Raw genomic sequence first — 133,770 nt, 5'->3', positions numbered from 1 at the left:
ACCTGGCCGAAAGTCCAGGGATGGATCAGAGGCTGTAGGGGGAACCTACTACTGTGGTTTTGCTAAATGCTTGTTTCAAACTGTCTTCTAAATATTTATGTTATACCTATAAATTAGAGTGCTCTCAACCTTGGTCAGAGTAGCACCTGGTATGCCCTAAGTCAGTATGAACTTCTGGTCTTCAGTACGAGGATTGTCCTTACAATTGTTTCCTGACTTAATAAAGCAGCTGCCATGCCAGGTATGGTGTTGCAGGCCTCAGGAGGCCGAAGCAGGACAATTTCAAGCCCAGTGTCAGCTTGGGCAACTGACTGGGACCTTGTTTTCAGCTAAACTTTAAAAAGAGCTCAGGTGGTTGTAGAGAAAAGTCTTAGTGGTTACGAGCACTCGCTGGTTCAGTCCTCAGCACCCACGTGGTAGCTTACGACATTTATACACATATAAAAATAACCAAAGGGCCTGGGATGTTAGAGTTCTTACTTAGGTGTGCAAAGTTCTATCTCCAGAACTACACGAACAAACCAACGGTGGCTGTTTCTAAAAGGGAGGAAGAGGCGCCAGTTTTCTGAATAATGACAAGGACTAAGAGAAGGCAAATGGCCTCATCCCTCGGTAGCTCAGTTGGCTTTCTGAATCTCATTGTAAAAATGATGGCTTTTGTTTCAGGAAAACATGAAGGATGCATGGACAAAGCTTGTCGGATTTATATTCTAGAAGTGCACAGGAGGTGTGGTGGAGCAAAAGTGTGTTTGGAGAAACCTTCCCCGTGAAGGAAAAGGTCCAAGAGAATGGGAGGGGGAAGTGTGAGTAGTCAGGAAGGTTGAGGGCATCCATGAAAAACAAATCCCGACATAGTAAGCCGGGGCTTTTATCTGGGAAGATGCTGCAAAGGAGGACGGGACAGGTAGAGGAGAGAGGGCAGAATGAAGTCTGAACTCAGCACTGCTGGATCAGTGGGCAGGACTCTCAAGGGCTGGGTGAGCTGGGTGATAAGTCTTCAGGCACTTGAGGTTGTGTCCAGGAGCTCCATGGCTATCTGTGGGGAGTCTAGGACCTCATGTCTGGGAGAAGCTTGTCTGGGTGGTTAGGCTGAGGGGAATTGTAGGCTTATGACCACCTTGGTTGGCGGAGGCAAAATTTTAAGTCCATCAATGTGAGCTGTCACCAATGGTTACTGCCACTTGTCTGGTCCTGGAGAGGGCATGAGGGTCACAATCAAGTGTCCAGATAGAACAAAGTCCCTCAAGGATACAATGTGTGACTTTATTCATTTACGAACAGGGTCCCATATGGCCTAGGCTGGTCCTGGACTCACAACTTAACTGAGAATGACCTTGAATTTGTGATCCTCAGTGCTTCTACCTCCTGAGTGCTGGGATTACAGATGTGTGCCACCACACACAGTTTATGTGGAGCTGGATATCAAACCCAGGGCCTTCTGCATGCCAAGCAAGCACTCTATCCACTAAACTACATCCCTACCCTGTGCTTTTACTTTTTAACACTCCACCTTCCTTTAAAATCTCTTTTTTTTTGGTTTTTCGAGACAGGGTTTCTCTGTGTAGCTTTGTGCCTTTCCTGGAACTCACTTTGTAGACCAGGCTGGCCTCGAACTCACAGAGATCCGCCTGCCTCTGCCTCCCGAGTGCTGGGATTAAAGGCGTGCGCCACCACCACCCGGCCCTTTAAAATCTTTATACAGAATGTAAGGCACACAGGAAAGTGGTCTGAAGTCTGTGTTTTGTTAAGAATGTCTGGCATCTGTTGAACAAATATATGAGTGTGGTGGTTTGAATAGGAATGACCCACATAGACTTTGAATGCTTGGCCCTTAGGAAGTGGCACTATTTGGAGGTGTGGCCTAGCTGGAGGAAGTGTGTCACTGTGGAGGCAGGCATTGGGGTCTTATATCCTCAAGCTAGGTCTCCTATGAAAGTCTCCTGTTGCCTGTAGATCAAGATGTAGAACTCTCAGCTCTTTCTCCAGCACCATGTCTGCCTGCACACCACCATGCTTCTTGCCATGATGGTAATGGACTAAAACTCTGAAACTGTAAGCCGGCCACAATTAAATGTTTTCCTTCCAAACAAAAAGAGTTGCCTTAGTCATGGTGTCTCTTCACAGCAATAAAACCCTAAGACAGAGAGCCAGAGAGATTCTTTCCTTGTATTTAAATGGATCAAGGAAGCGAATAAAAATGGAGTAGAATGGGTTTGGGGCATGGCAAGAGGAGCCAAGAGACCATTGTTGTCCTGGCTTTCTGATGGGTCCCTAGGAAAGCCGCTCTGATGTGGACGGCAGACGGCCATCCTCCCAGGTGCACTGATCTGTGAGCAAGGACAAAGGAAGTTTCCTGAGGCATTGGTCTGTTAAATTGCATTCTGCCCACTACCTAGAGACCCAGGCTGTACCCAAACCCTTGCATGACAGCTCATTGCCTTTTTTTTTTTTTTTGGTTGTTTGGTTTGGTCTAGCTTCAGTATGGTGCCTAAGCTAGCCTGGAACTCAGTAATCTTCCTGCCTTAGACCACATTTCAAAGCTACTTGAATTTGTGTCTCCCAGATTATCTACAATTAAATGTATTTTTCCCTTGTTCTCAACCAAGTTAAATTTTATTCTCAGTTAACAGATGAAAATTCCATCTAACCCCCAGATTTTCTGGTCTTGTTCAAGTAACAAGAATTTAAATTGCAATTACTTTTCAAACTTTCAGCTAGGATTGAGTGTAATTATTTAAATTCTATAATAAAACCTCAAATTTACAATGGGTTCAATTTGGTAATTAGGATGCCTAACTCCTGTGGTCATTAAAACCTTGCTTGGTAGCCTTGAGTCTCCTCTCTGAACTCCAGCTGGAGAGTTAAGAAGGCAACGTGGTTGCCTGACTTCCTGCATTTTCATTTCTCTTCATTCCAGATTGCCAACCTAAAGCGTCCTCTCTCGGGACTGAGTGGGAGGTTAGAGGAGTTGAGGATCTTTGAGGCACATATCTTGTCTCCTTAAGCAACGGCTATTAAAAGTTGATACCATGGGAATACTTTTGGTAAAATGATCATTTGAGCTGGTAACTGAAGCTATAGAAATAGATGTTGAGAATACTGCATTAACAAAACATCTATTCACTAACACCTTACCATAAATTAGAGGAGTTTATGGATGAGGTTGGAGTAGGGAACTGGATGGAAGCAGAAGAAATTTGGAGGAAGTATAACTGGAGTTTTAGGGTGAAAGGCTGAGCTCCAACAGGCCAGGCTCACCACGCATCATCATATGCCAGTTAAAGGTGAGAAACAGATTTCATCCATGTGGCTACATACAGAAAACCGATAAAGGAGTCTAGTCCCCCATGTCATCTTTTAGGTGCTGATATGTAACAAATTGTTAGAAGGTCTTAGTAATAAAAACAAACCCAGTGCCATTTATTGGGGTGAATGCCAAAAGATCAAAGAGACAGAACCAGCCACAGCTAACCTCACTTTGCCAATTCCTCAGCTGATCTTGTTTCCTCAGACTGAAAGCCTCTGAGTCCTCATCTGGAATGAATCTCAGCTGAACTGCTGATAAAAGCCTAAAAGTTTAACCAGCCTAACCAGGCTCTAGTTCCTGGTCGTCATGCCTTATATACCTTTCTGCTTCCTGCCATCACTTCCTGGGATTAAAGGTGTGTGTCACCATGCCTGGCTGTTCCCAGTGTGGCTTTGAACTCACAGAGATACAGATGGATCTCTGCCTTCGGAATGCTAGGATTAAAGGCGTGTGCACCATCATTTTCTGGCCTCTATATCTAGTGGCTGTTCTGTTCTCTGACCCCAGATAAGTTTATTAGGGTGCACCGTATTTTGGGGAACACAATATCACCACACTGATAGGAACTTTAAACAATAATTAAGGCAAAGGTCAGTAGGTGTGCTTGCTGAAGCAAACCTGGTCAAAGAGTCATCTAATTGATCAGCCTTAGCATGCAGACAGGCAGGTGTGGGGAAGACTTAGCAACCTGGGACTCCACTTGGCTTGGGCTTTGTCCACACTCATCTGACAGTGCACCTAGCAACCTAGGACCTTGCATTGAGCCACATACACACCCTACTCCAAGCAGTGTTCCCTAAACTCCCTTGGTGACTCCTTTTATGACCACTTTCCATTTCGATATGGTCAGAACATGGCTAGGAGCTGGGAACAGGACGCTGGTCTGACTGGAGCTAGTTTGGGTGCAAGCACAGTAAGTCAAATAGTCTCTGCTGGGTGACTCTACCTCTTTGGCCTATGCATAACTGGATATGCATATGATTAGAATTTGATGATGCATGATGAAAAAGGACATGCACCGTGAGCTGAGCAAAGGCTCTCATCATCCAAGCCTGCCAATTACCCACAGGATAGCCCTAAGCAACAAACTCATCCTGTACCAGCCCCAAACAATAACCAATGTCCTTGAGTACTTTAGCTCAAGGAGCTGACTGCTGGCTGGCAGCATGTCTGGCCTGTACTGCCTTTGTTACCAGTACTGTGCTTCTGAATGAACCTGCTTGCTACTTTGCAGTCTGTGCAGCTCCTCAGTCCTTTGAATAAGATGTCAAGGACCTGCAGACAAGGGGAGCCAGCAACCAACAGTAACAGCTCCAAGGCTGCAAGGTGGCCCCAAAAGTCCTTCTTGCTGCCATCACTTTGAGGCAGGGTAGACAGACAGGGAATATTAAGGGGACATGGGGATGGACAAAAGCTCCTCATTCTAGAGTCTGTTAGCGGCCTTTCACCAGGTAAGCATCAAAAATTCTAGCATAGTGAACATTTGCTTTGAAGGTTACCAACAGACAGACAGTTCTCTTATAGAGAAATATTTTCAAATTAGTATGTTAAAATAGCCACCAACTAGGCTTTTGGTGTGAATGTATGTGTATGACCTCAAACCTGCAGTCGGCCTGCCAATTAGCTGGATTACAGGAGTACACCACAGCCACATGCAGATAAATGGACTGGACCTTTCTCCCGTGATCCATAAGATCCTTTGATTCTTTTCTCCTTTGAAAATTGGAAGAGGTGTGTGTCTTTTTAAGATGGAATGTCTGCCCCATTTTCCTCAAGCCTGGATTAAATAAAAATCTCTTGTCTATGATAGCATAATTTATAAAGCACTCTCCAGGCTGAGAACAGAGACACTGAAGACAACTGGAGGCCAGTCACCTTCCCCAAAGAATGGTGAACCAATTTCATAGCCAGGTCTGTCTTCTGCCCTTTATCTCATGGATTTCTGTAGTTGTAAGACTGACCCAAACACAAAAGAGAGAGATTAGATTCTTTCTCTCTGGTTGGACCAAACTGCAAATAAACCCATTTTATTCCCTAATTTCTGTTCCCTAATTTCGTCTAGAATACAGGAAATCCGAGGTCATGGACCTGTGTCCTGTAATATTACATTACCATGTTCCTCATTAAAAGAGTTAAATGAAAAAAAAATGTTGGGCCTGCAAAATGGCTCATCCAGTCAAAGCACTTGGAGTGGGAGTAGGAGAGAGAATCAACTTCCTAAAGTTGTCCTTTGACATGTACATAAGTACAATTACACCCACCCACCCCACCACCCACCCCCACACAAATAAATAAACAAACAAATAAATAAATAAATGGTTGAAAATCCCTTAATGTTATGTAGCCAGTCAAGTATCAGCAAACTTTAAAGTCAGTGGGGTCAATCAGCAGTTTATAAACCAGGAAATGAAACCAAAGGATCTTGATTACTGAACAAAATAGTGGGATCTACCTGTAACCCTAGCTCCAGGGGATCCAGTGCTCCTTTCTGGCCTACACAGACACACACACACACACCAAGCACACACACACACACACACACACACACACACACATACACACACACACACACACACACACACACTGAGCCAATATTTAGAAAAAAGACAGCTCATCAGGCATCAGACTTGAACAAAACCAGGACCCAGCTGTATATTGTCTGTGGGAAGTTCACTTAAAGTATGAGAACACAGACATGTATAGCTTGAAAGGGTAAGTATGGAGAAAGTCATTCCATGCTAACACTGATCTGAAGAAAGTGGGAGTTTCAGACAGTTTTGAAAGGGATCTTCTTAGGAGTAGTGACAGCCACTTCATAGTAAGAGTCCCTGCTTCAGGAAGGCATAACAAATTTAGCATATGTGCTCCTAATAACACAGCACTGAAACCCATGAGACAGAAGCACTGCAGGAAGAAATAGACTAAGCAGGTACCATCATCAGGGGCTCTAAGACCTCTAGAGTTGCCATTGTCTTTTAACCCTGTACTGGTAGCTCTAAGCTAGACCTTGTGTAGTTTCCCTCAGGACAAGTTCAGCCTGTCACTTGTCCAGGAATCTGGAAGGACAGCAGGCAGACTCCTGGGCCCCTTCCTTTTATGCCGCTCTTTTAACTTTGGTTCTTTCTACTGCGAGCCCTGTTGTAGCAGATCACAACTTCGCTCCTTGACTCTCCTCTCAGTGGGACTCTCTCGGGGCTTGCCATCCAAGTCAGGACTGTGAAATTGTCCCCTGGGGCAACGACAGAGCACTCCTTTTGTGTCCTACTTCTCAGAGATCACATTCCTCTGCTTCCTGTGACCTGAAAACAGTTATCTCATCTATTTTGTGTAGTTTTGCTGATGTTTTGACAGGAGGATCAATCCAGTCTCAAGTGTTGCATCTTAGCTGGAAGTAGATGACTCCAGATCATTAAAAAAAAAAGTACTGTGTTGTCTCTTCATAATTATCCACTGATTCAATGTGATGCAGTACAGGGATAGCCTTCTCTCCAACCCATCAAACTAACCTTTACCTACCCGAAAGTCCACAGTGGCTTGTCCGAAGTACATCATTCGATTTTGGTACAAACTGATAATTTCTCCTTAAATTTTTGAAAGTCTCCCTAGAATGCCTGAATGAGATGGAAGCGAAGCTATTCACTGACAGGTGGTAGCTAAGGCAATCTTTCAAATTCTCACCCTTCCAGTAACACTCTGAGAACTGAGTTTAAAGGCTTGTAAAAATGAGTCACATGACCATATATAGCTGCATGTACTGGAGCATCTCAGATGGTAGTGGTCAAGGCTCCCCCATGTGTCTGGGCGAAGCTCCCAACCAACATACTCAACAACAAAAACAAAACAAACAAATGTATGAAAACTCTGTGTTTTAGTTCTGTTCTCTTCTGTTGCCTTATTTTGTAGTCTATATTGATCTGTCTTCCAGATGAATGTTTTTCTTTGGGCCATTTTCTTCCCTTACAGGCACTCAGGGCTATACATTAACTGCAGAGTTCTGTTTCCCTGCCACTTTCCAAAGTTAAATATGGATCAGCCAGACCGGCTGCACCTGCCCCACTGGCTTGCCTAATTTGCACGATGTCTGCGAGCACATCTGGTTAGGATACAGTCCAGTTCTGTAGAACAATTTGTTCCCTTTTGTTGCCATGGTGGAGACGTGTCTGTGACCCTTGGTGTTTGCCAGAGAGAGCATCCTGAAGCTGTTTTGAACCTGGAAATTCTTTTCTCAGCAATTGTACTTACCTTCAGATTTCTTTTTTGGGTCATTCTGTCTGTGGTTGCCTCTCCTGGCTAAAACTACTGTCAAAATAGTTGTATCTATGTCATACACAGCATTCAACACTATGATAATTATACAGACAACTAGTCATGAGCAGGAAAGATATCTGTCTGAGACAGGAGAGCTGTTTGCAGGCTGTCTGCTACCCTCCAAACTGCAACACAAAGAAACATGATGAAAAAAATTGAAAAGACCTCAGGATTTGGGAGGCTGTGGCAGGAGGATTGTCAGAAGGTTGGGGCCAGCCTGGGCTACAAGGTGAGTTCTAAGGTAGCTATGAACCCCTATCTAAAAACAAAACAAAACAACAACAAAAAACAAAAACAAAAAAATACAAAACTTAAGAGCTGGGCATGGTGGCTTGCACCTATAAACTGAGCGTTAGAAAAGTAGTCACAGGAAGTTCTGTAGCTCAAGATCATCTTCTATTACATGCCAAGTTCAAGGCCAGCTCAAGTTTCCTGATACCCTGTGTCAAAAAGCAAAACCACAAAAAATCCATTGAGTACATTCCCTGGGAGCATCAGAGCCCAGGTCTCCTGTAGGACACAGAAGCTATGCTGTGGACAGGCTGCCCACGTGGGGATGTAGGCAGAGTCAAAGTCTGTGATGCTACATGCGGCCTGTATGGACTAGTTCTGAGATACCTCTAGGGACGGTTAGAAATACTTAAGGAGATCTTGCATAGCTTGGAATCCTTTAACAGATACCTTAATACAGTATTAAAAAATACCACGTTATTTGAGCTGTTAGTGGCCTGTGACATTATTTAGATCTCCCATTTAGAGACCTCAGATGTTTCCAAATCATATTCTAACCTCCCTCATCTCCCCTGATTATAATTTTGTTTTTAATTTTCAGTTGGTGCAGTGCTGGGATGGAACCCAAGGCCTTGTGCATGACTGCTTAGTCAATCATTGAGGTATTTATCCCTAGCCAGCCTTTTACCATGAGCAGCTTTCTGTATCACAGTTTAGCTTTCAAAAGTTCTTCCTTTTACAAATGAAAACCACGGTGATGACAATATCTTACATTTACTGACTAGGCTGAGCCCTTTACAAGGCTGCCTGCCATCCCATAACCACATTACAGAGAAGACTGTTGATTTGTTTGTTTACTTGTTTGTTTGTTTGTTTGTTTGTTTGTTTGTTTTGAGACAAGGTTTCACTGTGTAGTCCAAGATAATCCCAAACTTATGGCAATTCTCCTGTTTCAGCCTCATGTGTGCGTGAATTCAGGGAAAAACTCATTATGCCTAGCTTGCTTGCCTGTTTGTTTGCTATAGCACTGGGGATCAGAACCAGGCCCTTGCCCATGCTTGGCAAACATGAGCTACACCCCCACAGTCTTATCAACCCTCATTTTGTAGATAAGAAAAATAAAGTTCAGCGAGGTGAATTAACTTGCCTTGGCTTCCTTGACTAGTGAGTAATGGGCTCACTCTCTTAAACTACAATCCATTTTCCCCAGCACTCTTTTCCCAGGGCCTGTGGTAATCTAATCTATGGAGTAGAGTGATCATAATTAACCAATCAAGCACTACAAATTATTTGATCATTCTCCCCATCAAGCACTACAAATTATTTAATCATTCTCTTGTGGTTGTGACATATAGGGATGATGGTGGTGATGGTGGTGAATGTAGCGATTTGAATGATAATAGTTCCCATAGGATTTTGAATATCTTGTTTCCAGCTGGTGAACTGTTTGGGAAGAATTGGGAGGTGTGGCCTTATTGGAGGAGGTGTGTCTTTGGGGTTGGGCTTTAAAGTTTCAAATGACTCCTGGGATTCCCAGTGCTTTCTCTCTGCCTCGTTAGTGATTGTGGGCCAGGATGGGAGCCCTCAGCTGGCTTTTGTTTGTTTTTGTTTTGTTTGCCCCTCCATCGTGGACTCTAATTCTTTGAAACCAAAAGCCAAAATTAATTGGTTTCTTTTATTAGTTACCTTTGTCATGGTGTTTTATGGCAGCAATAGAAAAGGACCTAAGACAGAGATAATGGCAGTAGCGATGGTGATGCTCATGCATTATAAATGAATATGAGGGCCGGGCGGTGGTGGCGCACGCCTTTAATCCCAGCACTCGGGAGGCAGAGGCAGGCGGATCTTTGTGAGTTCGAGGCCAGCCTGGTCTACAGAGCAAGATCCAGGAAAGGCGCAAAGCTACACAGAGAAACCCTGTCTCGAAAAACCAAAAATAAATAAATAAATAAATAAATAAATAAATAAATAAATAAATGAATGAATGAATGAATATGAGGTGAGAACATCTCAGTTTTATCCCAGTCTCCATCGTGACATTCTGGTCTTCACAGATCATTTATTCTTCATGAAATGATGTGAATTCTCCCGCCCTTTTTAACTTTCCTTACACATGGTTAATTTCTCTCTCTCTCTCTCTCTCTCTCTCTCTCTGTCTCTCTCTCTCTCTCTGTCTCTCTGTCTCTCTGTCTCTCTCTGTCTCTCTCTCTCTCTTTTGCTGGAGCAACTGAAACTTGCATGTCTTTGAAGATACCACACACTCGGACAGAATGCCCCCCTTTCCCACTGTGGCCCTTGGCTCACACTGAGGCCCTTACAGGCTTGTCAGCACATTGACTGATGAAAATCAGTCTACATGGATTTGTGAGCACAGCCAGGGAAGAGATTGGTATGGGGCATTTGTTAATATGAAGGTGTCAGAATCCCGCACTAGACCAGTGGGGTTAAACTCTTCAGAAGCAACCTGGAAGTCTGCATTTTTGCCAAGTTCTTCAGGTGATTCCTGCCACCTCAGCATTGGAGAACCCCTGCCTGAGTGTTCTGGGCAGGACAGGATGCACATGAGAAGACCTAGTTTTGTCAGAAAGTCACCCATGCCTCTCCTTCCTGAGGAGTCCCACCACTCTCACTGTGGGCTACAGAGAAAGCATCATGTGTGCCGGCAGTGGTAGCACACACCTGTAATCCTAGTACTTGAGAGCTGGAGACAGAAGGATGTGAGGTTCAAAGTCATCCTCGGCTACATCGTGAGTTCAAGGTCAGCCAGGGCTATGTGAGGTCCTGTCTAAGAAACAAAGCAAAACACCCATTAAAAAAAAGAACGACGCCGGGCGGTGGTGGCGCACGCCTTTAATCCCAGCACTCGGGAGGCAGAGCCAGGTGGATCTCTGTGAGTTCGAGGCCAGCCTGGTCTCCAAAGCGAGTTCCAGGAAAGGCGCAAAGCTACACAGAGAAACCCTGTCTCGAAAAACCAAAAAAAAAAAAAAAAAAGAACGACACCCTCTCCACCATTTCCAGTAGTCCAAGCTGGGGTCATCTTTGGGGATTCCTGGCACCTTCCCTAGCCCTGGATTTCTCTCTGTCCCCATGATACCTCCCTCTATCATGGTATCTCTTTCATTGCTTTTCCCTCCCTCCCTGTTCCAGCTCAACCATCCCACTCCCTTATATTCTCATCCCCTATTCCCTACCCTCCATTGCCCACCCCTCATGCCCAGTTTATTCATGGAGATCTCATCTATTTCCCCCTCCCAGGGTGGTCCATGTGTCCCTCTTTGGCCTTGTTAACTAGCTTCTCTGGAGTTGTGGTTTGTTGTCTGATTATCCTTTGCTTTACATCTAGTATCCACTTATGAGTGAGTACATACCATGTTTGTCCTTCTGAGTCTGGGTTACCTCACTCAGGATGATATTTTCTAGTTCCATCCATTTATCTGCAAATTTCATGATGTCATTGTTTTTCTCTGCTGAGTAGTACTCCATTGTGTATATGTACCACATTTTCTTAATCCATTTTTCAGTTGAGGGGCGTCTAGGTTGTTTCCAGGTTCTGACTATTATGAATAATGCTGCTATGAGCATAGTTGAGCATGTGTCCTTGTGTGGTATGACTGAGCATTCCTTGGGTATATGCCCAAGAGTGGTATAGCTGGGTATCAAGGTAGTGATTCCCAATTTTCTGAGAAACTGCCATGCTGATTTCCAAATTGAGCTGGCTTACCCCAGTGATCAGACCAGTGAATACCCTAACTGTTATCATAGAGCTTCCCTCCAGTGACTGATGGAAGCAGATGCAGAGATCCACAGCCAAACACCAGGCAGAGTTCCAGGAGTCCAGTCGAAGAAAGAGAAGAGGGATTCTTGAGCAGATGCATCGGGATCATGATGGAGAAACCTGCAGAGACGACCAAACCAAACTAGTGCGAACTCATGAAAGTTGGATCAATGGCTGTGGGACCTGCATGGGAATGGACTAGGCCCTCTGCAATGCAAGACAATTGTGTAGCTTGATCTGCTTGGGGGCCCCTCTAATGGTAGGATCAAAATCCATCCCTGGTGCATGAGTGGGCTTTTTGGAGCCCACTACCTATGATGGGACACCTCCTGCAGCCTTGAGGCAGGGGGAAGGGCTTGGACTTGCCTCTACTGGATGTGCCTCCCCATGGGAGGCCTTGCCTTCTTGTGGGGGGGGGTAGTGGGGGATGGATTGGAAGGGGGAGGCTGGGGGGGAGGAGAGAAGAGGGGAATCTCTGATTGGTGTGTAAAATGAATGCAAAAATTTTCTTAATTAAAAAAAAGAACGAGAGAAAGAAACATGTGCTTATCGTTCTAGCCAGGTGAACTTGAACTACTGCAGAGGCCACAAGCAATTCCTGCTCTAAGTAATTTTTATCAGTTCTTTTTGTTATTCATATATAATTCATGCACAAGATAAAAAATGATCATATTGTCCTGTGAATGCCATTCTCTTTCCTACCTCCATTCCTCAGCTTGCCAGCACCCACCACCTCCAGAGGTAATCAGCATATGTTTGGTTGTGTATTTTTAGTAAAGGGTTTGTAATTTTAGAAAATTATATTCTTACATGATTCAGTGGTCAGTTTGTGCAGAGGACAGATCTTGCTTTCTGAAATAATTTTTAAAATTTGAGATATAGAGAGGATCACAAAATTTTGCAAAGATAATGTGACATATTTTAGTCTCCTATTACCCTGTTTTCTGCAGTGTGTGTGTGTGTGTGTGTGTGTGTGTGTGTGTGTGTGTGTGTATGCCATTTTATCACCTACAGATTCCAGTGACCAACCCTGCAATCAAGATACTTCATGAATCTGTCAACAGCATATGCATACAACTCATCGATGACTGACTACTAGCTTCTTCAGTTTGCCAATTCACAAGTAGAAACCCTATAAGTCAATCTAACCAACCCATGTTTAATTGCCCTGAATAGTTCATTCGCATCCTTTGAGAGCCACATCAGACAATGTGATATTTCCGCTCCCTATATCTGACATACTTATTTTAAAATATTTATTTATTGTTTGTTTGTTTGTTTGTTTGTTGTTTTCTTAAGGCATGGCCTCACCTAGCCCAGGCAGGCCTTGAACTCACTATGTAGCTAAAGATGACCTTGAACATCTCATTGGCCTGTCTCCAACTCACAAGTACATCAAACTCAGAACACTCAAGCAGCAGAAGGGAAGTGCTTTTATTGGCTCACGTTTTCAGTTCCTGCTTGTCCCTTTTCCCCTCTGCTGTTCATAGATTCCTTCTTTCCTTGTTGCATCATTTGGGGAAACCTTTGTATTTATCCTTTTTTCAAGGTGATGGCTTTTCTTGTCTTGATTTCCCCTTCATTCCTGGAGATATTTTTGCTGGATATGTGCAGGGCGTTTACCCACCAACCCCACAGCTCTCTCTCAAGAGTTTTCTTGAGTTCGAGCAGCAGGAAATATTAGATAGAAGGATTTAGATTGTGGAGATAAACAGATAGAAAATAAAGGATAGCCTCCAGAGAGCCTGGAACCTATTCCAATGGGCCCCGACTGTCTCTGCCCCAGGGTATTTATAGAGATGCCAAGGGGTGGAGCAAAAGACCTCCTCCCCCAGCACAGCCAAGTGCAGACCATCTCAGACACCTGCACTCAGGCCCGTGGTCCTAATCAGCCTCTCTATGAGGACCTGCTGGGTAAAGCCACGAGGAACCTGAAAACGGGCTCCCACAGATATGGGATTCTCGGCTCCTCCCTCTTCCTCCCCCCCCACCCCCCACCCTTTTCCTCTTCCTCTTCTTGTGCTTGGCTGTACCCAGTGTTTAGTTGCCCTTAGTGATTAGGAAGAAATAGCAATGTGCCCACCTCAGCCCATCCAAGAAATGAGAGGGGGGGTTATGCGTTTTTGATTTGTTCGACTGGAACTTGCAAGTGGGAAGTGGACATGCTTCCTTCCCGTCGATGGCGAACAGAGTGTGCAGGGGACCAACACCAGGCTGAGGATTTTATACTTTTGACCTGGAGGACAGTTTTAGATGGTGAATTTATAGTGATAATTGGGTGAGTTGTCTAAAACATGGGGAAGTGTGGGGTGTGGAGGCGAAGGAGTTAAAGAACTGAAGTGGAGGAGAACTCCAGACTCCAGGGTTGAACGGAGGACGTACACACTGAAGCAGGATCTTTCCCTGAGGCTCACCCCAGGGCCACCTTCAGCTCACTGCACCTGCTTACAGGAGCCGCCTGGGGATCCATCAGGGACTGAAGCTTCTCCTGAAATGAGCTGAAGATGCGTTCATTGTACACCTGCTGTGTTCATTGACCTGAAGTGGCGTAGGAACAGGCAGCCATTGTGGCTCTCGCTGCTTCGTGGGTTTCTTGTGGGGATATTTTGTTTGTACTCTAACAAATAAAGTTTGCCTGAGGATCAGAGGGCAAAGCCAGCCACTAGATTAAACATAGAGGCCAGGCAGTGGTGACACACACCTTTAATCCCAGCACTTGGGATCTCATGCTTTTGCTCCCAGTGTTTGGGAAGCACACACGCCTTCAATCCCAGCACCAGGGAGGTGGAGACAGGAAGTGATATGGCTGGGCAGAGAGAGGCCTACAAGGCGGGAGGAGACAGGAACTCAGTCCTTTAGGCTGAGGACTCAGGGGCATTCAGTCTGAGGATTTGTGGAGACAGGATCTTCCCCTTTTGGCTGAGGAGTTGGTGAAGTGAGAAGTGGCTGTGGCTTGTTTCCTCTGATCTTTCAGCATTTACCCCAATATCTGGCTCTGAGTTTTTATTATAAGACCAATTGGATTCACGCAACAGTTCCTTTCACATCCTCCTTCTCTTCTGGGCTTCCCACACCCTAGACCAGCCCTTACTTGTCATTCCACAGGAAGAGACGGTGATGAACAAAACATTAACCAGACATTATGGCTCACTACCTAATCCTTGCACATGATAGGCAGAACTCCAAAATCCAGTGGAAGAAAGGTTTTCCCCTGGGAAGTCTGAGGTAGTTACAGGAGCCACAGGCATGTCCCTGACTTCTGAGGTGATGCCAAGTGCGTCCAGGTGATCTTGTGATTGTTGGGTGGCTGTCCTGGTCCATTGCCCATGCCTGACACTCTTTAGAGACAAGGCAGGCAGCTTGTGACAGCTTTCCCAGCCAGAGAACATCAGGCTTAGCAGATAGAGTGCCATTTGCGAGGCTACCACCCACCTGAGACACACAGCCTGTCCGGTGGGCTCTGCTCCTGGTTTTCATAGGCTCTGCCCGAAGGGAGCAAGGCTCCCCAGGCTCATGATGAGGCTCTGGCGGAGGAGCTGCTCCAAGGTCCTCTGTGCTGTGCTCATTCTGGTAGCAGCCAACATTTTGCTGGTGGTGTTTTACACCAAGGGGACCATAAAGAGTTTGGTTGTGGGCAGCCTTCACAAGGAGGGGGCTGCTGTGGCCCAGAGACCCTTGCACCTGAAGAAGGATGTGCACCACTCAAGTAAGTTCTACACTGGGAGGGGAAATCTTAGGGTGTGCAGGCTGACGGAACTTTAGGAACTTAAGAAAAAAGGGCATGGAGGGAAAAATCAAGGGAGAGGCCAAGTCTTCAGTCTGACAATCACACTGTTGGAACAATGGACTCCAAAGGGAAGGGAATTTCCCCAGGAATCTCATGCTGGGAGTTGGAAAAAGTGTCAGCCAGGGAGGGAACTTGGGAAAGATTTCACACAATTTTAACAACTTGTCATATCACCATTACACGATGGGACTGGAGCCCAGACAAGAATGGGTTAGTGGTGGAGATCATCCAGGGCTACAGGAGGCTTTCCCTATAAACACACAAACAAGCAAATAAATAAATTGAGACATGAGCATTTATCATCATTCAGAGTGAAGGAGAAGGGTGGCACATGTGTGTTCTCAAAGACACACACATACATTAACCAAATAAAAAGATTCAGAGACAGGTTTTGGGGCCAGGGGAAACAAGCACCATTGTGTGAGCATATGCTTGGTATAAAACTGTAGCTTGAATCCTAATTGGTCTTGAAAACCTGTAGCCAGATATCAGTGTCTGTGGCTTGTTTCTTTGCCTCTCTGATCTTTCAGAATTTCCCCCCATTATCTGGCTCCAGGTTTTTATTATCAAGACCAATTAGAATTCTTGCTACATAAAAACCAGTATGAATAATAGTGGAATTCGAGTGGAATGCTCTGCAGCATTGTATGAGCACATGCTTGGTACAGAACAGTATGAATAATAGTGAAATTCGAGTGCAATACTCTGCACCAAGCTCTCACTTTTCTTTCCCACCTGAGCAAATATCCGGGACGTTTGCATAGTCTCCTTTGAAAGACCAAACACTATTTTCTCCCCAGGTTTGCTTTTCTCATTCCCCTTTTATCTTGAGCACCTCTCTTAATCTTTCTTCCTTCTCCTTTGGCCAATCTGTATTGGGGCGAATGCTGAAAGGTCAGAGAAACAGAACAAGCCACAGCCAACCTCACCTTGCCAGTTCCTCAGCTGATCCTGTTTCCTCAAACTGGAAGCCTCTGAGTCCTCACCCGAATGGATCTCAGCTGAACTGCTGCTAAAAGTTAAAAGCTTAAAAAGAGCTCTAGTTCCTGGTCCTCACACCTTATATACCTTTCTGCTTCCTGTCATCACTTCCTGGGATTAAAGGCATGTGTCACCATGCCTGGATGTTTCCAGTGTGGCTTTGAACTCACAGAGATCCAGATGGATCTCTGTCTCTTGAATGCTAGGATTAAAGGTGTGTGTGCCACCATTTTCTGGTCTCTATGTCTGTCTAGTGGCTGTTCTGTCCACAATATATTGGGGGACAATATCACCATACCAATCTTATCTCATCCCCTGCACACATTTGCCTCCCAGTTGTAGCCTTTCTTACGTCCATCTTGGAGGGCTGTTCATGCTTCTGGACTCAAACACACGTTCTGCTCAACAAGCCACGTGCTGTGCATGGGATGGACTTGTGTCTCGGAGAAGCCATGCAGTGGGGTGGTCCCTTGCCAGGCTGGTAAGCCTGGTCTGCAATCATCCAGAAGAACTATACCTTGGTCTAACATGCAAGGAGATTCTGGATGGGGTAAAGGGGTCCTCTCAGTCTGGTTGGAGTTTAAAGTGGGCTGGAGGAAGGGCACGTGGTTCTGTGGTGGGAAGCCTTCATCACTATTGTGGGGTCTAATGCCAGAAGGTCTGTCTATCTGTCTCTCTCTCTCTCTTGATTCAGTTTGAGAGTCTTCAAAGTGCCTATGTTAAGACTCCATTTTGCAGCATAAATCAATCTCACAGGGTTGTCAAGGGGAAGTTAATGGGGTCGAGGGAAGCAGTGACGTCTGCAGGCTACTTTCTGAATGGGAAGCATCATTGCTACGATTGGTTGACTGGACCATTTAGGCCTCCTCTGCATGGGATTCCTCTACCTGTATCCATCACCATCTGGTCATTATTTTGAGTTAAGATCATGATTCTCAAATGAATGTGGCTATTAGCTCCATCGGGAGCAACTGTGGAAAACAAACCAAGCTAAACTCGTTAAACAGCTTCCATACTCTATCCCAGACCCAGGGGATCAGTGTGTCTAGGGAAGGCCTGGGATCCTGCATTTTTTGTGAGCACCTGAAGACAATCTTGTAATCAAACAAACTGAAATGTAGGCCTGATTTGTCCATAGCTTAGAAGTTCCTGGTCTATCAACCGTGTGAGATGTGACGGGATGGGTGGCCAGTGTGACACTCTAAAATGTCTTTGCTAGCCACTAATAGTGTGATATTTGCAAAGTAAATGAAGATTCTAGTATCTTCTTCTGTCTGTACATTCGCCTGGCCCTGAGACTCTGATTTGGTAGATTTGGGGGACATCTATGTTAACACACACACACACACACACACACACACACACACACACACACACACAAGAAAATGCATAGCTGACATTTCTTTTGTGACTCTTAGGTCTCATTCTGAGAAATGCTATCTTACTATAAATTATTTCTGAGATCAAAGTCAGCTCCTAAAGGAGCCCTAGGGTGAGGTGTGGGTGGGTTTTGATGGTGCTGAAGAGAGAGCTATGTCTTGCTAGAGCAGCCTTGCACAGCTCTGACAAGGACTCTTTACCAATATCTTCTCTGGGACAAGAGTTTGTAAGGTCTAACATTTGGAGAATCTTCCAGTCAGCTTCCTATAGTGTAACAGATTCCTGAGCCGATCGATCCACTTATAAAAAGAAAAGGTTTCCATGTGTTCAACACTTTGGAAAGTCTAGCGCATGGTTGATCGGCAATGCTGGTTGGCCCGGTTGCTTTGAGCCTGAGAGAAAGCAGCCACCATGGCATGGTGCCATGGAGGAAGCAGATTGCTGCATGGAAGTGAGAAGCAAAGAAAACACTGGCCAGGTCTCTGGTGTCCCCTTTGAAGGGCAGCCCCACATGACTGGAAGACTCTTAACTAGGCCTATCTCTTAAGGTCTCTACCCTCCTCATGGCACTGGGGAAGAGGACCAAGCCTCAGACTACGAGTCTCTTGCAGGAACATTTGAGGTGCAAGCTGTAGCAGAGAGAAGACGGTCCAGAGGAAGTTAGGTTGGAAAGCAGTGTCCAGCTTTCTAAGGATTGGCTGAAATGGTTTCACACCACTCCCATCCTCTTTATTTTCAGGAAAAAGTCTGAAATCGACTATGAAGCAACAAAGCCATGTGAGACAGGGAAATGCTGAATTCCACCCTGGTTGGAAAGGAGTGAAAGCCAGGTTGGCACCCAAGAAATTCTTCCCGCAATGGGGGAAGGGACTCTCCCAGGCTCGTCAGAAAGAGGCTCATTACTTGTTCCTGAAATTCGGTTACAACGCGTTCCTCAGCAACCAGTTGCCTTTTAACAGAAGCATCCCTGACACCCGCCATGCCAGGTGATCTGGACCAGGGGTGGCTTTGCCAGACCTCAGTGTAGTTTGGTGATGAACGTCGGGAGCCGTGCCGGTAAAGGGGTAGAAAGATGGGTGAGGGGAGCAGACAACTGTGGGGAAGGGGATGGGCAGACCTTTCTCTTGCCGTATTTAGTTTAGTTTTGTTGTTTTGAGGAAAGTTCTTAGCATGTCGCCAGGGCTGGCCTCAAACTAGAAACCCTCTTGCCTCAGCCTTCTGAGTGCTTCGAAGACAGTGTGCCCTCCCACCGTGCCTAGCTGGGTTCTTGTTTTTATTTCACTTTATGATGGCGTATCAGAGAAGATAATGGACTAATTCAAATGCTCTAGCTCCCTGGAGAGAGGGAGAGGGCATGCAGGAAGAGATCCCACGTAGTGGGGCTGATCCTCTCCCCAAACCCTAGAGTGGAATGAGGGCTTGACTCAGTCCCCCCTCACTCAGCTTCCTGCTCTGGCTTTTCCTCAGTTCTCTGTTTGGATCCTGTTCCTCACTGAATCTCATAGTTTCCTTCCTGGGTGAAGCCGTCCTCCCAGTTTCCCTCTCCATTGCTCTAGCTCTTTCTGCCCTCCCCTCATACACACGCACTTCCATTACACACACACACACACACACACACACACACACACACACACACACACACACACACACACCAAAACAAATAAACAAAAACCACTCAAGCTTTTTGTTTTTTTGAGACATGATCTTATGTAGCCCAGGCTGAACGCAGATTCTATGTGGCTGAGGATGCCTTTGACCTCCTGATCTTCTCAGCCCTCTGTGTGCTGGGATGACAGGTGTCTACCATCACTCCTGGCACAGCTTTGGTGACAGGTAAAGATGAATGGCTTCTGTGTAGCTTTGGAGAAACCCTGTCTTGAAAAACAAAAAACAAAACAAAGAAACAAAAATGAATGGTTTCTATTCCAATTAATAAATTGACTGAAACAGATCTCATTATATAGTCAAGGCTGATCGCCGACTTTTGGAGATCCCCTTACCATTAGCATGCTAGTATTACAGGTATGAGTCACTGTGTCCAGCAATGGTTCTTAATATGTTCAGAGTTGTGCATGAGCCACACAGTCTTAAAACATTTTGATCATCTTATAAAGAAACCCTGTGCTCTTCATGGTACATATTACCATTTACAAGCTTCCGTGTGTGTGTGTGTGTGTGTGTGTGTGTGTGTGTGTGTGTGTGTGTGTGTGTTTTCATTTTTTATAGTATGTCTGAATTACCACCCATGTAATAGCTAATAGCATGCACCAATACTTCCCCTTTATATTGATATGTGGCATTTTGCTTTTAGTCATTAGCTAATGACCATTCCATTGTTTCCAGCTCTGGGCAACTGTGAATGATATTGTTGTGTTTTGCTTTTTTAATGAAGCTGAGTTGGGGTTTGATACAGACATGCTAATAGATAACCACAAAAGTGAAGGGAGAGAGAGGTGCTCAGAAGGAAGTGAAACATACCAGAAATGTGGGTGTGGGCTTCTCAAAGAAAGGTTGTTTCATGTGCAAGTTTGTATGAGAACAAACAAACATCTTCATTTTGTGGATGCCTGTAGTGGAGTTGCTGGGACATGTGGAACCCTGTATTTAACCTTGGGAGAGTCTACCTGACTTATTTCCTAAGAGGCCGAATAATTAGTTTATGTTCTGTCCAGCAGTGCTGAGCAATTTTTGTGTTGCTTGTTTTTTTTTTTTTTTTTTTTTTTTTTTTTTTGAGGGGGGATCAGGAATTCAAGAAGTTTGAGTTCTGGGCTACATAGATCTCTGCCTCCCATGTGCTGGGATCACGGGGATGTGCTGGGGTCACAGGGATGGACCACCCTGCCTGGCAGAAGCCAGGTCTGGTGCTGTGGTTGAACCCAGGGTCTTGTGAATATAAGCAAGTATGACACCTCTGAAGTGCAACCCCAGCTCCAAGAGTCTTAATTTGTCTGAATAGTCTCCAGTGTGTGTGTGTGTGTGTGTGTGTGTGTGTGTGTGTTTGACCAGTTACTTTGTTGGTTGTAAGATGGGATCTCATTGTGTTTTAATTAATTAATTTAAATTTTTTGATGCCTAATTATGAACATCTTTTTATGTGCTTATCCATTTGTGTGTCTTTTTTTCTTTCAGAAGTGTCTGTTTGGACACTTTTTTTTTTTGTTAGTGAATTGCAACTTCCCTCCCTCCCTCCCTCCCTCCTTCCTTTCCTTCCTCCCTCCTTCCCTCCCTCCCTCCCTCCCTCCCTCCCTCCTTTCTTCCGTCTCTCTTTCCCTCCTCTCCTCCCTCTGTCCCTCCTTCCCTCCCTCCCTCCCTCCCTCCCTCCCTCCCTCCTTCCCTCCCTCCCTCCCTCCTTTCCTCCGTCTCTCTTTCCCTCCTCTCCTCCCTCTGTCCCTCCATCCCTCCCTCCCTCTCTCCCTCCCTGAGCTGGTTTCCAGGACTGAGTAAACAGGGAGAGGAAGCCAGCAGTACCGGTAGCCCCCGCTTCCTGATCTGTGCATGTGGGGGTCCCAGTCACTTGTCCCTGCTGTCAGGCCTTCCCTGCCACGATGGACTGCACCCTCTAGAACCTCCTTCCCGTAAGCTGCCCCCACTTGGTCACACCAGTGAGAAAAGTTCTTAACATAATCAGAGGCTCCGCGAATGTGGCTACTTAAAAAGAAACCGACAACCACTTTTGTTTTTCTTTTAAGTGTGGATTGAGATTTCCTTCCAGAGTGCCAGAATGCTAAAACATCTTTCCCCTCTAACAAAACAACCCTCTGACTGGAGAAAACGATATACACCAGGCAACATTTTCAGAAATCATCTCAAGGAGATACAGCAAATGGAGAATCATCCTGGCAAGGACATTTTCTAAATCTCAACAAGGCTCAGTAGGAGTCTGTGGCATATGAGCCATTGCTTGCTCCCTCTACCGCACCCCCAGTTCTGGAGAGTGATATTCTTCTATACCAAGTTCTCTACTTGGGGTAGGAGTGGTCAAGGGGGCCCTTGCCACCGCGTTTCCCACAGGGCTATAGTTTCATCCCTGGGAAGGGCAAGCCAACTAAAAACACTTCACACCTTCCCCCTCCCCATCACTGAGATGCAAGTCCTCTACCTATGGAGGTGGCTGAAGCCACCCTGGACTCCCACCCTCCTCAGCTCCACCTCATCCTCTATCTACTGACACCCTCCACCTCACGGTAGGGTTTCTGACAGTAGAGTGTCAACTCCACTTGCCTCAGACCAAGAGTGCTGGTTCTAGCTGTCCCTTCCCCAGTTCGCTTACACAGAGGAAGCGCTATATTAGAATGCTGTAGTCAGGAAACCCAGGGGCTGCTGCCTCCTTCCTACCAACCTTCCTGTGCTTTGTGTCTGCCTGCAGAACAGCAGACCACTGGCTCAGGGCAAGTGAGCTGATATCTGTACCCTTAGCCCCTGAGGACCAATGCAGAAGCTCTGTCCAGGATGAAATTCGGGGTGAAAACCTTCCCTGCTCTTTTTAAGGGACTGGCCTTATTTGGAACAGTTTTTAAGTTGGGGTCTCACTATGTAGCTCTGTCCTGGAACTGACAGAGAGCCACTTGACTTTGCTTCCCTAGGGCTGGGATTAAAAGTGTGCGCCACACTCCCCGCTAACCATGCATTCTTGGAGAATATTTAAGAGGAAGCTCACAGCTCGTGTTATAGTGACCTGCGTGAGGGTGGAACATTCAGAAATCTAACAGAAGCTGGGAAGACACAGCCAAAAAGAGCCTCCTGGGGTCACACTCCCGCCTGTGGACTAACCCTACCTGTGTGCTAGCACTGGGCTGGACCCACACGAAGAATCAGATGAGCATGAGAAAGACTGACAGCCATTCCTCAGCCTGCACACAGATCCATCCAAGTGAAACTGAAGCCTGCTTTCACTCAGGCCATTATCCCAGCTTCCGAATAGTGTCAACAGTAAGCCACTCTGGTCCAGGTCAATTCTAGGATGTCAGGCTTCAAAAGAGAAGTCATATGTCATAATTCCTTTAGATTGTGCCTTTAAAATCTTTATACTCACCCCTCCAACTTCTTCCACATTCCCAATTTGCTTTGGAGATTCTAATTAAAGTCGTGTATCACCTAATGATAGGCTGAGTTTGGGGGAATGTGACATTAAGTCATTTTTGCCATAGTACAAACATTATAGAGTGTGTTTACACAACTAAGACAGCCGAGACATCATTGGGCAACATAATGTTATAGGAATCATGTCTGTATATGTGGTCTGTCATAGACTGAAACACTTTCATGTGGCATATCATTTTATATAAAAGAAATGAAAGTATGCTAGTAAAGAAGCTTGTTCAAGGGCTGGACAGATGGCTCAGCAGTAAAGAGTACATGTTGCTCTTGCAAAGGACCCAGGTTTTGTTCTCAGACCTATACTGAGGCTCGTTTGTAACTCCATTTCCAGAGGATCTGATGCCATCTTCTGGCCTCCACGGGTACTACGTGCATATGGTGCACATACATATATGTAGGCAAACATCCATACACATAAAATACAAATAAATAATTTAAAAAAGAAGCTTGCTTAAGAATGTTCCTCTAATTACTGTTCATAATTGCCCCCAAAGCAAAAATACCCTGAATATCTTTGATATCTATGTTCTGGCAAATGGATAAGCAGTATATGCTAGATCTCTTCAATGCAATGTTATTGACCACAATAGGAAAGCTATTGGTACCTGCTGCAGCACTGATGACAATGTTATGCTCAGGAGAACACATAACTTGTTTTTACTTACACGAAAGCGCCAGGGCAGGTAAGTCTATAAAAACAGAAATTCAATCAGTGTATGCCTATGGCTGAGGGGACATGGACAGGTGGGTTGGGGAGAAATAGCAAATAGCTGCTAATATTGTAGGCTTTCTTTATACATGATAAAACTTTCTAAAATGAGAGGCTGGGGAGATGGCGTGGTGAGTGAAGTGCTTGCTTCACAAAGTCCGGGTTCAGAGCCCTGGGCTCAGAGCTCTAGCACATGTTACCCAGTGCTGGCAGCAGGTGGGTGTAGATGGAATTTCCATGGCCATCCAGCTTGTAAAGATTCATGTTTAGTGAGAATTTCCATACTAACAAAATAAGGTTGAAAGCAATTGAGGAAGGCACTTGACATTGACCTCTGACCTACACATACATCCCCTCTCCCCTAAAATTAATGCTAACCATTACTCCACTCTGTGACTGACAAAGTTAGGGGACTACGTGCTTTTAAACAGGTGAATTCTATTGCATGTAAATTATTTCTCAATAATTATGTTTGTTTTTTTTTTTTTTTTTGGTTTTTCAAGACAGGGTTTCTCTGTGTAGCTTTGCACCTTTCCTGGAACTCACTTGGTAGCCCAGGCTGGCCTCGAACTCACAGAGATCCGCCTGCCTCTGCCTCCCGAGTGCTGGGATTAAAGGCGCACGCCACCACCGCCCGGCGATAATTATGTTTTTAAAATGAGGGCTTGGTCAATAGATACAAAGTCATAGTTGCACAGATGACTGAATTCTAGGCATCTGCTGGACAACATGTCTGTAGATGAACGTAAAGGAGATGTGTTGCCTCCGTGTAAGCAGAAAAATTTTGGACAAATAGATAAAACAAAAAAAAAACAAAAACCTTTTAGCTTCTTGGACAAAGACTTGAGATTTTCCTTCACCCGTTCAGTTTGAGGTTTAGTGAGTTGATAAATAGAATATCATAGACACTGAAGAGGAAGACTGGACAGCATGTTTAAATAATTAAAGAATACTGTGTTACAAAGAATGATGTCTTACAGGTGTCTTCAGAAGACATATCCTGCTCAGCTCCCATCCCTCAGTGTCATCCTCATCTTCCTGAATGAAGCTCTGTCCGTCATCCAGAGAGCTATCACCAGCATCATCAACCAGACCCCTCCTCGGTTGCTGAAGGAGATCATCCTGGTGGATGACTTTAGCTCCCATGGTGAGGAGCCTGAGGGAAGGATAAGCAAGCACGATTACCATTGGTCATCTGAGCTTGGCAGGAAAGAGGTTGTCCCTTGGACGTTTGGGACATGGTGAGCGTCTCCCAGAGGGGAAAGTAAAGGATAATTTGGGGAGGGTCTCTGTGTGCTGGACACATTTAAATTTCACGATGCCAGGAGTACAGTTCATCATCTCAAATGCACAAGTAAGACACAGGAAAAACACAGGGTGTCACAACCGTGTGGCCTGCCAGTGTGGATTTGGAGTCGGGCGCAGAACCATGTGACTCCAAAATTACCTATGCCCTAAGTGTACACCATGGTGGAGACCTGAGGGTTGAGGTGCATGAGACCCCAAGCAGGCCCTCAGACCCCAAGAAGGGATTCATAACCTCCCCTTATACCACAAGAACCAAATTTATCAGGTAAGGAATCCTGGAGGAGAGAAAGCTCAGTGGCAGCAAATTTTGTCACCTGGCCACCCAGCCCCAGGTCTAGCCTACCTAAGTAGGATACATGGGGAAGAGGCAGATTGTAGACTTTCTTTTTCTCTTTCTTCCTTCCTTCCTTCTTTCTTTCTTTTTTTCTTTTTAGACATGGCTTCATGTAACTTAGGTTGGTCTAAAGCTCACTACACAGTCAAGGGTGACGTTGGTTACACTGTTTTCCCTCTCAAGTGCTGGGATGACAGACATATGCCACTATATTGAGTTCATGCAATACTGCGGATAAAGTCTGGTTTCCTACATCTTAGGCAGCCATGAAGGTGTGTAGCTTAGGTTGTGTTGCTGCCCTGTCCTTTCTCTCCAGTTTTGCTACTGCAGTGCATCTGAGTCTTTGCCTTCTAAATTTATAACCCTGGCTCCCTCCCCTAAGAGATAGACCCTTAAGAATTGTAGCATCTCCATGATTTGCTCTCTTTGTGTGCAAAATGTGGTTGTTTATCAGAACCATCTTAAGAAGGATAGCTAACATGATTTTTCTTAGTTCTACCACTTTTGGACATTGAATAAAAAGAAACTAGAATGAAATTATAGAATCAGAGATTTGGGCTAATGATAAGGAAGGATTTTCAAACCGTGTGGCCTTAGGAAGTAGTAGACATTTGTTCTCTCACTGGGCATCTTTAAGGATGAGAGAGATGAGAAGAATTATCGAGTCTGAAGGTCATTGCAAGGAGAGAAAGAGAGGAGGTGAGGCTGAAAAACTCGGCCTCTGAAAAAATACTACTCTTCATTTACACAGATCCCCATTCTACCAGTGTAATTAATTCAATGAGAAGGGAGAAGATAAAATTGATAGAGCAGAATTTCACTGGAAATCATGAATGAGAACTAGTTTCATTCGTTTCTGGTCATGGAGATGGGTACCAACTTGTAGTCTGGTTCTGATGGTAAGAAAAAGGAGATCTAGACATGTATCCTGGACAGCTGAAGGCCAGGACCCACTTGGTGCTGTCTGAGGTGACCTTAGACAAAACCTCTCACTATCTCTGGGATTCAGCTTCTTCCTGGAACTGATGCAGGGGTCGAGAAGGAAGACCTCAAAAGATCCACCCTCTTTCCACGAATACAACAATTCTATAATCCCATGCTCCATGGTGGGAAGATAAGACTTAATTCAAGACTTTCTGTAGTGGGACAGTAGCATTGAGAGTACAAACAAGATCACTTAGGAAGGCAGATTCATGAAGAAAAACCAGACAAAGCTTCCTGTTATCCTAACTGCCACCATCATGGGACACATCATTCTCTCTTGGGCCTGGAATCAAATTACATTTTTGTTAACTTATCCTATTTATTGTTATGGTGTGAGGGGGTATGGGCATGCACATGCCACTGTGCACGTGTAGCAGGAATGTTACAAAATGGGGCCAGAGCCTGCAAGACGGCTCAGCAGACAAAGTGGCTTGCTTCCAGACTGGATAACCTGACTTAATTCCCCAGGAACTACACAGTAGAAGGAATGAACTGGTTTTGTGGGATGTTCCCTGTCTCCCACATGTGTGCGGTGGTGTGTGTGCAACCCCACTACAGAATAAATAGGCAAATAAAGAAAGAAAAGATAAATGAAAACTAAGACCAGGCTGATTTTAGTGCCATAGCCATGTAAGTGTTGATTTTAGGAGCTGGCTACCCGAGACTTCACAAATATATTCATCTTTTGAGAGAGGAACCAACAAGAATTCCATCCCTTGGATGTAAGGAGAGAGGAGGTGCTGGTGGTGGGGGTGGGGAGCTTAATGAAATCAGGCAACTGTGCACGTGGTTCTTGAGCCAGTGTGTGGTTAAAGACAGCACAGCTGTGCCACTAAATGGATGTGTGATTTGGAAAGTTTCTTCTCTTCCCATGCCTAAGTTTCCCTTCATCTGTAAAGTGGGAATATGTTAGTGCTATCATTCACAGGGTTCTATAAATGATTACATGAATTAATATTATCAGTGATGCCTGTAGTACCAGCCCTTAGGAGGCTAAGGAAGGAGTATTACTTTGAGTCTGAGGCTAGTCTAGATTACAGAGTAAGATTGTCTCAAAAACCAACTAAGCCAAAAAAAGTATGTCACCAGTGGATAACTGGGTCATTTGATTAGCTATTTTGCATACTACTGAGTGATTTGCATAAAAGCTGAAGCTGCTTTCAAATATGCAAAGAAGGCAACTGGTAGCCTGAGTTAACAAAGGCAGAGACAGGCTTTACAGAAAGAGAGGGGATGGGGGAAGGAAAAAAACCACTGTAAACAGTCTGCGAAGAGTGAGTCTTGCTTGCATAATATTGAGAATAAACTCCTCAGCTAGATTCAGCTAGATGCTGGCATAGATCAGTCTGAGCATTTGTACCCATTGTGACGTAATCAGAACAGACAGGGATGTCTAAAACAAAGCAAAGCTGCTTATTCGGGTTCTCTAGGAAGCCTTGCAGTTAAGCTGTGGTGGTTCCCCAGGTTGTCTCTGCAAACTGTCCACAAGTGCTACAACTTTAAGTACCTGCCCTGTTTCTTTGCCTACGAGTTTCTGGGTATGTAAGATGTACTTTTGACCAGTGTTTCACATCTCCTAAGCAGGGAGATTCAAGGGCAGGGAAAGGAAATGAGGAATGGTAATTGTCTGGAGGGAAAATGCTCGGCAAATGTTATCTACATCCTCAGCCAAGGCTCTGGAGTTGCTCACCTTACAGTAGCATCCCCCACACGCTATTACAGGACAATGTATAATTTCCACATCACATTCGTTTTTTTCACTCAGTGTCTCTATGTGTCTGGTTGGTAGGAGAACTGAAGGGAAGATTGGATGAGGCGATTATGCTTTACAACCAGAGCTTTCCAGTCCTACTGAAACTTATAAGGCACACAAAGAGAAGAGGTCTTGCTCAAGCCCGCAACACTGGCCTGGAAGCTGCTACAGCTGATGTGGTTGCCATCTTGGATGCTCACATTGAAGTGAACGTTGGATGGTAAGGTTCTGGAAGGCTGCTGCTTTCAGGAAAAGACAGAACTAAGTTATTGTATATGGCAAGTCAGGATGGTGTTGAGACAGGAAATACTGACACCAGTCCTTGAACAAAGGGAGGTTGTAAAGCTTTCATTCAGGGAGTCTTGTTGGACACAAGAAATAGTGTAAGCCTGGTGTGACACATGCCCATAATCTCTTGATTGGAATATAGAGGCAGGAGGGTCACAAAGTCAAGGCTAGTCTGGGCCACACTGCATGCGTGCACGAGAGAGGTGGGTGTGTGTTGTTTTTTCCATCAGCTTAGTGACTACCCCCGAATCTACTGATATTTTAACTACCATCTTCATTCCCCCCATCCCCTACCCCCATAGTCGGTGTTCCTCAACTGCCACCAATTATAGTTTTTAACTAAGTCTCTTTCGTTCTATTTACCAATAAAGGCTGGGGAGTCAGATGTTGGGGTAAAAACCTGCTAGCTCAGAGAGGCTGAGGAGCAACCAGCTGAACTTTTTTTTTGGCTGGAGACCCAGCAAGAGAAGCATCTCTCCAGCTGTCCCAAACCAAAAAGATCACCAAACTCCAAGTCCCTCCCTCCTCCTTCCTGTGCATCTCTCTATCTGTCTTTCTGGCTCCTCCAGACTCTCTATGGCTAATTCCTGTCAACTAGTTGCTGGCTCTGCCCTCTGAGCCAAGGTTGATTTTATTAACATGGTCTTGGGGTTCACAGTGTAATCAAATATCTTGCAACAGGTAGGGGCTTAAAATATTGACAGTCAGACCCTGACTTTGCTGAATATTTTGTGACTTTGAATAGCCACTTAACTAGACATTTGTATATTTATCTTTAAAACGTAGAATGTAAGCACTGACAATTCCTCTTGTTTTCCTAGTTCTTAAATGACATGAAATAAAGATTACATGAACAATGTGGACAATCACACAGGAGACAGACACCATTTGGAAACAGAAATAATGCAAACTTAGATAGTTACAGTCCTCATTCACAGTGGCCTGGGTGTGACAGCTGGACACTAATTCCAAATCTGCTCTTGGCCTGGCTCAGCTGCTAGGAGCCCCAGCTATCCAGAACCTAGGAAATTCTCCAGACACTAGAGAGTCCTTTCTAGTTTCCACCCAACTGAAATAACAATGCCTTCCATGTGAGGGCGAGGTTCACAGTGTCTGTCTGCTGCAGCCCAGTGCTGACCCACGTAGCCACACGTCTGCTCTCACTGTACTCTCTTCTAGGGCTGAGCCCATTTTGTCTCGGATTCAGGAAGACCACACTGTGGTCGTGTCTCCTGTGTTTGACAACATTGATTTCAATACCTTCGAACTGGAAAAGCAGGAACTGGCAGTGGACGGGTTTGACTGGCAGCTGTGGTGCCAGTATGATCATGTACCACACGCCTGGCTTCAGCTGGATGATGTCACTGCTCCAATGACGTAAGCATGCGTGTGCTGAGGGAACTTAATCAGAATGAGCTGTGCAGGACTGGTCTGCCTCTGATGACTGTAATGGAGGCGGGGTGGAGGAGCAGGTAAGGGATAAGAGAAACACGTAACAGGGATAACAATAATAAAGAACCTAAAGGCCTGAGCCCAGAATAGAAATCATAGACATTTGGCATTATCTAGGTTTTCGGACAAAAATCAAATTTTTAGCGTTTTAAAAAGTACTTGAGGCAACTTCTAGCATTACCAGACTATGAAGAAAGATGACATTCCAGTATCATTTGGGAAGGGTGGTGATGGTACAGTGAGCACACTTTCAGTCTAGCCTTATCATTTCAGAAAGCCTTCAGGATAAGAAAAGACTTAGGCAGAATTCTGAATACCATTGTGGGCCTTCCCAGCCCTCCCCTCTATGCTGACCTGTTTCTTGAAGGGGGATTAGTAACCTTCTTACCACGTACTTTGCAGAAGTCCTTCCATCATGGGTATCCTGGCCGCCAACAGGATCTTCTTGACAGAGATCGGAGCTCTGGATGGTGGGATGCTCGTCTATGGAGGAGAGAATGTGGAACTTAGCCTAAGGGTATGTACTTGCTCTCTTCTCTAAGGGACGAAGCAGAGGGGGATTATTGGAAAGTCATAGGAATTCTGGAATCCTAGAACTCAGCTGAATGATTGCTCAAGAGATGGATAGATTGTTGCATTTCCAGGTCTCTAGACTGAAGAGCAAGTGGTAGGCAATGGGACTGTGGAGCAGAACTTTCTGGTATAGGCCTATATCATGTAATCTGAGAGTTTTGGTGGTCAGTGGTAGAGTTGAGGCTGTGAAGATGTTCCTTTTTCTCCAGAGGATTCCAGGAATTTTTAATTTCTGGAGTACACCTTCTTTAGGGGAGAAAAGTCCAAAGACTTGCTGGACAAGCCTTCTACCACTGAGGTACAGTCCAAGCTCCTTTAGTTTTGAGCAAGGTCTTTCCCAGTTGCCTAGGCTGGCTTTGAAGTTGCCATTCTTCTCTGCCTGAGCTTCCCAAATCAGACTCGCCAGCAGGAATTTTAAGGTTGAATTCTGTTTTTAAAGTAAGAAGGCTTTACTTGTTTGTTTTGTTTTTCAAGACAGGGTTTCTCTGTGTAGCCCTGGCTGTCCAGGAACTCACTCTGTAGACCAGGCTGGCCTCAAACTCAGAGATCTGCCTGCCTCTGTCTCCTGAGTGCTGGGATTAGAGGCATGTACCACTACCACCTGGCTCAATAAGATGGCTTTTTAAAAAAGGCTTTTATTATATCTATTCATTTCTCTCCCTCCTCTCTCTCTCTCTCTCTCTCTCTCTCTCTCTCTCTCTCTCTCTCTCTCTCTCCTCTCTCTCTCTCTCTGTCGCTCTTGGTGTCTGTCTGTCTATCTGTTATACAATCATGGGAAAGTTTATAAACTCTGAAGGAGTAGATTTCAACAAACATTTTTGTTTCCTGCTTTAACGAGACTCATTTCGTGTGGTACCCCGGGGTCCGGTAAGCTAGCTTAGCTCAGTGGATGAGCCTCAGGCTCAGGGAGAGACCCTAGAGAGACTCCCAGGGAGGGTCACCTTGGATCTCCACATGTATACACATCTATACAAACATATGTGTACACACAAACAACCCTTATAAACACATTTTAATTAAAAATAAATGAACTAACAAATAAATAAATAAGTTGGAATAGCCAAGTTTAAAATTGTTCAGCAAGAACAATTGAAAAAATATATTATTTTATAAACAATCTTTATTTTTAGCATGAATAAAAGGCTCTTGTGCGAACTGTTACATTTTTTCATTTCCTAAATTTACATAAGTTGGAAAATCCCATCAACTGTAAAAACTGAAATAAAAGCTGAATTTTCTGTTTTGTTTTGTTTTGAACAGGGTCTTACTTTTTGTCCAAGCTGGCCTTGAGCTTGTGGTGATCTCCTACCTCAGCCTCCCTTGTACTGGGATTATAGGCATAGTCCAACAAATTTTACCTTGTGTTTGAATTTTTAAAAAAATTATTTTATGCATATGGGTGTTTTGCCTGTTCTGTGCATCACATGTGTGCAGTACCTCTGGAGGCCAGAAGAGGGCATCAGATCCCCCTGGAGCCATGTGGTGCTTGGAATCTCACCCAGGACATCTGGGATATGAACCAGTTCTCTAGACCACTGAGCCATTTCTCCAGGCCCCAGTGTTTGGATTTGAATTTTTAAATGATTGAGCGGAAAAAACAAAACCAGAAACAAATTGGATTAGGATATGACATCTACCAGATCTGCGCTGATGAAGGGAGACAGAGAAGGACTTGGAGGAAAAGATACCTTTTGTCACCATGTAGTAGGTACTCACTGCCGCACTTGGTATGTCCTTGAGTTCTCCCAACAGCCCAGGTGGTGGCTGCCTCCTCCTTCTGTGCATGAGCAAGCTGAAGCTCGGGGAAGGTGGTGTTTTGTCTAACCAGCCAGATGAGGAGTCAGGATGTGAGCACAGGCCTGCCTGACTCCAAGCCTGACTGTTCAGGAGAGACTCCTCCGTGGGTCAAGAGCTGAAGGGGTAGGAGAGGGGGTCACCAATTTTGAATGTCGTCACTTAATAAGACTAAATCCTCAGGCTTAGTCTTCTATCACTTCTGCTATGTTAGCTGAATTGGCAGGGTGCGGGCCAGCAGCTCTTGGGTCAGGGAAGGGTGCGGGAGGTTGCCAACCTAAATTGGAGCAACTTGCCAGAATTTTGCCAGAAACTGCCACCCCTTGAGGTCACCGTGAAGAAAAGACACAGGAAATATGATAGAGGCCCAGTAGGATGAGAAAATTCTTTTATCCACTGCCACCAAAACCATGTTTTGGGAAGTTGGAGAAATGGGTCTATGGTTAAGAGCATGTGGTATGCTTACGGACAACCAGAGTTTGATTCCCAGCACCCATGGCAGGCAGCTCACAGCAACTTTTAACTCCACCTCCAGGGGATCTGATGTCCTTTTCTAGCTGCTGTGGGTATCTGTATTCACATACACATACCACCACCACCCCAGGCACACACATATCATTTAAACAAGAAAATAAATCTTTAAAAAACTCATGTTTTCAAAGCCAAATATCAGCACATACGATCAGCGAGCGAGCTGGTGCTCCGTCAGGTTGGTTCAGACCCCAAGTCGTGGGAATATGGGGAAGAACTGCGCAAGTTAGTGATGTATCGTTTCAAACCAGGTATATTAGAGCCAGACACATTCTTTCCTTTTTCCTTAAGTACTGAGGACTCATTACTACTGAGCTATTCCCAGACCCCCTTTACTTTCGGCCTTGAGATGTGATCCACTAAATTGCTCAGGCTGGCCTTGAATAGACTCTGTAGTTCAGATAAGCTTTGAATTTCCATTTTCCCTCAGCCTCTATGGTAACTGGAATGACAGACCTGTAGCCTGAAGTTTCTCGGCCCCACCTGATCCTGCCTGGGCAGCATCCGTTTTTATAAAATAATCACTCAGAAGCTTAATATTAATAAAAACTGTTTGGTCTATGGCTCAGACTTCTTGCTAGCTAGCTCTTTCATCTTAAATTAACCCATGTCTATTAATCTATGTATTGCCATGTGGCTGTGTTGTTACAGGTCTGTTGGCATGTTGCTCCTTGAGCAGGGGCCTGGCATCTGCTCAACTCTGCCTTTCTTCTCCCTCCTGGCTATAACCTGTCTTGCCACAGACCAGAGCAGCTTCTTTATTAACCAATGGTAGCAACACATAGTCACAGCATACAGAAAGACCATCCTACAGCACTTCCCCTTTTCTGTCTGATCAACAAGGAAAGTTTTCATTTTAACATAGTAAAATTACATATAACAAAACAGTTATCAAGCAAGAATTAGTTATAATATCTAGTCTATTTGTATTTAGCAAAATTAAAGAAAATATTCTATCATCTATCCTATCTTCGTGAGTCTAAAGTTTTATATCAAATTTATCTTTTATCATTAATAAGGAGAACTATAATTATAATTATCTAGTCTTCTGTATGCTATGAATATGTGTTGCTAACATTGGTTAATAAATAAAGCTCCTTGGGCCTATGGCAGAGCAGAATATAGCTAGGTGGGAAAACCAAACTGAATACAGGGAGAAAGAAGGATGGAGTTAAGGGGAGATGCCAGCCTGCTGCCCAAGGAGCAACATGCCTGCAGACCTGTAATGCCACGGCCATTGAGTGGTTATTTTCTAAAAACAGCTGTTGCCTGGGCAGGCAGGACGAAGAAACTTCAGTCTACACAGACCTGAGCCAAGAAGTCCTGAAGGTCTTTCACTGTGTCTCTCCTCCCCTTGTCCCTCCCCCACCCCACTTTCCTTTCTTCTCTTCTCATGTTTTTCCCCCTCTAGACAGGGTCTCACTTTGTGGCCTTGGTTGGCTTACAGCTTGCTGTGTAGACCAGTCAGGGTGTTCTAGAACATACAATACTCCTGCTTCTGTCTGCCGAGGGCTGAGCTTATAGGTGCGCATCACCACATCTAGCAAGATATGCTTATAAACTCATCGCGTCTGTGATCAGGGGTCTATGCAAGGCTGGAAACCAATACTCAGTCAGGAGCGGGCTCTCACTTAGGCTGAACTGGGAAAGGACTTGCCTTTAAGGTCACAGGTCATTGATAGTGTTCAATACCAACAGAGGCAACATTTGGTGTTTCTTTGTTTTGTTTTTTCTTTGCTTGTTTGTTTTGTTTTTCCTGCTGGCACTTGGAAGCCACTCTTAGTTTCTGGTCATGTGACCCTCCCTGTTTGGTAGCTTACCCCACAGTGGCTTGCTTCTTCAAAGCTAACAGAAGATTCTGTCTTCTAGCAAGCTGGGCATTGCTGTCTTTTATCACACAACGACACACAGATGCAAAAGCGCCCTGTTGTCCCGGCCATGGTTTGTTGGTGGGAAGGTGGCAGGCCCATACTCAAGAAAAAAGGGTTGGGCGAGGGTGCTGACCCCAGGAGGAAGGACCAAGGAGGCTACCAGCATCCGCCCACCTTACAGATGTGTATCTGGCATGCTAGTAGAAAAGGATTATGGGAAGCTGGCTAACGATGGAGGCTCCTGACAAGGTGTCTCAGGTGTCTTGGGCTTCCTTGCTCTGAGTAACAGAGGCAGTCCCTTCTCTGAGCCTCTCAGGAGGACTTCCGGAAGGAGGTTGGATTGACAGAGCTGTCTGACACTGGGAGAGAAGCAGTCTGACAGGCGAGGTCGATTTATATAAGAAGTTTGGGAGGTGCCATAGTGGTGGGAGTGGGAAGATTAGGGTTTCCAAGCTGATTGTGGTGGCTCGTGTTCCTAATCCCAGCACTTAAGGAACTAAGGCAGGAAGACTGCCGTGAGGCCAGTTTGGGCTGAGTAGGCCAACTTGAGCTACAGGGTGAGACCCTGTCTCAAAAGGGGAGGGTCTTTCTGGGCGGTGATGGCACACACCTTTAATCCCAGCACTTGGGAAGCAGAGGCAGGAGGATCTCTGTGAGTTCAAGGCCAGCCTGGTCTACAAAGAGAGTTCCAGGATAGCCAGAGCTGTTACACAGAGAAACTCTGTCTTGAAAAGCCAAAAAGAAAGAAGGGTCTTTGCCAGTTCATTGGCTGTAAGGCTGTGGTATTGAGGGAAGGTGGCATTGTCCCTCTCCTGCAGGTGTGGCAGTGTGGAGGGAAGATTGAGATCTTACCCTGCTCCCGGATCGCTCACCTAGGGAGATACTACAAGCCCTATGCCATGAACCTAGATATTCCCTTGCGGCGGAATGCTCTGCGGGTGGCTGAAACCTGGATGGACAAGCACAAATACATGGTCTACTTGGCCTGGAACATTCCTCTCAAGGTTGGTCATGGATTGAATAGAAGGGAAAAGGAAGGAAGAGGAGGTAGCAGTGATGGTGGAGAATGAGAAACTGTGGGACAAACACAACATCCTGGGCTCGATGGATTAAGGTATGGTCCCCAGTGTGACAGTAGTTCCCAGTTGTGTGTATATAGTATAGCACTGTGTCCAGATAATGTTTGATGTACCCATTTTTCTCCTTTGGGGTTTTTTTTTTTTTTAAATGGCATCTTCACGGTATCTCAGGCTCGTTTAGAGCTCATGGCAATCCTGCCTCAGTTTCTTCAGTGTGGAGAAATAGAGGTCTGAGGCAGTATACTGGCTCATAGGTGAATTCTTTCACCATCAGAGTGCACCTACAGGGTAGTTTTATGGATGAGGAAGCAGGCACAAAACGAGTTGGAAAGAAATTGTTGAAGATAACACTGGTGCAGATAGTGAGGAGCAGAGACAAAACTCCAACATGTCTGCCTTCCAGACCCCATGTCCTTCATTTCACGCCGAGCGGGGTGGAACACAGGGCCTTTTTGTCCTCCATCCTCTTCTACAACAGAGACTTATGTACCCTGGATGGCTTTGAACTTGTTCTGTAGCTGAGGATGACCCTGGGTTTCTGACCCCCCCCCCCCACCTCCACTTCCTAAGGGCTGGGATTATAAGCGTGTGCCACCATACTTGGTTTCATGCAGTGCTGGGGATCAAACCCAGGGCTTCATGCATTCTAGACAAGCATTCTACCAACAGAGCAACATACCCAGGCCAGGCATTCATTCTCTTAAGAGGGTGCAGATAGGGCAGGCGGCATGGATGAATGGAGGAGGTACTGTAGCATTCCTGGATTCACATGAATGGGGGTACTTTGAACTGAGCCCACTTTCCCCAGGCTGCTGTGCTGTCTCCTCTCCCTGACCTCTGGATCCTGTTCGTTGAGGCATGCTTGACTCACAGAGACCAGTCACCTCACTGACAAACTCCTCTTCCATCACAGAATACGTTCAGGGAGTCGCCAGAGAGCAGGGGAGTCTGGGCAGTGATAGGCTGTGGAATGCCCTAGAAGGAAAAGCCCAGAGATCAGGATGGAGGTGGGACTCAGGAACCAGTAGATCAGGAGAAGATAAAAATGAGCAGAAATTCCTGAGCCTCCTTCCGAGGTCAAAGTCATGAAAGTGGTTCCAGCAGGCTCCTGCAGTGAGCTCCCTGTTGGGAGAGAAAGTCTTCTGATATTCAGGGTAGCCGGCGGCATGGTGGGCAAATGAGCAGCCCCTCCATCATCCTTAGTGTTCTATCTCAGCAGTGTTGTAGTGTCATAAAGGAAGCCATAAAGGAAGTTCCCTAAACCAATGAACTAAGTACCATCAGAAACGGACCTTACAAGAATTCTGGGAAGATGGTAGATACACAGTTTCTGCCTTTCCTTCTCTACCTGCCTCCCTTAGTCTTCCTTCACAGTGGTTCTTCACAAGCACCACTTCCACAAGGCTCCCTCACAGTCCGAATCTTGGTACCAGAAGTTTTGTTTAAGCATTTTCTGGCCATTGTATTTTATGTCCTTTTGATTCCAGTGGCATCTCAAAACGGGAGAAATCAGTCATGAGAAATAAGCTTGAGTGGCCCCCCCACAGGATCTGTCAGGATAAAAAGCCAGCCAGGGTGCCCAGGGCTCCAGGCTTCTGCTTTCCCTCTGTCAATAAAAGAGATCAAAGTCATCATCTCTGAGTTCTAAGAAAAGAGCCAATGCCCACACAGTCCACAGGAACCGATGGAGTCAAGGGTGTTTTCAAGTCTAATGAACACATAGCACCCGTATTTTCTCTTCAGAATTCTGGAATCGACTATGGAGACATTTCTTCCAGAAAGGCACTCCAGGAGAAACTGAAATGCAAATCCTTTGACTGGTACCTGAAAAATATCTACCCACTCCTGAAGCCAGTCTCCAACATCGTCTGCTATGGAAGAGTATGTATTGGAAATCTACAGCTCAGATTTGAACGGTTTCATTGTAAAAAGTCAAGGCTAGAAACCCAAAGCAGTCAAGGAGTTATCCTGAATCTATTCTGCCCAAGCCCCCTCCAACTGCTTCTCTTTCTTCTTGCTCCTGAGAGGCTTCCTTTCTTCTCATTCTTTTTCTCCTCCACCTCTGCATCCTTTGCTTGACCCCCCTTAGCTCCCCATCCCACGTTTGACTTCACTCCTCTGAACTGGGCAGGAACAGATTGCCCTCTGCTGGTAGTGTTTTCTGTCATCCTGTGGTATAACCAGAACCCAAACCAAAAAATACGGGGCCTGAGGTGTCTTCTTTCTATGATTCTTTCCAACAGTGTGGTTGTGTTTTCTCCTTTAGATTAAAAATTCACTGGATGAAAGTGTTTGCCTGGACCGAGGACCTGTTCCAGGAAACTCTCCCAAAATGAAACCTTGCCGTGAACTCAGTGAACAGGTATTTCCCGCTGGTATCCCTGCCAAGGTAGTAGGTCTGTACTGGCTCAGAGAACCTGTGCCACAAGTTAGCGGTTCCTTACTGTTAGAGGATGGGGAAGGCAGGAGATGAGCATTCTGGGTAATATGTAAGCATGTACTGTTCAAAAAGTACAGTAGTGACAGGCAGGCCCACAGGGGCAGGGAGAACAGGCAGGAGGGCTCTAGGGATAACATTCATTCTCCAGGTGACAGTTTTATTGGCAGCCTACCCCCGTCACTTCTTACCATCTAAACTTGTGGCTCTGCTATTCATTCTGATGTGTGTCTTGGAAATTGGACAAACAAGCCCATCTACACTCCTGCGGAAGGAAGCTGGCTAAAGAAGAGAGGGAGAAGGGGGATCCCTGTGCTGGTTGGGATAGATATGATGGCGCCAAGTGGAGGGTGTTTTTAGGGAACTTTGTTATTGAGACTACAGACATATATTATCTTACTTTGCTTTTAAAATGTATTTAAAGATACATTTACTTTATGTGTATGAATGTTTTGCCTAGATACATGTAGGTGCATTGTGTGAGTGCCTGGTGCCCAGTGCCCACAGAGGTCAGAAGAGGGCATAGGATCCCCTGTAACTAGAGTTACAGACAGTTATGAACCACCATGTGGGTGCTGGGAACTGAACTGAGGTCCTTTACAAGAATATCCAGCAATCCTAACTGCTGAGCCACATCTCCAGCTTTGCCACCCCCAAATCTTGGTTTGCCTGCTGCCATCCACCTCATTCCAAGTGCTGGGTCAACAGGTGCTTGCCAACCCACCCAGTTATGCAGTGCCAGTGATCACACCCAGAGCTTCCTGCATGCTAGTCAGGCACTGTACCTGTGAGCTACATTTTACTTTGTACGTTGTCCTTGCAGAGGTACCCCAGGGGGTACCTGGTAGAGGTAATAGCCACAGAAACTATTGGAAACCTGAGCCACAAAGACTCATCCAAGCTGGTTGAAGGTCTATGTCAGGTTGGGAATTTGAAGGCAAGCTGCTTTCCTGGGATCAGCATCACTTGGGTGACCAACATCACTTGTGCTTCTATTGATAGTGTCTTCACTTCAGTTGAGATCATTCTTCAAAGATAAGTCCCATCCGTCATCCATACCAGCCATGATTCTTTTAGAACCCTGTTCATCAGCTATTCATTGCTGTGGTAGAATACCTGTGATCAACAACTTAGGGTCAAAAGATTTATTTTGTCTCAAGGTTCCAGTCCATGGTTGCATGGCTCCAAGTTGTGGGCCTCTGGTGAGGCAGAACATCATATCAAAGTTGTTAGCAGGGGTACAAGCTTAGGAAGGGTGGGGGAGAGATCAGGGACAAGATGCAATCCTTAGAACATGTTCCTAGTAGCCTCCTCTGACTAGTCCTCCCCCGCAACAATATCATCAAATTAGGAATCCACCGAGGAGATGATGAATCCATTGATTAGCATGCCCAAGACCCAGTCAGCTCTCAGTGATTGGATCCACCAGCTGGTCACCAACCATCCAACCTATGAGCCTCTGGGGGATATGTTATAGCTCATCATAGAGCCCTTGTGGGAAGGAGGGTGGGCTGAGTGTCCCTGTCTGCCCTTCTTGCTAGAATGTGCCAGGGCTAGTGAGAAAGGCAGTGAGACCCATGTCCCAGGATGTTCATGCTCTCCCCGTGCCTAGGTCACCCATCCTCATGTCTTCCCCGAGTTCCTGAAGTTTCTATGGCAGTATCTAGGGAGAAAACTACCACCTTGGAACTGACTGTGACGTCGGGTCTCCTGAACACAGAAGGGTGGTTGAGAAGGAAAAATACTTAAGACTGGTGTGGCTTCAGAGGGCTTGAGCTCAAATCCTATCCTGGGCACTTTTAGAATGTTCTCAACCCTCTCTGTAGCCAGGTTTTCTAGCATACAGTTTAATGGCTGAGGCCTCCCTGCTTGCTGGGCCCAGCATGGTGTCCTTGCTCTCTTGTAGAACGTGTACTACCTCCTTTCTGGAGAATTCTATGTGGGGGAACTAACCAATGAGCAATACTGCCTGGCGGACTCTGGCCGTGGAGAAAAGCCCACATTAGAGCTGTGCTCCGAGGCAGCGAAAAGAGGAACGCACATCTATTGGGACTTTAAGCAGGTGAGTTGCTTGGGGTAGAAAAGGCAGTTATTCAGACACAGCATGAAAGGTTCAGGTGTGGCTGTATCTACAGCACTTTACGGAAATGATTTCTATGATAGTATGTGGGGAGAAAACCACACACACACACACACAAACACACACACACACACACACACACACACACACACACACACACACACACACACACACACACACCAACAAAACCCCTAACAATCATCTCAGGATTTGTTGTGCCACCATCTTCTTGCTGTGTTGCTGCCTCATGGTTGATAGTTTCTGATCCATCTTCTTGCTGTGTTGTTGCCTCATGGTTGATAGTTTCTGATCCATCTTTTTGCTGTGTGTTGTTGCCTCATGGTTGATAGTTTCTGATCCATCAGAGTGGCACTTCACGAAGGTTGCATGGCTGTGATACTTCCTTAAGACAACTGAATATTTTGCATCAATGGTACTGGCTGTGAAGCTGGGTCTCCTGAATACAGAGGAGTGATTAAGAGAAAAAACTACTTCAGATTGCTATGGTTCCAAAGAGTATGGGTTCAACCTGCTCTCGTTACTTTTAGAAAGTTCCCTTCCCTCTCTGTAGCTAGTTTCCCTTATACATAAAATGGAGACAATAAATATCTACTTTATGGGATTAAGTGAGATAGCATGTGACAGGCATTTGGCACATGCCCAACAAACAGGAACATTTGATACATATGAGTCACTGCCTTTAATTTTATTAGTGCCACCATCTTCTTGCTGTGTTGCTGCCTCATGGTTGATAGTTTCTGATCCATCAGAGTGGCACTTCACGAAGGTTGCATGGCTGTGATACTTCCTTAAGACAACTGAATATTTTGCATCAATGGTACTGGCTGTGAAGCTGGGTCTCCTGAATACAGTGGCACTATTGTATCAGACTTTGGAGCACTGGGTGGAAACATGTAAAAGCCCTTCCTTCAGTTGAGTGCACACCTACGATGCTAGCACTCAGGAGGCAGAAGCAGGAGGATCACCAAGAGCTCAAGGCCAGCTTGGTCTACATGGTGAGTTCTATGCCTACACCCTGAGACCCTGCCTCAAAGAACAAACAAAGCTCCTCCTTTGACTTCAGCATCGGATGACCAGAACAGGGTGGAGAGAATTTGCCAGAAGGCCTGTGACAGTAACATGGGGAACCTCACTGACCATAGTCTATGTGTGAAGTTTCTCTATGTGCAGGATGCTTCAAAGGCTTGTGTCTTAGGCCACTTGGGTAAGACCACGTGGGGAAGATACCAACCTGCCTGTGATCATGTCTCTGAACACCTGCCTACTCCATCAGGCTCCGGAGCTACATTTTGAAAAAACATTGACATTTTTTTTTTATTTAGACATTCTTACTCTGTAGCCCAGGCTAGCCCAGAACTCAAGATCCTTTTGTCTCAGTGTCCTGAGAGTTGGAGTTATGTGCATGAACCTCCATGCCCAGCTAGCAAATAACTTTTAAAAACTTATTTGTTTACATTTATTTTATTTTAATTTATTAGTACGTTTTAGCTCATCTGGAGCTGAAGGTCCAAGTGGTTATGAACTGCCCAATAGAGGTGCTGGGGACCAAATTCTGGATTTCTGCAAAGAGCAGCAGGAGCTCTTAATGACTGAGCATCTCTCCAGCTCCACAAATAACTTCTTAAAGCCAAAGTGGTTTTAATTATTTATTTTTTGTATTTATTTATTTACATCCTGGCGGACATTTCCCCTCCCTCCTCTCCTCCCAGTCCCTCTCCCTACCCTCCTCCCCTGACCCCATCCACTCCTCCTCTGTTTCTATTCAGAAAAGGGCAGGCCTCCCATGGATATCAACAAAACATGGCATTTCAAGTTGCAGTAAGACTAAGCACCTCCCCACCTTGTATTAAGGCTGGGCAAGACAACCCAGTATGAGGAATAGGGTCCCAAAACCCAGCAAAAGAGTCAGTGACGGTTCCTGCTCCCAGTGTTAGGAATCCTGCAAGGAGACCAAGCTACACATCCATTACATGTATGCAAAGGGCCTAGGTCAGTCCCGTGCAGGCTTCCTGGTTGTCTGTTTGGTCTCTGTGTGCACCTATGAACTCAGGTTAGTTGTTTCTGTGTGTTTTCTTGTGATGTCCTTGACCCCTCTGGCTCCTACAATCCTTCCTCCTTCTCTTCAGCAGGATTCCCTAGGCTCGGCCAAATGTTTGACTGTGGGTCTCTGCATTTGTTTCTATCAATTGCTGGATGAAGCCTCTCTGATCACTACTGGGCTAGGCACCAATCTATGAGTCTAGCAGAGTACCATTAGGCGTCATTACATTGACACTTTTTCTCCAGTCACGTTTGAGTCTGTCCTGCCTATGAGATGTGCTGGGGTAGGATGATACAGAGATTTTGGGAGTAGCCAACCTATAGCTGGTCTAGCCTGAGACCCATGCCATGAGAGTGAGCCCACCCCTGACACTGCCTGGAGCACCAGGACTCAGAAGCTGGATGGCCCAGAGACCTAGGATAGAACCAAACACGACTGGCTTTGTTTTGTTTTGAAGAATTTACTGTTAGCTATGGAGATCCCTTCAGGGAAAAATATGTGCAAAATAAGTTCAGAGGTTTTGCAGTCTCCCTGAACTATGCAATATTGGTTATGAGGAGGAGGGAGAGGAAGGGAAGGAGGAGGTGTGGGGAAAAAAAGGAGGGTGGTGAGGAGGAACACTCTCAGCTCTAACGACAGTGAGTGGCCAGACTCTCATAAGCCCTATGTGGGCATCGTTCTCCACACTCTCTCCTCACCAGGACCAGAAAGTGTTCCTCAGGGTCCAGGCAGTTTTTCCTTGAGGGAGCCTTCCATGACCCATAAGAGTAGGTTAGTACTTCTGTACTTTCTTAGGGTTCCTTTTTTTTTTTTTTTAAGATTTATTTATTTTATTATGTATACAGTGCTCTACCTGCATGTATGCATGCAGGCCAGAAGAGGGCACCAGATCTCATTATAGGTGGTTATGAGCTGTCATGTGGATGCTGGGAATTGAACTCAGGACCTCTGGAAAAGGAGCCAGTGTTCTTAACCTCTGAGCCATCTCTCCAGCCCCTCTTAGGGTTCCCTTAATCCTTGTCTTATTGTCTCTTAGAATAATGTTTACTTGAACTTTGCTTTTTTGAGACAAAATTTCACTCTGTGGACTTAGGACTTACAAATTTCAGCCTCCAGAGTGCTGGGATTACAGGTGTGCTCTACCATGCCTGGCCTCACAGAGCTATGGCCTGTATGGCTAGGTTTTTTCTGTTGTCTGTCATTCTGTGGTGACAACATCTGGAATATGGCTGGCACTTGACAAGTGGTTGAGGACCAAGTGCAAGATTGTCCCACTTGGGGTATCAGCTTGGAGAGGTGAACTAGGAGACAGGGTTCTGCCGCCTTCCCTAAGTGGAAGAGTCTTATCAAGCCTCCATCACTATGACAAGTCCCTGAGATAATCAGTTCCTACGTTGGCACAGTCTAGTTCCCATCAGTTGTCCTCATGGTTTGAGGCCTGGAGTGAGTCAACACATCATGGCGGGAACACATGGTGAATCAAAACACACTCAGATCATGAACCAAGGAGCGGAAGAGAAAGAGGAAGGGCTTGGGCTCTCATAACCCGCTTTGAGGTCGTGTCCCAATAACTGAAGACCAATATGTAGTTTCCACTACCTCCCAATAATGCCACGCTGAGGAACAAGGCCTTAACACACAGGTCCTTGAGGGGCATTCCAGACCCTAGTGATATTGAGGAGTGGCTGGGGAAATAGTTCTGAGACCAAGGGTGGGACACAGGAGCAGAGAAGGGCTACCTACCAGGCCAGTGGTTTTGCCTGCCCTGCAAGAGCAGGCTGCCTTGGACTGTCATGGCTTCTCTAGTCAATGGCAGTCACCAGGCCCAGCATGTGGCAAGTTGAGTGTACCAATGGGATTTTAAATCTTAATGGACTTGTTACTTCATGTACAAGCCTAACAATGCTGAACCATTAATTGTATCAGGTCTTTTTATGGTTTAATAAATTGAATTTCCTTACCCACTGAAGACTATGTTCATAAATCACTCCCAGTATTTAACTTTAAATTTAATGATCCTTAATTTCCTAAGTGTTTACAAAGTACAATCTCAACATGAAGTCACAAATTCAATTATTCTATGACACATCTTAAAATTGGCATCACAATGTTAATTAGTAAAGATGTTGACTTGTCTTAAACATAGCACAATTCCTCCTGGTAGCAAATAGATACAGAATCTTTGGGAATGTGTTTGGTTTCCTTAATGCCATATTTTATGACAAAGCTCCTGGAATTAAAGATACTGCTTATTCTAAAGAAATAATTATTCAAACATTTGGAAAGTGGTCTTCCCAAGAGAAATTTGGAAGATGGCTGTATTAGTGACTTTTCTCGGCATTGTGACAAAATGTTTGACAAATGCAACTTAAGGCAGGAAGGGTGTGTTTGACTCGTGGTTGGAGGGAACACAGTCCTCCATGAGAAGGCATGCTAATGTAGGAAGCTGGTGAGTGCTGCTCTTTCCCTTTTTTCCTGTTTATTCGGCCTCAGATCCCAACTCATGGGATGGTGCCATCCAAATTTAGCATGAGTCTTCCTTCCTCAGTTAACCTGTAACACCCAAGAGTGTGTCTCCTAGGTGATTCCAAAACCAGTTCAGGTAGACGATGGGAAGATAAGCCATCAAGTCACCTACTCATTGAGGTTGATGAAAGAAGAGAGATTTTTATCTCAGTGGGAGGCCTGGCCTTCAGGACAACAGGACATTCTGTCTGCCACTCTGAGGCTGAGGCCAGGTCTGTTTATATGGCTTCTCTGCCAAGAAGTCTACAAGTTAAAGGGGAAGGTGATTGGGTGGCTCCTGGCTTATTACATAATGCTAAATTCATTTGCATCAGTTCCTTCTCTTCAATCCTTTCCTATCCACGTTAGGTCTAGAAGCAGAAACTTTCAGATATAAAGATGGTATTTGATTGGATGCCCAGGCTCTACTATACCTTATTTATTTTGTAGGCCCCACTTACAAATTATTCTACTAAAAAGTTCCAATGAACTGAGAGGCAGATATAGTTAGATAGTCCCTCTGTTTATTTTCACTCTCATGATTCTGAGTCTTGAGTCCTTCAGAGGAGGCTGTGACCTCTGAGCAGCACAAGGGAGCCAGTGTCCATGACTGAGAATGAACCTTTCAGGAGAGGCTAAGTCTTGATACACATGGACAGTCCTGTGGGGAGCCTGGCGTCCAGAGTAAACTGAGGAGGATGCACAGTCCTGTGGGGAGCCTGGTGTCCAGAGTAAACTGAGGAGGATGGGTGAAGGTCAAGGTGGCAGCACACGACCCAGAGAAGGCTTCTGGAGGCAGTAGGAGGAGTGGAGGGCACCAGTGGCTGAGGAGTGCCAGAGGCGGCACCCACGGGATGTGGGAGTGTGGAAGAGAGAACTCCCTGGGGAAGATGAGAAATGCAAAGGGTGGGGTCCAGGGAACAGATCGTGCCTGCAGACTGCGAGGTTCCCCATTGCTCAGCTGTGGCCATGAGAAGGAAGGAACTGGGTGGGGTGAGAGAGACTGCATGAGAAAAAGAAGGACCAGCTTCCCTCCTTCCCCCCTCCCTCCCCCAGACAGGACAGGGAGGGGGTACACAGAGGTGGACTTAGATCCACTATACATTTTTCTTCTATCTGGCATAGGACACTCAAGGAACAGTGACCCCAATTCCATCCTTAATTCACATTACTTCTAAGCCCAGTTTTAGAGACATGGAAATCAGACTCAGAAAGGTTATGGAAGTTGCCCACGGTCCTGTGGTGTGTCCCTGGGAAGTGAGGACTCTGCCTCCGTTTCTGCAGTAAGGCCCAAGGACATGATGGAAGGGTACCACTCAGAGGGGTGAGGTAAATGGGCTGAGGTTCCTGTGTGGTTTCTGCTCTATACCTCCCTCTGTGAAGATGGAGGGAGACAACAAGGAAGCGTGGTCCTGGGGGGGTTGATGGGCTCCAGGGTGGAGGAGTTCAAAGAAGGGCAAGTGGCAAAGGGATGCCCTGCAGGGTGCAGCCATGATGCCCAGCGGAGTGCAGGGCTGCCCTTTTACCCCTGTAAGACGCCATCGCTTCGAAGCTTGTACATACAGCTGTAGGCAGGCTAACTCTACTCTTTGCTTCTCCGTCTCCTCCGAGAGGACTGAGGAGCTCTGCAGTGTAAATCTGAGCACCCAGCTGAGCGAGGGGGTGAGCTGCCTAGGAAGACACATAAACACCTTGCCTTTGTCTCTTCCATCTAGGGAAATTCCATCAAAAACAAGGATACCGCACGGTGTCTGGAGATCAAGAGAGACCCCTCAGGTACCTACAGGCTTGTGTTAGAGAACTGTACCCAACAAACGTGGAAAATACAGCATATAGGCAGAAACTGGGGCCACTCATAGCCAGCGAGCCCCAGAGATTTGGATTTGGAGGGCCCCGTTCCTCAGGCTGGAATGGTGTCTAGCCACAGTGCTTTCACACTGGGAGAGGATGAGAGACAGATGTGTGTTTGTCTACTGCGACTTCAGCATGCAGCTCACAGAGGGGAGGCTTGAGCACATGTCAAAAGTGTCTGCTGGGGAGAGTGGTGGAAACTCTGAAGCCTCGTCCCCAGCTTGCCTCGAGAGATCGTGATATGCATCAAGTGCCATTCTGGGAACCTTCTCAAAATAGCCAGCATCATCTGGTTGCACTGTGAAGACAGTGAGAGGGATGAACGTTTATCTTTGATTTCCACCAACGCTGTTTAGCCTTCATTCCGACAGCTACTATCACCACCTGTCCCACACCTCCCCCCTGGTCATCTGCTCCCCTCCCCAGACAGTCGTGGGCTGGGCCACGTGACAGGCTAGATACTCTTCATAAGTCTGACAGCTACCCAGGTGGCCTCAATTCCCTCCCTGTCTGGACTGTCCCGAAAGAGACTTTCTCAAATCCCTCAGTGTAGGTGCCTTCTCAAATCCCTCTACCACATTCTCAGTGTAGGTGCCTCTGGATGGCCCGTCTCTCCCACTGCGGCAAGGTCACATAGGAGGAGGAGGATCCTGTGTGTGTGCTGTAGGCTCCTGGAGTCTCCTGCAGAGCAGCCAAAGACAGAGTAGCCTCAGATGCATGGAAAAGCATGTGACTCCATTCCCAGTGGGGAGCCGGCTGAAGGTGCACAGAGGTAACTTTCCACTCAAGTTGGTAAACGACAAATAGTACACAGCACATTCTGTGGGCAGGAATGTGGGAAACAGGTCATCTCACACATCCGCGCCAGGGTTTCAAACTGGTGCCAGCTTCCCGGTGGGCTAATTGGCACGATCTAAAAATAGTATATGTGCATTTTCTCTTTGTGCCAAGAATTCCACCTCTAGAAATTTACCTCCAAAATTATGAATTTGGACTGCCAAGACAGCTCAGAGGGTAAAGGCATTTGCTGCCAAGCTGACAACTTCAGTTTGTTTCCAGGAAGCTACACGGTAGAAGGAGAGAACCGATTTCTAAAAGTTGTCCTATGACCCATCCACACATGTGCACACACACACACAAAAATACTAGATGCAACAGACATATGTGAGATATAAGAACAAATGTAAAGGAAAAAGAGTAAGAAAATATTCATGCACAAAGTAATCCCTTGTAGTATTGATTCTGAGTAAAAAATGTTGGGGGTGAACTACATGCTTGAACATCAGAGTAGCCAGAAATATCCATGCAGGGGGCTGACTGTACAGCTGTAAACACCAGCAAGCCACATCTGTGACTGATATGGAGGGAGAAGCAGTGTATCTTGTTAAGTTAACAAAAGAAAAAGAAGTATGTCCTGCAGATACCTTTTGGTAAAAATGAAGGGGGACATGTTATGTTCATTTCTACACAACAAAAACAAAACAAAAAAGTCTAAAGCTGGAGGTGGAGGCTCATAATTGTAATCCCAGCACCCGAGAGGGTGAGGCAGGAGGATTGTGAGTTTGAAGCCAGTTTGAGCTATGCAACAAGATCTTATATAGAAGAGAATGGGGAGAAAAAACAAACTAAGAAACTAATGAGATATGGTGGTAATGGGTGGTGGCTGGGAATACGGTGTAAAGGACTGGGTAGTAGAAGGCATGTGTGTCCAGGGCAACTCCTCTAAATAGATGTTTATGTAGCTTTGACATTTAGAGCAATGTTTCGAAATTAAATTTTCAAAATTAAATCACATAAAATCAGAGACAAAAATCTCAAATGGATTGTAAACAAAAAATGATCTCACATATTTTCTATTTTTATTGTTTGTTTAACTTATGTGCGTGCACACATGCATGTTGGTTGTTGTTTGTTCTAAGACAAAGGCTCATGTGGTCTACGCTGGCCTCAAACTCGTTATATAGTCAAGGGTGGCCTTGAACTGCTGGTCTTCTTGCTTAAAACTCCCAGGTACTAGAACTACAGCTGTGGACCACGACACCCAGCTTAGATCTAGTTTCTAAATATTTTTCCAATAGAAGGAATGAAGAAATTAGGGCTTCTTAGGGGAGATCGTTAACTTTTGGCTGGTCCTAGGATACATTCCTGTGTTGAAAGTAAAAAAAAAAAAAAAAAAATTGCTCAAGGAAGGATGAGCTGTCGCAAATCATAGTGGCCAGATTGAAGGAGTCCCCACTGGCAATGTTAGGGACTGTGTGAGCATTAGAGTCCATCAAACATTAAAGTCAATTTAGCAATAGATGATACCACAGAATAATATAAAAACCCACGAGTTGTTTCAAATGAATGCATGAATGAGAAGGGAGCACTCCTTTCACGGTAGAATGCCAGCTAATTAATATTGAAATGATTGTGAATTAGAAAGTCACCATCTGGCACCTGCCATAGCTGGAATTGTCTCAGGCAAGAATCATTATCAATGACAAAAACTAGTGAGTGCTAAGAGGCAGGCTACATGCATATGTTGACAGAGTAGCTGCCCAGAAGTTATGCATTAACTGCAGAGGGAGCACAGGGAGAAACCTGGCAGACCTTAACTCAGTAACCAGTTAACATCAGGAGTGGCTGCACAGGTGGGCATCATATGCCTCCCAGCAGCAGGAACCCAGAATACAGAGCCTCAGGAATCTTGAGAAAACTTTAATTAAACCACAACTGAGGGCTGTTATCTAAGATAATCTGGTTAGATGAAGGGGTGCATGCAGTCTGTAATCCCACACTCAAGAGACTGAAGCAGGAGGATTGTGAGTTGATATTACATGTTAGTGTAACATAGTAAGACCCTGTCTCAAAACAAAACAAAAAAACAAAAGACAAAGCAAGATGCATGCTTGAAAATGTCAAAGCCCTCCACCCCTAAAAAGCCCACAAAAGATTGGGGAACCTTCCACATTAAAGTAGACTAAAGACACCTTGATGTGTCCAGTGGTCTTATACAAGGCCCCAGACTCTCTCTCTCTCTCTCTCTCTCTCTCTCTCTCTCTCTCTCTCTCTCTCTATCTCTCTCTCTCTTTCTGTGTGTGTGTGTGTGTGTGTGTGTGTGTGTGTGTGTGTGTGTGTGTGTGTGCTCTCCCTTTGCCTAGAAGAGCAGCGGGTGACTGGCGGTATTTGGGTATTTGAATGGGGTTTGTTGTTTCGATGGTAGTTCTGTGTCTACACTCTTTTCCTGGTCTGAGTGTGGTCCTTGTCTATAAAAGACCATTGATTTTATGAAATACTCACTGACTGTTTTGATGGGACATTCTCTCCGAGATTTTTATGTGTGGGGATACATGACAGCTAGACTGGTAGGTAGCTGGAGCCAAGGATGACCAGGAAGACAAAGGAACCGACACATGTGTACATGTATGGATGAACCGTGAGGAACATGCAAGAATTTCTTGTGCTCCATCTGGGACTTTTCTTTAAGCCTGAAATTGTTTCAAAATAAAAAGATTTTAACAAATTCAAACACAAATTGCCCCATCTATGTAGATAGTCATTCCCTCTCTGTGGTTTTGTTGTCTGCACATTTGGTTTCTTGAGGTCAAATGGTTCAAAGGCATTAGATGGAAAATTCTAGAAATGATTCACAATTTTAAATAAGTTGGCCTGAAAGCTATGACTTGCCTTCGAGATATGTCTGAGAAACGGTCTTCTTGCAGTAGATGGTCATTAACACAGAGACCCACAACTAGAGAGCTATCGGAGATGGGGGGTGGGGGGACTTTGGAGTGCTCAGCCCTGAGTAGGATCATATCCCTCTTTTAAGGCTCAGAAGGGACAGGGGGGCAGGGGAAAGACTGTAAGAGCCAGAGGTGGTGAGAGACTTCAAGGAAACAGCGTTTCCAGATACAACGGGGCAGCTGCACACACGCGCTCACAGAGACTGTGACAGAATACACAAGACCTGTGCAAGCCCAAGCCAGACCAAATCCCAGCCTGGAGGAGCGGACGTGCGCACAGAGTCCCCTTTAGTCTATTCAAACTGATAGCTGTGGGAAAATCATGTCTCTTCAATGGAGTGGCAATGGGTAGGTTTATCAACCACACTTCAGCGCTGCCCCCAGGTTCAGGAGTAGTTAGTCAGTCAATGCAACTCAGACACCACTGTTTTTCTTTTTTTGTAGATATTTTGTTGGTTTTGTAGGAGAAAGAAAGAACATGAAGTTGAGTGAGTAGAGGAGTATCTGGGAGGAGTTGAGGGGGGTGCAGAGGATATGATCAAAATCTATTATATAAAATTATCAAAAAATAAATAGAAACATTAAAAAATAAGTTGGGACTGAGGAGATGGCTTGTAAGGACCTGTGTTTGGGTCCCCAGAACTCATGTAAGAAGCTAGGAGAGGTGGTGGGTGCTTGTAACCCCAGAGCTTAGGGAAAGAGACAAACAGATCCTGGGGGCTTCTTGGCCAGCTATCTGAGCCAATATAGCTCCAGATTCAGTGAGAAAATCTGCCTCAAAAAACAAGATGGAGAGCCATAGAATAAGATATGTTAATCCCTGGAGCCTACCTGACTCATCATGGGCATGCATATTTGCATACATCACACACACACACACACACACACACACACACACACACACACACACACACGGCAGAGAGACAGAGACAGAGGAAAGAAAAGAAAAAAAGAAAATTAACTTTATTAAGTTTGCTCTTATAATTTCTCTAATTTATTATTGAGTTATTTTTCTTGCTACTTCTAATTTAAAAATTCAGCTTTATCATCACTGCATCTTTAATAAGAAAAAACATGAGTATATAGGGTTTGCCACTACACACTGCTTTCAGGAAGCTGTCTATGAAGTGTTTCTTCCTTCTTGGCTGTGGCTATGGAAACAGCACCTGAACCTAACTTTGGTGTCCATTACTCGTAAGAGGAAGCCTGCAACTCTCCCATGGACATAGCTTCGTAGGCTCTGGCTTCCCCTGCAGCCCCGACCTGAGGGCAGGGTTGGTGACTGGCTTGCCTCCTTCTGCAACCTCACTTGGTATTTCAGAGGTTCTTTAGAGGGCCATACTTCCGTGGCTGTGGTCTGTTTCAAACGTCATCTGTCAGGAGATGTGAAGGTCATTTCAGCCCCTGACTTCAGTCTGACCACATTAATGATTCACGGATTCTTCTCCTCTTGAGTTTTGGGGATGCTGGAGCTATATCTGTCATCAACAGCAAATATGGCAGGTTAACCACTGCTGACCTAGGAGCAAAAAGGTCACAAAACCCTAACAGAGAAAGAATTCCTGGTTTCCCCTTGGATTCAGCAGCTGTGACCCTGCCATGCTCTCCCAGATGACCAGACAGTGATGTTCTCAGGAGTGTCTTGAAATGTCCATTTTCTTCCCTATCCTATATCACCTCTGGGTTTTCAGATACCGTCACTGATCTATCCTTTCTGGGTTCTGGGGTGAAACTCTGCCAAACACCTCCCAGGAACTACAGTCGTACAGGTAGCAGGCTCAGCTCCTCTCTCCAGTCCAAACCAGCCTTTTATGCACTCTGTAGCCTGTCAGGCCTTGAACTTGTAATCCTTCTGCCTCTGCCTTCTAAGTTGTTGGGAAAGGATTACCACACCAGCTCTTCTTCTGCCCTTCTTTCCTCTCCTCTGCTCCCCATTTCTCCTTTCATCCTCCCCGCCCCCACGGGATGGTGGAGGCGGGGGTGGACTATGTAACCCTGACTGACTGGGAACTTGCTATGTAGATGAGGGTGGCTTCAGATCTGTGGGAATCCTCTTGCCTCTGCCTCCTGAATGCTAGGATTACAGGCATTAGCCATTGTGTCAGACTTTTCTTCCTCTTTTAACAGCTTTTCATTAACCTCATAAATGAGTGGCTGGCCCTAGTTTTGGTACATTTCTATCCAGAGTTAAATTGAAGGAGTGGAGTTCATGTTTTCTGTTTCCACGGGGGCTGGGACCTGGGGCCCAAACCTGCTGTTCTGGTACCATAGCTGCTTCTCCCCTTGCAGAGCCTACATGGTGCCCCTTTCTGGGCTTGACTAGTCTTGTCTTGAATAACCTTTCTATGAGAAAATTCCTTCCCAGAATGCACAGGAATTTCCTGTTTTTCCAAATCCCAAATTCCAAGAAAAAATCAGTTGAATAGTTGAGAAAACAGGAAAAAAGCTTTGCAGTTTTTCTTCGAGAGTTAAATCTTCACACATGGGATGATATGTTGAGGTTTTGAAGGAAGCAGGTGTGTCCAATGGCACAGGAGAGCAGGAAACAGACACATTCCAAAATTAAGGTCGATATTTTCAGAATCCAGGACAGGAGCATGAAGAGAGAAAGCAATCCTATGGCTGGCATCCTTATGTGTGTGTGCAACATCTTTATGTGTGTGCAGCATCCTTATGTGTGTGCAGCATCCTTATGTGTGTGCAGCATCCTTATGTGTGTGCAACATCCTTATGTGTGTGCAGCATCCATATGTGTGTGCAGCATCCTTATGTGTGTGCAGCATCCTTATGTGTGTGCAGCATCCTTATGTGTGTGGCATCCTTATGTGTGTGCAGCATCCTTATGTGTGTGCAGCATCCTTATGTGTGTGGCATCCTTATGTGTGTGCAGCATCCTTATGTGTGTGCAACATCCGTATGTGTGTGCAGCATCCTTATGTGTGTGCAGCATCCTTTTGTGTGTGCAGCATCCCCATGATGTAAACATGTGCGGTCATCTGTCTCCTCCCACAGTGACTGCTGAAATGAAAAGCCCTCTCGGTGGGGTTTTATGTAGAGTGACTTGTCCACAGTTGAGTTGACCGTGCTTCATAGAGACAACCACACAGATTCTTATGAATGGGGCTCTCAAAAGTATCAGATTTTTGAAAGCAAACTACATGTTATAATTAGAATTGTCCACCTGTCATTTATTCTACTTGGACCTGCTGACTTCATGAAGAAATCTGAATATTACATTATTTGAACACACACAATGCTTGTGGACATCCCCCAGAGTTTGAATGCTATAAACCACACTTTTGTGAAATTACTAATTTTAACATGTCTACCCCTGCTTCTCCTATTTTTTGAGCCAAGGTCTTGCTATGCATCTGAGGCTGGCCTTGAACTCTCAGCCTTCCTGTCTCATCCTCCGGAATACTGAATCACAGGTATGGGTTTCCATGTCCAGCATAAATTCAACATTTCTGACATTTGAAACAGCTTTTTAGTTCTGCATAAATGACTATTGTAATTACTGTTAGAAACACTTAGCGTGTAATTGGCGATGTCAGGAATTTTTCAGAGCCCTCCTTGTTCACTCCTGCATCATTCAGAAGCTGGTAGGAAAACTACCCCTGACCTTGAGTAAGCCTCTAGCCAACCTCTCTGACTCATTACTCTGCATTCTTCACTCATTTAACAAATCAAAAGAGGTCGTGGCCGGGCGGTGGTGGCGCACGCCTTTAATCCCAGCACTCGGGAGGCAGAGCCAGGCGGATCTCTGTGAGTTCGAGGCCAGCCTGGGCTACCAAGTGAGTTCCAGGAGAGGCACAAACCTACACAGAGAAACCCTGTCTCGAAAAACCAAAAAAAAAAAAGAGGTCGTGAAAGAGAGGGAAGAGAGGTGGGAAATAGAGAGGGTGATATGGAACAGAAAAGCAGAAGCGTGACCTAACTGGGTGAGAAAGGGACCAGTTGCAGATGAGAGGGGCACAGAGGGCAGAGATGGAAGAGGAGAGCCAATTAGAACAGAGTATAGTGACACAGATGTCTGAAAAAGCCACAGTGACACCCCTTCTTTGTGTGCTAACCTAAACCAAATGTTAAAAAGAGCAAGCATAAAATAACATTGTGGCTTCTTATCCTTTCCTGAATGTGTGTGTATGTATGTGTGATGTGTATGTTGGTGTGTACTTGTGTTCACATAGGTGTGTGTAGACACATGTGCAGAGAGGTGTGTGTGTGTGTGTGTGTGTGTGAGAGAGAGAGAGAGAGAGAGAGAGAGAGAGAGAGAGAGAGAGGGAGGGAGGGAGGGAGGGAGGGAGGGAGGGGGAGGGAGAGAGGAGGGAGGGAGGGAGGGAGGGAGGGAGGGAGGGAGGGAGGGAGAGAGAGCGAGAGCGAGAGCGAGCAGAGCGAGAGCGAGAGCGAGAGCGAGAGCGAGAGAGAGAGAGAGAGAGAGAGAGAGAGAGAGAGAGAGAGAGAGAGCGAGAGCAGAAGTTGGTCTTGGGTATTTCTTGACTATTTCCCACCTTATGTACAGAGGCAGTATCTCTTGCTTGAAGTCAGGGCACACAGATTTGTCTAGTGTAGCTAGCCAGTTTGCTCCAGGAATCTCCTGCATCTGCCTCCTAATGCTGGGATTACCAGCATCTACTTGGTGTTGGGGATCCGAACTTTGGTCCTCACCCTTGTATGACAATCACTTTACCCAATGAACCATCTTCCCAGCCCTTTTCCTTCTTAAAACAAGTGTTTTTAATGCTTTGGGGAAAAGTTTAGCAGTCTTCTTGTTCGGGTAAATGGGTTGTGGCTGCCCATGAAAGGTGGGTCTAGGTGATCCATACCCTGCAACAGGGTGTGTTGGCCCTTGCTGATTCAAGCAGTTCTCAACATGGGGGCTGTATCTATAGAAAGTTCTAGGAACTTCTTAATCTTTAGGGCCTTCCCACCAGGCAGGAGTCCTTTGCTGAAGATGGAGTGGAGTACCACAGACATGCCAGCTACCTCTGGCACAGGAGTGGGTCTTGGGATCCAGTTTGACTTGATGCAGGAACACTAGTAAAAAAAAAAAAAAAAAAAAAAAAAAAAAAAAAAAAAAAAAAACCACAGCCCTCAAACACTCCAGTGTCAGATGAGCCCTTGTACATCCCATGCCTCCTTTCTTCCTAAGATCCCTTCCCTCCTTTCCAGAATGCCTTCTCTACAGGAGGGCCAGAGTGCCAGATGGACGCAGATATGCCACACCATTGGTGACACTAGCTGTTGCAGAATGTCACATTCAGAGAAATGCACACTGTCAGTGTCACAGGCTGGTGCAAACACAAGACAGGTGTCGCAGTATGGACCAAGTGCAGGGCAGGGATTACAGGAGAGTAGAGGTGAATGGCAGATGTCACCAGCCATTAAAGTTGCTGGCAGCAGGCTATTATAGGCATAAGGTAGGTGTCACAGGCTGGTGAAGTGTCATTGCTGGCCTCCATGCAGAGGAGGTTTCACAGGCTGTCACAGTTGCTGGCAACTGTTCTACGGTGTCGCAGACACAGGGCTGGTACCACAGACTGCCACAGGTACAGAGCAGATGTCAAGCTGCTGCAGGTGCAAGGCAGATGTCGTAGGCTGGTACAGACACAGGCTGTTGGAGGGACAAAGCAAGCATTCCAGTCTGAAAGAGGGATGGAGCAGATGTCACAGGCTGTTGCCGTTACAGGTCAGGTGGCATAGGCTGGCACAGGTTCAGGGCGAGTGTCACAGGCTGCCATAGTCACACAGCGAGTATCGCGGGCTAGAACGGGTGCAGGACAGTGGTCATAGGCTGGCACAGAGACAGAGCAGCTGTCACAAGCTGATGCAGGCACAGGACAGGTGTTCCAGGCAGGCACAGGTAGAGAACAGGTGTCCCTGGCTGGTGAAAACACAGGGATGGTGCCACAGGCCGTGCAGGCACAGAGCAGATGTCACAAGCTGGTGCAGGGTGGCACAGGCACTGATCATGTGTCCCTGGCTAGTGCAGGCACTAGTCACATGTCCCTGCCTGCTGCTGGTCCCAGGCAGCTGCTCCTGATTTGGGGTATAGAAACTGTTGACTCATGAGCGCCTTTCTTCTTATCTCCGCCTTTTCGCTCTCATCTCGCCCATAGTCAGGGGCAGAGGCTCCCTCAGGCCCAGAAAAGAGGGTCGGCATTCTGGTCCTTTGCTAGGCTGCTGCTCTGAGAACTGGGGTCTGCTCCTCTTGCTCCTTCAGGTCTGGCCTCAGGAGGAGCACTTTGCTCCTGAGCTCTCTGGTATGGCTGAGGCAACAGAAGATGTTGGCAGAGGGGGCAGAGGAACACTGCCTTCAAGACCACACTGGCCAGTGTCAAGCTGGTGTGGGCTTGAGAACACTGAGGGTGTGGGTGACAGGAGGTGGATAGGAACCAACAGCTCCAAATGAAGAGTCTGTGTGTCTGAGAACAGGCATTAGGCAACGGATCTTGTGGGGGCTGGATAAGGTGGATAGACTGGGGACTCTGCCTGCACCTGTTAGCATTGCAGCAGGATCCTAAGGCCCTGAGACACCCTGAAGAAGCTCTGGCAGCTGCAGGAACCTGTTCGTGGGGCCTATGTCTGCAGCCAAGCCTGGGTGTTGGGGCCCGGTCAGCTGTGAAAGATCTCCTGAAGAGGCCATTGTCCTTGGTGGCCACCACTCTTCCCCCACAGCAGGAGAGCTTTGACGGCTCTATCACGCTGCCTGAGGTTTTCCTGGCCTCTGCCTTTCCCAGATGTCAGGGCCTGTGTACACAGGATTAACTCAGCTCCTGAGGAGCAGGTGCTGCTGAACACAGGATAATCAGATCAGATGTTCTCTGCATCTGTCAGGATGGAGCAGCAGGGGGGCCTGCATCCTGAGCAGCATCTCCAGGGAGCTACAGACGTGAGCATTCATCTTGAGACACAATCTGTAAGAGAAGAAAGTCCTCCTTCAGCCCTCTGTGAACAGGGAGGATTCCCGAATACTCTGTGAGAAATATCCCTCCATGGCGAAGGTGTTTTGTCCACTTGCCTGGACCAGTGTGAACTCTGAGGCCAGGAAGAAGAGTGAGTTGAGGAATGGAAGAGGAGACTTCCAAAGTGTGGCTGTTTGGGTTCTATCCAGAGCCTGTGCAGAATTAGTGTGAGCAAAGCTACCATCATCCACTGCTTTCTGAGTAAGACTCAGTGACCACCACAGCAGACCCTTTGCTATCTCAACTTTTCCTAAACATCCTGTTTATGCATAGAGGAGTTTGGAGAGTTGAAAACACACACACACACACACACACACACACACACACACACACACACACACACACAAACTCCCGTTCATCCAGGGCAGCTTCCACTCAAAAGTCAAGGATAAGAGAGGGTCTTATGAGAACAGAGGCTCCTCAAGAGGGGGTCTGCCACCGGCTGGGCCTCTTCAAGCTGGCCAATCACTCCCTGACAGCAGTGTGGCCCAGTGTCCAGGCAACCACTCCGAAACCCAGCTCACCCCCGGCGGGCGCTGGTCCGCATGACCTGGCAAGTTGGGCAGTGCAGAGGCTCTGGACAAACAGCCATCTGAGGTCCTGGCCAGCACCCCTGCTCCGTCTCCACTCCATCCTCTGGTCCTTTTGGCTCCAGACAGGATCAAAGCTTCCCACTCTTCTTGGCTGGAGGCCTCATAAAGAGTCGTTTGCAAGAGCCTTTTCATAATGGTTACTGGAATTTGAAAACCTGGCTGTGAATATTTAAGCCAAGCCAGCTGTTGGCACTGGTGCTGTAGCAAGGATTCATGTCTACCTCTGGCCTCTTTCAAGGAGAATACGGAATGCTTCCATTTTGTGGCTTCTGTCCCTGAGACATCTGAGGGGGAGGGAGTGAGGAGACAGAGACAGAGAGACAGGCAGGGGCACAGAGGCACATAGAGAGATTGAAAGAGTGGGAGAGGACAAAGGGGAGAGAGAGAAAATTTGCAGGTTTTAGAAAGAAAACGGTAGAGAGTGATGTGTTCTCGTGTAGAGTTATTTCATCAGGTTTTTTAGTCTGGTAGCATGTCTCCCAGATGGGGATGATGAATGGACCCTGGCGGGTGGTGCAGGCCACCTCTAAAGCCACAGCCGGGGGTGTGGGGGCAGATGTGTTAAAAGACACAGAGAAAGTTCAATTAGACCCATGAGTCAGAGAATACCGAAGACCAAGACAAATACACTCCCCACAGGTGTGGCTCTGGGGACAGGAAGGGGGAGTCAGGGGGGCTGGGTGTTGTCCTTCCTGTCTGGAGGGACCTTGAAATAAGTCTTTCTTTAGAGGTCTTCTGACTGCATGCTGGGATGGATGACAGCAGGTCCCCTCACACATGCTAGGCAAGGGCTGAACCCCTGAGCCATATCCCCAGCCAGCAGACACACACTGTCTCTCCTGCTACTACAGGGATCAGGGAAGGAGGGAAAGGAGCACTTCCTGTGGCCTGAGACTTCACAGTCACTGGGAGCATGGCCTAGATATACTAAAGCTGTGCAGATGCAACCCTACTTCCTTCTGAAGGTTATGTTCCTTCCTTTTCCTTCCTTCCCACCTCCAATGTTATCTCTCTCTCTCTCTCTCTCTCTCTCTCTCTCTCTCTCTCTCTCTCTCTCCCCTCACACAGAGTTGAGTCAAAATGATGTCGATGATCCATGAACCAGGAATGGAGCTGGAAGGAGGTGTGGAGGCTTCCTAATGTGGTGGGAGCTGGGGGAACAGAGTGGCAGACACTTCTCGGTCTAGAGCCCAAGACTCTTCAAGCCCGTGTTGTCCACCATGCCTTCCCTAGAAGCTGGACAAGGCAAGAATCACAAACAAGAGTGACTTCTTCCTTAGGGTTTCCTGAAGGGAAATCTTTGAATTTAGCCCAGAGGGACCCATTTCAGGCTTCGGAGCCTCCTACCTGCAAGATGATGTATGTATCAAGTGAATTTAGTTGTAAAATGATACACTTGTTTCAAGCCACTGTCTGAGGTAGTATGTAACACCAGCAAGAGAAAGCTTATCCAGGGTGGTGGTGTTTTTGGAGACAGAGTTTTGTTCCTCGCAGTTGAGGGTGGCTCAGGACTCGCTATATGATGTAGACTTGCCTTGAACTCGTGCGGACCCCCTTGCCTCAACCACAGCTTTAAAACTGCAGAGGAAGCACTCACTGCTCCCTCTTCCGGGTTAACTGAACATCTATGTGTGAGGAGCTATTTCAGGTCCTGGAGGAGACAGAATTGAGTCAGAACAAATCTTGAGCTCTAGCTTCCCAAGGATCTGGGGAAGGGGCAGAGCATTTTAAAAACAACCACTACTTTTAGGGTGTGCCTCATGTCCCAGCCTTGTGGCCCTCTTCTCTCTGGCATCAGTGAGAGCTTGCCAGGTCCCCTGCCACTTCACCATTCTGACACCATTTGACCCCCTCTTCCATCTTTTAAACATCCTTGGAATACCATGGGGACCACCCGAGATATCCAGCATCATCTCCCTGCTTTAAGATCAGATGATTTGCAACTCTAATTCCATCCCCCCCCATAACATAGATCCAAGGATTAAGCTGAGGACATCTTCGGAAAACGTGGTATTCAGTTCAACACAACGTCCAGTGATTTTCCTTTAGGGTCCGACTTATTTAAAGCATTGCGTTCTAGTATCTGTTGAGTTCCTGCTGTGTCGTGTGCCTGGCGCTGGGAAGTCAAACACACACAATACACGGACAGTAGCAGGCAAGAAAGAGCACCAGCAGAGCACTTTGACAACAATGTAGTATAGGTGACAGAGGGGGACTGGGGGGCACAGAGAAGACGCATCAAACAGAGACCGTAGAAGCAGACGGCATCGGGCCCGAATATACTGGCTTCCCAAGACCTTTTTGAGTATCTCTTGGAACCCTCAGGGGTGATGCCACTGAGAGCTGGTACCTTTAAGAGTGACCGCCTGGGAAGTCTTAGGGTCACTGGAGATGTGCCTCCACAGACATTATAGGACCCTGAGCCCTGCTCCTCTTCTCTTCTGCCATCTGCTTCCTGGATTCCGGTGAGGTGAGTGGTTTGGCTCCACCATGGGCTCCTGTGTGGTGTGTTACCACTGGCCCCAAATGATGGTTTGCTTGATCATAGACTGGAAATTCCAAATCATCAAGCCCAATCATACCTTTTCTGTCTCTAATTTGATTATCTGAGGTATTTGTTATAGCGGCAGAAAGCTAATACACACATGTGGCTTCCTTCCTTCCAGGGAACATGAGTGTTTGGCTTTCTCTCAATGAGCAGTGTTCTCTATGTGTACTGCCACCATCCTGGGCTGCCACCCCCTGTTGACTACGGCTGATTCAAGGCCCTCAAAGGTGACTTTGTAGCGTCAATTCCCAAATCACACCAGGGTCTGGCCTTGATTACCTCCCTGCTTTAGGCTTCTTTTCCCTAGAGCTATCTTCATTTAAGTCCTAATTAGGACAGCACCAATGAACTGGAAATGCGTTTCCATAAAGTGATCGAGCGTCTCAGCAGATTCTTTGCTCCCTTGAAGGCAGCAGCTGTGGCATGATGGAAGGAGGGAGGGTTTGAATCCGAAGATCTGGCTCTGACGCCAACCTCTGCCACTTAATCTGACCTTGGGGGAGTTACCACAATTCCCAGTCTTGATTATAATTATGGAATGGGGGCTGTAGTAATCAGTATGAGCTAACTGCTGTAACCAAATTTTAGACTTCTAATGTTATAAAAGCTTTTATCTTGCCCATATAACAGTATGACTTGGGTGTGCCTGATCACATAGCTCTTCTAGCCTATTCTTTTTCCACTGAGATTCGGGGACTCAGGATCCTTCCATCTTAGTTCCCCAGAGTCTCTCTCCTTAGCTAAAAAGAGGGAGAAGGTTAAAGTTTTAGTAGTTTTGTGAGCCAGGTCAGGATGTAGCCTACAGTTCATCGGGCAGAGCTCAGGAACATGCTATGCCTAATTAGGAGCAAGGGTATCTGGGAAATGTAGTCCAGCTGTGTCCAAGAGGGAAATCATTTGTAGAACTGCAATGTCCTGTGAGGATAAACTTGTTTCTGGAATTAGATGAGACAAATAGGTGCCTGTGCTCAGACAGGCCCAGGACACATTGTGTGTGTGTGTGTGTGTGTGTGTGTGTGTGTGTGTGTGTGTGTGTGTGTGTGTGTGTGTGAGAGAGAGAGAGAGAGAGAGAGAGAGAGAGAGAGAGAGAGAGAGAGAGAGAGAGAGACTGTCTCATAGAATAACACACCCTTGAGAAAGGAAATGTAAATTAAGGGCTGTGGGAGGAGGCCTGCTTAATGTTTTCTTTTAGAGCATAGTGTATCAGGGGAAAATAGTAAGAAACAGACCATTATCATCAATAACAAACACTCCATGAGGAAACATAACCCATTAGCCCTGGGCACCCCTCAGAAAGAGCTCCCCGACACAGGGACCCTGAGCTGGGCCTGCAGAGCCCACGGCCCCTTTTATCTGTTTCCACTGTGTTGTGGCTACTAATTGCTTTCTCCATCTCCAGCACCACCTCAAGCACATGCTAATTCCTCTCTCTGAGGATTATCACGGGAGCCAAATCAACACTGATAAAGGGTGTGGGGTGGATTAGAGCCGACAAGATAATTCAGAGGAATAAGTAGGGCACCATAGGCCAGATAAAGGAGAATTAAATGCAATCTGGCCAAGAGAAATATCCACATTAATTGAAATGTGTGTGCAATGAGTGTGCAAATGAGTTGAATAGAAAGAGAGACTAGTTACGCCAGTGATTTGTGATCCAGTTCCACTTTGCCTCCTCAAGTGTGAGGGTCCTTCTGTGCCATCCCCTTCCCCATCCTCTCCCTCCCTCCCACCCGATCTTCCTCTCTCCTTCCCTCCCTTCCTCCCTCCCTCAGCATGATGGGATCATAAGCAGGAATGGAAGAAAGTCCATCTCCCTTTCTGACTGATTCAGGCTGACGATTGTGTTTGAATACGTATTTCTTTTTTAAAGATATAATAAGTATATTATGTTGCCTCCCTTTCACCATCTCAGTCCCTACCTTGGAAAAAGCAGTGGGAAGAAACTATTAACCAATGTGAGCTGCTTGTAGCGATGTCCTGAGGGACACATCCATCTCCATTACATGTCCAGCTGTTGAGAGCTGCGGCAGGCTTCCTGAGGAGCTCCACAATTGTGGGGAAGGGCTGGCAGGGAGCAGCTCTGAAGGTGATCTTAGAAGCACGCCCCTCTCTGAAGATGTCCATGGGGTTATTAGGAGAGTGCAACCCACCCCCCCACAACATGTTAAGGCTCAAGACAAGCTGCAAAGAGTGAGGAGTAGGAGTCATTTGAAAGAAGGTACAGGACAGGCGAAATAGAAATAATGATTGTGGCTGAGGGCTCTGAGCTTTTACCTTGCCAGGAGTTATTTCTGCTTTGCCCAGGGAGGAAGCCACAAGAGTCCTTTGATGTGAGTGCTAACTTGGACATGAAGAGGTGGGTAGGAGGGCAGGGCTGCGGCTTGGGCTTGGCTTGGGTGATAGAAGAAAATCAGACGGGGAGAAATGAGGAAGAAGAGGGCAGGCCAGTGAGGGCAGAAATACAGAAGTCAGAATCCCTGTACTAGACCTGCTTAGGTCTGTGTTTTCAGAAGGAAGAGATGCAGAGACCCGTAAAGAGTCTTGTCACTGTTGGGGTGAAGGGGACATCTTGGCTTTGTCTAATTGTGCTTTTCTTTGTGGAAAATTCCAACAGAGATCTCCCAGAAAGGAGTTGCAAGGCATGTTTGTTAAAAACTGAGGCTAGAATTCCAGCTTTCCTAGCTGGGGGACCTGGTGGAACTTCACTACCCCCAACCCCGAAGCCTGGAAACTAGTGGAGACTGAGGAATAATGCATGTGTCTGGTACATTATCAAATGTAACTGATATAAAAAAAATGCTTAGTTTGTCAGACAGAGGACTGGATAGGTGGGAAGGCACCTCAAAGGTGACAGTGGAGTCCTGGTGCAAACAAACATCTCTTGTCACTGGGATTTTAGCCTTGCTAATGAAAGAATTCAGAAGAGACACAAAGAGCACAGTGTTGAAGGTGGGTGGAGCTTATTCCAGAGCAGAACTGAGCACACTCCCCTGGGTGACATGGACAATGGCATGCTCTACATGTGAGGCACGCCTCATTCTTTCTATAGTCTCCAGAACAAGCAGCTTTTCCTGAAGGGCTTTGTGTCGTCGGTTCAGGTCATTGACAGGCCTATCTGGACCGGCCGATACCGGCACATGCAGTGATGGTATGTAAAGCCTCCTGCTAGACGGTAATCCTCTAAAGTTTACTTAGGGTTTCTAGATAGTTCTCTAGTAATGACCTGGGCAGTTCAGGATGGCACATCTCCATCCAGGGCCAGGGATCTGACTCTTGGCCCATTCCTTTGACTGGTAATTCAAGTCACATGGTTCCAGGATTTACAGGCTGTTGATTGCAGGGGAGGGGTTCAGCCTGTGTCCTTAAAGACTACTAAGGTTGAACTGGTGACCTTAGCAGGGTGAAGAGGTAGGTTCTGGTCATTGTGTTGTCACGACACATTTCAGTCCCTTGGGCAGTTTGAATATGACGTTTGGGACTTGGGTACCATTTAGAGAATTATTTTGGGGGGTGATGGGGGAGATGACTCAGTGGATAAGACACTTACCACGTAAGCCAGGCAAACTGAATTTAACACCTTGAGTCCATGGAAGGAATAAACTGACTCTACAAGGTTGTCCTCTGACTTCCACATGTGTGTGAATGTGCATCCACACATATATAGCATACACACACATACACACACACACACAATAATAAATGAATTTTAAAATTTTGTGTGTCTATGTAAGCCATGTGGTAAGGGTGTGTACGTGTGCAGCTGCCAGAGGAGGCTCCTCAGTGTCCAGCTGCATGGCTCTCCACCTTATTCTCTTGAGAGAGAGTCTCTCACTGGAGCTAGGCTGGCAGTCAGTAACCCCAGCGATCCTCCCATCTCCTACTTCCTCCCCAGCACTGGAATTCAAGGTCTACCCAAAGTCACACCTGGCTTCCTAATTAATTCTGGAGATTTGAACTCAGATCCTCATGCTTGCACAGCAAATACTCTTACCTGATGAGTCATCACCCGAGCCCTCATTTGTGTGTGTGTGTGTGTGTGTGTGTGTGTGTGTGTGTGTGTGTGTGTGTGTGTATGCATGTATGCGCATGCACGCTGGCACATATGCACATATGCATTTTGTGGGTACATGTTCACGTGAATATTTGTGCATGTGAAGATCAAAGGACAGCTTCAGTCTTCGACCCTCATGTGCCAACCCCTTTGCTCTTTGAGACAATCTCTTTCATTGACCCAGAGCTAGACACGCAGGCTAGATTGTCTGGCCAGCAGATTCCAGGGCTATGCTTGGCTCCTCCTCTCCAGGGCTGAGATTACCGTCAGATGCCCTCACATTTAACTTTTTTTTTTTTTGGTTTTTCGAGACAGGGTTTCTCTGTGTAGCTTTGCGCCTTTCCCGGAACTCACTTGGTAGCCCAGGCTGGCCTCGAACTCACAGAGATCCGCCTGGCTCTGCCTCCCGAGTGCTGGGATTAAAGGCGCGCGCCACCACTGCCCGGCCCAACTTTTTTTTTTTAATGTGGATTCTGAGGATGGAACTCAGGGTTTCATGCTTGCTAGGCAAGCGTCCCACCAGCGGAGCTGTCACCTCAGCCCCCTCAGGCTCCATTCTAAACTAGTGACCGTCTAACCAGGCTGAGCTGTTGCGGAGTTCTCACAGGAGGTCTGAGGTGAACTCGAGAGCAGCCCTCAAGAGAGGGCAGCTTCGAAATGTTCCAAAACCACTAGGTAGGTGGCTATTTCCTCTCAAGGATGGGGGGTCTATAGAGGTCAGAGACTAGAGTGACTCAGGAGCCAGGAAATTTCCAAAAGGGAAGAGGAGGTGGAGGGAAGGCGGTGAGTAGGAAAGGAAGGACTGAGCAACCTTCAGACAACCTGGGGTGGGGGTGGGGCTGAATTATCTGTTTCCACAGGTCAGAAGGGGGTCAGGTGATGACCAGGGATGATGGTGAAGGCAAGGAAGTCTTAGAGACTGCTATTGGGTCTGAAGAACATACCAGTTGAAGGTGTAAAATGATGCTGATGGTAAATAACATTTGTGGAGCTAATTATCATTCATTTATTCAATAAATACAGCGTGCCTGATAAATGCCAAGCACCCTTTGGTGCTGAGAACAGATATGTCAGTGAACAAAACAGAAAAGGATCCCGCTCCCGTGGAGCTTATGGATAAGCAGAAAGAAAGATTTAAAAAAAAAGAAAAACTGTGTGTGTGCATGTTCATATTTGTGAGTGCAGGTGCCCATGTGCTGCTTCAAGCATGTGGGGTCAGAGGGTGACCTAGAGTATCAGTCCTTGCCTTCTACCTTATGTGAGACAATATCTCTGCTGTTCACTGTGTGTGTATCAGGAACTTCCAGGGATCTTCCTGTGGTCATTTCCCATCTCACAGCAGGATACTGGGATTAGATGCATGCTACTGAACCTATTGTTTGTTGTTTGTTTGTTTGTTTGTTTGTTTATTAACATGAGTTCTGAGGATTCTAACTCAAGATCCCTATGCTCATGTAGCAGTCCAGAAAAAGAGTTGCTAAAATAAATATATTTGTGATGAGGTAGGTATCTATGTCTGGATCACACCTCACACTGTATCCAAAAATGGATTCTAAATGTACCAAGAATCTGAGTGTAAGAGTGACTATGGACATCTTAGATACATTGAGCCTGATAGTTCACACCCATAATTGCAGCACTCAGGAGGCAGAAGCAGAAGGATTCCTGGTTCAAGCCAGCCTGGGCTACTTAGTGAGATCATGGCTTAAAAAAGCAAGTGAGAACAAATGAAACAAAAACTCTTAGAAGAAAACATAGGTTTTGGACCTCGGACTTGGCAGTGGATTCATAGCTATGACACAAAACGCCCCAACATGAGAAGAAAAATAAGACAGACCCAGTTGACTACATCAAGTGAAAAGCATTTATGCTTCATGTATGCTACCAAGTAAAAAGGCAACTTATTTTTTTTCTGTAAACCTAAAATTTCTATAAAAGTGTATTAATTGACAAGACTGCCCACAAAATGCAGGAAAATACTGCGATTATATGTCTGTTTAGGGCTTGTATTTAGACGATATAAATAATTTCTCTAAAATGGGCAAAGGATGGAAATAGACATTTCTCAAAGGAAGATATACAAACGGCTAATAAGCATGTGAAAAGATGCTCAACATCATTAACCCCCCAGAGAGATGCCAATCAAAACCACACGGAGGTACCACATCACACTCACTAGCATGTGATGATTCTAGGAGCAGAAAATAGCAATGGTGGGGATGTGAGATGGTCCAGCCACCCTGGCAAACAATTCCTAGCAGTTCCTGAAAAGCCAGGCGGAAGCTTACCACCTAACCCAGAAATTCTATTCTTAGGTGTGACTCTAAGGAGAAATGGGAACATGTCCTCATAAAAATATGTGTGTGAATACCGCATGATGCAAATGCAAGCAGAGTTATTCACGATGGCCAACTATGGAAATAACCTTATTCCTTCCTCACCAAGGGATGAATGGATAAAGACAAAGCAATAGAGTGTTTTCTGTCCATCAAGAGGAATGAAGTAATGATACATACTACAGAATCAGTAGACCTTGAGGGAAACCAGTTATAACGCTATAGTATTAATATGCTTCCCAGTGAGAAATAACTCCAAGCACTTAGAGATTAATAAAGGATAAATAGTGCACAGCTGGTTCTGGTTAGTGTGCAAAAGGGAACCAGCCCCGAACAGAAATCAGCTTGTATAGTTTCATCACCACAGTTTACAGTTGGAGGAATTAAACATGTTTCACAGAGACAGAAATTCCAAGGTGTTGGACAAATGGGGAGATTTACAATGTAAAAACAATGTCATAGTTCTCCATAGTTGACATAGACTACTTTTCCCAGGCTGCTGTTAACTAGGGTCATCCTGCCTGTGAGGCCGAATTGTGTTCTTCCTGATAAGAGAACCTAGGAGTGCTCATTTAGCTAAAATCTCCTTTGTGTGACTTCCTATTTCCTAAGCAACTTTAGTGGGTCCTTTATGATGTCAATTTATCACTCCTAGTTTCTCCTATGTCAACAATAGGCCCTCTATCACATGGCTCCATTTGTTCGAAACATCCAGAATGAGCAACTACACAGAAATGGAGGAGTATTGTTTGGGGCTGGTGGGAGGTGGCAAGTGCCTTGGGAGCCTTGGGAGTGACAGCTGAAGGTGTGTGTTTTGGTGCTAATGAAAATGATCTTAGCTTGACAGTAAAGGCTGAATAGCCCCAGGCAGACACGAAAACCCACTGAACCACACACTTGAAGTGGGCGGATTGTGTGACATGTGAGTTACATATCAACAAAAGCTCTTAAAAATCAGCCAGGCATGGTGGCTCATGCATGTAATGCCAACATTTGGGAGGCTGAGACAGGAGGATTGTCATGAATTACAGATAGTTTACGGCAGGTAGTGATAAATAAGATGAAGAGTTAATAGATAGGGCTATTGAGAGACTAGCCGAAGAGGATCTTCCCACAGAGATGGTGTTTAAGTGGAAACCAGGAAGAAGGGAGGGTGTGAGCACTGTGAATACAGCTGCACACCACACAGTGACACCTTGGTCAACAACACACTTGGTAAATAACCACGGTCCTATAAGACGATGGCGGAGCTGAGATAGCCCCGTTGCCTAGCTGCTTGCTGTCAGGCTGGAACATAATGCATTACTCACATGTCTGTAGGGATGCTGGTGTGAAACTGCCTGAGCTGGGGAGAGTGTGAAAGTGAAGTGCATCATGTGGTGCCTAGAGCATAATCCATGACGATGCCAAATGAGTGTGTGACTGGCTTTTGTCTGTATTGTACTTTGACATTTACCGAAGAGTGGGATCCTTCTACTGATGAAAACCAGTTCACTGGAGCTGGGGAGAGGGCTCAGCTGGCAGTGTGCTGGCCACACAACTATGAGGACCTGAGTTTGATGCCCGGAACCCCTGAAAAGAATCCAGGGGTGGTATATGGTTGTAATTCTAGTGCTGGGGAGGTGGAAAGAGGCAGACCCCTGTGGCTTGTTGGCCCATCCGTCTTGCCTAATCATACCTAGGTCCCACTGAAAAACCCTGTCTCAAAGCAAAGGCTAAAACAAAACCCAAGGCGGGGGCCTAGGGAACATAGCTCACTGAGTAAGAGTGCTTGCTCTGCAATTCTGGGGGCCCTGATTTCAACTCCCCAGAACTTGGGTAAAAGCAGGACATGTAGTGTGAGCACCTGCAACGCCAGCACTCCTGTGGAGAGACTTGAGGTTAAGATAGGAAAAAGCCCTGGAAGCTCAATGACCAGCTAGCCCAGCATGCACAGTAGGAAAACAACCAAGAGGCCCGTCTCAAATCAGACAGAAGGCAAGGACCGACACCCAAGGTTGCCCTCTGATTTCCACATGTGTGCCATGCTGTGTACATGCTTGCATTCATATACATAAATGTACAGATGCACACACATACGTATATATGTGTATATGTACATATATAAATCAGTATAAAACAAACAATGAGAACAATAATAACAACAACAAATGACATCTGAGGAACCACACCCAAGACTGTTCTCTGGCCTCCACACCTATGTGTACCTGCATCCATAAGTAAGTGTGGATCTATACCAACACACACACATACATCACATACAACACTTAATAAACACCATGTGGTTTTGCTGGCAGCCTCCTCAGACATCTTGTTTCATAATGGCACCCATTTTCTCCTGGGTTTCTCCTGTGTTTTATCTGATCTCCTGTGGCTTTGTTCACCAAGGCCCTATGAGCAGAGGGCTACATCATGTGTGCGATATGGACACACACTACACTGTATGCCAGGATATCTGTTTGTGGGAGTACTCACACAGCAACGTCACGCAATGACACATTTCTCAGAATGCACCTTTAAATGCCCCATCCTTAAGTCCTGAGTACATTTCCTTAGAATGCTGTGTGACTGTGCACCAGGATGAGGAAGAATGGGCTAGGCCAGAAAAACAAGTGTAAGGTCCTGAAGTGGCATGGTGCTTAGAGAAGGCAGGTGTGGCTGGCTGAGCTAACTGAGTGGTGATGGAGGTGGCTGGGGGGGCAGGAAGTGTGGGATGGGGGTGGGGGTGGGGGGAATGAAGGCCATAAGGATGAAACTGATGTGGGTAAGTAAATTCAGATGCTTTGCCTGGGGGGATGGGAAGCCCTGGGAGTCTGAAGCCAGCAAACAACACACACGCACTTAGAGTGTGCTAGCATCCCTCTGGTTGTGGGTGGAGAAATGTCCACAGGGGCTTGCTGTGAGTACTGTGTTGTTTTTAACAGCTCCCTGGCTTGGGGAGGCTCTGGGCTGTAATGTCTGCTCATTTCTGGAGCCTAGACGGTCCCACCCTGGCCAATTTCAAACTACCAAGAGTTTGACAACCAGCTCTAAAAACTTGTGGAAATCGAAGCGGTCTGCTCTGGGGAGCCACTGTGAGTCAGCACCAACAAGGCAGCAGTGGAAGACAGATTTTGAGTTTCTAGGACTGTCATAAAGGAGAGAAAACAGCCTCAGACTGCAGGGAAATTATTTTTTCTTTTTCCTTTTTAAAATCTCTGTTCTCTCTCTCTCTCTCTCTCTCTCTCCCTCCCCTCTCCCCCCCCCCTCTCTTTCAGTGTGTGTGTGTGTGTGTGTGTGTGTGTGTGTGTGTGTGTGTGTGGTGTGTACATACATGTGCACATGTCTGTATGTACCAGTCTGGCCACATGCACGCCATGGAGTGTGTATGGGTGTCAGAGGACAACTTTAGATGTCATTCTTCGTCTTCTGCCTTGCCTGAGATGGGATCTCTTGTTTTGCTGCTGCATGTGCCAGGTTAGCTGGCCTTTGAGATTCAGGAGTCTCCACTTTGCATCCCACAGGAGGAGCACTGGTACTGTAGATGTGTGCTGCTGCATTTGGCTCTATGTGGATTCTGGGATCTGAACCCGGGTCCTCACATTTGTGCAGCCAGCACTTTATCTGTTGAGCCATCTCTCCAACTCGGGGAAAAATGTAAAGCTTCCTCCTGTTAATTATGAACAAGGGTACGTGATGTTTCCACTACCTGTCACTTAATCCCCGACTCAGCCCAACACCACTTAGAGTACTTTTGCACCAAGCAGGAAGAGGTGCCTTTCTGCTGGGAGTCAATAGCCAGCACAGCAGTGCTGGAGCAGTTGGTGAGGGGTTTGTGATGACTCCCTCTTCACAGGTGTGGAACAGGAAGCCACAGTGGTGAAGTGATTTGTCTGAAGTGGAAGAGGTGGGATTTGAAACGGAGTTGCTCCACCTTAAAGTCTTGAGTAGTTTTCCTTAAAACCCCATAGTGTTTTAAATACCACCCTCTCAAATGTTTAGCAGTCAGGTGTAACAGACTGACAAGGTCTGTGGAGAGAGAGAGAGACATAAAACAGTGAAAGTGATGTTGGGTAGCAGTTCTTCGATATAGAAACATTCCATCCAGGAGCAAAGCTTCTTCAGAGTCAGGAAGTTCTAAAGTGAAGTTCGTCAACATTAAGAAAACAAACAATTCACAAGTCTCAGGAAGTCCCTGAATCTTACCAGATTTGCAAGGCCTCTCTATTTCTATCTTCAACAGTAAGGAATGCTGAGGAGAGAGACTCCCAGAGCTGTTGAACTGCCAGCAAGTTGCATAGAGTACTCTGGGGTTTCAGATTTTCTGGGTCATCATTACTCATGTTGGGGAGGGTTTTCAGCAATGCAGCTACTTTTGAGACAGCCACACTCCTGCAAGGATCCTTTTACACACACTACTCATTAGTTTACCAAGTTGTACTTCAGTGTAGGATTGTTACTTTGGTCTGTTACTGGCTCCTTATCTGGAGTGAGTAGAGATTTGTTTATGACTCCCAAGGAGTACTGTCACCCAACATCTGAGTTATAGATTTCTATGGCAACATTTTATCCCTCATGCTGTGGAAGATCCAGGCAAAGAGAAAGGGGTAATAACAGTCAATAATCTTAATAATAAACATCCAACAATTCAGTTGATGAACATCTATTTTGCAGAAAATAATCCAAATACCTTTGTATTAATTCCAGAAAAAAATAGTTTTTTTCATTAAAAATGAGAACACTGAGTCTCAGAGAGAATAAGAATCAAGTCCACAGTCACACAGCTAGAGAGTGAGGGTCATCCAGGGCATTTCAACACAATCCCACTGCAATGTGAGTTCAACCGATGGGCAAAACCATCCTGCTAGTGTGCCTGTTCTCCCTCCAGAGATCATGGGTGTAATTTTGGATCAGAGGAAGCAGGTCACTTCCTGAAATATGTTGGAACATGACATCTAGCCAGTTGTGTGGAGACCATTTTTTCATCCATTTCACAAACACTGAGTGTTCCTGTTCACCAGACATCCCAGCTAGACAGTGGAACTCTAGTCATGAGTAAGGTGTTACCAGTGGCTTTATAACTTACTCAGCATTTCTCTCTGTGTCTCCCTTTGCTGACACCCAGTCTCTCCAGAAAACTATGATGCTTACATGGCTTTCCCTGAGTAGCTATGGGAAACAGGATCTGGATACATGGGGGGAATTGGGTTGCTACTTCCCTTTTTTGTGCCCAAATTCCCCTCCCCCCAACTGGTTCCCAGGGCCAACAGAGTTAGGAGTGCCCGCAGCAGAATTCCTGGACAGCATGAGTTGACTCTCCACTTACACCCCTCTTCTTCATTTACAAAAATTTCCTATTTTTGACATGGAGTGAGAATCTGTAGGGCACTTCCCAAGAGCAGGGCTCTTTCCTGGCTTTGGGAAGGGTCAGGGGATTAGACTGGAAGGCTTTCTTATTTTTTTTTCCCAAGGAAGTGGAATTCAAATTGGAACCATATGTCTAGTTTCTCTGAGCTACAGAGCAAGGTTAGAACATGGTCTCCAGCAGCTGGCTCTGCACATGGAGCTTTGCTGCCTTTCCATTAGCTTGGCTTTACTATTTTCCTGAATGAGAAGCTGGAGGTACATCCTTTTCTGTGCAAGAACTGGTGGTGGTGGGATGGCATAGCAAGATGTCTAGGTGTGTGTGTGTGTGTGTGTGTGTGTGTGTGTGTGTGTGTGTGTATGTGTTAGAAAATATGTGTGCATATATGTGTATATATGTATGTGTGTATGTATGTATGTATGTATGTATGTACATACACATTTGTAATTTAGGCCATCTTGGTAGCCTGAGGCCATGCTATGATTTTGATATAAGGTGAACCCTCCCTCCCCCTGCACCCAAGGTTCATATGTTGCAAACTTGGTAGCCAGCTGGTGTATGCAGACACTGAGAGGGCCTTGGGTCACCGGGCTCGACCTTCATCAATGGATTCACCCTTCGGTGGAGTCATAATCTGATGGCATCTGAGGGGAGTAGTGGGAAGTGAGGCCTGGTTGGAGGAAGTAGTAATTGGGGTGTGCTTTTGAAGGGTGTCTTGGCCCTGGTCCCATCTTGTTTTACTCTTTGTTTCTAGGTTACTATGAGGGCAAGCAGCTTTCTTCTGTCCCACACTTCTGGCAGGATGTGTCTCCCAGCACAGTTCTAAAGGCGCTGAATCCAGGAGACCATGAATGTAATCTCTCAGGTATTTGTCACAGTGTCACAAAGTCTGACTGACATGGGCATGACTCTCTTGTTCTCCATTTAAAATTTATCTTAATCAACTTCTTTTTAAAATTTCGGTACAAATATGTGTTATATATTGAGCACATTCTCTTGTGCCTCCTCCCTTCCCTTTTCTTACCTCCTGTGGTGGTTTGAATAGGAATGGCCCCCATAGACTCATGTGTTTGAATGCTTGACCCATAGGGAGTGGCACTGTTAGGAGGTGTGGCCTTGTTGGAGGAGTTGTGGTTTTGTTGAAGGAAGTGTGTCACTGTGGGAGTGGGCTTTGAGGTCTCAGATGCTCAAGCTATGCCCAGGGTGGCACACAGTCTCCTTTTGCTGCCTGTGGCTCAAGATGTAGAACTCTCAGCTCCTTCCCCAACACCGTGTCTTCCTGCACACTGCCATGCTTCTCACCTTGAGAATAATGGACTAAACCTCTGAAACTGTAAGTTGCCACCTCATTAAATGTTTCCTTTATAAGAGTTGCTGCGGTCATGGTGTCTCTTCACAGCAGTAGAAACCCTGACTAAGACAGCACCTTTGTCCATATGTGGTTTCACTTCTATGTCATGTATACATCCATGACTGTGCAGCTACATAAAATCTAGGAATCACAAATGAAAAAACATATATTAATCTTTCTGAGATTGGCTTAACTCGCTTCATATGGTTGTCTCTATTTGTATCCATTTTTTTTTCTGAAAATGATGTAACTTTGTTTTTCTTGTGACTGCAAAAATTCCTTTGTGTATATATGACCCATCTTTCTTAAGATTTGTTTATTTTTATTTTATGCATATGAATGTTTTGCTTGTATGTGTATATGGGCATCACATGTATGTCTGGAGCCACTGGAGATCAGAAGAAGGCTTTGGGTCTTCTGGAACTGGAGTTACAGATGTTTGTGAGATGCCATGTAGGTGCTGGGTATCAAACATGGGTCGTCTAGAAGAGCAGTCATTGTTTATAACCACTGAACCATCTGTCCAGCCCCTACTCAGTTTTCTTTACCCATTTCTGTTGTTGGACACCTAGGTTCATTCTATGATTTAGCTATTGTGACTGGTACTGTAATGAGTATTAATGTGCAACTGTCCTTGAGATATGGGAAGTAGCACAGTGCCTGTTACATAGAATCTGCTTCATACATATTTGGCACATAGGTGAATTAAACTGCCAAGGCTCCTGTGTACCAGGCTAATCCAGGAGGTGATAGACAGGCTTCTTCTCACAAGCCTTTTATTCTCTCCACATCCCTAAATACAGCTCAAGTTGGCCTTGAAATGGGTACAGAATTCTATGTTTTGCAGTTGCTAAAGCTCAGATTCTTGTCTTAACTCACACAATACAATGGCCACATTCATTGACTGGTGTTTTCTTTTCTGATGAACACGTTCTGGAAATAGACAGGAAATTCAAAGTACTTTGAGATTTTTTTAATGATGAGTGAATTAAAAATGTCCTTTCCTGTAGTTCTAGTATAAGACACCTCAGCTGTTTCATTTCACAGGACCTCCAAAGGTAACCCAGGATAGTACAGGAATATTTTGGGATAGAAGGGGGAGAGGAAGAGAGATAGTGGGGTGACCAAAGTGTCTGTGTCCTCTCCCTGCCTCTGTGCTGGTCACAGTGCAACTGGAGGCTAATGTTAGTCTTGGAACCCCCTCTGAGAATCAGGCTTTGGTCTCTGTGGGCAGCAGGGTATGACGTCTCTTCTTTTCCTGGTCGGTGTTGGGGGTGAAGTTGCTTCTGCTTGTGCTTATGAGAGACAGGTGTCTCTTTCTGCCAGTCACTGAGCCAGTGCCCAGGGCCCCTCTGAGATAGTGTCAGCCTCAAGCCAGGAGTAGGAACCCAGAGTACTCACTCAGAGAACTAGGGTTTTCACTTGCTCTGTTCCTCATCCTCTGACCCAAGATCATTCCAGTATAGAAGAAACAGGTCCAGGGGAGGTAGCGACATACCCACCTTAGGCTTTGACTCCACCATTAACATCTCCGTCTCAGGATGGAATATTCTCATGAACTGTGAAGCGCTTCCAAAGCAAGGTCAGAATCTATGTGTCTCCTTTTGTCACCCAGGTCCTGGTAAATGGAAAAGGAAAGAGTCAAGACCGTCAGTCTTGCTACATCCAGTTCACAAACCTGTCCTTCATCTCCCCATATACTGGCCATTTTGCTGTTGCCTTGGAAACGACACACAAGTATCAGAGAAGAGGATGCAGATAACAAGGTGGGCCTGTGTGGTGTGGGTGCTTGTGGGGAGGCTTTTGCCTGTAAAGAGAAGTGAATAAGAGGTAAGTACTCCCAGAGAAGTGCCACCCAGACCCCCTGCACTCTTGCTTGCCGCTAGCCTGGTTCAAAGCCCCTGATGTCCTGAGACATGTTTAGAGGAGAGCAGAGAGCCCAGGGGCCTTTCCCTCAGCCTGTTCTGGCATCGAGGCCCTCCCTTTCCTTTGTCAGGAGCCTGCTGCCTCTGTAAATTGTGTCTGGGAGGAAATGAGATCCTCCTTCTACCAGGCCATTTGCTGGCTTCCTGAACCGCTGAGAGTGCTGGGGGAGGAGGGCATGAATATTTTATAAAAGGCCATAAAACATAATTTGTTCCTCTGAGTGAATTAGAAACTGTAGTTAAAAAAAGAGAGAAGTTACCATCCACCGGCCAGGAGTTTTGCATTATTTAACCCCGGCTATTTCATTATATCCCCAGTGCTGGAGGACCGGAACACCGAAATCACACCCTGTGCCTCCGAGGAAGGGAAACAGCTGCAGAGAGCCCCCCAAACAGACACCCTGACTCACTGAGCAAGGGACCCAGGGCTCTCTTCCTGGAGTGACTTGCACAGTGACATGACCAGACAGTAGAGGAGTCATACACAAGCAGAGGATCTTCTCTGTGCAAGTCTATTTGCACCTAAGAGGAGAATGAGAGAGAGAGGTCCTGGTAGGGGTCTCTTCTGTTGGATGCTACCCAAACTCACACTTCCTCCTCTGCGGAAGCAGCTCTTTCGATCCCCAAGACCAGGGTCGGGGGAATCAAGCCGAGAATAGAACAGCCTAAAAGTGGCCTTCGGGCATCACTGTCTAATCCCGCATGCCCGCCGAGATCCTGCCTTCCGGGTAATGTGTCTGAGACCCTGCCCTTCCCACTGTGTTTGGAGGACCCTCTGTCTTCCTCAGCTGACTCCTCCTCCGATTTCCTCTCTTGTGCAATGCACAGGCCTCCCCCAGCTCCTGATGGGGAGAAAATAATCTTTCTTTGTTTTGATGCAAAGCAATTTAACTTCTGCCTCAGGCTGCCCATCACAGCATATCCTAGGCCTTTCTACTCCTAACCATAAGGCCCTTTAATTTGCTGTCAGTACTAAAAGGACTGTCTACTTCATCTAGCAAATTAAACAGTAGACACAATAGACAGAAACTGTGATTTCACCACGTCAAAGTTCAACGTCTATCTCTTCTGGATCATACTCAACAAACTCAGACTTCAGAGACAGCAGTTTAAAAAAAGCAGGTAAATACATTCTTGATCTTGATAATCCTTCCTTCCATGTCCGCTAATTAGTACAATATTTACGATCACTTGTTTATGTCTTGTCCAGCTTGTTTTCTCTTTACCACCTGCCCTTCTCTCTGCACACACACACACACACACACACACACAGAGACACACACAAACAGCCATACACACAGACACACACACACACACACAAATAGCCACACACACAGAAGACATAAACACACAGACATACACGCAGACACACACATGCACACATGCATGCACATACACACACACACACACACACACACACACACACACACACACACACACACAGAATTTGCTATTCTTTCTCCAGAACCTATGGCAGGTTTTGTATCACCAGCTTAGCATTCCTTTCCCCCACTGCAGAGACCACCTGACTCCTCCATCTCTTGGATACTGCATTCATTTTCTGTCCCTCACAGCTACTCACAAGCTACAGTTCATTGACTACCTGCTAAGTGAAGGGTGCTTCTCTCCTTGCCCTGGAAGCACTTACTATTTGCAGCCTGCTGGGTTTGTAGTCCTGATACAGAGGGAGTAAAGCAATCTGGATTCCAGTCACTATACCCCCAAACTACGGGAATTTGTGTCCTCATTTCAAATCCCTACCTTGGCATCACCAAACAGTGCAGTTGTATAAGGAAATGATCATGACCTCTTCTAGAGCTCGGTGTCTGCGATCTCATCCTTAAATTATGTTCTCTGGAACACACATCTCTCAAAATGGAAGGTGGTAGCAAACAGGTTTCCATGGTTAAATCCATTGGGAAACTATTATCTTAAGTAATGTTCAGGTACAGCAGGGCATGATGGTTCCTGCCTGTAATCCTTAGCATTCGGGAGACCGAGGGCAGGAAGATCACTGTGAGTTTCAGGCCAGCCTGGGCTACTGTTTCAAAAACAAAGGAAATGAAACAAAACAAAATGTTGAGGAATAATAGGAACCTTTACAACTTTAATGTCTATTGTGGCCTCTATTTGGCAAACAGGAGTTCTAAAATCATTTAGTTGTTGTTGCTGTACGTGGTGGTGGTGGTGGTGGTGGTGGTGGTGGTGGTGGTGTGTGTGTGTGTAAACGTATCAAAATGATGTATACTAGAACTGTATATAATACAGTTTGAGAGGTGATGAACAGAACTTTCTGACATGGGCTTTACATTACTAGTTGTATTTGATGATGCTCTGTACCCTGAGAAATTGTCTTCTCTGTACTTCATTTTTTCTCATTTTTAAAAGGAGGCCAGGAAAATTTGCTACCCTCCCCCCAGCTTTCAACCAAGTGCATAGAACACAGTAAGAAGTCTTTAAATGTCTGAAAGTAGTGATGGCCACCTCTACTACATACTTATTGAAAGGCTAATGGAGAAAAGGAACTGACAACATGCAGGCTTAGCTGGGCCCATGACCCCATTGGAGATATCAGATGGGACATCAGAATGAGATGCCAGGCTGCTGCTACTTCAGTGATACCGTTAGGTCAGAGAGTGGACAAAGGAAAGAAAGAATTGCAGACCAACCCCATATAAGCGCACGGGCTCTCTACAGGATGGTGTGGTAGGAGAGAAAAGAAGCAGCAATGAGAATAAACATCATCCCAGTTAAGCTTCTGAAATGAAGTACATGATATCATGAAAAGAATTGTTATTCTCTTCTTTAGTGATAGAAGATAGAACATTTATCACCCCTGTTGCTGCATCTTACAAAGAGGAACTCGGCTAAGCAGGTTGGTCAGCAAAGACTAGGCTGTGCTGCATGTAGTCATACACAGCTTGGAAGTCTTGGTGGGTTATGCTAAAGGAATTTCTCAGACTCTGTATTTATCCCTGGCATTCTTGTGGCTTGGATGGTGGATGGCGAGAGCTCTGGACACTAAGTGATGCCAATCAGATCCGACACATGATATAACTTGGCCTTTCCAAGATCAGAAAGAGCACAACATATAGTGTGCTCATGAGGCAGAGAGATAGAGCTCTTTCAAAAACAGCGGAAATGACCACCAAAGTCATGAAGTGTTTGACTCACACACAGGAACTACGCTAACTCCAAAAGGCCTAAGCAGCCCCAGCATCAACTTATGGGGCAGCAGCAATTTTCCTCTTAGAGAGTAACACGTTCTGAACTCCATATCCGTCACGGTCATGGAAGCCTCCTGAGTTAAAGTCTCAGGACCCCAAAATGTCTGCTATCTGTTTACTCACAATAGGGTGTCTGCAGTCAATATTCTTACTTGGAGGGCAAAGAAGGAGGATGAGAAGTGGTTATTGGTTCATCATGAGACATTGTGTAGATGCCTAGTGGAGTCCCCAGTCTACTGTTCTCTGGCCCTTGACTGCTCCCCCCAAAGGCTTTCCTTTCTGCTGGCTGGCCATAGCTGATAGATAGTGCTGGCGACATCTTCTTTGGGGACTGAACAGCTTCCTCAGTCTGCTTATTTAGGGTCCTGGAGGTTCTGAATAGTCCTGAAAAGTCCAGGTCGTGGGTCCTCTGCTGGAATGACTATGTTATGGTATGGATCATAAATTTCTCCCAACATCCTTGGTTGCCACAGAAGGGATGGTGGGGACCTTTAAGAGGTGGAGCCTGATGGGAGGAAGTTAGGTCATTGGGCATGTGATGGATAATCTTGATTTTCAGTTTGATGAGATTTGGGATCACCAGAGGAAGAAACCCCTGGGTATGTCTGTGAGGGCCTTTCCAGAGAGGTGTGACTGAGGCGGGACCAGCCACCCTGAATAAGAGCAGCATAATTTCATGGGCTGGGCTTCCAGACTGAACAGGAAGGAGAAAGCAAGAAGAGTGCTGGAATTCTTCTCTCCCTGCTCCTGTCTGTGAACACAGTGTGGTCAGCACCTCACTGGTGCCCAGGATGTCCTCACCATGATGGATGGCAACTTTAACTGTGAGCCACAGCAAACCCTCCCTTCCCAAGCTGCCTTGGCAACAAAAAATAACAGAAGAGGATGCTGGCCTCTTAGTTCGTCTCCTCTTTCTTGAGTTCTTGGTGTTCAGGGTGAAAAGTCTCCACTACATGCTCTCACCATGATGTCCTGTGCCATTCCAGGCCCCCAGAAGTGGGACCATGTGACCATGGACTAAATCCTCTGAAGATGGAACCCCAAATAAACATTTCTCCCTGATACACTGATTATCTCAGCTATTTTGTCAAAATGATGGAAAGCTGAGTAATGCAGACTGTCTGAAAGCCTTTTTAGGCTTCTCTCCCTGTTACAGATACCCCGGTGGCAATAACTACATGTATGACACATGTGTGGCTCTTCTCACTGTAATATAGCAGTGCATAACGTGATACTATCTGTTTGCTGTGGGAGGGTCTCTCTCTTGTCTTTCTTTCTCGTTTTCTTCCCTCCCTCCTCCCTATGTCCCTGTATCCAATTCAAGCGACTCAGCTGACTTTGTAACTGTTTGCTCTAGCCCACCCTGTTTTATTCAGAGCACTTGTTCAGGAAGCAAGTCTGAGTCCTAACCAGCCTTTCTCATACAAAGGCCCTTAAGTATTTGCTCACTTAATTGGGAGTAGAACAAGAGGCAGTTATCTTTGCCAGCCCTGACCTCCCCTTACACATTTCTGGACTCTCTCTTGTCCACTTCATCTCCTCTTGCCAACTGGCCAGCTCTTTGCCAAGCTCATCAATATGGCCCATTACATTCTCTTTCGGAGCCAATGGTAGCCACAGAATGCTATTAACTGTTTTTGAACCTCTTCCTAGAGATGCACATTTTATCTGCCTTCTAAATTGCTACAGTTTTTTTTTTTTCGAATTGAGATGCATTTCCAGCAACACCATTTAATTAGTTTTTTTTGTTTTGTTTTGTTTTTGTTTTTGTTTTTTTTTCACTGACCATCATTCTGCTGGTGAAACATTGTGGCTAATTGTTAATGTTTGACTATAGCATGCTTCCACTCCCACGCACTAACTTTTGAATCAATTTGGATAGACTCAATTATATAAAGATAACAGAGCAACCCTGAACATGGGAGACTTGGAACAATTGGGGCTCTCTCTCCTTCAGGCTACTGTTGCTTTGGATGGGGGTATGAGGTGTGGTCTAGCTTCATGTCCCCTCATTGTGGAATGCATCTGGCAGAGCAGCCACCCATGGTGCTTTGCAGTGCTGGCCACTGTGGCTGGAGAAAAAAAGCTCTGGGCGGAGCTTCCTACTAATGATTAAACATTTTGGTTCAGAAGCCCCAACTACCCCTTCTGCTTATAACTCACAGTCCAGACCCTTTTCCCATGTACCACCCAGTCACAAGAAAGCTGGAGAGTACAAGATCCTGCATTTCTAAACCTAGAGGGATGCAGAAAGTAGCAGCATCCCTGCCTGTCCCCGCAAGAAAATGAGAAGAAGCTGGTTGCCAACTTATGATGCTAGCAAGCTCCTTTGGGATCTTCTCTGAAAGATAGGAGTTTCTTGTGGATGGATTTCTTGGCATGGAGAGCCCTTCCCAAAGGCTGTTGATTTGCAGGGCGCAGATGTCTAATGCATTCCTTTCCCAATATATGTCTTCACTCCAGTGAGAACTGTTGAATTCTCGCTGGCAGATTCACCAGCCCTAAGATCAACATCACCATCTGGCTATCAACACCCTCCTCATCCTCATTTAAAAACCTCAACCACACAGTTCATTAGAAATAGTATTCACCTAGGGGATAGGTCTGTGTACTTGTTCTTCCTTAGTGCACTTGCTCACAGGGAAAGCTGAGGAGAAAGGAAGTAGTCACGTGACTCCCAACCTCTTAACTGAATGGGGAAGGGACATTAGGGGTAAGATTTATACCATCAAGCAGTCTTCAGATAGCTTGTGGGACCAGTGGGTACTACTGGCAGGAAATTCACCCTCAAGTTTAAGGTATCTTTAATGTCACTATTAGATGAGCAGTGTGTGTGTGTGTGTGTGTGTGTGTGTGTGTGTGTGTGTGTGTGTGTGTTTGTGTGTGTGTGTGTGTATTTATGTATAAAGATATAAAGATGGAAGGTAAAAAAAATGAAACAACAAAAGTTATCTGTAAAGTATAGAATCATCCAATTGTCCATTCTTCCCCTCAAGGCTTTCTAGGATCTGGAGCTTTCTCCCTCACCACTCCAGCAGAGAAAGGATGGAAACATTGCAAGAAAGTAGAAATGGCCCAAGTCTTGGGGGAAATAGTGAAAAGGGAGGCTGGGGCCTGTTAGTCATGACTGTCTCGGGTCAGAACAGCTTCCGTACAGTTCATGGCGCGCAACTGAAAATGCAGGGATGAGCCTTGCGTAGAGATGCAACAGCAGGATGGGGATACAGTGCCTGACTTTGCCTCACTACCCCTGCTTCTAGCCAGCTCCAACCGGTCTGCACTCACAGTGGAAGCTCAGGCATGGGAGATATTTCTCAGGGAGGGTGTGTCTTCATTGGGAAGTGAATGTGGGGAGGGGGTCCAGAATTCACTGTCATCCTTGGTTCATAGTGAATTCAAGTGCATAGTGAGATCAAGACAAGCCTGTGTTACCTCAAACCCTCTCTCAATAAACAATAACAAAACCACAATAGATGGAAATGATTATCAATTTTGTGCCATCCTGTTTGGCACATATCTTCTGGTGTTTATATTCTGTCTTTTCTTCTAAAAGAATTTAGTGCCATAGATTTAGGTATTTCTAAATTTAAAAATTCATAAATCCTATATTTCTCATCTATGTTACAGACCCAAATCAGCCACTACAACCATGATGACTTCATTTGCATGTCTACTTTGCCTCTCTAATTTAATATCTCTACAAACAAGATCTTGATTTACTCTACTGGCTTAATCCCTCATCTCCCCTGTCCTAACTGATCAGACTGATGATCCACCCTGTTACTCCAACTAAGCCCTGACATGTTCCTTGCTTATTTCTCATGGGTAACCAGTTCCCAATGCTCCATCGGTCAAAGTCACCCATTTCCAGAATCTCTGCCCACTCTACTTACCCTAATTACTTACCTTCGTCCAATTTACCATCATCTTTTCTTCAGAATACCATTCATTTCCTAGTCTTTTTATTTCTCCTTTTGTCCCTGTGGTGGTTTGAATGACAATGCCCCCTTAGGCTCATATGATTGAATGCTTGGTTCCCAGTTGGTGGAACTGTTTGGGAAGGATTAGGAAGGTGGCCTTGTTGGAAAAGCTATGTCACTGGGGATGGGCTTTGAGATGTCAAAAGCCCATGTCAGCCCCACCCCCTCTCTCTGCCTCCTTCCTGAGGATCAGATGTAAGCTCTCAGCTACTGCTCCAGTGCCATGCCTGCCTACCTGTCTCCACACTCTCAACCCATCCTCTGAGACTGTAAACAAGCCCCTAATTAAATGTGTTCTTTTAGAAGTTGCCTTGGTCATGGTGTTTCATCACCATGTAATAGAACAGTAACTAGGGCAGTCCCTTGAGTTCTTTCTTATTTCATCCTTTGTGTAAATCACATCTCCTCCACATGGGAACCACTATTAGATTCACAAATATCTAAAACCTAAATACCTCACTTTGCAAGATTTTACCCTTGTTTCTTCATCAATCTCCTTTACTCTTTTCCTTGCATGTCTACGTGAGCCTTCAAAGCTCACAACCTGTCTGGTCTTTTACACGCACTTCTCTGTCCAGAATGTTCTCTCCCGGCTGATTAACTTGGCGTATCCCTTCTCTACTTTGAATTCTTACTAGAAACATTACTTCTGCCAGGGGGACTGGACTAATTACCTTTGTTATCACTGGGACAAAGTACCTGACCAAAAAAGCAACATAAGAAAGGAAGGATGCATGTTTGTCTCCCAGGTGTGTCTCACATGACAGCTGGAAAGGCCAGGCAGAAGGAACAGAGGCTAGTTACACTGTGTCTGCAATCAAGAAGTGAAAGAGAGAGAGAGAGAGGAATGCTAACACTCAGCTTGTCTTGTCTTTTTTATTTTATCTGGGACTCCAACCAATCGGATGGTGCTGCCCACATTCTAGACAGATCTTCTCTCCTCAGTTAAATTCTGGGAATACCCTCTCACAGACATGGCCAGAAGTTTGTCTCATTGGTGAGTCTAAGTTCAGTTAAATTGACAATTAAAATTAACCATTACAGAACCATGCTCTTTAAAGTTCTATCTTCTACATCCATCCCTGACATGGCATCCCTTTTTTCTCTTAATATGTATAGTGTGGAAATATCTTCTTTGTTGTGTGGCACAGATTCCTGGCTAGAAAGGAATGTATTCACTGTTCACTGTTTAGCATCTGACACTCCGGTGGCCACCCAGTAGCTGCTCAATTAGTGACTAATTGAATAAATGACTAACCTCTATGGTCACTGCAGATGTTTGATTTTTAGATACAGTAAACAAATAGTCTGTGCTGAAATGAATCAGAGCCCAGTGAATGGTGGAGGAATGATCAGATCACAAGTACCTGTCATTGGAAGTAGCAACACAGTGTCTATAGAGAGAGGTGAACGACATATCCTCCTTCTTCAGGGAGCTGGCACTTCTGAAGGTGTGATTCTTTAAAATTCATCCTTAATATCTACTTAAGAGGAACTATCTAGGCACAGGGAATGAGTCTGTTTCACAAAAGAACTAAAAACAGAAGTCTGATTCATGAATTTGCTAATGGCTTCTGCCTCCCAAGGGAACCTCCCAGTGTACAATGAAGCCTTTCTAGGGGCTCAGCCTTCTGTCTGATGTGAAGGTAACCACAAACCTGAGTTCTGCCTGTAGGATGGGAGGCAGTGCCAGCCAGTTGACCAGGAGCGTTCAAACGGCTATCTGATGCATCTTCTAGAAGAATCAACTTCTTCTCATACCCTTGTTTGGATGTGACTGATCTCATGGACAAAGTGGCCATGGGGACAACAAGCATGCAAATGAATAATTCGTGATGAAATTAGAAAACAAAAACCCAAAGAATCCCGGTCAAGTGAATTCACAACACAGAAAGAAATTGCAGAGCGCAGGACAAGAGAGTGTATCTCCTGCATCATATTTATTGTTGCTTTATTTAATTTTTTTCTTTGAATGGAGTAACTTTTGTGTGAAGTCTAAACTGCTTAATTACACAGCCTGTAAATGGGAAAACTATCGACTGGGTGAATGAATGCACTGCATTTGCTCCCTCACCCTTCCCTGAACTGCACAAGGGAGGAAGGAGGAGACCAAGCTGAGCAGCAGGGAAGGAGAGGCTGCAGTCTGATAGACCCAGAGGGACGCAGGAGAGCACAGTGGGTATTGAAGCCAGTTTCTCTCTTACTTTCTCTCCCCTTGACTTCCTCCTTACAGGTCCAGGAGCTCTGGTTTTCTCCTCTTCCTCATCCCTCTGGGAGCAGCTGCTGTGAGAACTGAGTCTGTGTATAAGGGATGGCTAAGAACCCACACTTTCATCCTCGGGCTTGAGACAATCTTTATGTGCCATTCCCATCCTTAGCCTTTTGAAGCTCTTTCTTATGAAGAAGCAGCCACACAGAGAGGCTGGCCATTGCCAGCCAATCCACTCTGGCCACGGGAAAGTCAAGACCAAGCTGCCTGGATGTGGCAGTCTGAATGAATAAGATGCACTCTCTAGCATCTTCATCCATGAGATCTAGGGAGGAAACAGTCTAAAGCCTTTAACAGAATGGATGGGAAACCTTGCTGGCATTCAAAGAGAGGCAGAGTAAGAGGCATGGGTTCCCTCACAACCCATTTTGCCCCTTCCAAATCCTACCAAATAAGACTCCATTGTAACATGGCCTAGGGGTAGAGGCCATCTTTCTGGAGAAGCACCTATAATGTGTTCATTAGATGCTCATTGAACATAGTTGTAATTTATTGACATTTTGATGTACCCCCTTTCTAGTTATCCTCCCCCTTTCTTGACACAAATAAATATAAATTACAGAATCTTTTTTCTTTTTCCCTCCAGGGAGGCTTGGAGCAAAGATTCTGGGTTGCAATTCCCTGTATATTGTGTATCTTTAATACTATGATCTTCCGGTTCTTTTCATAGGAGCTAATGGCGGGTGTTCCCAGGACTCCATGAGAGGGTTTCCCACTCACTGGGCATGGGTAGACTTTCCCTCCCCTGTTACTATCACTATGCCATGAAGAGAGCTGCAGCCCCACCCTTCCAGGTTGCAAATGTGAGTCTGTGGGGGAATTAACATTGGGATACAGCCTAAACGCAAAGCTCTCAAGACATTTAAAAATACTTCATTTCCCCCACTCTCAGTAGAGGTTGAAATTGGCAAATGTATCTTCATGGATAGAGAAAATATGGAATTCCCCCCCCCCCATTAAATAGCTGTTGAGGGGAGTCAGATGCTGTGTACAGGGGAGGGGTGTGTTGGGCCAGGGTGTGATTTCTTTTTGATGAAATACACTGCGCAGGTCAGCCCGGTGAACAGAAATGAGAAGAGATGTGAAGGATGGAGGGGGTGCGTTATTAGGATACTGCGGCGGCTTGATTGGGGTGGGGGTGGGGGCGTGTGTGTGAATGTGAGAAAGCAAGAGGCGTGCCAGGCGAGCGCGGGAAAGATTACCGGGGAGGCAAGTGTACATATCTCTCCCCAGCATCTAGGCTTGCTGCAGCCCCTGACTGGGTAAGGGGTGTGATGGGAGAGTGGGGTGGGAGGGGGCAGCAGGCGGGGCCTGCCACGTCACTTGGGGAGTGTTGGGGAGGAAGGGCAGAGCGGAGAGCTGAGCCTGCTGCTGCTGCTTCTGCTGCTGCTGCTGTTGCTGCTGTTGTTGCTGCTGCTGCTACTGCTGTCGCTGCTGCGGGTGTAGCCAAGGCTTGAAGCTGTGGGAGGTGGGTCCCTGCGCTTCGGCGCCTGGGCAGCCCCAGGGCGGTCCCAAGGCCTGTGGAACAGCTCCTGGGAAGAAGGTGGCGGTTGGAACCGCGACCTTGGCCAGACCTAGTTCGGTGGTGGACGTAGGGCGGAGGCGGAGGCCGAGCCCGGGCAAGAGTCTTTGGCGAGCCAGAGGGAGGCGCTTCTGGCGCTTCGGTACCAGCGGCAATCCAGGGTCTTGTAAGGCTGGAGAACAGCAGGACCGGGAGAGAGCCAGCAGGTCTGGAGGGCGGACTCGTGGGTCCTCGAGCCCAGTTTTAGTCACCACTGGGAGCTAAGCCACGCGTCTTTTCGGGCAGCCAGTTTCACGCGCGCGACAGTTTGCGGGTTCCAGGCATCCCAGTAATCTTGAGCACTGAGGCGTGGCTACTGGGAGCCAGAGCCACATCCCAGAACTAGCCTGGCAGAGGAACCAGCTGCAGGTTTCACCGACCTAACCGCCAGGTCGGATCGCCGGCCCCACCCTACAAGAGGGCGCAGCCGGAGCTGGTAAGCGTGTGCCGCGCTCCCGAGTTCGTGTCGTGGGCGCCGTCCTAGTGGCGGGGAGCGCACCGCCAAGGGGACATGAGATCGGAGAAATCCTTGACGCTGGCGGCGCCGGGGGAGGTCCGTGGGCCGGAGGGGGAGCAACAGGATGCCGGAGAGTTCCAGGAGGCCGCGGGCGGCGGTGGCTGCTGTAGTAGTGAGAGGTTGGTGATCAACATCTCGGGGCTGCGCTTCGAGACGCAGTTGCGCACCTTATCGCTGTTCCCCGACACGCTTCTGGGAGACCCTGGCCGCAGAGTCCGCTTCTTCGACCCCCTGAGGAACGAGTACTTCTTTGACCGCAACCGACCCAGCTTCGATGCCATCCTCTACTACTATCAATCCGGGGGCCGCCTGCGTAGGCCGGTCAACGTGCCCCTGGACATCTTTATGGAAGAGATCCGCTTCTATCAGTTGGGGGACGAAGCCCTGGCGGCCTTCCGGGAGGATGAAGGTTGTCTGCCCGAAGGTGGCGAAGACGAGAAACCACTCCCCTCCCAGCCCTTCCAGCGCCAGGTCTGGCTCCTCTTTGAGTACCCGGAGAGCTCTGGACCTGCTCGAGGCATCGCCATCGTCTCAGTGTTGGTCATTCTCATCTCCATCGTCATCTTTTGCCTGGAGACCTTGCCCCAGTTCCGTGCAGATGGGCGTGGCGGAAGCAATGAGGGTAGTGGGACCCGCATGTCCCCGGCCTCCAGGGGGAGTCACGAGGAAGAAGAGGAGGACGAGGATTCCTATGCATTTCCCGGTGGCATTCCCCCTGCGGGGGTGGGGACCGGGGGAACGTCCTCATTTAGTACTCTCGGGGGTTCCTTCTTCACGGACCCTTTCTTTCTGGTGGAAACTTTGTGTATCGTCTGGTTCACTTTTGAGCTCCTGGTGCGCTTCTCTGCTTGTCCCAGCAAGGCGGCCTTCTTTCGCAATATCATGAACATCATTGACTTGGTGGCCATCTTCCCCTACTTTATCACCCTGGGCACCGAGCTAGTGCAACGTCACGAGCAGTCCGTGAGTGGTGGCAGTGGCCAAAATGGGCAGCAGGCCATGTCCTTAGCCATCCTCAGGGTGATTCGCCTGGTCCGGGTGTTCCGCATCTTCAAGCTCTCCCGCCATTCCAAGGGGCTGCAGATCCTGGGTAAGACTTTGCAGGCGTCCATGCGGGAGCTGGGGCTACTCATCTTCTTCCTCTTCATCGGAGTCATCCTCTTCTCCAGCGCCGTCTACTTCGCAGAGGCAGATGATGATGACTCGCTCTTCCCTAGCATCCCAGATGCCTTCTGGTGGGCTGTGGTTACAATGACCACGGTAGGTTATGGGGATATGTACCCCATGACCGTGGGGGGCAAGATTGTGGGTTCATTGTGCGCCATTGCTGGGGTTCTCACCATTGCTCTGCCGGTACCGGTCATTGTCTCCAATTTCAACTACTTCTATCACCGAGAGACAGAACAGGAAGAGCAAGGCCAGTACACCCACGTCACTTGTGGGCAGCCTACACCAGACCTGAAGGCAACGGACAATGGGCTTGGCAAACCTGACTTTTCTGAGGCTTCACGAGAACGGCGGCCTAGCTACCTTCCAACTCCACATCGAGCTTATGCAGAGAAAAGGATGCTCACTGAGGTTTGATGGATGCAGGCAGGGCCTGCAGGAAAACGGGAGCTCTGAGCAAGCCATCTCTCAGGCTTCCTTCTCATGCTCACTACTCCCGCCCTAGCTCCAGAGGACCTCGAACCCCCTCCCCCGTACCCAGTACATGGCATCCTGGACCAAATACCTGGACTGTAGACTGTTGCTCAATCCTCGCAGCATTCGAGGTTTCTCCATCTTAGTGACATTTTGGAAATTTCAACGGTGCCGCCCAATCATACCCATCTGTCAAGTGGATGAGATACATATTTCTGCCTGACCTTCCCTCAAGACTGACTCTTCATGCCTGGGTCTTGTAATATCACTAGGAATGGTGACGTCAATAGAATAGGAAGCAGCTCTACTCAGGTCCCTTCTTTACCGTCCTTTGCTTTGGGTCATGCACCTTCCTTAGCTTCTGGCCACTTGGTCACTGACAGAATCTGGAGACTGGAAAAGAATTCAACTTGCACTTTTAGCTCAGTGCCCGATCCACCTTCTGGCTGGTAGAGCTGTCAGCTGCACAGTTATTCATGCCTAAATTTGGATGGAATTAGAGCAAACACTACCCAACTGGATTATTTGAAGGACCTGAGGGTCAGTTCTAGACCAAAGGGGCTGGTCGATTCCTCTAGGTGTGATCTGGCACAGGGGACCCTGGCTGGGGTCCACATAAATCCTCTCTACTCGAATTCTCTGACTCCCTTGAGCTTCCAGGAAGACTCCTTCTCAGAGCCAAATATTCTTTGTGCGAGCATGTTTGTGAGCCGAGGAACTGGAAAATGGAACTACAGAGCCAGGAGAGGAGGCTGACCAGAGCCAAGTGACTGGCTGGGCCATATATCTGACGCTAGGTGCCACTTAGCAGAGACTGTCACCTTGGACAGGCAGAGGGACTCTGCTGCAGACAGCAGCCAATTCTCCCTAGTTAGCCCAGACCTCTCTAAGGTATCCTCCATCCTTCTTCCTGGGACCTAGGATTGCAGATGATTTTTTTTTTTTTAAACAAAGCAACCTCAGCTTTATCCTGCAGACAGGTGAGTTCACACATTGAATGCCAGCATAGCTCTCCTCCCCTGCCACGGGCAACAGCACTTGGTTTGGAGCCAGAAACAGGCACACGGTCATTTTGTTGACAGCCTCACTCTTAGGGGATTTTGCTGAGTCAAGCAAATGTTTGTCTGCTCTGCTCTTCCTTTGGAGCTGCATTTGGCCTGCTCTAACTGCAAAGGTAACTCGGTGGTCCCCACTTGGACCAAGCCATCTTCTCCCATTGTGAAACCACCACCACCCCTTCCAGCTACCTACTGCCCCCCTCCCCAAGTAACATTGCCCTTCAGTTTGCCTTTGACAAACTGTGATGTACTGTTCTCAGTTCTCACGGGTGCAGTTCTGAACCCCAAAGGACTGTTCCCGTGTTTTTAATTTTATATGGACACTTTAAGACTCTTTGAAGGGAATGCTTTTTAAAAAAGTTTTTTTCGAAGAGCAACTTACAAAGGGACTGACCTGGGGGTTGGCTTGAGAGCCACTATGGCTCCAGTGAGTGACAGATCATGATCTCGGTTTTGCCACAGCTTTACAGGGTAGCTTTGGTGTCACAGTCCCTCTTTGTGCCTCAGTTTCCCCATCCATTAAATGAGAACATTAATGTCTTCCCCTCCCTACCTCATGGGGAATATCAATAAACTCACCCCGGAAGGTGGGGAAGATGTTATGCAAGTGTGTGAATTATAGTAATGGATTTGAGTTTTAGTTCATTATCCTGCCTTCCTGTCTCCCAAAGGCAAGGCCTTTCCCCAGAAGTTTCCACCTTGCATCCAGAGCCTAAGACTAGGCCATTGTAGACCATTAGCTCTCTCAGTCTCTCACTGGCCTTTTGGGCTGGGTCTCCATCCTCTCCCTTATCCTTCAGAATGGAGTGTATTCTTGGAGTAGACTTGGTGGCCAGAGGTCACTTCACCTAGGAGACTGACTTCTCGAAGCCTGGAATATAGTAAAAGACAGGGATATTTAAGGCTCAGAGACCTATTCCAATGCCAGAAAGAAAGTGCTTTTCGTGTCCAATCACTTTAGTTACTCCTGAGCCCACCCTGGTGGCCAAAGGGATGCCCCTAGCTGAGGGTGAGTGTGGGGACATGTGCGCATGGATCTCTGTGTGTGTATATATCGTTACCCTCATCACTGTCCTTGTCCTTATGCAAACATTGCCTTTTCAAGTCAGAGCATGCCTGAAAGTAAAAGATTTGTGGAGAGCCAGGCTCTCCAGGGACTCTGGTTGCCGTAGCAACCTTCCAGACTGTTCTCCCTACTGATCTGGGTATCAAGGGAGAATAGACTACACATCCCAGCTTCTTAAATGGGAGCACCTCCTTTCTATTGGTTTAGGCATTGGTAGAACTAAAGACAAGGACTCAGGACCTTTGAAAATGAGGAAGAAGTAGATTCTCAACACTTCCTGCCTGAATCTTTTTTCCTGGTTCCATATCTGGTCCCCGAAGCTGCCACATCTTGCTCCCGAGTCTTCAGAAACTTGAATGCTTAAAAGCTGCCCTATGAAGCCAACAGCAACGTTAAGGTTTTCGAAAGGAGACCTCAGAGAGGGTACAAAATGTCTCTTCCACAGCAGCCAGGCCGGGCCTTGAGGACATGAATGACACCAGTCTGAGGTGTCATGGCATTCTTGTCTTAGATGCAGGCTTTTCCCAGATCTAAGAGAGACCAAGAAGAGTGAAATCTCTCCCTCCCAGGGAGCAACGTTTCTCCTGGCAAGAAGCTCAGAGGTGGCTCTTAAGATGTCATACAGAAGCTGAGAGGCAGTGACCCAATCTAGTTTTTGTGGAGAATTTGGTCCAGTGACCCCCTCCCTGTTTCTGAGCCTCCATGTGGACATTGTAACCTTGGCACCAGGAGTTATATGCACCGTGTGCTGCCTCCACAGCTGGAATAGGATCACAGCTGCCCAAGAAGGTGGGTCCAAGCCATCCTAATAACAGACTTAAGCCTGTGTGGGCTCCCAGAAGACTTCTTGGGACTGCCAATTTCTGCTTGGGATGAGGACACTCCTCCTGCCTAGCATCCCAGAGGAGCAAGGGACAGCTGGCCTTCCTTGAACCCGAGGTAGGTCCTCCAGTAGAGGTATTTCAGCCCTAACAGAGTGGTGAGGGGAAGTGGGCTCAGCATCTGGTGGAGCAGGGTTCTACTGTCTATCTTTCTTGCTGTGTGGTTCTGTCTCCATCTGTTTCTGTCCCCTCCCTGCTTCCCCCTGCGTTTCCCTACTTCTTCTCTGCAGTCTTCCTCTCCTTCCATATATATGTATTTCTTCTTCCCCCAATTCTCTTCTTTCTACCCCTCCTACCCCATTTAAACAGGTCTTCCTTCCATGTATATCTCTATCTCTCTTTCCCCTCCCCTCCACCCTTTTGACTTTTGGGAGCCCCTTTGGCGTTACTGTGAGGGCCATACTTTGGACTACAGGACAGTTGTGACCCAGGATTTTGCTAAGAAGATTCCCTGTTTCCCTGGCATGTCAGGGTACCGTACTTCCCTTGCATATTCTCTGTTCTTGGAGGAGCTGCACTTACGCAATGAGATGAGAATCCATGGGGTTAGTAAAATGTCTTCTAGAAATTTCTTGAGCATGAAAATGATAGGATAAAAGAGGGAAGGTGGCAGGGAGGAAGGAATGTGGGGAGAGACAGAAATAGAGATGATGATATCTAGATAACGAATTCGAGTCTCAGATACTCGGCCATTTAGCACTGGAGTATGTCCACCTCAGCATCCTCCGACCTTAGGAGCTTTGCAGAGAGGTTGGAGTCAAAGAAACAGTAAAAATGGTGAAACAGAGAAAATTGGACTAGCCTGGAGGAAGCCTTAACAAAAGGCAGATCTGATAACTACTCAGCACTTGGAAGACTTGCTCAGTCTCTGGCTGGCTCCTTGTGTCCTCAAGGCAGAGCAAGAGGAAAAGGCGCCATTCCCAGTGGGGTAAAGCACAGGGCACATGTCTTGATGTGGAAGACCAAGATTCACTAGCCAACCCATAGGTAGGGTGAGTGTGATGTCCCTGCCCTGGACATTATATCAGGACATCCTGGTGGCCGTCAGGACACACACAGCTCACTCAGGCTGTTAAACTAGCACCAGAGAACTTTTGTGGGTGACAGAGCTGTCCTAAAACAGGTGTGTTGAAAGTCGTATGACTTAGGTGAGGGAGACATGAGTCTGATGGCCCAGGTCTTCTCATGAGCTGGTACAAGTTCTGGTTTTATAAATCGAAAGAATGGACCATGCAGAGTACCTGTATTAGCATAACGGTTCTTTTTCTTCTGCAGCTTTAGAGTTTTCCTGTAGCTCCTCCGTGTAGCTGTCACAAAATATAAAGAAGTGGTGCATGTGTGTGTGTGTGTGTGTGTGTGTGTGTGTGTGTGTGTGTGTGAGAGAGGGAGAGAGAGAGAGAGAGAGAGGAGAGAGATCTCCCTTGAGTGTGTACATGGTGCATTTGTGTGTGTGTTTATAGTGTTTGAGTGGTATGTGTCATGTGTATATTGTGTGTGTGTGTATATGTGTGGTGTGTGTTTGTGTGTGTGGTGTGTGTTGTATATGAGTGTGGTACGTGAATTGTGTGTGGTATATGAGTGTGGTATGTGAGTGTGGTATGTGTGTGTGTGTGTGTGTGTGTGTGTGCATGCATGGTGTCTGTGAGGGTGCTGTGGGGTATATGTGTGTATATCTGTGGTGTGGTGTGTGTGTGCGTGCATGTGGTGTGTGTGTGTTGGTGTGTGTATGTATGTGCTATGTATGTGGTGGTGTGTGGTATGTGTGTTATGTGGCGTGTGTGGTGCCTCTGGGATCTCTGTGGAGTGTATATGTAGTGTGTGTGTGTGTGTGTGTGTGTGTGTGTGTGTGTGTGTGTGTGTATGTGTATGTGTGTGGTATGTGTATGTTTGTGATGTGTATGTGGTATGTGTGGGGTGTGTGGGAGTCTATGTTGTGTGTGTTGGGGTGTTTTATTTTGACTGTCAAGCTTTCATGAGATTTACATGCTTACCATTTCTCTGAGGACCCATCAGGCCGTTCTTTGCACGAGCAGGCACTGCATGCATCATAGTATACAAGAGTAGGGGCAAGGGCTTGCTCAAGGAGTTCATACTGTGTTCCAAAGCAAAGCAACCTCACAAAGCCCCCTCCCACCAAAGCACTGAATCCTCACCTCTGTAAGCATCAGGAACTAAATGTAGTTGTTTTTCACCCTCTTTCACTCTTCCCTGAGGTCATTGTTAACCCTTAACAGCCCTGTGTGATAGAGGCTGGCAGTCTCCTAGGCTTTGGTTTAAATCGAAGTGGTTGGAGTTTATCATACTTTTCATATGGCCTTCTGGTGTCCCTCTGTATTGCCTGGTGCCCACAGGGCCTTGTCCTTCTCTTCCCCTGGGGCTTTCCCTCCACGCGACACCTCCGAATCCTATTGCTTGTCTTCTGCACACTGCTCCTCCCTCTTCTGACCCAGGCTTGGCTTGCGGCACTCTTTCCTCTCACCCGCATCTCTGTGTGAATGCCGGGGAAGATTCCCAGGAGCTGTCAGGCTCCCTGGACCGTCCGCCTGGAACTGCTGTCTAACTGTGATTGGTCTTGACCGTGAGCTATTGCCCGAGGAAGGGAAGCGTGTCCTCCTTCTGAGGTGTCAGGGTCACTTAGGGGAGGAAGAGGAGTTCATGCGCTCAGCTCTAGGAGTCACTGCCCACGCCCCCTTTCGACTCCTCTGCACAGACACCTCATAGCAGAGTGAGGCCTGGAGCACAGGGCTCTGGAGGGAGGACACAGATTGCCAGACACAGGCCACTGGGAGGAGGACAGACGGGAGCCTGCTTCTCATGCTGTCACTTTCCTGCTCCGGGCTTGAAGGCCTCATGGGATTGGAGCCTGGGATGTTTTCATGTTTCTTTGCTCTGAACTGAAGAGTGGTTCTTCTGCCCTCTCTGTCCCTTCTTTGTCCCCATGCCCTTGTTTACACAGTGTCCCTACACGGGGGAGTGGAGCTGCCTGCTGTCCACCAGGTTTTTTGCCTGTTCGTTTGTTTTTGGTTTTTCAAGACAGGGTTTCTCTGTGTAGCTTTGCGCCTTTCCTGGATCTCGCTCTGTAGACCAGGTTGGCCTCGAACTCACAAAGATCCGCCTGCCTCTGCCTCCCTAGTGCTGGGATTAAAGGCATGCGCCACCACCGCCCAGCTATCCACAAGTTTTAAAGTGTCATCCCTTCAGAATACAGACTCATTCATAGAATTAAAGGGCGGGGGCGGGGGGGAGTCTGCTAGACAGAAACTCAGTGTAAATGCTGGTCTAAACTTGACCTCTTTGGTACCTAACCCTGCTCAGGTTTATGACTTTTTTTAAATTTAATACAACTGTAACTTCATCATGGATACTATAGAGAAAATTTCCCTTAGGTAAGTCCACAGACCCACGAATTCAACTGTAAGGTCTGCTGTCCACACCCCCTTTAGACTCCTCTGTGCAGACGCCTGCCCTTAGAAGACATCCCGGGACCTTAGGCAGTCTGCTGCTGGCTGCATAGAGTGCATTCAGTCCTGGGCCCTTTGGTGAAAGCAAAGCTAACATTTCAAAAGGAAATTGCAGCCATGAAGTCTGCTGGCGCTGCTATTTTTGACATGCTTGCTCTTCTCTGGGGATTTGACAACCGCTGTCTCCTGGAGACAGACAAACCTGCTCCTGGCAGCAGAGATGTGCTTGGAGAGAACTCACAACATGACTGTCCTGTGGCTGGGATGACACAGGGTTGTGCTATCTTCTTCACTCTTAGAAAGCAAGCCCATGGCTAAGCATCCACAGAACCCCGGCTATGGCCTTACCCTTGTCCAGGGAAGCTGATGGTACTCTGCATGCAGAACTCTGGCTGTGGCCTTACCCTTGCCTGGGAAGCTGATGGTACTCTACATGCAGAACTCTGGCTGTGGCCTTACCCTTGCCAGGGAAGCTGATGTACTCTGCATGCAGAACCCTGGCTGTGGCCTTACCCTTGCCTGGGGAAACTCATGGTACTCTACATGCAGAACTCTGGCTGTGGCCTTACCCTTGCCTGGGGAAGATGATGTACTCTGCAGCCTCCCAAGAGCAAGGAGCCCCAATAGTTCTTGTCATTTACAAGCTTTTGAAACCTAGTCAGGGCTCTTTGCAATTAGGCTTTAGAGCAAAGTGGTGAAGAGTCAGGGCACTGGTTCAGATCCTTCCCTGCTATGCAACACCAGGCAGGTATGAAGCTGTCCCATGACGCAGTTTCCCTCTCTTTTACATAGGGGATGATAATAACATTGACTTGATAAGACTTCTCTGAGGATCAAATGAGTTAGCATATGTAAAATGTTTAAAAGAGTAATCTCTCTTTCAAGATTGACTATTTTGGGTCTGGAGAGATGGCTCAGTGGTTTAAGAGTACTGGTTGTTCTTCCAGAAGACCTGGTTCAAGTCTCAGAACCCACAGTGATTCACAATTGTACCTTCAGTTCCACAGGACCCAACACCCTCTTCTGGTCTCTGCAGGCACACGATATGGACACAATACACATACATACATGCAAGCAAACCACCCATACTCATAAAATAATGAAAATTAAAGACTGATTAATTTGACTCTTATATTTTTACATAGTGAACCTAGGTAGGTAGATAGGTAGGCAGGCAGGTAGTTATCCTCTTTGGTGAGTAGGAGAAGCAGAGGCAAGATGGATTGTGACATGCTCAAGGGCTTGTAGCTATGTACGGTTCATTGCCAATGTTATAGGACAGAATGCATGACAGGGTGTTCTGGTACTGAGTGAGAAGAGCAAAGCTGTGTCTCCTGACTGTGTATAGGTTTTTCTTTATCTGCCAGTTTACCTCTGATAGAAAAGCTGCAGGTATTTTGCTTTTATCTATGGGCTTGGAAAGTTCATGAGCTCGTATCTGCATCATCTGTGTCTGCATCTGCATTTACATCTGTGTCTGCACCTAAGTCTACATCTTTATGCACCTGTGTCTCCATCTGTATCTGTCTGCATCTGTATCTGTACCTGCATCTGTGTCTGCATCTGCAATTGCATCTCCATCCATATCGGTCTGCATCAGTATCTACATCTGCATCTGTGTCTGTCTGCATCTCCATCCGTGTCTGTCTGCATTGATATCTACATCTGAATCTATGTCTGTCTGCATCTGCTACTGCACTTCCATCTGTGTCTGTCTGCATCTGCTACTGCATCTCCATCTGTATTTGTCTGTATCGTTATTTGCACCTGCATCTGCATCTATGTCCTCATCTGCTTCTGTATCCAAACATGCATTTGAATCTGAATCTGTGTCTTTATCTTTATCTGTGTCTGCACCTGTTTTGTATCTGCATTGTGGGTATATGCATCTACATCTGTGCCTACATTTACACCCACAGCTGCACCTGCATCTGTATCAGCATCTGCATTTACTTCATCCACATCTGCATCTCATCCTCACCAGTCATCTGTTCCCCAGCCACCCTCATGCTGCCCTGTGCATACTCAACTTTGCTGATGGACAGCCTTTAGCATCCATCTCTAAGACATGCTCCAGCTTCTCTGCCCTCCTTTACGATGGAGCACACAAGGAATTCTGCAGCTGGAATAAGCTGGCTTCCTTTTTCTTGTCTCTATTTAACTCTCCTTGGGAGGGGGGAGTGTTGATACACAGCCCAGAATGTCTGCCCACTCCCAACTCACTTCCATCCCTATGACTTCTCATGAGGAATCCAGTCTAGAGCAAGGCAGTACAACTGCCTTTCTGCTTTTGGATTAAGAGCTGCATTGTTTATTTGCCTTTGAAGTTGAGCTTGAGTCTGTACTTCATTTAACTGCACCAAGCTTTAGTTTTGACATCTGCAAAACAAGGAAGCACATACCACTCGCCTCTCAAGATAGGATGGTGAGACCCAGATGAAGCTGCCAGTTAAAGAGGGGCCCTCGGTGACACTGAGTGAGAGGCAGGCTTGGCTTGGTGGCAGGCAGGCCACCTGCATCCTCAAAGGAAGACAGTGTCCCTGCTGACTGCAACATTTCAATGGCTTATTATAAAAAAATAGATTCTGGGTAGCTCTTGGTTGTACCAGAAGGCTGTTTGCCTAGAGGAGTCACAGCAGATTTTCCTTAAATAACTCCCCTTAGGATGTGATCTCATGTACAGAAATGTGCAGATGCATCTTGGAATACTGGGGTGGATATAACAGGAATGTCTTTCAGAACGAAGTTTGTTTCTAACTAAACCCATACTGAGCCCTCTCACTTTCCCTTCCTGAGCTGCACAAGGAACAGTTCTGAAGGTTGCAGACAGATGGGGTGTGAAAGCTGCAGGTGTGGGGGGGCAATAAATGTCTCCCCTAAGAAAGGAAACTGAGGCAAAGAATCGAAATGATTAAATTTCGAGATCGCAAGGACCTTGGGTAGAGCTGGTTCTGGGACCCCTGTTTGTTACCATCTTCCTACAGAAAATGGAACTCAAAGGAGTATATGAATTAAACAGAAGTGTTTAATTCATTTGTTCATTTCCTATCCAGCCATACTGTTTGGCAAAGTGGCCCATAAGAATGCAATGAAGTGACTTTGAATTTTGTCTTTCCCTTTTCTCTTTCCAGCAGGCCTGACTGGGGAGCCCCCAATCTGACAGTCACCTTCTATGCTAAGAAAGGGTTAAGTAGTATTGCCCTGGGGAGGACCAGTGGTATTCTGCCCTCAGCAAAGAGGCTTAAGAGCACTGGTCTCAGCAACCAGGTGCCAGGCTTCCACTGTTACCCCTTAAGAGTTTCTTTAACCTTTGAGGTTGGAGTTTTCTGCTAAATTAAGTGACTAGAGTAGGGAAATGGTCAGAGATTGGAAATGAGGAAAATAAGAGCTCGCGAGAAACATCTGTGTTTGGGGGATGAAGGAGGGGATGCAGAAAGTTGGCATCTTATCCAGGAGTTCCATGGGAGCCAGAAACCAGCTAAGCAGCTTCAAGTCTCTTCCCTGGACTCTGTTGTTCTGGGTGCGGGAAGAAGGAGGGGGGCGTTCTTGTGGAGTTACAGATCTCTTGTATAAATCACAGGACTGGGGGTCAAGCAAAACAAAGCTTCCAGAAGCTGTGGAGGCTGAACCATAAATCAGACAGGCTCTGAGCTGCTTTAAGGTAATTTAGCTTTGCTGAGAAGAAAAAAAAAAAAGGAAGGCCTGAGAAGAGGGAGACTAGAGCTACCTACAGAAGGCTGCTGTCTGTGCTTTGTGGCAGACAGTATGTTTACCATGAGCATACCTGTGTGTACCAGTAGGATCCCAGCACATTCCCCTGAATGTGGGTGTGTGTTAAATTTATCCACTTATTCATTCCCTTTCCCCATGTGTACTTTCGGGTGCTCGGTGTCATGCATCTGCAGAAATTCCAAAGAGCCACGGCAGGGTGTCTATCCCGCAGGCTACTCTTTATAAGTGGTCCTAAGTTGTCACTTTTGATTTGGGGGCTAAATGTGACATAATGTTAAGAAACAGTGCTCCACACATAGGTCTGGAGCTTTGGTTTCTTTCTTTTGAAAGGCAAGATGTCTGGCCTGGTAGGTCCCATGCTCTGCTTTCTAACTACCTGGGAGGAGATGAGAGTCCTGACGACCTCTTAAAAGTTGTCACTACTTTCCAATAGCACCAGAGTTGAGGCTTTAGCAGGCAGTCTTTGGAGAGCATTAAGATGCAGACTAAAACAGCTGGATGTCATGGCAACATACCTTCAGTCCCAGCACCTGGGAAGTACAGGCAGGAGGACCAAGAGATACAAAGCTGTCCTCAGCTATGTATGAATTTAAGCTCAGCCTTTGCGGCATAAGACCTTGCCTCAAAACCAAAGCAAAACAAAGCAGACAAACAAACAAACCAAGCCAAGAGCTGCCTGGGGAGATACCTCAGCAGGTGAAGTGCTTCTTCCTACTTACGTGTGAGAACCTGAATGCTGTCCCCAGCACTTACATTAGAAAGGATCCAGTCCAGCAGTGGATCCTGGAATCCCTGCTCTGGGGACGGAGATAAGAGCATCCTTGGGGCTTGCAGACTTGCTGTCCTGGGGGAATCAGCGAAGCTCCAGGGTTTGTATCAAAAAAATGAGGTGAATAGTCAGTGAGAAAAGCACCTGGCATTAACCTCTGGTACACACACACACACACACACACACACACACACACACACACACACACTCACACCCATAAAAAACAACAAAGATACAAACGTCAAACTATAGTACAGATGAAAACAAAACAAAACAACAAGAAGAACCAGTGCTTGTCCATTTCAACTTGGAGCATTGCCTTTCACTTGCACGAAGTCAGGGAATGAGACACCACTGCTCCATTCCTGCTGGCCAGGATAGACAGGACTTAAGAACAGGGGCCCAGAAGTGAGAGTGTGTGGATTTCCTTGGTACCCATCTGTCCTGGTCTCAGTGTGATGCCATGTTAATCCCTGGCTTCCCACTTGCCTCTCTGCCTAGGATGTTCTCAGTGGACTTCCACCATGTTGTGGCTTGAATAGGAAATGGCCTATATACTCCTGTATGGTATGCTTGGTCTTCAGCAGGTAGTGTGAACTTGAGGAGGTGGGTCCCGGGTGCAGAAAGTAGGTCACTCAGGGGATGTGTTTGATAGCATATTTGTCTATGATAGTAGAGTGTTATAATGCTTGTGTTGTAATACCTGTGTTACAAGGTATATCCCAACCCCAGTTCCATTCTCTCAGGCTACTTCCTGTTTACCAAGAGGTAAAACAATTCCTGGGCTACACAATTCTTTCTGTCCAAGTGTGTGAGGTTGAGGAGACATGGAGTGAGCCTTCTGAAACCGTGAGTCAAACCATTTTTTCCTTCTTTGGACTCCTCTCAATGATGCAAATGCAACCCATCTGAGCTTTCATTAATCTCCCGATGGTAAGAAGTGAAATGGGTGCAGGGTTGTAACTGTCCCAGTGTCAGTGCCTCAGGAGGGAGGTAAGATCTCGCCTCACCTCCCAGCTTTACCTATCCTTTCATTAAAACAATTCAAGTCTGGAACTCAAAAGGACAGTTGAGGCCAGAGTCAGTCAGTGCTAAAACCTTAGGGTTCTGAGAGGAACAGACTTCTCATAAGTCATCTCTCCTCAGGGATGTCTTTCAGCCCTGAAAGCCAGAAGCTAACGGCCTCTACTTTCCCTCTCTTCCAAATATTTGCCCCCTCCAGTAGTGCAGAAGATGTTACATCAGGCTGGTACAAAAGAAAACCCACCACAGGTCTTCTTCACTCAGTGCGTGTATGCCTAGTTTTCCCCAGGAGGTGTGTGCTGGTTGATTTTTGTCAACTTGACAGAAGCTAAAGTCTGGGAAAGTGGAACCTCAATTGGGAAAATGCCTCCATCAGATTGGCTTGTACGCAAGTCTTGATTGACAGTTGATGTGGGAGGGCCCAGCTTATTAGTGGCAGTACCATCCCTGGGCAAGTGGTCCTGGGTTGCATAAGAAAGCAGGCTGGGGGGCGGGATGAGGGACGAGGGGGTATCTGTGGTTGGTATGTAAAACGAGTAGAAAATTTCTTAAAAAAAAAAGAAAGAAAGCAGGCTGAGTGAGCTCTGGGAGCAAGCCTGTAAGCAGCACGCCTTCATGCCTTGTGCTCCAGTTCCTCCCTTCAGCTCTCCCTCAGGCTCCTGCCCTGACTTCCCCTCACAATGGACTATAAGGTGTAAGGTGAAATAAACCCTTTCCTCCCCAGGTTGATTTTGGTCATGGTGTTTATCACAGTATTAGGAAGCATCCCAGGACAAGGTGTGTGTGTGTGTGTGTGTGTGTGTGTGTGTGTGTGTGTGTGTGTGTGTGTGTGTGTGTGTCTGTAAAACTGTTGGTGTAGAATAAAATCATTTTCCTATTGGAACTAAGTTTTACTGAAAATGAGTCAACAGAAAATTTAAAAATTTACCCAGGGTAGGCAAACTTGCAAAACAGCACGCAGTCAATAGAACTGTGAGGCAGAGCTAGCCATTATATTTGCAATCCGTACTCCCCCTCCACTGGAACCAAGGGAAATGCTGGCTATGGCCAAACAGATCCTAGATTCTTTTCTCCCATTGGAGAAACAAGGGGGCATTTTTTTTTGAAATTTATGTTTCAGAGTGGGAACTCTGAGAAAGAGTCCTAACTGCATTTAGACTCCCAAGGTGACAATTTGAAGATAGCAGCATGACATTTCCCACCCGGGGCCATGCTGGGTGAGGATGTTGTCCTGATGCTAATGCCTTCTGATAATGCAGGAAGAGGATAAAGTTGGCATACTTTGGAGCAAGTCAGTGTTGGCACTGCCACCTACATCCTGTGAGCTGTGTGACTTTGGGAGAGTTAGGTGCCTCTCTGAGTTTGTCTCTTCTGTGAAACTGAGTGATGAATAGAAGTCTCTTGTAGAGTTATGGGAGATATTGTTAACCCAGGTCCTGTCTGGCACACAGGAAGATAGTCATGCCATAAGCATTCGGTAACATGTATTCTCTCTCCCTCCCTCCCTTCCTCTCTCTCTCTCTCTCTCTCTCTCTCTCTCTCTCTCTCTCTCTCTCTCACACACACACACACACACACACACACACACACACACACACAGAGTGAGAGAAAGGAGAGAGGGAAAGGGAGAGAGAGAGAGAGAGAGAGAGAGAGAGAGAGAGAGAGAGAGAGAGAGAGAGAGATTGTAGTACTTTGTACGTTTTCATGTTCTCATCTAAGTGACCATGGGCTAGTTCTGCAGTCATCAAACACTTGATTCTAACAAGTAAATGTTATGTAAAGAGGCTTTAACATCCTTTAGAGAAAATGGCTTCCATGCTCAAAATGCCAAGGACTCAGATAAGTTCCTAAAGGGAAGAGCGTGAATGACAGGGCCTCAAGGTCAGAGAACACCTCCTACAGAATTGGGAACTAGCTGAGTGTGGACAGCTCGCATGAATCAGTGCGTCCCTTGTCTAACATCTGGGCTGCTCTTGTTGGGGAGAATGAATGGAAAAGGTTGTCTGAGGGTACAGGTAGAGGTACGGTGCTGCCTGTAGCACCCAGCAGGCTCCTGAATGTACCTTTGATGATGTGTGTGAGGTCAGCATTCTTCTTTGGGATTACAAGTCAGTGGAAACTATGACTTGATTTATAGATAAAGCATTTGCTCTTTGTACAGCCTTCCAGGACCATCTTCAATTTGCAAGTAAGTCAGCTGAACTCACTTAACAACCTAGAGAGAATAAGGCAAAATGACATGGAATAGTCAGGCAGGAAGAGACTACTAACCACACATGATGGCACAAGCCTACAATTATAGCTACTTAAGAGGCCAAGAGAGAAAGATTGAAAATTCAAAGCCTACCTGGGCTACAGAGTGAGTTTATGGCTAGCCTGGGCTCCTTAAAGGTCCCTGGCCTCAAAAGGTATCAAGAGGGCTGAGGTTGTAGCTCATTTGTACACCTCTCACTTCTCATGCAAGAGGCACCAGGTTCAATACAGGGGCTGTAGGAGAGCAAGAAGTGGGGGATGAAGGAGAAGAAAGAAGAGGAAGAGGGAGAAAGGAAGGGATGGGAAGGGAGGGGGAAAGAAGAGGAGACTAGGAATTTAAAAGTCTTGGGATCCACTGCTCTGCTCTGCTCTAATGATGTTTCTAATGATGCCAGTCCACTTCTGAAAACTCACAGAAAACATCACTTGAGTGTCAATTTCTTGAAGCAGTTTGTGTCTGAGCTTCATGGTCTATGCTGTTCACCTCATGTCTCAGTCGTATGTCACGTCCTTGTACCTTAAATTTCTTCCCTCCTGTTTGGCCCTTTCCTCAGATGGATGCTCAGCCAAACACCTGACCTAGAACAACCCATCTTGGAGTAAGCCAACTGTGCAGAACATGCCATCTTACACGACATTCCACGGGAAAAGCACCTCCGGGCATTGGTTTCAGAAACACTACCTTGTAGGTACACAATACATATAAACACAGATGAAATGCTCTGAGAAGCCTTGTAGCAATTAAACCCATCTTAATTCTTTCATCTTGTGTTTTTCAAATTACTTTGTGCTGCAGCATCTCCAATCTCTTATTGTCTTTAGAGGTAATTTATTTGCAACTCACAGAAAAGCATAATCCAAGCAATCTATTGAAAAACTTCGGAGATTGGAAGCTCCTTCTAGTGTGTTTCAGTCCATGGGGACACTAGCCATTGGTTTTTCTCATGGACCGTTTTGTGGTTGTGTATCAACCCTCTTAAAGGTATCTGGTGCAGTTCCCCTTCCATATTGAAGCAAAAGGGGAGAGGAAGTAGCAGCTCTTGCCTGTTGGAGCTATGGTAATTGCTCCTTTTCTGAACTCCCTGAACCTTAAGAAAGTTTCTGATATTTACTTACTCTCATCCTTAAATCCAGAGACAGTCAGAGCAGATGGGAATCTAACGTCATCCCAGATTTTCTTATGTGACCTTCAGGAAGTCCCTTGCTGTTCATCTAGAAATTACTGGCCATGAACCTTACCCTCTGGCCCAGGTCTTGACCTGTGATGTGAAGCAGTTGGATTGGACAATTTAATTTCTGCTTGAAAATTCTGTGGCCGCTCAAGCACCTTCATTGAAGGCGCAGCTGCCTCCTTCTACACCCGGCAGGCATGGTTGCTAAGCAGTTGTCACTGGAGTGCTCTTTGAGGAAAAGAGATGAGCTTGCTGCAATTTCAACGTCATAGAGTGTGATTGCCTTTCAGAGCTTATATGCATATTTCAGCTTCCTATTTTTTTTTTTTTGGTTTTTCGAGACAGGGTTTCTCTGTGTAGCTTTGCGCCTTTCCTGGAACTCGCTTTGGAGACCAGGCTGGCCTCGAACTCACAGAGATCCGCCTGGCTCTGCCTCCCGAGTGCTGGGATTAAAGGCGTGCGCCACCACCGCCCGCCTTCAGCTTCCTATTTTATACACAGAGAGCAGAGCACACCATGGGAAAATATACCAAGCAGGTTATATAGAACAGTTTGAAGAGAGTCGTAGTAATTTTATCTAGTATCTGGTTTGATAAACCTACTTTTCTCCCTCCCTCTCTCCTCCCTTTCCTCTCCTCTCCCCTCCGCCCCTTCTCCCTTCTTCCCTCTCTTCTTTATTTCCTTTCTCTTTTTCTTAGATGAGGTCTATCTTAGTTATTAAGTGTTTCCAGATCCTTCTTTCTATTTTGACATTGCAAAATAAACACTCGTTGCTTTTTGGCTGTGTCACACACCTTGGCATTGTGATTGGAAAAACGTTGGGCATGGAAAGGCTCTTCTATATTAAGGAGAAGCAGGGGATGCAAACCAGCCGGATGCTAAGCAGCATCTCAGGCTTTTGGAAAGGAGCCCATGGCTGGGGGGTGGGTGTGGGTGGGTGTGAGTGGTCCAGCACTCTGGTATCCTTAAACAAAGTCAGAGCTGGCTCTCTATTCCTGCAAGAGCACCCCCTCAGGCAAGACAGGCATTGTGTTGTGTGCCATGCAGTGGCCCTAGGGTAGAAAGCAACTTTGCTCAGGATGCTTCAGGTTGGACCCTGTTCTACTTTGTCCTGCCACTCTTTGGTCTTCACTCATCATCCTTGGTTCCTTTGCCCATTCGGCTTACAGGAGTAGGACCCTACAGGGTAGAACACTTGGGTGGCTGTCCTCATTTCATTTCTGTTGCTGTGATAAAATACCCCACCAAAAACAACCTAGGGGAGGAAAGGGTGATTTTAGCTCATGATTCCATGTTACAGTCCATTATTGGAGGGAAATCAAGGCAGCAGTTGCTTAAGACAACTGGTTATATCACATGCCCAGTCAAGAACAGAGATAAAGGAATGCATGCATGCCTACTGTTCAGCTAGTCTTTTCCTCCCTCTTATGCTTCAGGATCCCTTGCCTAGGGAATGGTGCTGCCCACAATGGACTGAGTCTTTATACATCAATCAACAATCAAGACATTCTCCCACATACATGCCTACAGGCCAACCTGATCCAAATAATTCCTAATTAAGATGAAGACATTCTTCACATACATGCCTACGAGCCAAACTGATGCAGGAAATTCCTCATTAAGACTCTCTTCCCAGGTGACTTTAGATTTTGTTAAGTTGACAGTTAAGACTAACCAGCACAGTGGGCTTCTAAATTGCTGTTTGACCTGGAATATGTTGCCAGAAACAAACGTTTTGAGTTTTGACTCTAAAAGTAGCATCTTTACTCATGTAAATCAATGAAATTCAGAAAGTGTAAGGGAGGGCTGGAGAGATGGCTCGTCCATTAAGGGCTAGGCTCACCCCCCCCCAAAAATGTGTCCTCCCCCTTTTTGGGTTCCCAGCTATCACATTTTGGCAGGGTTCTCCCTTCTGTCCCTGGGGTTGGGTGGTGGGCCTGTAAGGACTTCGTCAGGAAGGCTCTGGTCCTCGCCCAGTGGCTCCCTCAGACTCTTATCCGTTCAGAGGATGGCTCTCCAGAGGCTTGCCATGGTTGGGGTGGGCACCTTGGGAGCCTGTGGAAAAAGTATAAGGGAGAAAAAAAATAGTTCCAGAGTCCCACAAGCAACACAGTGAGGTGGAATTTCCTTGTGCTTTTCTTCTAGACCTGCTGGCCCTTCATCTGTTTTACTGCAGAAGTCATACAGCATATTATTTATAAGGCATCTTAATCCAGATATGGTGGGCACAACACCTGTAATCACAGCACCTGGGAGGTAGGGGCAGGAAGATCAGGAGTTCAAGATCATCCTTGACTACATAGGGAATTCAGGACTAGCCTGGGCTAATTGAGACATATCATTAACAAATAGGCAAACAAAAAAAGAAAACTAATCAATTTACTAAAAAAAAAAAAATACAATAGAGGGGCTGGAGACCTGGCTCAGCAGTAAAAAGCACTTGCTACTCTTCCAGAGGACTCAAGTCTGGTTTCTAGAACCACATCAGGCAGCTCACAAGCATTTGTAACTCCAGCTCCAGGGAATCCAGTACCTTTAATTCTGCAGGCACCTGTGCTCATGTGCACATACCGACATGCAGAACCTACACACCTGCCCATAATTTAAAAAATAGTTTTAAAAAGTCTTTAAAAATACAGTACGAATAAAATAAAAATAACTCATCTTACCCAAGCTCTCGGTGACAGTAGGAAAAAAAAATGCTGACCTGGACAACACAGTACAGATATTTGCTCCCATATAAAACTCTTCCCTTAGGCTCCCCAGGGTCAAGCAGTTAGAGTAGACATAGTCATTTTCTAGGCTCCAGCTTTTCCCATCTAGAATAAATGAGCAAATGCCGTATGTTGTGCACACCCCCACCTTATCTGCCCAGATGCCCACCGTTCACCTATTTCATGCTGGGAAGTAAGGGGGTGGCATTTTGACTTAGATTGTCGGCCACTGGAGTCCCTTTCAGTTGCTAAGCTCATATCACCCCGTGAGATGGAAGAATTGAACTGAGTAGCCTCTGGGACACAATTGCCAATAGGAACTCATAGGCTTTTGTGTTCTCCATTTTCTCATTGCTGTGTTTGATGAGGTGTGTGTGTGTGTGTGTGTGTGTGTGTATACTCCCATGAGTGGAGCAGAGCCCTCAGAGAGAGTGTGATGTGAGCATCCCCAAACAAGCTGTTGATGGAATGCTGGGACTACTGGGGAAATGGAGGCAGACAGACACTGAATGAAGGCTCATGGGTGCTGTTAGCTACCAAAATTCATTTGCATTCCCTGTCTTAAACTGAACTCATTCTTTGCCTGGGCAGTTGTCACTCCGGTGGAGCAGAAAGAACAGGATTGGATGACCAGAGTAATCCCACCCCCAGAGCACAAAGCTGTAGGTGCCAATAAAGGTGTGAGTCTTCCCCCCAGCAGGAGGTTCTGCAGACCTTCCCTGAGATGACATGTCCCTACCGCTTCTATTACTTGCGGAATGCGTTAGGCTCTTGGAATCTGAGGAGGATTTGTTTTTAGACCTTTACAGATATCAACATCCATGGATACTCTGGCAATGTTTTTTTGTAAACCATCCCTAGATAATTTACAGTATGGCACCGTGTCAATGTTCAGTTTTGTTTGGAGAATGATGATAAGAAAAAGTCTGGTCAGACGTATTTTACCCCCAGGTATTTGTGATGGGGACTTGGGTGACTCTGCAGATGGAAACCGTGAGGACACAGCAGCTCTGGAGAGATCTGAGGTACTGCCAGCTCACAGGCAATGCCAGCAGCAGCACCAAGACCTCAGAGGAGTGGGAAGGCCCCAGAAAGTAGGTCTCCACCCTCACCGAGCATCAGGCTCCCATCCTGCCCTTTGGCTGTCTACCAACCTGGGTTTACATAACTGACCCAGACTGATGCCTGGGTACGGGATTTAAAAAAAACATCTCAAGAGACTTGGATGAGAATCTAGAATCCAGGACTGCCAGCCTGAGAAATTTTGATGGTGACAGCGTCACTCCTTTACACTGAATGACACTTCATGTATATATATATATTTTAACCATTAGCTACCATAACAATCTATGAGGACCAGCAGAGCAGGCAATATGACGATTGCCCTGGGCTAGGAGAGGTAGACAGGGTTGCCCAAAATGACACATCACTTGTTCTTCACCTATGTCACAGTCAACCATGCCAGGCAATATTCATCCATCCATTTGTCTGTGTCTATATTTATTTGCAGTGATGAAGATTAAACCCAGGGCCCCAAAGCATGCTGGGCAAGCACTCTATCATTGAGCTACAACCTCAGCCCTTATGAAAGTGGGAGTCTCCTTCCCCTAAGACTAGTCCAGGGTGAAACAACCATAGCTTCCACCCACTGCCTCTCCTGCCCCGGCCGCCACCCCTGGTCCTCAGAGAGGCCCCCAGGACCAGCAGCTGTGCTGCCTCCCATACCCTACCCCACATCACAGTTAAGGATCTGCACCGAGGGGCGGCCTGGGCAGCCCACAGCGTGACGCCCCCAGTGGTCTGACAACAGATCTTGGACTCAGGCTAAGTCCCTTCCCTTCTGGTATTCTGTAGAAATCCTGGTACCTCACCAGTCCGGGGAGTCCTGTCTGAACTGTAGCAGCCTCACCACTGTGTTCTCCTCTCTCCTCCACAGCCACCCATCCCCAGCTCATACCCACTGCAAGGGTGTTCCTCATGCCTGTGTCCACTACCCACCTCCTCAAAAGCCCCACAGTTCACCTGAGTCCTTCCCGTGAAGCTACTGCGTCGGGTTGGAGACACCGTAACCGGGAGTCTCCTGGTTGATGGGAATTCCACCAGAGAGAGGAAGGCATACCCAGAAACCATGATTTCCCCCTACACTTCCACCCCCAGCTGGCCATCAACTATGGGTTCAGCCTCTCTCCTTGACTCCAGCCAGTCCTATCTTCCTCTCCCTCTTCTCCTCCAAACCTTTTTTCCCTTGCCCAGACTAGGCTGTGTCCTGGAGAAGCTCCCAGCTGCTGCAGGCTTCTGCATGGGGCTCCTGCAGCCTCTATGCTGGGATGCTCTGGAGGAGGCAGGAGGTGGAGCTTCGCCGCTCTGGCAATGCAGGTGGGCCTTGCAGTACCTCTGCTGGGCAGGGCAGAGGACCAAGACTACGTCTCCCCGTCCCCTGTACCTGTGATAGTGCAGCTTTGTCCCCAGGCAGAAGCCACTGTCAGCAGATTCCTGCACCCGGGCTTGCGCACTGTGGGTTGGCACAGAGCACGGTTTTGTCCTCAGTGACTTCTGATCCCCAGCTCCAGCTTTCAGGAAAGGCTTACTCTCAGCTAGCAAAGCTGCCCTGACTCTGTCCCTCTGCTCTTACACAACAGTCCCTTGTGTAGCTGTGACTTCTGCTGGGTAGGAAGATTTGGAAGGATGGGAGAGGAGGAGGGAAAAGGCCAACTCTGTTTCCTTGAGCAAAGGAGGAAAGGGGTAGACAGACAGGCAGAGCTCGGCTCCTATAGCTGAGTGAGGGCCAGAAAAGCTGGCTTGGTAAGTCTTTACCTGCCTGAGTGGCCTGGAGGCCTTCACAGTGTGCCCCCTCCCTGCCCTTCACCCATAATGCTGAGCCTCTGGGAGCCAGGCTGGTACTGTCTGACCCATCCCCACAGTGGATTAGGTTGTCACTGAACTTGAGTCAATCTGTGCCTCTTTCTATAAACATTAGTGGGTATGGAAGGTCTGTCTGTGGGAGAGCGAGAGAAATCTTCCAAGCCATAGGTGCTGGAAAGGATCTGATCCATTCTCTGGCTGTACTTTAGTGTGTAAGTGAGAAAGGACTGAGGAGCGGGAAGATGGTTTGGCTGGCCCAAGACCTCATGGCGGTGAAAGCTGGAATGTAACAGAGATGGTTTTGGAGTCCAAAGGGTTAATCACACATTCTCTTGACCAAGAGGTCATGTACCAGCTTGGACTTTGAGGAGATGACCCTAGCCAGGTGCCGCAGCATGAGGCACAGTAGAGGCTGCATGAGTCCCAGCATCTGCTGACCTTGGTCTGTCTCTGGCTTTCCCTTGGTGACACTGGGACTGTGGGTCAGTTCCTACATCTTCAGTCTGTTTTGAAGGGATTATAGGGCTGGGAAATGGCTCTGTGGTAGAGTGAGGCTCTGTGCTCCATTCCCAGCCCCACCACCTTCAGAAAAATGAATAAAAAGAGAGACCTTATCTTGCCTTATCTCATATCATAGGCGTTCCTGGGGTGCTCTAATGGAGACTAGGAGGCTTAGCATATACTCTGGACTCAGCAGTTGAAAAGCTTCCCACTCAAGCCAACAGTAGTCCTCTCCTCCCCATGGCTCTGTTTGGAAGCTGGTGTGGTTTTGAAATCAATTAATGTGGCATGTTTGGAATTTCCTGTGGTCACTCTGTCCTCTCCTTTATCCTCAGGACTGATATGTCAGGGAGCTGTTGGTCGCTTATGACAATGTCTTTGTGTAGTCAGAAAGTTTCTCCAGTCCTGCCATACCCCCGCAGTCCTGTGGCCCGCTTATAAAATAATCACTTAGAAGCTTGTATTAAATATAACTGCTTGGCCATTAGCTCAGGCTTATTTCTGAATAGCTCTTACACTTAAATTAACCCATAATTTTTATCTATGTTTAGCCACATGGCTTGGTACCTTTTCTCAGTTCTGCCTTATCATCTTGCTTCCTCTGTGTCTGACTGGCAACTCCTGACTCAGTCCTTCCTCTTTCCAGAATTCTCCTCATCTGTTTACCCTGCCTAAACTTTCTGCCTGGCTACTGGCCAATCAGTGCTTTATTTATCAACCAATCAGAGCAACACATTCACAGCATACAGAACAACATCCCACAGGATCTTTGTGTGCGTATTTGTGTGTGTTTGTGTATCTGTCTGTCTGTCTGTCTCTCTCTCTCTTTCTGTGTGTGTGTGTGTGTGTGTGTGTGTGTGTGTGTGTGTGTGTGTGTGTATGAGTGCATGTGTGTGTGGAGGCCAAAAGACAATCCTGTGCCATTCCTTGGGAAAGCTGTTGATGTCAGTGTTTGAGATAGGGTCCCTCATTGGTCTGGAATTTGCCCCGTAGGCTAGACAGTCAGGCCAGTGAGCCCAGGGATCTCCCATCTGTCTCCTCAGTGCTGGGATTATAAGCACACAACACTATGCTTGGCCTTTAAAAAAAATAAGAGTTCTGAGGATTGAATTCAGGTCTTTATGTTTGCAAGGCAATCACTTTACTAACAGAGCTCTCTCCTCAGCCTTGACAATGGCTTTTAAAAACAAACAAATGAAGAAAAAAAACCCCTCATATATAATGATAATCCCTGAGGAAAAGCAGCTCCCAGACCGATAATGTGTCTGTTAGCTTATGCTGTGTAACTCACACTTCTAAGCAACTGTTGACTTCTAGCTTTGGTTCAGCAGGGCTTCCCTTTGGGAGTGAAGTCTCCAGCTGGAGTGAAGACAGGAATGAGAAAGGCTTGCTGCCTGTGGAGGTGGTGGCTGTGTGTAGCCAGCATTGCAGAGAGGTGGTAGGGTGGTCCATAGGGCATTTTACCACCGATGCTGGTGAAAATAAATAAAAATCTGACTTTGGATTGGTTTTATAATTGTTCATGAATCCGCTTTGGGTGATGCGCTCCTGAGTTGGCTGAGCTGGAGCCCCCTTCCTCAGCACACTCCCCTGGGCACCAAGCAGATTGGGACTGTTGCAGAAATTCAGGGGCTATCGCTCCATGCTGAGCACTTGCTAGGGCCTCATGGATGGATATGCCTAGTATGGGCTCTGCAACCTGAAATGGAAAAGAACCTTTGTATTTAGGGTACTGATGTTCTGGGTTGGAGAGACTTTCTCCAAAAACTCTCTAGAGTGGACAGCATCCATGATGCCCTCGAAAATAGGCGCAGGAGATTCCGGGAATGGGATCTGCTCATTATCTGACAGATTCCATGGCTACATAGAGTCTTCATTTCATTTCCTTTGGTCAAGCTAATTCTTTTTGCTAGTCCCAGATGCCCTCCCTCAGGTGGCTTGGAGCAGTGCATACGTGTGTGTGTGTGTGTGTGTGTGTGTGTGTGTGTGTGTGTGTGTGTGTGTGTAAAGCAATATCTCTTTCCTGGAACATCCTTCATAAAATATTCATGGTGGCCAGGAAGTCCTCAAGGGGAGAAGCTTGGCAAATAAGTTTATTCAGAAACAAAGGGAAAGGTTGGCCTGTCCATCTGTAACCCTCTTGGCTTGCCTCATGCCCTGGACCCCTGGGAAATAGTAGCCTACATTGGAGGTCACCAGAGACTGCTCCTGAGGGGAGCAACGTTGACAGATAAAGCACAACAGAGAATCTTCCCTGAACTGCTCTTCAGGGGCAGCCCACATGAAACACACTGTCTTGTGTCAGTATGTAAAATGTTTATACACATGTGTACTATAAATTATGCATATAAACAATACATATAATTAATATATGTAAGTAATTGTAGCTATTCTGGTGGGAATGTAGTGATGGCTCTTCTGGTCTTTCATTTGCATTTCTTTGATAGAGTGAACACCCTCTTGTGTTGACTGGCTATCTGTGTAATCTCTTTCAATTCTTAGTTAAATGTTTTTGTTTAAACCCCTGAGTTTTTATAGTCCTTCAGATATTCTAGAAATGAATATTTTATCAACTATGTGGTTCGCAAATATTTTCTTAGAGTCAGTGGCTTTTGTTTTCAACTCCTTGAGAGGATTAGTTGAATAATTTTAAATTTTGATGAAGTCAAATTTTTCAACACATTTTAAGGATTGTGCTTCTTTTAAAAATCATTTCAAAAAGGATTCATGCATGTATTTTATCTATTTATTTGTTTTGAGGCAGGGTCTCACTACATAGCCCTGATTGGACTGGAACTCATTGTGTAGAGCAGGCTGGCCTCGAACATGCAGAGATCTGTCTGCTTCTGCCTCCTGAGCACCGGGACTAAAGGCGTGTGCCACCATGCTCAGACTTTACTTCATGTGACGTTCAGGAACTCTTCATGCAGCTATGGCTTCTCAAGCTGTTCTCTTGTAGAATTTGGTGGTTTTAAATGTGATGATTGAAATCTATACACTACTTGAACTCGTCTTTATGTAAGATGAGAAGTTGAAATGGAAATTCATTTTTAATGTGGTGGTTACTCAGTTGACCCACTCTCTTTCCCCCACCTGACATGTCCTCCCCCATTCATTTCTTTGAAACTCTTGAATATCAGTGTCCATACTTATATGGAGTTATTTTTCTCTGTGTCCTTCCTCCCCCCAATCCTTACTGTGTACCCCTGTCTGGCTTAGAATTCACTATGTAGCCCAAGCTGATCATCAACTCATAATAATCCTCCTATCTCAGCTTTATGGGGCTGTCTCTATGGATGCTGTTTGGTCCTGTTCACCCATGTGCTTACCCAGTGTGACAAAGCCTATATATACGTAATATGATCCCCAATAGTCTGTGTTCCACCTGGACAAAGGATTAGACGGAGGGAATGGCATGCTCAGCCGGCTGTATCCAGTTCATACACACACCTCAGAAGGAAGGTTGCAGCTCATGTGGCCAAAGAACTCAGGCTGAGATAGAACATGGAGGTGACTTCTTAGGAGAAAATTCCTGCTCACTTATGGAAGGAAAGGACAAAGGGGCATTGGCTAACTATGGTAGTGATGCCCTTTTCTCAAACAGACAAATAAGTCAATCAGTATCTTCTGAAAACCAGCTTCCTCAATGGTTCTTCTAGTGAGAAAGGTCATAGCCTAGATACAGCAATACCGACATAAGACGAGGAGCACGTCCACGGTTGTGGGTAACTCACTGCTGGACCCTTCTGTGGACACCCCACCCTGATTTAGGTGAGAAGATTAAGATGGCTCCGTGGGTAATTGCAGTCCTCAACAACCAAGCTAGGCGTTCAAGGACATTTTACAAACAGCTCCCATTCGGCCAGGAGACCTTCTGAATCGGGAGCACATTTGCTGACAGTGATGAGAAATCCTCTATATGCTTTTCCTTGTTTCTCTGTTCCCGCTTTAAGCTCTGAGCTATCTAAAACAAGAACTGCATAAAAGGGCCAATAAGGACACCCTGGAACAGCATAGCCTTGAGTCCCCTGGTCTGTCACACCTCAGAGTCTACTTCATTTCCTTCACAGTGGTCACTGGTGGGTTGCAATAGGTAAAGGCACTTCCTACCAAGCCTAAGGACCTGAGATCAGTCCTCTCAACCCACGTGGTGGGAGAAAAGAACTGACTCCTGAAAATTGTCCTCTGAATGCCACATACGTGATGCCCTGCATAGATAACAAGAAAGATATGAAAACAAAAAAAGAACTTTTAAAAAGAACCATCAAAGAATGTTTTCGCATATGTGTGTAAGTGTTTGGCACACTTAGTAAAGAAAACTTGAAATTATTATCATTTTAAACTTGCTATAGTCTAGACATATTTTCATGTTAATAAATACAGATGATTTTTATGTCCCATTTTTATGATACAGTTTATAGAATTAAAATTAAAATAAATACAGATTGTAAGATTAAAGTTTAAGGCTGCAAATATTTGGGCAGAAATACTATATTATTCAACCATTCTTCTCAAAATATGTTTTTTTATAATTTTAGTCAATATCTTGACAAATATCACAATTATTACATATTTATCTCTATGTTTTCTTGTGAATTAATGTCTGAGGGTAGAATTGCTATACTAAAGATCTCTTATGCCTTAAAAACTTTGGTGTGTTTACTAAATTGTCCCTAGAAGATTGCATTTATATTGAGCAGAAGACAGATAAAATAAAAGATTCACAGCTTCTTTTCAATCTCACACAAATGATGAATATGTCATCAGCATAAGAATGCCTCAAATGGGGGCACTGGAGAGGTGGCTTAGTGGTGAAGAGCACTGGCTGTTCTTCCAGAGGTCCTGAGTTTAATTCCCAGCAACCACATGGTGGCTCCCAACCATCTGTAATGGGATCAGATTCCTTTTACTGGTATACATGAAAACAGAGCACTCATATACATGAAATACACTAATAAAAGAATGCCTCAAGCTTGGGAGATGCCTTAGGTTTCCAATTCCCCACATCCACATAAAGATGGACACTGTATCACGTGCTTGGAATCCCAGATCTCTTATGGTGAGATGCAAGATATAGTCTGGAGAATCCCTGGAAGCTCATGGACCAGAGTTCTTGGTATATGCAGTGGCAAGCAATATGCAAGGTGAGAACTGATACATGAGGTTGTCCATACACACCATGGCACATGCATCCCTGCAATACACACACACACACACAAACACACACACACAAACACAAAACTATTGGTGAAATTATTAAGGCAACTCCTAGTAGTTAAAAGGGAGGTTTATTTTGTGGGGTAACTTACAAGTAAAGGGATAGGTAACAGGGTCTGGGAAAGGTGTAGCGCGCGGTGTTCTCTGGAGAACTCTGCTCGGTCTACCTCCAGCATCCAGGGTCCAGGAACCAAGAGAGACAGCGCATCCGGATCTCGGGTCTTCAGGGTCCTCTCTTGACCCACCTTGTAGGTGTGACAGTTACCGAAGCCTCAATGGGGGTTGGAACTTCCAGATCAAAGCTAGAATGGCTACCCACTACACAAAACATCTTTTTAAGTTCCCAAATTTTGCAAAACTACCTGGAGATAAATTGAAACTGGGAATCCTGTGTTTTATTTCATGTACCTGGTGACTCTGAGGCTGCATATCTGTCTGGGTTTGCCATTCCCAGTATCTCTGCTTGTTCTGGGCTACGAGCTCCAAGCTTCCTAGCTGGCAACATTGCATTCAGCAGCATGTCCATGTCTGGTCAGTTGGGTCTTTTCTCTTTTCCTTCCAGTGACCTGTGTGACCTTGGTATCTTTTTCTCAGATGCAGGAAAGGCCTCACTGTTTCTCAAATCATATTTGCCAGGCCATATTGCCTACTCCCACAGACTGGTAGCTTCACCAACAGAGTTTTATGTTCTAACACTTCTAGAGTCTGGAAGTCTGGGTTAGCTCTGTCATCATAACTAATATCTGAGACGACACAGTCATCAGGTAAAAAGGTTCCTCTTGGTTCAGTTTCAGGTGATTCTTTGACGAGGCAGCTCAGTGCCTGGGGTGAGCAGCACCTCATGGGGGCAGTGGGGCAGTGGTGGAGCAAAACTGCTCACCTCATTGCCAGGAAGCAACGAAGAGGAAGGATGGTCACAGTGTTCCCTTCAAGAGCAAGCCCCCAAAGACCTAAGGGCCTCCTGCTAGACCCCACTTCCCAAGATCCTACAGCCTCCCCCCAGAGCCACTTTGTCATCTAATCCTTTAGGACATGGACCTTATGGACATTCAACTATAACAAAGCCCATGATTAAAATCATCAAACTGGTCCTGCCCCACTTCCTGTCTGTTTTCTGCTTCCTGGCTGTGGATGAAAAGTGCCTAGCTCCTGCCTACAGACCTCCCAGGCCACATCAGTCTGCAACCTGCTGAACTGTAAACCAAAAGAAACTGTGGCTCCCTGAAGTTGCTTCTTCTAGGTATTTGGTTCCAGTAGTAGGAAAAGTAGCTGATGCATATTACTATGACATCTCATTATATAGTGGTGTTATGCTAAGTGCAAATGTCTATGAATAAGTAAATGTCAATCAGAGGCTGTAGGGAGCGTCAGAGAAGAAGCAGTGTTACACAAGGAATTGGAGAGCTTATCTAGAAGACGATGTCTCAGCCAAGACCTGGTGCATCCATGAGCCCTATGGATCTGTCAGGGAGGGTGCTCCATGCAAAGGGCACACAGAGCAGTGCAAAAACCCTTAGGCAGGAGGACATGGTGTAATTCTCAGCAGAGCAAAGTGTGGAGGGGGGCTAAAAGGATAAAGTTGGGGTCATAAAGTGGGGTGAGAACACGGGGGCGGGGGGAGCTTGTGGCCTAGCCTAGGGTCTTTGAGCCATAGGGCATCAGCTCTTGTCTTTGTGGATGCAGCCATGTGCCTGGCGAACATTTTCTGCCCTTAATGCTTTGTTTAAATTGGTGTTTATGTCATTATCACTATCAAGTATTATTTTCCACATTGCTGAGCAGTGCATTATGATAATGTTTGTTTAATCTCTTGTAAACACTTTGTTAATAATTGCCTCATTTTCTTCACCTGATTAATTTTCTGTGTTCGTATTTATAGTTCTTTCCGAGCTCTCTGACACAGTTGGAAAACCCCTCGGTATCATTTTCCATGCAGGCTCTCTATTGGTCCCCCACCACCGAGGTCTTCCATTCTGGAACCTTCCACGCTCCCGCTCTAACTCGCTTGCTTTCGCTCTGCCTCAGCATAGCTGTTATCCTGAGAATTCATTTTCCTTTTCTCTGCGGAGGGCTTCTGTTTTCCTGGACTCTCTGCTTCGGTCTCGCTTTACCTTTGTTTGGGTGGGACAGCTCCTGTTCCCACCTTCTAAGAAATGATGAGGGAATGCCCAGTTGTACACTTGGCCTGCTGAATGCCTTTATTCCATTCTCAAACTTATTTGGGACTTAATGGATCTGAAATTCCACGACTGATGTCACTTTTCCTTAGAATTTTGAAGACACCGTACTGCTGTTTCCTAACTCCTGATCTTGCCATGAGAAAACTTGATGCTTCTTCTGATTTCCTTCCATGAGAACTTGCTGTTTTACGTAAGTGTTAGGATCTCCCTGTCCTGACTCTGGGCCTTGGTGTGGATGTAATGGACACGGAGTTGCTGGATAAAGTGGAGGACGCTCATTAAATCTGAACTTCAGATAAACTGCAGTATTTAGGACACGATTATCCTAAAAGATATCGACCTGTTCTCTTGAAACTCATGTTTTGCTGAATGCTCTTTTGGTTTTTGTTTGTGTTGCTAAATCCGGCAATCCTGTAAGTTTTTTTTTTTTTTTCAAACTTGAGACTGTGTCTTTTGGGTTGGTGAAATTTTTATATATTTTTCTTTTCTGTCTAAAACAATGGTGCTCAACTTTCCTAATGCCACGGCTCTTTAATACAGTTCCTCGTGTTGTGGTGACCCCCAATCATAAAATTATTTTCATTGCTACTCTTCATAACTGTAATTTTGCTACTGTTATGAATCAGAATGTAAATATCTGATATGCAGATGGTCTTAGGCAACCCCCTATGAAAAGGTCGCTTGACTTTCCCAATGGGATGGTGACCCACAGGTTAAGAACCGCTACTTTAAAAGGGAATGAAATATTAGTTGAAGTTTTAAAAGACCGACTAACCCCAAGCTTCATAACCATCAATAACCGCCCCCAGCTCTCATTTCCCCGCCAACTACACTCTTAGAAACACACCCCTCCTTGCTTTAGCTGCTTTTGTCTAGACCTGCTGCTGGACTCTCTGGAATACGCTTGTATTGCTTTCCAATTTTTGTCTCCTAAGTCTTAGGAAAATTCACTTCCTACTATGGAAGACAAACCCACCATTGCTCTCCACAATGCACACGAGCACCCCCGTGTATACCTTCTCCACCCACTGCAGAATCAATGTCACAATTTGTGTTCTCTCTGCACTCAGTTCTTTATTGTGACTGTGTAAATAGTGTTCCCTGTGGAGGTACCTCTAGAGGGCTGGGGTATAATTATATTTCGTTTTTCACGTGACTTTTTTTTTCTCTGGAACTACTAAGCATCTCCTTCCCTATGTTCTTCATATTTCTATATACTTGTCACTAGTTGGCTTTCAAGAGGGGAGTGGGGTTCAGCAAGATTCATGCCAGCCGTGTTTGCAGACATACTAGGCTGAACTTCACCTTCGTCTTGACTTCCCTGGGTCATACCGTCCTGTTGAAGGTGGTCTCTGCCTCTGGGAAGGCTCCTGTTCTGAGGCCCTTTCAAAGCTTCCCCTCACCTCTCTGAGGCTAGGATAATCTCTGCTTGGATGAGTAGTGTTAACAGTGGGAAATCACCCCCCTTATTTTCTAGTTTGTTTATTTTTGAATGGTTCTTGTTTCAAAGCAACCTTTTCTTCTCTCACAGACAAAATAGCTTCTGTTATTTATTGGAGGGGTTTTTAAAGTAAAAAATATGTGTATAAGTGTGTGTGTGTGTGTGTGTGTGTGTGTGTGTGTGTGTGTGTGTGAGAGAGAGAGAGAGAGAGAGAGAGAGAGAGAGAGAGAGAGAGAGAGAGAACACAGATGTGTGCTGTAAGGTCAGAGAATAACTTCAATATGTCAGTTCTTAGCTTCTACCATGGAATCTAGGAATCAGACTCAGGTTTTCAGTCTTGTATAGTTTATGCTTCTTAATCTGTCTTTATTTTTTTTAGCTCAAGGTCAAATGGTTTTAAGTCTTGGTCAGGGATTGACGTAGAAATTACACTGAATCTGCCGACATGTGAGGGGTGTGAGGGAAGCATGGGACTGAGTGTGTGATGTGGGACTTAGTTTCCATCCAGGCACTTGAGGAGACACCTGCCTAGGGAGTGCTTAGCTGCCTCACAGGCTTGCGTCAGGTATGAGGAAATGGCTTCAGCTGCCTGCCCTCACCTATAATGGGGGCAGTTCTGTAGTGGAAGGGCATGATGGTGCAAACTGGAAAGTAGAGGTCGGGTCGTGGGTCCCTATGAATACTGGAGGAAATTAAGGAAGAAACCCGATTATAATTCGCGTGATGGCATCTCCCGTGTTTGTGTCCTCGTGTCCTTCCCTGACCTTCCCTTCTTCTCCTTCCTCCCTTGCAGGGTCATACTGCATGTGGACCACTCGGGGAAACCTATGCACACCTCACCGAGAGCGGCTGGACAGAGAACACCTGACCTTCAAGTTCTCTGGAGGATGAGACTCCCCTCCCCGCTGCATGACTCAGCAGGACAGCCCTTGGTGCCTTCCACAGCAGTGACTGGGACAGAAAGGGCTGAGACAGGGGAGTTCCTCGTAGTTAAAGATGGGATTCTGAATGCTGGGGGTGGGGCCGTAGGAGGAGAGTGAGAGCTGATGGTATGATCAAAAGAGAAAGGGTGTTGGGATGATATGGAAGCATACGAATCCAGGACTGTGCTGCGGAGGCACCCAGGCACGGGCTGGCTGTGGAAGAGGAACTAATAAATAAATGGCAGTCTCAGAGGCCACGCTTTACGACTTTATGTTGTATAACAATCCCAACAGCTCAGCACGGCACTCATGTCACATGGCTTTGACAAAGGCAGGCAGATATGGAGATGCCAGAGCACTTGGCCAGCTTCCAATGTCTATCACCCATGGTGGCCACCCGTGGGCCACCACAGAAGGCACTCCATCAGCTTCTGCAGACTGTCTCAGGCAGGGGATGTTCCCCAAGGAGACAAGAGGTAGACCATTGTCTAGCATGATCTGCCTCTTGGGTCTAAGCACAGGCCATATGTCAAGGTCAGAACTGTCTTTCAAGTGGCTTCCCAGGGCCTCTTGATACCATATGCAGGTCCCTCAGGGTAGTGAGAGTGGTCTCTATTTTTCTTATTTGAAACAGGTTTTCTCAAGTAGCCCACGCTGCCCTCCAACTCACTATATAGACAAAGATGATCTTGAATTTTTGATTTTCCTGTCTCAGCCCCTTTAATGCTGAGATTACAGTGTGTGTGTACCACCATGCCCAGCTCATCTAGTAGTTCTCGATGCTCTCCCTGGAGCCCACGGCTGACTGCTTGTCCTCGTGAGAACAACAGTAATGTTACTCTGGAAGTTCCCCAATAATAACTCCTATACTATTCTCTGGGGTCTCAGGAGAGGGACATCCCCACCAGTAGACACCCACCCAAGCAATTGTTCCTTTTGGTCTACGTTTACTTCCTAATCAAGTGGCGTGGAGTGAGGGGTGTGCGCGTGTGGCAGTCTGCCTTAATGCTAAGATCCTCCCAGATGAGTTCTCGTGGCTGGGCCTGTTACCCTGCTCTAGGGACCATATTCTCAAGTAGGCTGTTGCTGATGTTCAGCAGAACACCTGATGTGAATGATTGGTGAATGTCAGTCAGCTGGATCAGTGACAGAGAGAATGAATGGATAAGCAGGGGCTCTGGCTGATAAATACAGTTAGAGCACGTACATTCAAATGGTCACGTGTTCATAAACTGTTGATTACAAGTGAAGATGGCTGTCAGACATCTTCAACACATACACACACACATACACATGTGTACACACACACACACACACACACACACACACACACACACACACACACACACACACTTTTCTCCACCAGGCTTTTCTTCTTACTAAATAATCCCAATGGCTGATATCTCCCATAAGGGTCTATTTCTCCAATTGTATCTAGCATCTAATTGTTGGTTCATTCACTAAGTGTTCCCTGCACATCTGCTATAGGTTGGGCATTTTTTTTTCCTAATTGCCAGAGATTACTAATGAATAAAAGCATTAAGATTGGGTTCTGGCCAGGGAAGACAGGCGTTTCATACAACAAATGAATAGATATTTGTACAGTAGGCGAGTTTAGCTGCAATACAGAAATATTGAGAAAAGGGAGGAGGGAAAGGCTGAGTGAGGAGGAGGTGCCTGAGTAAAGTCCAGGAGGTCATCAGGTGAGTCATGTAGATATCAGGAGAAAATGGTCCACTCAGAGCGTATGCAAAGGTAGGAAAATGGCTGCTGTGTTGTAGGCTGAGGGAGGAGGCCATGTGGCTGGAGGTCAGAGTCATCAGCAGGGTAGGAGACGATTCAGAGAAAGCCTCAGTTGGAGGGTGGGACAGGCAAGTCAGGGTCCTATGGGACTTCCTTTGTCCTCCGAGATAGTCGGAAGCCGTTCCTGCAGGATTTGAAGAAGTTTTATCAATCACCAGCAATGAGGCGCATAATCATAGAGAGTGGATAGTTTGGATCGGGCTGCTGCAGGAGAGCCGGTGAGACATGGACAGATCTCGCCCTAGGGAAAGCAGTGCCAACAAGAGAGGTCGGTTATGGCCGGTGAGAGAATGGACAACAAGGACCACTCTAAGGTTGTGAATGTAAGGAAGAAAGGCAGCCAGCCAAGCCAACACATAGGCCCGGTGGCTGGATCCACTCGCTCCTGGGCTGCCACTGGAGGACAGACACTCATTACAGAGGAGGGGCTCTGACTGACCAGCGGAGTGGCTCCCATTTCCTCCCCACTGTTCAGAGCAGGTTCATTAGAGTTTGAGCATCTTCTAGCCCCGCCTCCTTTTCTCCAGAAAGCCAGTGGGAGGGGGCAGCTGCTGTCACCATGCCCATCTGTCATCCTGACCCTGGGCCTGGGATGGGATACATCCCAGTTCCCATGATTCATGCCCTGTCTCTCACTCTCCTCCCCCACACAGCCTCTCTCTCACTTCTTCATACCTTCTCCTCACGTTTCTTTCTTCCGCCAGACCTAGAGTCGGGTAAGCCTGCTTTTCAGCCAAGCGGCAGAACCCAAGAAAAATAACCAGAGAGCCCCAGAGCACTGTGGGTTCAGGGAACTTATTCCAAGTCAATGGCCACAGGACAGCATGGGTCACGCACCATTCTAGGGTAATTTTGTATCTGTTTCCGGGATGAGTGAACAGAGAAGTGATATAATAAGACACTCTCGGGTGACCAGAGATCTCCCTGGGATGTGGTGAGAAGACCTCAGTTCTGTCCATCTGTCCAAGTTCATGGTAGCTGCATAGTCTGGTGGAGGGGAAAGAGCTTCAGGCTGAGAGTCTGAAGATTTGGCACCAACTCTGTGTGACACATACCAAGCCTCCTCTGTTCTCACTTCTTCATGAGCCCACCAGGAAATGAGCAACATGACCTGTGACCCCCCCAGTGCCTTTTCTTTCTTCATAGCTTTGAAGTTTGGGACTCCATCCATGGGCCACCAGGATGAATTCATTTCCAGGTACAAGTGCATGATGGGAAACAGGAGCTGTCTCCTCTTGCCTAGGGAGACCTCCACTGGTTCAGCTCTTGTTAAGCATCTTCATTCGGCAGCAGGCAGTTGTAACAACCAGATGACTTTGGTTAGTATTAAAATGAGTCTGGTACCTAGGTAAGAACGGCAGCTTTATAGATTACTGGTGACATAACGCTTTTGTGATAATCAAATGGATTAACATAAGTAGTGTGCTGACCTTATATGGACTGTAAGTCTATATAAGTCAGCCATGATCTTTACTATCCTTGCTATGGAATGGGTCCTGTGGATGCTCTCTTCCTGCTAGTATGAGTTAGTTTCCCAGTCCCATCTTCACAATCACCAACAGTCCTGATGGCACCTTTAGCCTGGAGCCTTTTCCTGTCCAATCACAGAAGAGGACTCTCCTCTTTCAGCTTGACCTCAGAGTACAAAACTCACCCGGTTAACTGGGGCAGTGTGGGTGAGATGAGGTAAAGGGACCTTGACTGTTCACTATGAGGGCAAAGTGTGGTAAAGTTGGTGAACATGCTTGCAGTCAGACTCCCTGCATCTGTGGGTTAGCTTGATTTTTGACAAGCCATAAATTGTGAGTTTACTGAGTCACCATCATGGACACGCAGCATTCCAGAGTACCATAGGGAGGGGAGTTTGCCTGGTTGACTGCCCTCCATACTACCTGGCAAATGGAAGGAAGCTTGTCCACAGCAGAGTGGCAATGGTTCCAGAGGCTCCTGCGTAGGGGATCAGCACCCCTGAACTCCAGTGTGCCTGCCACCTGATCCTGAGAACAGCCTCTGTCACCAAGATACTCTGTGCTGGGTGGGATGGGAACAGCTTCCTCTGAAGACCATTACTTGCACTGACATCCAGTAGTAGCTCTACTGTCTGCCTGGATCAGGTCCCTTTTCCACTTCAGATTTCTGACAACAGTCCACTAGAGGGAGCTACAACCACTTTCCTGCCTAATCTTGTGATAGCCACTGCGGCCCCTGAGTTAGCCATGGCCACTTCCGACTGGAAGGACCAGCCAAAGCCCTCCAGTGCAGATCTATGCAGGGGCTGCAGTCTGTACAGCCATTCAGCTGGGGCTAGTAGGCAGAGACTTGTCACAGTTTCCCTCATGTGTTGCAGCTGTCCAGATGTTGCCCGTGACTGGGGTAAATGGGTGACAAGCTGCCCCTGGTGTTGCTGAGTGCCCTGGTAAACAAGGCTTCTCAGATATCCTGTGCAGATATGGAAGCGACTAAGGCACCAAAGGCTCCTCGTTCCCTGCTCTGTGAAAGCAGATAGCCAATTTCCAGAGCTCTTCTGTGGGTTGTCCTTAATCCCCTGGAAGGGCCAAGGGAACAGCAGGAATCAGCACGACACTGTGGTGAAAATTCCACACAGAAGAAGCCTGGTGGCCAGGGCACTTGGGTCCAGTTTTTCTTCTGGGGAGAACTGTCCCCAGGAACTAGGAGATGACAAAGCAAAAAAATCAAGTGTCTCTTGGAAAAACAACTCTCCAGCTCAAATACCAGTTGGTCACCGAGATTTTATGGGATCTAACCAAGCTAAGAAGCAAGTCAAATCATTTAGAACTCCCCCTGATAACTGTACCCGAGTTAAGCGGGGTCTGGGGAAAGATGAACTTGGGAACATGCCCCCACACCAGGGCCAGTCTTGGAGTCATGGCCCCACTTTCCTCCTTTGTCAAGCAGAGAACCGACTCAAATGTCCTCAATAGATGTGCGTTTGCTCTCCTGCGTTGTGGCTCACAGGTTGCCAGCCCATGGCTTTCTAAAGTTTGGAGAGAAGCGTATTAAAAGTGGCCTGCACAAGGGTGTGTTTTCACAGCTCCTCATCTCCTGCCCTGTCTGCCTCCCTTCCAGGCATGCTCACTCTTTGCAAGCTGGTTCCCCTCAACGAGGTTGGGGAGGGAGGGCTGACACGCCGGGGACCAGATCTTCACTCGTCTCAGATTCCAAGTGTTATGTCTCAAAGCCGCTTTGGTGGCCTAGCCTCCATTCTGGGCTGTTTTCTGTGTTTGTTTGTTGTTGGGGGTGTTTTTGAGACAGGGTCTTGCTATGTATCACTGGCTGGCCTGGTACATGCTGTGTAGACCAGGCCGCCTCAGATTCACAGAGATTTGCCTGTCTCTGCTTCCTGGATGCTGAGATCAAAGGTGTGAATCACCATGTCTCCCTCCTCCTTTAAAACTTTGAAACAGGGTATAATGGACCCCATGCTGGCCTCAAACTCACTATGTAGCCAGGATGACCATGAACTCCTGGTCTTCCTACCTCTGTCTCCCAAGTGCTGGAATTTCACTCATGCACATCATGCCCAGTTTATGCAATGCTGAGTTTTTGTGCTGACTAGGCAACTTACCAGCTGAGCTATATCTCCAGTCTCCATGCTAGAACAGTGGGAGGACCAAAGGGCGGGGGATCTGGAAGAAAGGATTCTTATTCCAACTGATGCATTGCTGGTAATTATTAATGGAGATAAGTACCCTCCAGTTTTGTCTTGGTCAGCTCTTTAGTACTCACACAAGGGTTCTGAAAATTAATAGGAACAAAACATCAGGAACTCCTGATCTGGGCTACCCTGTCCCACTCTTCATTGTGGTCAGAGTCATCTCAAGAACGTATGAAAATGCAAATTCCTACCTGAGCATGGAGGCACATGCCTGTAATCTCAGCACACAGGAGGCTGACGCAGGAGAACTGTAAGTTAAAGGCCAGCCTGGACTACAAAGCCAGATGTCATGACAGACAGACAGACAGAGTGGATTCCTGGGCTGGCAACTCCAAGAACTGCTGAATCAGCATGTATGAGAAGGGTCTAATTTTTTTTTTTTTTTGACAAGGTCTCATGGAGCTCAGCTTGCCCTGGAGCTCACCGGGGTTACAGGCCTGCACCACTACTCCAGGTTTATGTGGGACTTGGGATAGAATTCAGGGGTTCAGGGAGCACTCTGTCAACTGAGCTTCAACCCTAGCTAAGAAGGGTCCCCGGCAAAGGTCATCCTACAGGTCAGGGGACTGACACTGTGCGATCAGACTTGGAGCACAATGACGGCCCTGTGTCATCCGCATCCAGTTCAGTGACTTCTGTAATCGTAACTCGGGGGCTTCTAAGCTTATAGGCAACAGTCAACCCCACAGATGAGCAAGTAGTTTGTTAGTCTCCAAGGCAACGGAGTCTGAACCGCTGCTTTGTGGAAAGGCTCCCGGGTCGGCTCTGTGAGCGTTGGCCACTAGAGGGAGCCAAGACTCCGGCTTCCCAGGCCTGAGCGGCGGCGAAGAGGAAAAGTACTGAGGCACGCTGAGCGAGGCCTTTGAGAACACCGGCTGCAAGGCTCTCTGTTCCAGGGCCGCAGCGCGGCACTGCAATCTGGATGTGCACAGATGCCATCAAGAGCCACGTGCCTGGCGAAGAGGGGAAGGGACAGTTTATTTCCCAAGTCACTTGGTTTTCCTTCCCTTCCTCAAAGTGCCTGACATCAATCCCATTATGCAATACATGTCTGCCGGCAGGAGAAGAAATCAGGATGCTGTGTTGTCTTGGGCTGGAGAAGGTGTGTGTGCGTGTGCGTGTGTGCGTGCGTGTGTGTGCGTGTGTGCGTGCGTGTGTGTGTGTGTGTGTGTGTGTGTGTGTGTGTGTGTGTGTGGCTTGTGAGAGATGGCAGGGGGCTTGGGCTGACTGGACCAGGACGTCCCCTGCCCAAGTGTGTGTTGGAGGGGACACAAGACTGCGACGGGACTGGCTAGTTGGAGGTCTGGGTAGGTGCCCTTGTGTGGTGGTGTTGTGTTCCCCAATATATCGTACACCTTAATAAACTTCTCTGGGGTCAGAGGACAGAACAGCCGCTAGATAGACACAGAGGCCAGAAAATATCACCACACCCTTGGGGTGAGAAGGACCAGGGAACTAAGAACTAAGTCAATCCTGAGTTAAGACAAAATGAGCCAATGGTGGTTTACCTTCCTTGAATTTGCCAAGGTTCCTGTCCACACTGTACTCTAAGCTCAGCCCCGGAGAGGATGTCCACACCACCAGGGAAAAGAACCAATCCAGACTCTGTGACCAGGAACAGGCCACTCCATGTCTGACATTCACGCCTCCCTCAGTGTTTTCTTCTCCATAGGAACTGGTACCAGGTGCTCAGTCCTCCCTCCTCCATGACTATAGTGTACTCAGTCCCCTCCCCTCCCCTCCCCTCCCCTCCCTTCCCCTCCCCTCCCCTCCCTTCCCCTCCCCTCCCCTCCCTTCCCCTCCCCTCCCTTCCCCTCCCCTCCCCTCCCCTCCCCTTCCCTCCCCTTCCCTCCCCTTCCCTCCTCTTCCCTCCCCTCCTCTTCCTTCCCCTTCCCTCCTCTTCCCTCCCCTCCCCTCCCCTTCCCTTTTCTCTCCTCCATCCAAGTGCGTGTGATCGTTGCATATGATTATTTCTCAAGGTATTTCCAAGCAGCTCCTGTGTCAGTTGCTGAGAAGCCCCTGTGCTCTCTCAGGCAGGAGAGCAGCCACCCTGTAACTTCAGAGGGAAGCAGGAAATGAGTCCTGGGAACACTGGGACACGTGCGGCTCTAATTCATCTGCAGGACAAATTTCCCTCACATACACGTGTTCTCCTGTACAACCTCCATGACAAACTATGGCAGCAGGAATTGGCTGTAAGAATTTAGTTTGGGGGCTTGGTGCACATTTCTCGGAAGCACCAATGGTCTTTCTAAGGGAATACCCCTAGTACTGTTGAGTTAGCTTATCAGCATGCGCATGCCCTGATGACCAACCTACAAAAAACATGTGCTATCAGGATCTGGCAGCTAAACCAAGACAGAGCCCTCCACTGCAGGCACAGTCAGGACTCATGAAGGATGTCCACAGGAAGAAATGGGCAGAGACCCTTAAATGGTCTGAAAGTAGACTGTGTGTATGTTAGCATATGGGTATATGAGCATACATGTGTGTATGCATATGAACATGCTGTGTGTTGTATGTTAAGTATGTGTGTATGAGTGTGTGGTACATACATGTGTGTATGTGTATACGAGTACCCATGTAGTATGTATGTGCATGTGTGTACTACGTGGATATGGTTATGATACACCGGTTAACGTGTGCCTGGTATGTTTGTGCATATGAGTGTTTGTGTATGAAGTGGATGTGTGCATGGTATGTCTGCACACACGTGTGTGGATGTGTGTAGTGTGTGGATGTGAGCATGTCTTTGTATGTGTACATGTGTGTGAGTGTTCAGGTATAGAACCTATTTGCTTCCACCTCAAACATGCTCCATTTTGGCAAGTGAAACCACATCTCCATGTAGTTCTCTCATCTCCCCAGGATCTCCCCTCACCTGAGCTACAGAAAAGATCTTGCACAAAAGTGTGGTTGCCCATCCCCATGTATCCAAGTCCTGGGCAGGAACTTGGCTTTCCTGGGGGCCATTTCCTGTGTTTGCTGCTGGACAGCATAGGACCCGCTCTGGCCCATGGTTCCCCAAGATGTACATTTTAGGAATCCCTCGGGGGTGCCTGGTCCCTGAGCTCTCACCCCCACTGGGGCATCTGCTGCTGCTCTGAGCCTTGTCTAGACCTCTGCCTGGCTGTGTGGATCATGAGGGCATCAGTGACCAGAACCCAGAGACTAGCGAGAGGCTTCTGCAGTGGATCGCTTGCCTTCCACCTCTCCCCGGCCCTGTCCTTGAGGAAACCCTGCCCCTGCTCTGACTTGCAGCTTTCTCCAGGCTGCAACTGGCCCGGAACATCAGAGGCAGGAAAGTCACTGCTCCAGTTGAATTTTGCTGCAGTTTCTTTCTTTTTTTTTTCCTCCCCTAGATGCTGAGAGCTATTTTTAACCAGGGACTTTAAAAAAAAAAATAGGGGATCCACAGTCTATTTTTAAAGCCCTTACGGAGGCCAAATCACCAAGTGTTCCTCATGCAGATTTGGGAGAGCAGGGTAGGAAAGGCCGGGGCAGTGGGTAGGGGCGCCTGCTTGCAGATGAGGGATACCCAGGAAAGGCTTAGGAGGGTGGGAGAAGATGGGTCTTAGATGGAGCTGGAGCAGGATGCTTTCACACAGGACACTAGAATAAGGACTACACATGCCCCTGCCTCAAGCTCCCACCCCAGAAGTGGAAATGACACCATCATTAGAGGAGTTCATCACATTGTCTTTTCCCTGAGTATCTTTACTCTGGCTCTTCATATGATATGAGTATGTGCATTGGCCATAAAACCAACCCTGAGCAGGCAGAGATAAAGCCCTGGGTGAGGAGAGGGTCCTGTGAGTGCTGACATGCTGGCCGAGGTGCATGGGGACTGAATATAGCAGGGAGAAGGCTCCGGCTTTAGAGAGGAAAATGAGGACTGAGTGCCCTGCAGAATGGCTGCATGGGGCTCCTTAGAGCTATCTTCTGTGCCTCCTGGAGCCTGGCACTCCAACGGCCATGACATTTGGAGGCAGGTTTCACATGCCCTGAATAGAGAAGGGCCATAGGACCTGGATAGAAAGTTCTAGATGCTGAAAATGTTTTAGACTGAATCCAAAGACTTTTTGTCTCTACTTCCACATGAATGGACAGAGGGGATGTCCCAGCTGGCAGCCTGGCAGCTGCCCAACTGTTGGCCTCACGTGACCGTCCTTCCTCTCTCCTCATAAAATTCAGTCCCTGGAGCTATGTCCTCCCTGGAACTGAGCAGGGTTCCTGATGCCAGCCTGCTCCTCCAGTTCCTCTACCAATCCCAAGTAGAGGCAAAGAGTGAGGAGAAAGTGAGATAGAAATGGGGACCCTCACGGGGACGAAAGGTAACCACTTCTGGCCCCCTTAACACATAGATCAGTTACCCACAAAATCTCTCTTCCCCTGTCAATGGTGTGTGCAATGCCCATCTTTTACCCCCTCTTCATAAGAGAGAAAGCCCGCCGAGTGTGTGGGTGCCTCTAAGGACAAGGTGGCTACTGAGCTGTATCTACATGTATCTACATGCCATTCTCAGGGCTGGAGGGATGACTCAGCAGTTAGGAGTGCCTGCTCATCATGAGGACTGGAGTTCAGATCCCGCAACTCCAGCCCCAGGTCAGGTGAAGACGGGGCCATCACTGGGCTTGTTGTCTTCTAGTCTTGAGCCTTGGATTCAGGAAGAATAGGTAGAAAGTGATGGAAAAGGACACCCAATGTCCTCTTCTGGCTTCTGTGTGAGCACGTACACACACACACACACACACACACACACACACACACAGAGCAAATCTCTAAAAATACCATCCTTAAGACTAACAACAACCATGCCCCATAACACTCCAAAAAAGCTGGCTAAATGCTGGTTCTATCCTAGTGGGAAGTCTGGGTCTCCCCTTTCCTTCAACCTTGCCTTCCTCCCAGCTAAACCCTTTCCTGGGAGTTCACTCTGCGTATCTCCATTTTTATTTCCCCCATCACTGGATTGGAAGTTCCTTTATATCTTACATAGAAAGAGGCGGGGAGAGAGGGAGGCTTGCATTCTGACCCATCACAGAGATCACACTGCCCCTCAGACTGGCACAGCCTGGGGTGCTGCTGTGGCCCTGTGGTGTTGGCAGGACCTCTGGGTGAGGTGGTTCTCCTGTGGTGAAGCAGGCCTGGAGGCCACCATTGTCAGTACTGTGCACAGCTGGAGCAGCCTGGCCTCCCAGCCTCCATCAGCAGATGAGGGCGATGCCAGAACCCTGTGTCTTCCTAAAGATACTCTTACCCTGTCACTCACTGGGTCTGTCCAAACCCATGGCTACCCTAGCCACATCTTTTTTTTTTTTTTTGCTTGCTTCCACCAGTCTCTGAAGGACTCCTGGATGCCAGAACTCTAGGCTCACACTCTGGACTCTCACCTTACACTCTAAATTCTTTTTAAATTAAAAAAAATTTTAATACATATTTATTTTATTCCTTTTAGTTTTATTGTGTGGGTATATATATGTATATGCCTGCATGTCTGTATGCACACTGATCAGGCCAGAAGAGGGCGTCAGAGTCCCTGGAACTGGAGTGACAGGTGGTCATAAGCCACCACATGGGTGCTGGGAACTGAACCAGCATATATATTTAAGGCGTAGGCCTTAAATTGGACCAGTCACTGGTTGGCTATTCCCACAAGTTCTGCACAACCATTACACCAGCACATCTTTCAGACCTACTCATTGCAGGTCAAAGGTTTTGTGGCTGAGTTGATGTTTCAGACCCAATGCTGGGAGCCTTGCTTGATTATAGAAGATGGCCAGTTGAGTTCCATATCCTCCATTACTAGATCTTATTTGGGTCACTTGGGGCTCTCTTATAGATTCCAGGGAGTTTCCACTGCACTAGGCTTCTACATTGCCCCCTAAATGCCCATCCCAATTCTAGTTGTCTCTCCCAGTACTCTCTCCCTCCATTCCCCTACTCCCCCCAGCCTAATCCCTCTTATTCCCATCCTCACCCGCCCTCAGTCCACCCATGAAATCTATTATTTCCCCTTCCCAGGGAGATCCATGCTTCTCCTTTGAGACCTCTTTGTTACTTAGCCTCTCTGGGTCTGTGGATTGCATCATGATTATCCTTTACTTATCAGCCAATATCCACTTATAAGTGAGTACAGACCATGTTTGTTTTTCTGGGTCTGGGTTACCTCACTCAGGATGATTTTTGTCTAGTTCCATCCATTTGCCTGCAAATTTCATGATGTCATTGTTTTTAACAGCTGAGCAATACTCCATTGTGCAAATATACTACATTTTCTTTATCTATTCTTTGGTTGAGGACATCTAGGTTGAGTCCAGATTCTGGCTATTATGAATAAGGCTGCTATGAACATAGTTTATCAAGCATCATTGTGGTTGGATGGGGAGTCTTTGGGGTATACGCCCAAGAATGGTATAGCTGGGTCTTGAGGTAGACTAATTCCCAATTTTCTGAGGAATCTCCATATTGATTTCCATAGTGGTTTTACAAGTTTACACTCCAACCAGCAATGGAGTAGTGTTCCCCTTGCTCCACATCCTCACCAGAATAAGCTGTCACTTGTGTTTTGATCTTAGCCATTCTGACAGGTGTAAGATGGAAAGTCAAAGTACTTTAGATTTGCATTTCCCTGGTGGCTAATGATGTTGAACATTTCTTTAAGTGTTTCTTGGCCATTTGAGATTCTTCTGTTGAGAATTCTCCATTCAGGTCTGTATCCCATTTTAAATTAGATTATTTGGTTTGTTGATATTTAGTTTCTTGAAATCTTTATATATTTTAGGTATTAGCCCTCTGTCAGATGTGGAGTTGGTGAAAATCTTTTCCCATTCTTTAGGCTGCCGTTTTGTCCTATTGATGGTGTCCTTTGCCTTACTCAAGGTTTTCAGTTTCATGAGGTCCCATTTATTGAAGGTTGTTCTTCATGCCTATGCTATTGGTGTTCTGTTTAGGAAGTTATCTCCTGTGCCAATGAGTTCAAAGATGTTTCCCATTTTCTCTTGTATTAGGTTCAGTGTATCTGGTTTTTTGTTGAGGTCTTTGTGCATGGTGATAGATATGAATCTATTTGCATTTTTCTACACACTGACATCCAGTTAGACCAACACCATTTTTTGAAGATGCTTTCTTTTTTTTTCTGTTGTGTATTTCTGGTTTCTTTATCAAAAACCAGGTGGTCATAGATGTGTGTATGTACATCTGGGTCTTCAGTTTGATTCCATTGAGCAACTTCTCTGTTTTTATGCCAATACCGTGTAGTTTTTATTGCTATAACTCTATAGTATAGTTTGAAATTGGGCATGGTGATACCTAGTGATTCTTTTATCATAGGGAATTGTTTTAGCTATCCTGGGTTTTCTGTTTTTCCATATGAAGTTGAGTATTTTCCTTTCAAGGACTGTAAAGAATTGTGTTTGATGTTTGATGGGGATTTCATTGAATCTGTAGATTGCTTTTGGTAGGATGGCCATTTTTACTGTTAATCCTACCAATCCATGAACACAGGAGATCTTTTCATCTTCTGATATCTTCTTTAATTTGTTTTTTCAAAGACTTGAAGTTTTTGTTGTATAAGTCTTTTACTTGCTTGGTTAGAGTTACCCCAAGATATTATATATATTTTTGTGGCTATTGTAAAAGGTGTTGTTTCCCTGATTTCTTTCTCAGTTATTTGTGTATAGGAGAGCTACTGATTATTTAGTTAATCTTGTATCCAGCCACTTCACTAAAGGTGTTTATCAGCTGCAGGAGTTCCCTGGTAGAATTTTTGAAGTTTCTTATGCTTATGTACATTAATTATTATATCATCTGCAAATAAGGATAATATGAACTCTTCCTTCCCAATTTGTGTTCTCTTGATCTCCTTTGGTTGTGTTATTGCTCCAGCTAGAACTTTGTGTACTATATTGAATAGATATGGAGAGAATTGACATCCTTGTCCTGTTCCTAATTCTAGTGGAATTGTTTTGAATTTTTCCTCAATTCAATTTGATGTTTGCTATTAGCTTGCTATAACTTGCCTTTATTATGTTTAGATATGTTCCATGTGTTCCTAATTTATCTAAGAATTTTGTCATGAAAGGGGTGTTGGATTTTGTCAAAGACTTTCTCAGTATCTAGTGAGATGATCATGTGTCTTTTTTCTTTCAGTTTGTTTGTATGGTGGATTACACTGACTGATTTTCACATGTTGAACCACTGTTGCATCTCTGGGATGAAGCCTACTTGATCGTGGAGGATGATCTTTTTGATGTGTTCTTGGATTCAGTTTGCAAATATCTTATTGAGTATTTTTTTTTTTTTTTTTTTTTTTTTTTTTTAAACATTTTTTTTTTTTTTTTTTAAAGATTTATTTATTTATTATGTATACAGCATATATGACTGCAGGCCAGAAGAGGGCGCCAGATCTCATTACAGGTGGTTGTGAGCCACCATGTGGTTGCTGGGAATTGAACTCAGGACCTCTGGAAGAGCAGTCAGGGCTCTTAACCTCTGAGCCATCTCTCCAGCCCCTTATTGAGTATTTT

The 133,770-nt window shown here is 46.5% G+C and overlaps 2 protein-coding genes and 1 long non-coding RNA gene across 9 annotated transcripts; all 3 read left to right on the top strand.

The window, feature by feature from the left end:
- Window positions 1-12,094: 12,094 nt before the first annotated feature.
- Galnt8 (polypeptide N-acetylgalactosaminyltransferase 8) lies at window positions 12,095-49,473 on the top strand. The gene is made up of 11 exons (XM_052721576.1): window positions 12,095-15,378; window positions 18,470-18,755; window positions 24,556-24,722; window positions 27,991-28,174; window positions 29,422-29,619; window positions 30,097-30,211; window positions 35,282-35,467; window positions 37,286-37,423; window positions 37,809-37,904; window positions 39,886-40,041; window positions 46,342-49,473. Exons 1-11 carry the CDS (start codon window positions 15,135-15,137, stop codon window positions 46,483-46,485), a joined length of 1,914 nt encoding a protein of 637 aa, XP_052577536.1. The 5' UTR covers window positions 12,095-15,134; the 3' UTR covers window positions 46,486-49,473.
- Window positions 49,474-63,348: 13,875 nt separating this feature from the next.
- Window positions 63,349-75,626, top strand: LOC128098318 (uncharacterized). The gene is made up of 3 exons (XR_008214207.1): window positions 63,349-63,456; window positions 72,794-72,904; window positions 75,006-75,626. It is a non-coding gene; the product is annotated as an uncharacterized LOC128098318 (long non-coding RNA).
- An 8,862-nt stretch (window positions 75,627-84,488) lies between these two features.
- On the top strand, window positions 84,489-120,016 carry Kcna6 (potassium voltage-gated channel subfamily A member 6). Of its 7 annotated transcripts, none has more exons than XM_052719286.1 (4): window positions 84,489-91,573; window positions 103,308-103,438; window positions 105,362-105,561; window positions 119,634-120,016. In XM_052719286.1, the coding sequence occupies exon 1, from the start codon at window positions 86,864-86,866 to the stop codon at window positions 88,451-88,453; it is 1,590 nt and encodes a 529-aa protein (XP_052575246.1). In that variant the 5' UTR covers window positions 84,489-86,863; the 3' UTR covers window positions 88,454-91,573; window positions 103,308-103,438; window positions 105,362-105,561; window positions 119,634-120,016. The 7 variants fall into 7 exon arrangements, with proteins under 7 accessions (XP_052575246.1, XP_052575247.1, XP_052575249.1 ...); XM_052719287.1 differs by lacking the exon at window positions 103,308-103,438 and adding an exon at window positions 100,224-100,326; XM_052719289.1 differs by lacking the exons at window positions 103,308-103,438; window positions 105,362-105,561 and adding an exon at window positions 117,489-117,589.
- Window positions 120,017-133,770: the final 13,754 nt, after the last annotated feature.

The sequence above is a fragment of the Peromyscus californicus genome, unplaced genomic scaffold, assembly GCF_007827085.1.
Source record: "Peromyscus californicus insignis strain IS unplaced genomic scaffold, ASM782708v3 Scaffold_6__1_contigs__length_162567912, whole genome shotgun sequence".
NCBI lineage: Eukaryota > Metazoa > Chordata > Mammalia > Rodentia > Cricetidae > Peromyscus > Peromyscus californicus.
The sequence above is the reverse complement of the archived record's forward strand: the minus strand, read 5'-3'. Positions and strand labels throughout refer to the sequence as shown.

Excerpts from the sequence above, each read along its gene's own strand:
- Galnt8 (XM_052721576.1), top strand. The coding sequence starts at position 15,135 with ATGATGAGGCTCTGGCGGAGGAGCTGCTCCAAGGTCCTCTGTGCTGTG. Across the intron at positions 37,424-37,808 it reads ACATCGTCTGCTATGGAAGA|ATTAAAAATTCACTGGATGA; the intron begins GTATGTATTGGA and ends TTTCTCCTTTAG. Across the intron at positions 37,905-39,885 it reads GCCGTGAACTCAGTGAACAG|AACGTGTACTACCTCCTTTC; the intron begins GTATTTCCCGCT and ends GCTCTCTTGTAG.
- Kcna6 (XM_052719290.1), top strand. The coding sequence starts at position 86,864 with ATGAGATCGGAGAAATCCTTGACGCTGGCGGCGCCGGGGGAGGTCCGT.